This window comes from Delphinus delphis, chromosome 4 (genome assembly GCF_949987515.2).
Source record: "Delphinus delphis chromosome 4, mDelDel1.2, whole genome shotgun sequence".
NCBI lineage: Eukaryota > Metazoa > Chordata > Mammalia > Artiodactyla > Delphinidae > Delphinus > Delphinus delphis.
In genome coordinates this window covers 115,025,843-115,170,021 of record NC_082686.1, presented here as the reverse complement: position 1 = coordinate 115,170,021, position 144,179 = coordinate 115,025,843, and the positions used below count along the sequence as shown (strand labels likewise).

At 43.9% G+C, this 144,179-nt stretch overlaps 4 protein-coding genes across 5 annotated transcripts in view; 3 read left to right on the top strand and 1 right to left on the bottom strand.

Annotated features, from left to right (window-relative positions):
* Positions 1–8,590, top strand: part of DBR1 (debranching RNA lariats 1) — an 11,652-nt gene extending 3,062 nt beyond the window's left edge. The window contains exons 4-8 of the mRNA XM_060010052.1: positions 2,077–2,162; positions 3,680–3,904; positions 6,748–6,828; positions 7,081–7,226; positions 7,710–8,590. Of these exons, the coding sequence (XP_059866035.1) occupies positions 2,077–2,162; positions 3,680–3,904; positions 6,748–6,828; positions 7,081–7,226; positions 7,710–8,403 (1,232 nt within the window). The 3' untranslated portion in view covers positions 8,404–8,590. The remainder of the gene's footprint in view (positions 1–2,076; positions 2,163–3,679; positions 3,905–6,747; positions 6,829–7,080; positions 7,227–7,709) is intronic.
* A 27,379-nt stretch (positions 8,591–35,969) lies between these two features.
* A4GNT (alpha-1,4-N-acetylglucosaminyltransferase) lies at positions 35,970–40,183 on the top strand. The gene is made up of 2 exons (XM_060010051.1): positions 35,970–36,380; positions 39,569–40,183. Exons 1-2 carry the CDS (start codon positions 35,970–35,972, stop codon positions 40,181–40,183), a joined length of 1,026 nt encoding a protein of 341 aa, XP_059866034.1.
* Positions 40,184–48,107: 7,924 nt separating this feature from the next.
* On the top strand, positions 48,108–94,787 carry DZIP1L (DAZ interacting zinc finger protein 1 like). The gene is made up of 16 exons (XM_060010049.1): positions 48,108–48,291; positions 60,669–61,250; positions 63,902–63,986; positions 67,096–67,217; positions 67,895–68,056; positions 70,950–71,078; positions 77,302–77,364; positions 78,605–78,745; positions 81,032–81,062; positions 82,195–82,248; positions 85,469–85,602; positions 87,513–87,708; positions 90,413–90,629; positions 91,059–91,231; positions 92,297–92,436; positions 93,991–94,787. Exons 2-16 carry the CDS (start codon positions 60,750–60,752, stop codon positions 94,150–94,152), a joined length of 2,310 nt encoding a protein of 769 aa, XP_059866032.1. The 5' UTR covers positions 48,108–48,291; positions 60,669–60,749; the 3' UTR covers positions 94,153–94,787.
* A 37,875-nt stretch (positions 94,788–132,662) lies between these two features.
* Positions 132,663–144,179, bottom strand: part of CLDN18 (claudin 18) — a 24,285-nt gene continuing 12,768 nt past the window's right edge. For both annotated transcript variants that reach the window (XM_060010048.1, XM_060010047.1), the window contains exons 2-5: positions 139,163–139,327; positions 138,432–138,549; positions 136,312–136,422; positions 132,663–135,309 (exon numbers count right to left, since the gene is read on the bottom strand). In XM_060010048.1, coding sequence (XP_059866031.1) covers positions 135,138–135,309; positions 136,312–136,422; positions 138,432–138,549; positions 139,163–139,327 — 566 coding nt within the window. In that variant the 3' untranslated portion in view covers positions 132,663–135,137. The remainder of the gene's footprint in view (positions 135,310–136,311; positions 136,423–138,431; positions 138,550–139,162; positions 139,328–144,179) is intronic.

The window sequence follows — 144,179 nt, the reverse complement described above, 5'->3', positions numbered from 1 at the left end:
TGTTAATTTCAGGTATACAGCAAAGTGAGTATTGTTATTCTGAGAATTGTTTTTAAACTTAGAACTTCCATGCCCCATAGTAACTTAAGCATAATATACAGTTTGACTTTTTCATTGGATTTCTCCTATGAACTGATTAATTTATTCTTAAATTTATATTATAAAATATTTTATAAATATGAAAAAATAGAGAACACTAGAACGTATTTTCTGTGTATACACCATCTAGTTTTATTTGGTATTTTGCCACTTTTAGTTTTGATTTTTAAGAAATAAAAGAGTACAGATACAATCGAAGTTCATTGTTTATCTGTCCTCAGTCCCGTCTCCCTCCTTTTATTCCTCCCTTACCTCACCAGGCAGTCACTATTCTGAATTTGGTGTTTATCATTCACTTGATTATTCTATATCATTACCATATCAGTAACAGCTTTAAACAGTGTATTATATAGCATGTTTTAAACTTCATATAAGTGTATCATTTTACATGTATCTTTCTGCAACTTGCTTCTTTGTTTAATATGTTTTTTAAATCCATGTTGATACATGTAACTCTGTCATTTAAATTTGTGAATAGTATTCCATTGTATAAATATACCACACTGTATCTGAATGAATTATATCTTGATTTTAAAGTTAAAGGAATAGCTTGGATCCACATTGATTTTAAAATTTCATGAATTAAGTTGACAGCTAAAACTTACATCCTCAGTGTAACTGTTAAATCACAAGTCTGTTCCTTAGCAGCCCTGTTCCCCATGATTCTGAACTATTGTGATGGGTCTGCAAAAATAGGCCATCTTCTACATGGCAGGTGTGGGCACAAATTGGAACCACTCTTTGGAGGAAAATTAGTAACATCTGTGGAAATTATAGAAGTATTCTTACTCAGGAGTTCTACTTCCAGGAATATATCTACAGATATATTCCACAAGTGCAAAATGATATAAACAAATGTATTTCAGCCTTGTTTGTAATAGCAAAAGATAGGAACTAGTTAAATGTGTCATGATATAACTATACAGTGCAATGCTATGAAGTTAAAAAGAAGGAAAAAAGAAACAGCTCTATGTGTGACTAATATGAAAAGAACTCCAAAATAAAGTGAAAAAAACAAGGCACAGAACGTGTATAAATTATACTGCCACTTGTATAGAAAGAAAAGGGAGGATAAAGAAATATGTATATTATATGCATAGATGACATCCCTGGAATAAAATACTGAAACCTGATTAACACTGGTTCCCTGTAGGTAGGGTTACTGATAGATGGGGGAAGGAATAGGAGAACCCTGTCAGCTTGTTTTAGCAGCTTGATTGACGTAAAATTTATGTACCATTGTAAGTACACAATTCAGTGATTTTAGTAAATTGTAGAGTTACGCAGCCTTTAGCACCATCTGGATTTAGAACATCTCTATCATGCCTAAAAGTTTTGTGCCAAACTTAATCCCTGCTCCCATGCCAGCCCTAGGTACCCAGTAGGGTCTACCCTCCAGGAGGAATACTTTTTACCCTATGCCTTTCTTTTTTTTCTTTATTTTATTGAAGTATAGTTGATTTACAATATTGTGTTAATTTCTGCCGTACAGCAAAGTGATTCAGTTACACATATATATGCATTCTTTTTCATATTCTTCTCTATTATGGTTTATCACAGGATATTGAATATAATTCTCTGTGCCATACAGTAGGACCTTGTTGTTTATCCATTCTGTATGTAATAATTTGCATCCGCTAACCCCAAACTCCCAATCCATCCTTCCCTCACCCCCGCTCCCCCTTACCCTATGCCTTTCTGATGGTATCTTTTAAATCTTAAACTATGTGACTAAACAATGTATTCCAAAATTAAATATAATTTAATTTAAAAAATCATAAGCCTCCCACTTATTTAGATTTATAGTTGGTGATCAGTTATTAGAAAATACCAGCACTTTGAGTGTTTTTTTAATAAAATTTTCAAGAACCAAAAGCATTGATGACAAGCATCAGTTTTGGAGAAGTGTACGTATGTATTTATACTTGCAGTATTTAAGGGAGTTGATAATAGCTTATTTCTCTTCTTCAATTTAAGGTCATTTTGAGTGCCCCCCCTATAATGCAGCTACAATAAGGAGCATCTATCATGTGAGAAATATTGAAGTCTACAAATTAAAACAGGTATGTAAAAAGTACATTACGGCAGACTTGAAAAAATGGTAAACTAATTCTCTACCAGAATGTATTTTGACCTGCTACTTCCAAGAAGAGCTCAATTCTGTATTTCCACAATTTGGATCTTGAGTTGTTTTTAGGAGGTTCACAGATGAACATTTTTTAGATTTTAATGGCTATACATTTATTTTAGTGATTAATAATAAAATAAAATATTTGATCCATGACTTCAGCTACTATTCCTTAGGGTAAGGCTGAAGAATATATATTGGAATAAAGTGATACTTGAAAGAAAGTGTTAAATATTTTATTTTAAATAATGATATTAAATAGAAAATAATAGTGAAGATGATATGGGAAAATTGTGAAGGTGATAACCGAAACACTGGCTCAACCGGAGAGTAAATGAAACTAGGTTTTTGTTTGTGAACCCATTAAATGTCTGACACCGGGCTAAGCAGCTTTCATCCGTGATAGTTCATATAACTGTCACTCAAATTCTGTCATGCAGCGTGTCCAACTTTGTCACACTAAGGGAGAGAGGCCAAAGGCTCAGATAGATAAAGTAACCTGCCCGGACTTCCCACACAGTTAAGAGCCTGCCAGAGCCCCCAGGCTGGTAGAGCCTGCCAGACTGAACTCAGGCCCTTCCCATCATAAATACAGCCTCGACTGGAACATAAAGATGTTTACAGGTATGCCCCATTCATAACAGTTACTTACCTTTTACTTTTTACTTTTACTCATCTAAATCCTACTGGTCCTTGGAGACCCAGCTTAGATTTCACTTCCCAACCAGTGTTCTAGTTTGAAGTCCTCACCCTTCTCTGAATTTTTGTAGCACTTATTGCCCATACCAGCTTTGCAGTGGTTAATCATGTCATCTTACCTTTTGTATTTTCTTGAACACTTACTTAAATTATTTTAATTTAGTTGTCCAAGTATTTGCTTTGGATTACTTGACAGTATGGAGTATATTTTGTGTTCTCCCCAAGAAGACACCAGCTACCTTAAATACCTCTAATATAATTTTTGTAGTAAACAGAGAGGTTTTTTTGGTGTTTACTATGTGAGTCCATCAGAAAAAAAAAAAAGGTTTACTGTAGGTTAGGTTTACTGTATCATTTACAGTACAAGTCTCATGAAATCTGGACATTGATCTTAAAACAGTAGTTTCTTTACTAAAAGGGAAAAGAACAGTGCATGTTGTAGATTTTGGAAACCCAGTGCTAAAGACCTTAGCTGATTGGCAATCTAATCAAAGTGTGTCTCTATTGAACTGCCTTGCCACGGAAAATAAAGGTGATTTGTCAGGCAGAGAGAAAGGTGTTTCTCTTTGCCTCGATGAGTGAGTAGCTCAGTATTTCTGTGACTTCCTTAAATAAAGTGTTCTTAGAATGAATTACACAGAAATCTACAGATCTCCGTGGGTAAATGGTTGTGTGGCGGTGGAGAGAAGGGAGGGGATTGCTTTTGGTTAATCTGTTTCTAAGAGCTTTCTTTCTTTTCTTTGTCTGTTAAAGCTGAAGCAGCCTATGGACATATTCTTATCTCATGATTGGCCGAGAAGTATATATCATTATGGAAATAAGAAGCAACTTCTTAAGACTAAATCTTTTTTCCGACAAGAAGTGGAAAATAACACATTGGGAAGTCCCGCTGCCTCAGAACTTTTAGAGCACTTAAAACCTACTTACTGGTTTTCTGCACACCTGCATGTGAAGTTTGCAGCCTTGATGCAGCATCAGGTAGAAAACAAAATGCTTATTCTTTGAATTAACAAGCAATTATTGAACATCTACGGGCTAGGCCCTATGGGCATAGTTGGAAAGTTAGAGAAAGAGATCAAAGGTGACTTTCCTTTTGTGAATAACTCAGTATCCAGTGGGGAGAAGGGACAAGCAAGCAATTATAAAATAGTGTAATAAGTTTGTGACAAAAAGTGCTTAGGATACTGTGGGAACACCTAAGCCAGGCCATGGTGAAAGGGGATGTGGACAGAGAGATGAAGGGATAGAGAAGGTTTTCTAAAGGAGTTGATGGTGCCAGGAAGAAGCAGATTATCAGGGTAATCTAGGCCCAGGGACCGATGTGTGCACAGGCTGGAAGGTCTGAGAGCGTGGTGCCTTTGGGGAAGTGCAGCTGGTCCCTGGGGCTGAGGCACAGGGAGAGATGAAGCTGGAGCGAGATCATAGCTGCCTTCTGGGATATGCTCTGGAGTTTGGGTTTTAACCAGGAGGTAATGGGGAAGGTTGGGGGTCATGAAGTCAGAGTTTCATTTCAGAAGGATTAGATTGGCAGCAGTTTTGTGTGTGGATTGGAGTAATGTTAAATGGGAGGCAGAGGAGGCAAAAGATGAGGTTCTAACCTAAGGCAAAGAGGGAACACAGAGAATGAAGCTGGTTCCAGAGAGATTTTGGAAGCAGAATCATCAGGATTTAGTGACAGAGGGAGGAGTGAATCTAGAATGACTCCCAGAGTTTTCCTTTGGTAATTGCATGGGGATGGTGCTTGATGCAAAGTAGAAAATAAATACCTACTTAGAGTTAGGCTTTAATGGAACTATGCAGTTCTTCCTTTCACCTCTGATTCTGGTTGAATTCTGACTTTCCCATAAAGTATCCCATAGGAAATACGTTTAGAAAATGCTGGGTTAACAAAGTTTGGGATTTCTTCCCAGAGGCTTGTGTAGAATTTCTGAGAGTCCAGTGTGCTAATGGGTATTACCTTTCTCTGAGATGGCGGAGAGGTTGTGCAGCGCTTCCTGAACTTACCTGACCAAACCCTTTTCTGCGGTAGAGGTACACTTCGGTGATGCTCTTCGCACACGGTCCGGAAGATTCTGTCTGAAAACATTCCTGTGGGCCCTCTCTGTTGTGGGCTTATTCTTACTCCCCAGCTTCACTGGGAGAAGAAGGCGAGGTTACTCTTGCATTTTCCTTTGGGCTGTTGCCAGCGTGATTATCCTCTTCTCACGTCCAAGTCTTCTGTTTCTGTCAGTCACCTTTCCCACATCTGTGTTACTCTCCTCTGTCTCTTGGGGCTCATGATGCTCTTGGATTGCTACTGAAGCACCTAATTTGCTACTTTTCCCTGATTCTGTCTTCTGTTGTCAACCGTGGGGACTTGTGTCTCTGAATTAATATGTTTGATCCCTTTCTGTTGCTCCTCAACTGCCTCTGACTTCACCGGTATTCTGTCTGAGCCCTTTTACTAACACCAAAGGTCATCTTTCCTCAGAACTGCCCTGCTGCCAGGATCTGCCCATGATCTCTGTGCATCCCACCTCTCAGTCCCTCCCCACCACTGAATTGAAACCTGGTCCTCAGCAGGGTGTCCCATCACTTGCTTCCTTGTCTTTCTTTCTCCATGTGCCTTGCTGTTTTTTTTTTTGTTTGTTTTGTTTTGGTTTTTTTGCGGTACGCGGGCCTCTCACTGCTGTGGCCTCTCCCATTGCGGAGCACAGGCTCCGGACGCGCAGGCTCAGCGGCCATGGCTCACGGGCCCAGCCGCTCCGCGCCATGTGGGATCTTCCCGGACCGGGGCACGAACCCGCGTCCCCTGCATCGGCAGGCGGACTCTCAATCACTGCGCCACCAGGGAAGCCCTGCCTTGCTGTTTTTAGTGAGTCACTTTTTACTTCTTCCAGTGTGACCTTCATGTTTGTGATCCTCCCATGTTTCTTTCTGCTGGTTCACTTTTTAAAAAAGAACTTTATTGGAGTATAATTTCCATATCAAAAAATTCACCTGCTTTAAGTGTAGAATTCAGTGATTTTTAGTAAATTTCCAGAGTTGTGCAAACATCATATAATCCCGTTCTAGAACATTGCCATCACCCCAAAAGATCCTTTGTGCCTCTTTGCTGTCAGTCTTTGTTCTGTCAACATTCAGCCCCAGGCAACCACTAATCTGTCTTGTCTCTATGGATTTGCCTTTTCTGAACATTTTATATAAGTGGAATCACAAAATACATAGTCTTTGGTAACTGGTTTCTTTCCTTTACTTGCTTTTGAGGCTCATTCTTGTTGTCGCATGTGTCAGCGTTTCTTTCATTTTTATTGGTGAATAGTGTTTCATCCTATGGAGTATGTATGTATATATATATATAGATATATCTATATCTATATCTATATCTATATATATATATATATCTACTTTGGTGTTGTATCTAAGAATCTTTGCCTAACCCAGGGTTACAAAGATTTTCTCCTATGAATTCTTCTACGAGTTGTATAGTTTTAGCTCTGCCAATTTACTTTTAAGCTCTTCCGTTGTCTGATCTTTAACCTTTGTGTTATATGCTTTGGTTTATGTGTGTTATTTGCTTTGATTTAACATTATCATTACCACCATTTCTTTCTGCTTTGACTATTGTAAGGAAATTGAAGCCCAGGCCCAGAGAGTGTAAGTGCCTTGCTTGTCATTGCACAAGGGGGTATAGAGCTAACTTGTTTTGGAAAAGTAACCATTGTTCCTTTGACACACAACTTAGGGGATTGGGTAATGAAGATTATTTCCATCCTTTTCAATGTCTGAATTGCTTGTGATGTTTTAACGTTCTTTCTTAAATCATGGTTCCTATTGTCTAGGCCAAGGATAAAGGACAGTCAGCCAAAGCAACCAGATTTCTAGCCCTGGACAAATGCTTACCACACAGAGACTTTCTTCAGGTAAAAAGAAAATGAAATAACTTTGCAATATAGTTTTACTCTTCCAGTGATTAAAAAAAATTGTCTCCTTGCAGAAATTATCGGTGCTGTTTGTAATCTATGTGTTCTGAGATTTCTTTGGGAATGTTTAAGTTACATTCATGTTTGTAAGCTACTAAATTAAATTCCTTTCAAACTTTACTGTTATATTGACATTCTTAGAATATTAAAAATAGATATGTACTTCTTAAAATCACCAATTTCTTCTTGTAGGTAATAGAAATAGAACACGACCCCAGTGCTCCTGATTACTTGGAGTATGATACCGAATGGCTCGCCATTCTCAGGGCTACTAATGATCTTATGAATGTGACTGAGCGCCTATGGAATATGCCTGAAAATAATGGCCTGCATACGAGGTGAGTCTGACCTTCTTTAGGATTTTCCCTCTCCATTGTATGCACAGTTTCTGTCCCCTCCACCTTCTTATTTTTTTAAATCAAGGGAGTTATTGCTACAATTCAGAGTTTATTGACTGGTATGAAAATTGCAAGTTTTCCGTCCGAGAGATCCAAGAAAATAGACTGCTGAGCGCCAACCCAAAGAAGTGTATAAGTGCAGCAAACTATAAGCGCATAAGCGCATGAAACCTTAAGACCGTGGAGATTTGGTTCACACATTAAAATAATTTGTACTTGTTTTAGGGAGTGAGTTAAGGACAGCTTTTTCTAAGAATTGTTTTAATCTCAAAATGGTCCTTTGCTAAGTTAACTATAATTTTATGAAGTGGAATTCTGAAATGTGGTTTATTTTTGAATGCACCTGCCGTCCATAGTTGGAGCTCATCATGTGTTGTCCAAGGCTGATAAAATATAAAAAGCTATTGTTTTGGACTTTTCTAGGTGGGATTACAGTGCAACAAAAGAAGCTATGAACGAAGTATTGGAAAAATTGAATCATGACCTCAAAGTTCCATGTAACTTTAGTGTAACGGCTGCTTGTTATGACCCTAGCAAGCCACAGACACAAATGCAGTTGGTTCATAGGATCAATCCTCAGACTACTGAATTTTGTGCCCAACTTGGCATCACTGACATTAACATCAGGCTTCAGAAGGCCAAGGAAGAACAGCACTTGTGTGGTGACTATGAAGAGCAGGATGACGTGCAGAGTAATGACTCTGGAGAAGACCCTAGTGAGTATAACACAGACACATCTGCCCTGTCCTCTATTAATCCAGACGAAATAATGTTAGATGAAGAAGAGGAATATGATGATAGTATTGTAAGCGCACACAGTGACGTGAATACACCATCTGTAGAACCATCTTCTGATCAAGCTTCTGACTTTTCTGCAAGCTTCTCTGACATCAGGATCTTGCCAGGTTCCATGACTGTATCTTCTGATGATACATCCGGTTCCCCAGTTGGCAAGGAGGGGAATCGCGGTGACCCTGTGGAGTTGGGGGATGGAAAGGACTTAACCAATGTGCCGTTGAAGAGGCTGAGTGATGAACATGAACCTGAACAAAGAAAGAAAATCAAGAGGAGGAATCAAGCCATCTATGCTGCAGTGGATAATGATGATACAGCCTAAGACAATTTACTTGTTTTAGTGTTATATGTAGATATGTGATTTTTGAGACTATATTTTTAGAGCTGGATCTTTGACTCAAGACTTAACTTTGTAATAATGAAGTTACATAAATTTTAGTTAGGTATCGACTTTATCTTTAGGCCTTTGTATGTTTCAGATAAAAAAAAATTAAACTTTCATATATTTACTTGATTGAGTACCCCTTTTTCTGAGAACATATATTATTCACTTTCAGTTTTTTCAGCAAGCACTTACTGAACACCTACTTTGTACCAGGCACTCTTCCATAAGATGGCACTACAAAGATGAGTAAGACAGGGGTTTTTACCTTCATAGAGTTACTATCACTGTAAATATTTTGGTGTATAAAATATGGCATATTTTGTTTTACAGTTAATTCATTATTGTATATATACTTATATATGCTCCCTTTTCATTTATTATAAATATTTTCTCTGGTCAGCTCTTAATGTCTATCGAATATAATTGAAGCTGAAGAGGGTAGATAAGATTTCAGGAAATAAGTACTAAACATTGGCAAACATAAAATCTTATACTTAGTTGATGAGATTAATATAACCCTGCTGACTTTTACATATTATATTTTAGTTTTAGCTTTAATTTTAATGTGACTATACAGGTCATGTGGGGCACAGTTCAGCTTAGTATTAATTACTAGCAGGGAATAAAATAGATAACCAACAGGGACCTAGTGTATAGCACAGGGAACTATACTCAGTATTTTGTAATAACCTATAAGGGAAAAGAATTATCCTAGTAGAGATGGAAAGTGAAAGTAATTTCTGTAGAAGGAATAGTGTTATCGAGGGACTACTGGTTCAGATGGTTTCAGGAGAAACTACCAAACCTTTTAAAGGTAACCACTAATATTATGCAAAGTGTTCCAAAATACAGAAAATGAAGGAAAGCTCAGTTTCTTTTCATGACGCTAATATAACATTGATACCTAAATCTGACAAAGATTGCGCAAAGAAACCACAAACCAGTCTCACATATGAATATTGAGTCCCAATTGAAGTCCTAAATAAAATATTAGCAAACAGAATCTATAGCACATTTTAAGATACAGCATGACTGATACAAAGATAGTTCAATATTAGGAAGTCTGTTCATATAATTCACCCAGTAATAGATCTAAGGACAAACAATGCAACACCCATTTCTGATTTTTTTTGAAAAGTAAAATCTAGCATCTTGTTTAAAAGGGAAATACTATAAGCATTCCCATCAAAGGAAAGTGAGAGCAAAATCAAGGAACAAGATACCCACTACCTCCTTTATATTTTAATATTGGTGAAAACAATGAGGGGAATCAGAATTGTAAAGGCAGAAGCATCTTTATACAGATGACCTGAATGTTTCGTTGGAAAACACCAGAATATTAAAACTAAAACTAAGATACCACTAAAGTAATAGGTAAATAAAGTAATACAGCAAAGTAATGTTATGAACTGAACATACAAATCAATAGTTTTCACATACACAATTACTAGTGAGTGGCATGATATAAGCAAAACAACAAAAATACTTAATGAGAAATGCATAGAACCTGTAATGAAAACCTTAAAATGCACCCGAAAAATGCAAAAGTAAACCTGAGCTAATAGAAAATCATCTCTTATTCCTGGATAGATAAACTCAACATTTTAAAGATGCCAGTTCTCAAGTTAACATATAAATTTAACATCCTAATCAGAATATCAACACATGTTTTTTGTTTGTCTTTCTGGAGCTAGACAAGTTGATTTTAATGCTTGTGGATAAATAAGTTAGAACAGACAGGAAAATCCCCTGCAAAGAGTAATGGACATATGCTGGGCATAACAGCTATTAAAATGTAATACAAAGCCTCTACAGTAATTAAAACAACATAGTACTGGTTCATTAGAGGACAGGCCAATGGAACAGAAAGACAAGAAATAGGCCCAAACATATATAAGAGTTTAGTATAGTATTTAAGTGACATCTCAAATCACTGAGGAAAAAGATGACATTTTAAATAAATAGGATTGGGCCTTGGGAAAGAAACTTTTTTTTAAATACCAAAATTAACTCCAAATAGATCAGAGATATACATGTGAAGAATGAAACCATATAAATACCAGATGAAAACATGGGTAAATTTCCTTTTAATCTGGAACTGAGGAAAGCCTTTGTAACTGTATCTCAGAATCCAGACACAGTAAAAGACTGACACATTTTTTTGTTTTTTGTTTTTTGTTTTTTTGCGGTACGCGGGCCACTCACTGTTGTGGCCTCTCCCGTTGCGGAGCACAGGCTCCGGACGCGCAGGCTCAGCGGCCATGGCTCACGGGCCTAGCCGCTCCGCGGCATGTGGGATCTTCCCGGACCGGGGCACGAACCTGTGTCCCCTGCATCGGCAGGTGGACTCTCAACCACTGCGCCACCAGGGAAGCCCAAGACTGACACATTTTGACTATATGCAAAAATAGATAACTTTTGCACGGCAAACAAAACAAAACACCATAAACAATATTAAAAGATAAATGACAAACTGGAAGAATGTATTTGCAACTCATATCACAGACTCATCCTTCCAAAATATAAAGAACTCTTTATATAGACTCAGTAATTAAACTTGTAGGAATAGGTCTTAAAGATACATCTCCAAAATAAAAGAAAGCATAAGCACAAGAGTATTCATTGTGGCATTATTTGTAATAACGAACCATTGGAAACAGTCTAAACGTTCACCAGGAGAAGATTGGTTGAACAAATACCCGGTGGAGTAACACACAGCTTTAAAAAAGAATGTGGGTTGCGGGGGGGCTTCCCTGGTGGTGCAGTGGTTGAGAGTCCGCCTGCTGATGCAGGGGACATGGGTTCGTGCCCCGTCCGGGAAGATGCCACATGCCGCGGAGCGGCTAGGCCCGTGAGCCATGGCCGCTGAGCCTGCGTGTCCGGAGCCTGTGCTCTGCAACGGGAGAGGCCACAACAGTGAGAGGCCCACGTACTGCAAAAAAAAAAAAAAAAAAAAAAAGAATGTGGGACAAAAAAACATGTACATAAATGTTTATAGCAGCACTATTCTTGACAGCCAGATAGTAGAGGTAACCCAAATGTCCATTCAACTGATGAATGAATACATAAAATATATACCCACACAACAGAATATTATTCAGCAATAAAAAGGAATGAAGTACATATGCTACAACATGGATGAAACTTGAAAACATTATGCTAGGTGAAAGAAGCCAGATACAAAAAAAGAAAACACATGTTGATTGATTTCCACTTATACGAAATGTCCCAATTAGACAAATCCATAGAAACAGAAAGTAGATTATTGGTTGCCCAGGGCTGGGGGAAGGGAATGGGGGGTAATGAAGAATGACTGCTAATGGATATGTGATTTTTTTGGAGGGTGACAAAAATGTTCCCAAATTAGATTATGGTGATGGTTACACAACTCTGTGAATATACTGTAAATATGAAAACCATTGAATTGTACACTAAAAAAAATGGGAGATTCTCATGAACTGATACAGAGTGAGTTTTAGGTTATACTAAGTTAAATCAAGGTAGAGAGCAGTGTATATTTTCTGTGTGAGAAGGAAATTTCCTTGCTTTGCTTTTTTTCTTTTAGTTTTGACTTTGCAAAACATCTACATGTTTCAAAAGTCAAAACTTTTGAAAAACTGAAGTATAGTTGATTTACAATATTGCTAGTTTCAGGTGTACAGCAAACTGATTCATATATATATATGTATACATACATATATATATCTTCAGATTATTTTCCATTATAGGTTATTACAAGATATTGAATATAATTCCCTGTGCTTTACAGTAAATCCTTTTTGTTTATCTATTTTATATATAGTAGTATGTATCTGTTAATCCCATATTCCTAATTTATCCCTCCCCATCCCCTCTTTCCCCTTTGGTAACCATAAATTTGTTTTCTATGTCTGTGAGTCTGCTTCCGTTTTGTAAATAAATTCATTTGTATTATTTTTTAGATTTCACATATAAGTATTATATAATGTTTGTCTTTCTCTGTCTGACTTACTTCACTTAGTGTGATATTCTCTGGGTCTGTGTTACTGCAAATGACAATATTTCATTTTTCATGGCTGACTAATATTCCACTGTATATATACCACATCTTTTTTATCCATTCATCTGTTGATGGACACTTAGGTTGCTTCTGTGTCTTGGCTATTGTAAATAGTGGTCCTATGAACATTGGGGTGCATGTATCTTTTTGAATTGCCGTTTTGGTCTTTTATGGATATATGCCCAGGAGTGGGATTGCTGGATCATATGGTAGCTCTATTTTTAGTTTTTTAAGGAACCTCCATACTATTTTCCATAGTGGCTGCACCAATTTACATTCCTACCAACAGTGCAAGAGGTTTCCCTTTTCTTCACACCCTCTCCTGCATTTATTATTTATAGACTTTTTTTTTCTTTTGCGGTACGTGGGCCTCTCCCGTTGCGGAGCACAGGCTCCGGACGCGCAGGCTCAGCAGCCATGGCTTATGGGCCCAGCCGCTCTGTGGCATGTGGGATCTTCCCGGCCCGGGACATGAACCCATGTCCCCTGCATCGGCAGGCGGACTCTCAACCACTGCGCCACTAGGGAAGCCCTATTTGTAGACTTTTAAATGATGGCAATTCTAACCAGTGTGAGGGGGTACTTCATTGTAGTTGTCAAAACTATATTTAAAAGGTATACTCGGGGTGGCGGGGTTGGATGAACTGGCAGATTGGGATTGACATATATACACTATTGATACTATGTATAAAATAGATAACTAATAAGATAGTTAGATAGATAACTAATAAGAACCTACTGTATAGCACAGGGAACTCTACTCAAGGCTCTGTGGTGACCTAATGAGACTCAAGGCTCTGTGGTGACCTAAATGAGAAGGAAATCCAAAAGAGAGGGGAGAGATGTATACATATAGCTGATTCACTTTGCTGTACAGTAGAAACTAACACAGTATTATAAAGCAACTATACTCCAATAAAAATTTTAAAAAAAGGTATACTCAGAGATGTCTTCCTCCCATTCTGAACCCCTTCATCCTGTTACTCCCTTTCCAACTCTTTGCATTAGTTTCTAGTTTATCCTAGTGTCTGAAATGGTGATGTCACAGGTGGACCTTTAAAGGTCATTGATTTTTGACCTGCAAGCATTAATTCCCCTTTCTGGTAGCGGCACCACACATTATTTCTTTGGGAATCACCACTACTGCACTGGTGTCCTGCCCTAACCTGTCCAAAGGCAGTCATGTGACTCAAGTTATAACAGTTGGATGCTCCCTCCTTGGAATATGGGTATTGATCAGAGAGATAAAAAGACGAAAATGGTTGTTCCAGTGGCAGTACCCAGACAAAACTCTACAGCAGTTTCTACTATCTATTCTACACCCTCAGAATTGCTCTTTTTTTAACCTAGTGTTTCAGCATTCCTTTCATCTTCTAATCCCAACTCCCTATTTGATCTCCTTCCACTAAATTCCCCTCTGGTTTAATTTAGCCAGCATGAGTTTTGGTGCTTGCAACCCAAATACCCTGACTGATACATGTGCTCCTGGATGTTAATGGGCTTGTAATTAGGATAGGGGAAGAAAAAGCAAAATAAGAAAAGTATGGCCCTCATCTATTATGGTTTTTTTTTATCAGCTTAGGTCAGATATTTATTCATTCATTCAAGAAATATTTATTGAGATAAATATGTCCCAGTCACTATACCAGGGATCCAATGGTGAGAAAAACCAGTTATAATTCCAGCCTTCATGGAGCTTAAAGTACAATGAGGGAATTTAATATTGATAAAATAATCGCATCAAAAATTGTGAAATTCCAACTATGGCAGTGTGCCAAATGACAGGAACATAGTACTACAAGAGCAAATCAAATGGGATATCTGAGCCGCAGGTATTGTTTAATATAATACCTACTGGAGGTCTTGGTTCAAGCCATAAAATAAGAAGGGTTGTACTCCCTGGGGAATATAGCCAATATTTTGTAATGGCTGTAAATGTAAAGTAACCTTTAAAAATTGTATAAAAAGAAAAAAGAGGGCTTCCCTGGTGGTGCAGTTGTTAAGAATCCACCTGCCAATGCAGGCGACACGGGTTCGAGCCCTGGTCCGGGAAGATCCCACATGCCGTGGAGCAACTAAGGCCGTGTGCCACAATTACTGAGCCTGCGCTCTAGAGCCCGCAAGCCACAACTACTGAGCCCAAGTGCTGCACCTACTGAAGCCTGCGTGTCTAGAGCCCGTGCTCCACAGCAAGAGAAGCCACCGCAATGAGAAGCCCGCGCACCGCAACGAAGACCCAACACAGCCAAAAATAAATAAATAAGTTTAAAAGAAAGAGAAAAAGGCTTTGCCCTAAGCAAATGAGCATATATTTATGCTATAAGCAGAAATAAAATAACAGCTGTATCTCTAAAAAAAAGAAAAGAAAATAGATACAAAGGTTGGAGAGGAAACATTATTTGCAGATCATCTATATCTAGATCACCTATATAGGAAGAAAAAAAGTAAAATAAAAAAGATTCATACAAATAAACAAGGTCAACAAAAGTTTACCAGATTCAGAGAAAACTTTAAAAGTCACAGCATTTTTTTTTTCTATAACAGCAATCATCAGTAAGCAAAAGTGACAGACACAGCAACACAGCAACAAGAAAAATGAAAACATTTCTGGAAAATAATTTATCAAAAATGCACAAGACTTCAGTAGAGAAAAACTGAAAACTGTATTAAAGGAAATAATTTAATACTTAAATAAATGAGGAAATGGTCTAGGATTCTGGATGTGATAGCTTAACATTGCAAAGGTGTCAGTTCTTGCCAAACCACCTGGGAGAAAATATCGACTCCATCCTGGGAATTTAGCAAATCTGGTAAGTTAAATTTTAGTATAAATTATAGTAGTGAAATTATAAAGAAGATTCAAAATCAGTTCCTAAAAGTGTATAAAAGAATGGTAACAAGAAAGAATGCTGTGAATTATTGATGTGACCACTATCTTTATTTCTAATGTATAAAATGTGGAAAGGAAATGTTAGAGAAGAATATCAAAGGATTCCAAAGCATTTCAGTTGCTTTCCTTTGTCCATTTTGGACTTCTCCATGTATTGACTTATTGAATCCAAGATAGGAAGTTCCTGATGATTGCCTGAATTCTTCATTAGTAATTTTATCAAACTTCTCAACTCTCATCATAAGTCTGTGCTCATCAGTCACTATTGGGATACTCAATTGTTTTTATTCAAACTTTGTTTTTTTTTTTGAATTGCTTATATATTCACATAGTATTGAATTCCAATAGTACAAGTAGCATACGATGAAAAATCTCTTCCTGTATGTTTCCTAGTCACTCAGTTGCTCTCCCTAGAGTCAATCAATAGTTGAATTTCTTTTTCTACTCTCTTTTGAGAATGATAGTGGTGATCCACGCATTTTCTTATTTATTTATTTATTTATTTATTTGCTGTACGCGGGCCTCTCACTGCCGTGGCCTCCTCCGCTGTGGAGCACAGGCTCTGGACGCGCAGGCCCAGCGGCCATGGCTCACGGGCCCAGCCGCTCCACGGCATGTGGGATCTTCCCGGACCGGGGCACAAACCCGTGTCCCCTGCATCGGCAGGCAGACTCTCAATCACTGCGCCACCAGGGAAGCCCGCATTTTCTTCTTTACCGTGCTTTTTCTCACTTAAAATATATATCTTGGAGGTGACTGCATGTCCATATATGTCTTCCTTATTTTTTATGGAAGCATATTATTCCATTGTATGGATGTATCTAAGTTTATTAAACCAGTCCCTTCTGATGGACATTAGGTTTTTCACAATCCTTTGAAAATAAACACAATGCAAATGAAAATATATGTCATTTCACTCATGTGCAACTAGATCTCTAGGATAAATTCCTGGTAATAGAATCACTGGACACAGGGTATATTAGTTCATAATTTCAATAAGTATAGCTTAACTGTTCTCTGATGAGGCTATACAGATTTATGCTTCCAGCAATGTGTGAAAATGATTGTTTCTCCACACCTTTTCCAACACCTTATAGGCATTGAGAGATAAAAAATAGTATCTCAGGGCAGCTTTTAATTATCTTATGGGTAAGACTGTCTTCATATATATTGAAATCTATTTGTATTTCTTTTACTGTAGACTTCCTGGTCATTGCTTTTCCCTAATTTTCTACTGGGTTGAAGTTTAATTTCTTACTTATTTATAAGGTTTTTATGTAACAGACAATTTATAACTTCACTATTTGATTGTCTCTGACCTACTATTAAGGAGTCTGTAATCATGGGGTCTTTAGGTCTTTTTTTTAAAAATAAATTTATTTATTTTTAATTTTTTTTGGTTGCATTGGGTCTTCGTTGTTGCACACGGACTTTCTCTAGTTGCAGCAAGCAGGGGCTACTTCGTTGTGGTGCACGGGTTTCTCATTGCAGTTGCTTCTCCTGTTGCGGAGCACAGGCTCTAGGCATGTGGGCTTCAGTAGTTGTGGCACGTGGGCTCAGTAGTTGTGTCTCGCAGGTTCTAAAGCACGGGCTCAGTAGTTGTGGTGCACGGGCTTAGTTGCTCCACGGCATGTGGGACCTTCCCGGACCAGGGCTTGAACCCATGTCCCTTGCATTGGCAGGTGGATTCTTAACCACTGCACCACCAGGGAAGCCCCTTCAGGTCATTTTAATAAAATAAAATTATAAAATCAAATAAAACACAGAATCAGAATACTAAACAAGACAAATGTATAGTTACTGAATTATTGTTAGGTGAACACCCTTATAACTATATTCCAGGTCACCCAGATGACTAGAACTTTGCCATTTACCCCGGAAGTCCCTCCATGGCTCCACTCTGATCTCAATATCCTCCCTTCTTCCAAAAGTATCCTTTATCCTGTCTTTATAGTAATCACTTTCTTGTGTTTCTTTGTAGTTTTTCACCTGTGGGCAATCCTACATACTGTAGTTGAGTCTTGTCCATTCAAAAAATTGTTATGTCTTTAAGGGGCTTTTAATCTTCATGATTTCGCTTCATTTTTTCTTTTCTTTACACTTTTTCAGCTGGAGATTCAAGGACTTTTGGTGTCTGGAATCCCACAGTCTGGATTTTGCTTTTGGTGCAGTTCAACATGCTCCTCTATCCTCTGTTTTTCCTGCAGATTGGCAGCTGGAGCCAGATGCTTGATTAGACTTAGGTCAAATTCCTTGGAAAAGACCATAGGTGGTGCTGTGTTCCTTCATCAGCAGGCGCACCATGTCTGCTTTTCATTCTTTTTGTGATATTAGCAGCATTTGATGCCCAATGTCTAGATCTAATAATTTATTGGGAGTTGAAAAATAGTGATATTCTAATTCAGTAATGTTTTTTTAATTAGTTTGAATACCTTTTATAACAATGCTATTTTTATAGCCAGTAAACAATAGTGCAATTGTGTATGGGAAATATAGGATAAATGTTTGATTCTTTCTCTTACAAGTCTTCAGATAGTGACTTGAATCCCTATCACAGTCCAAAACTGGTCAATCAGTTTTAAAAACCTATGGACTAAAACATATTAAGTGAGTTTCAATCAGTTGCACTTATGCCTTAGAAAGCAAAGAGTGTCCCATTTTTGTTAGTAGAAACCCCTACTACTGAATCATTTTGACATGACTCTTTCCTTGCTATCTGGTGTGAAAATATATTCCAGACTTGTCTTGTACCTTTTTTCTGCCTCAGGCATGAAATGAATCATTTCCCCCCAAAAGCCCTTGTTTCTTTTAGTGAGACAATGTATCTCAAGACCATAATCTGGGTACAAAGATTGTTAATTATAATTGGATTGGTCATTGTTTCTAGGCCTCTTCAATGGACAGAGCTAGGAAAAGGGCACACGCATACACACACATGACAAAACACCTCATGCATTCACACTGATACTTCCAATCTAAAGTCAGGATTGCAGGATGTTTCCCTTAACCTCATGAATGTAGTTTTTTGTTTTTTCTATTATTGCATTGACTATATCGTGCCACTCCCTTCTGGCCTATAAAGTTTCTGCTGAAAAGTCAGCTGATAGGCTTATTGGAGTTCACATGTATGTAACTAGTTGCTTTTCTCTTGCTGCTTTTAATATTCTTTTTCTTTAATTTTGAAGTTTTATCATAATGTGTAGACTCCTTTGTGTTCATCTTGCTTGGGACTCTTTGTGATTCTTAGACCTGGATGTCTGTTTTCTTTCCTAGGTTAGGGATGTTTCAGTTATTATTTCTTCAAATAATTTCTCTGCCCCTTTCTCTCTCTTCTCCTTCTTGGACTCCTATAATGCAAATGTTAGTATGCTTTATGTTGTCCCAGAGGCCTCTTAAAACTATCCTAATTTAAACAAAAATTCTTTTTCTTTCTTCTGTTCTGCTTGGGTGATTTCCACTCCTCTCTCTTCCAGTTCACTGATCCGTTCCTTTTTATCATCTAATCTAGTGTCAATTCCTTGTAGTATGTTTTTAATTTCATTTATTGTATTCTTCAGCTCTATTTCATTCTTCTTTATATTTTTTAACTCTTTGTTAAACTTTTCACTGTGTCCATCCATTCCTCTCCCACGTCTATTTAGCCTCTTTATGTTCATTACCTTCAACTCTTTATTGGTTAGATTGCTTATCTCCAGTTTGCTTAGTTCTTCCTCTGGGGTTTTGTTTTGTTCCTTCATTTGTAACATATTCTTCTATTTCCTCAGAGGAATATGTCAGAATGTCTCCTAATTTTACCTAATTTTCTGTGTATTGCCTAATACTTCTTTGTATTAGATAGGTTGGTTATGTTTACTGATCTTGGAGAAGTGGTCTTATGTAGGGGAAGTCCTTTGGGACCCAGCAGCAGCACATTCCCCTCTGGTCACCAGAGTTATATGCTCTGGGGGTGCCAGCTATGTGGGCTGCATGAGCCCTTCTGTTGTGATGGGGCTGACTAATGTGGGTGCACTAGTAGGTGGGGCTGGGTCCTGGTATGGCTGGCTGTGTGTCCCAGGGTGTACCAGGATGGTACTGGTATTCTGTGGGGCAGGCTTGGCTGGGTCCTGCTTTGGCTGGGTGCATAATCTGGGGGGGGGGGGGTGGTGTCCTAGGGCTGGTGCTGGCCCACTGGTGTGCAGGGCTGGACCCTGATGTGTCTGGCCACAGGGACCAGGGGTTTTGGGATTGGTGCTCACCTGCTGGGAGGTGGGCCAGGTCCTGGGGCAGCTGGCTGTGGGCCTGAGTAGGCTGGAGCTCGTGCTGGCCCGATGATCAGAAGGTCTTGGTCTTGGGTGGCTGGGGAGGCCCAGGACTGCTGCTGGGCCTTTGGTGAGCAGGCAAGCCCCCAGCACTCACAGGCTAGAGGGAGTACCGCAATATGGCACTTGCTAGCGCCTGTGTCCTTGTGGTAGATGGGCTCCCCCAAGTGGCTGCTGCCAAGCATCTGTGTCCGTAAGGGGAGTCCCAATTGCCTCCTGCTTCTCCAGGAAGATATTCAAAATCAGCAAGTCAGTCTGACCCAGTGTTGTTTCAGACTACTGCCTCTGTGCTGAGTCTTAGAGAGTGTGAGAGTTTGTGTGTACAGTTTAAGAGTGGAGTCTCTGTTTCCTGCAGCCCTCTGGCTCTCCTAAACATAAGTCCCACTGGCCTTCAAAGCTAGATGTTCTAGGAGTCCTCTTCCTGGTGTAGGACTCCCTAGCTGGGAAGCCTGATTGAGGCCTGGATCCCTCTCTCTCTCTGGGGAGAACCCCTGCAATTGTGCTTATCCTCCCATCTGTGAGCTGCCTTCCTAGTGGGTCTTCACTATACTCCATCTCCACCTCTGTTACCAGAATCGTTATGGTTCCTTCTTCAGGTCTTCAGTTGTGGAAAATCTTTTCTGCTAGTTTTCAGGTCATTCTCAGCTATAGTTGGTCTGTAAGTAGTTGTAATGTTGGTGCGTCTGTGGGAGGAGGTGAGCTCAGGGTCCTCCTACTCTGCCACCTTGGCCACCTCCTCTGCTTGATCCTCTCAGTTCTTGCTTTTAAAATTTGTTAGGCAGAAAAAAAATCTGTTAGGCAGCATCAGAGCTGTGTTAGTGTAAAGCTAGTTTTTTCCCCCCAGTAGTGAGACAAGAGCATTCTGAGTTCTCTACCCAACATCCTATGAATTATGAGGGTTTTCAGCCTGACTGGTGAGGACAGGAGCTATTTCTGGTCCTGTGTGAGTGCCACACACTCTTCCTCTAATCCCTTCTGGTGGTTCCTTCCTCAGCCTTGGATTGTTACCTCACACACCTGCTCTGATTATTACTCAGCTGAATTCTCATGCATAACCCTCTGTAGGTCTCTGAATTTTTGCTCTGTGATTCTCTTTTCTCTAGTACTCTGCTTACCTCAGTCTTCCAGGACTCTCAGCTCTGTCTTTTCAATGCAAAATATGGGTTCTACCTTGGCTCCCATTCCCTGCACTGAGGCTAGAAATCCTCACTGTGGCAGGAAGCTGAGTTAACTACAGGGCTTACCTTGTTTGTTTCCCATCAGTCAGGGATGACTGTCCTTTATTGCCTGATGCTCAGTGTTTTGAAAAACCATTGTTTCATTTATTTTGTCTATTCTTTGTTTCAGGTGAGAGGATAAACCTGGTTCCTTTATTCTGCCTCTGGAAGTAGAATTCCTTATCCTGTACAATTTTGATTGTTCCATTTCTATCGGTATCTCTTCAGTGTGAGGCTCTGTGTTGGAGAGAAGCCTCACAGAGCTATTCCAGCCCCTTCAGATTTTACTGGGAGCCCCTCGCTCTCATCCACTATTATACTGGACAAAACCCCTCCCACTTTCAGTGTGGCCACACTTTCCAGTAAATATCTGTTGGATCCTTTGAGTTTCTTCTCCTCTGAGGTTTGACTGATTCTCTCTGCTTTCTCTAGCATAGACAATGAAACCATGGAGTTCTCGGGGCTATGTGTGGTCTGTCACCATCCACTTGTATTTTGGGATTTATGGGGATAACTTGTCACAGAGTTTTGTTGTAAATGTTGTCTGGGATTTTGGTTGTACAATTTAGTTGTTCTGCCTGTTTTTACATGGGGATTTGGATTTAAATTATATACTGCTGCTGTTATCATTTTCCCAGAATCCTGCTGAAATCTCTCGAGAGAAATTTATGTTCTTATCATGTCATGTACTTCTTTTGGACTGTCATTTTCACTAACAGTTTGTGGTCTTTTCCTCCTAAATAATTGAAATTCTTCTTCAAATTCTTTCTTCCCAAAAGGTGTGGCTGCTTGCTTCTTTTTCTCCTCCTCCACCCCCTCCTCTTCCTTTTCTCTTTCATTTCTTCCAAGAATATGTTCCATTCAGTCACAGCTTTTTGCCTGTTTCTTAACTCTTTATTTCTATCAATTTATTCTAGGGACAAGTGTTTCACCATCGCTATTCCAGCTATTCTGTGCTGCCAGTACAGCTGCTCCAAAGGCATGTGGGGAAATCAGAAAAAGGAGCAGTTCTTCAATACCTACCACAGAATAAGACATACAAAAAAGCCAACGGAATTTAAGAAGTACAGTTATGGGAACAGAAAAATAGACCAGTGGAACAAAAGAGAAAACTCAAAGACAGATGTGCATATATATGGGGACATACATATGGCGACTTGCTATATGATAGCGCTGGCATCACCACCCAATGGAGAAAGCATGAACTATTCTGTAGATGATGTTGGAGAAACTAGTTCACTACAGGCAGAAAAAGAAAAAATCAATCTTTATATCTTACCATGTACAAATGTACACTCCAGATGAACAAATAAACAATGTGAACTATGAAATTATAAAGAAAAAAAGAAAAAATGTGGGAGAATATCTTTGTGACTTAGGAGTATGGAAAGTCTTCTTCAATAGGATCTCCAGGGGCTTCCCTGGTAGTCCAGTGGTAAAGAATCCGCCTGACAACGCAGGGGACACAGGTTCAATCCCTGGTTGGGGAACTAGGATCCCACATGCCATGGGGCAACTAGGCCTGCGTGCCACAACTACTGAGGTCCTGTGCCTCAATGAGAGAGCCCATGTGCCGCAAACTACAGAGCCCATGCACTCTGGAACCCCCGTGCCACAACTACAGAGCCCATGTGCCTTGGAGCCTGCATGTCACAACTAGAGAGAAGACTGTGTGCCACAATGGAGAGCCCGTGTGCCACAATGAAAGATCCTGCATGCCTCAACGAAGATCCCGTGTGCTGCAAATAAGACCCAACGCAGCCAAAAATAAATTAAATAAATAAATAAATAATAAATCTTAAAAAAAATAGGATCCCCAAAATGTAAATCATTCAACAAAATAACTGTTGTACTTATTGCATCAAAATGAAAATATCTGTTAAATAGAGGACATCAAAGACAAATTAATCCAGATGATATGTTGGGAAATGATAATTGCAATGTTTAAGACCAACACAAGACTAATATCTAGATTCTACAAGGGATTTGTAGATTTATAAGAAGAAGGCAGAGAACCCAACAGACAAATGAACCAAGCATATGAAAAAGCAATTTACAGAAGAGGAAAACAAACAGCTAACTTATATGTGAAGAGATGCTCAAACTCATTAGTTATCAGAGAAGTGCAAGTTAAAGCAACAGTGAGATATCTCACAGGAACATTGGTGTACTGATGACAATCTAGCAATTGGTTACCAGCCCAGAACTGGCATGATGGGCACCTGAATAGAATGGATATGGTAGCAAAGATGGAGGCCATGTATTGTCCAATATTATAGACTCCCACTTCCCAAGATTGAGCTAACTTGTCAGCAATAGAGATCAACACTGAGTACTTGGTATGGCACTATTTCTTGAGGAGACCAACTGGCAACTTGGTGCCCAGTTGATTGACTACATCAAGCCCCTGATGATGAAAGTTTCATTGTCACAGGAATGAATATTCCAAGTATGAGTTTGCCTTTCCTGCCTGCAAAGCCTCAGTTACAACACTATCTGGGTTATGGAATGCTTGATCTACAGGCATGGGATCTCACATAGCATAGCATTTGACCAGGGACTCGCTTTACAGTTAGGGAGGTGCAGGGGTGAGCCCATGGGATCTACTGGTTGTATCACATTTTGCACCATCCAGAGGCAGCTTTCAGAAAGACATTCTTAAAGGTGCAGCTGAAGTGCTAGCTTGGAGAAAACACTCTGAAAGAATTGGGTGCTATCCTTCAGGACACAGTGTATTCATATCAATTCAGAGACCTGTGTATGGTGCTCTGTTCCCAATAGAAAGAGTAGATGGATCTGGGAATCAAGGGTTATAAATAGGAGTGGCCCCACTGACCTATTGGAGGATTTTGTGCTTCTGTCCCTGTAACTCTGCACTCACTCTTCAGTATTATAGGTTCTGATCTCAAATAAAGCAGATTCTTGCCAGGTGATACTGCAAGGGTCTTACAAATCGCTGCAGGGCACATTGGACTTCTTGTGACAGGGACCAGCAAGTAAAGGGGACAGTTTCACTGGTAAAGGTAATTGATCCTGATCAGCAGAAGGAGGTCAGGCTGCTTTTACATAATGGTAGCAGGGAGGAATATGAACTGAACCCAGGAGATCCGATCTGGGGCCTCTTGGTATTCCCTGGCCCCATGATAACTGAACAGACATGTGCAGCAATGCTGACCTAAGGAAGAATATGACTATCAAGGGTTCAGGCACTTCAGGGAGGTAAGTTGCACAACCAGCTAAGCTACCAACACCTGATGAGGTAATCTCTGAGGGTGAAAGGAATTCAGAATGGATTTTGGAGGACAGAGAGGATGAGTTGCAGCCCTGAGATCAACTTAACTACAGTGACAGGGGCTGTAGTTCATTCCTCTAACCTCCTTCTTGTTAGTTTCCCCTCAGTAAGAGAGGTCCATGGGAACCATGGAAGTACTGCTCCCCAAAGCTATCTGGAAAAGTAGATCTGTGCAGCTCAAGGGGTGAACTGTGGCAGCCATGAGACTGTGCCTCATGGCTCTCCAACCAGAGGGAGCATAAGTGACCAATGGCTCCAGCTACTGCACTATGAAATCCATCACTGAGCTGTGCCAAGACCACTCCTCCCACAGGCTTCTCCCAGCAGTCACTGTGTGTAGCAAGAATACTGAGGTAGACTCATTCCTGGGAGACACAAGACTCCTCTAGTGGCTGACTTTGGTTTGAGGACTCTCTGATGACTTTGCTGAGCCTTCCTTAGACAAGAACAGCCTTGGGCAAGGCAGTCTAGGACACTTCCACCCAAGCTTCTCTCAGACTTGCCCTGTCATTTGACAGCTGTCCCAGCCTTATACAGCTCCCTTCTTATGTTTTCTCACACTGGCATTTCTCCTAACAAAATCCTTGCACAGTTAATCTCATCTTGGGGTCTGCTTCTTGAAGGACCTGAATCAACTTGGGATTCACCCCTGCCCGCAGTAGGGTGGTGATGGCCACTGAGCAGAGGGGAATCCCTGACTCACACTTGGCTCTGGCCCTACTCCCTCCATCTCCTGCCCCACCTCCTACCAAGGTGATAGCTGCCAGCTCACATTGAGGAAAAATGTGACTCCTGTTCATGTCAAATCTAGCTGTCCCAACAAAGGCACTGGGCACATGCAGACTGCATAAGGATGCTCCCACATAAGGATACCCCTTCAAGACTGCAACAGGTAACTGTTTCACCTAAATTCATAGAGACAGAGTAAGTTAAGCAAAATGAAAAGACAGAGGAACTGCTCTCAATTGAAAGAGCAAGAGAAAACCCCTGAAAAAATAATGAGACAGAAATAAACCATTTATCAGATAAAGAATTCAAAGCATTAGCAATAAGAAAGCTAACTGAATTATGGAAAAGAATAGATGGAAACAGTGAGAATCAAGGAACTGGAAAATATAAAAAAGAATGAGCCAGAACTGAAGAACACAATAACTGAAGTGAAAAACACACTAGAAGGAATGAATAGCAGACTAAGTGATAAAGAAAAACACACAAGGGATTTGGAAGATACAATAATGGAAATTACCCAATCAGAACAGCCAAAAAAAAAAAAAGCAAACAAAAACTGAGAACAGTCTAAGAGATTTCTAGGATAACATCAAGTGTACCAACATTCGCATTATAGGGGTCCCAGAAGGAAAAGCGAGAGAGAGAAGGGGGTCAAAAATGTATTTGAGGAAATTATGGCTGAAACCTTCTCAAACTTCAAGAAGGAAACAGGCATCCAGGTATCATAGGAAGCACAGAGTGTCCCAAACAAGATGAATCCAAACAGACTCACACCAACAAAATAATAATTAAAATGACAAAAGTTAAAGAGATAAAGGCAGCAAGAGAAAAACAGAGCCATATTCACAGGGATCCCCAGAAGGCTATCAGCTGATTTCTCTGCAGAAACTTTGCAGGCAGAAGGAAGTGGCATCGTATATTTAAAGTGCTGAAAGGGAAAAACATGCAACCTAGGATACCCTACTCAGCAAGTTTATCATGAGAACAGAAAAAGAGACAACTTCTTAGACAAACCAAAATTAAAAGAGTTGATCAGTACTAAACCTACCCTAAAATAAATGTTAAAGGGTCTTCTGTAAGTGGAAAAGAAGTAAGAAGCAATAAGAAAGGGAAAATCCCACTAGGAAAGGCAAATACATAGTTAGGACTGAGGCTCAACCACTTAAATGAGCCAGTATGAAGATTGAAAGACAAAAAATTATAAAAGCAACTATAACTACAATAAGCAGTTAAGGGATAAATGAGAAGATGTAAAATATGACATCAAAAACACAAAATGTGGGGGAGGGGAGTAAAAAGGTAGGTCTTTTAGAATGTGGTTGAACTTAAATGACTAACAGTTTAAAACAAATAGATATAGTTATAGGTAAACATACACGAACCCCATGATAACCACAAATCAAAAGTGTACAATAGATACACAAAAACTAAAAGGAGAGAAACACAAGCATACTGCTAAAGAAAATCATCAAACCACAAGGGAAGAAAGAAAGAAAGAAAGAAACAAAAAACACATGAATAGAGTAGAACTACAAAAACAATCAGAAATCAAGCAATAAAATGGCAATAAGTACATACTTATTAATAATTACTTTAAATGTCAATGGACTCAATGCTCCAATCAAAAGATATAGAGTGGCTAATTGGATAAAAAAGCAAGACTCTTCTATATGCTGCCTTCTAAAGACTCACTTCAGAGCTAAAGACACACATAGACTGAAAGTGAAGAGATGGAAAAAGCTATTTCATGCAAACAGAAATGACAAGAAGGCAGGGGTAGGAATACTCATATCAGACAAAATAGAATTTAAAACAGAGGCTATAACAAAAAATAAAGGAGGGCATTATATAATGATAGAGGGTCAATATAAGAAGCAGATATTACACTCATTAAAATATGTGCATCTAATATAGGAGCACCTAAATATATAAAACAAATACTAGCAGACATAAAGGTGGAAATTGACAATAATACAATAATAGTAGGGGACTCTACCACCCCACTTATATCAATGGACAGATCATCCAGAAATAAAATCAATAAAGCAACAGTGGTCTTAAATGACACAACAGACCAGTTGGACTTAATAGAAAAGATCAATGAAACCAAGAGCTGGTTTTTTGAAAAGATAAACAAAATTGATAAACCTTTGGCCAAACTTATCAAGAAGAAAAGAGAGAGGACCAAAATAAGTAAAATAAGAAATGAAAGAACAAAAATAACAATTGATTCCACAGAGATACAAAAAATCATAAGAGAATACTTTGAACAGTTATATGGCAACACATTGAACAACCTAGAAGAAATGGACAAATTTCTAGAAAAATACAACCTGCCAAGAAGAAACAGACACTTTGAACAGACTGACCACTAGTAGTGAAATTGAATTTGTAATCAAAAGAACTCCCAGCTAACTAAAGTCCAGGACTGGATGGCTTCACAGGTAAATTCTACCAAACATATAAAGAAGACCTAATACCTATCCTTCTCAAACTATTCCAAAAATTAGAAGAGGATGGAACACTCCCAAATTCATTCTACAACACCACCATAACCTTGATACCAAAACCAAAGATATTACAAAAAAGGAAAATTACAGGGCAATATTGCTGATGAATATAGATGCCAAAATTGCCAAAAAATATGAGCAAAGCAAATCCAACAATAAATAAAAAGGATCATACATCATGATCAAGTGGGATTTACTCAGGGGATGCAAGGATGGTTCAATATTTCCAAATCAATCAATGTGATAACCATATTAGCAAAAGGAAGGATAAAAATCACATTATCATCTCAACAGATGCAGAAAAAGCGTTTGACAAAATTCAACATCCATCCATGATGAGAACTCTCACCTAAGTTGAAAAAGAGGGAACATATCGTAACATAATAAAGGCCAAATCCACAGCTAATATCATACTCAATGCTGAAAAACTGAAAGCCTTTCCTTTAAAATCTGGAACAAACAAGGATTCCCACTCTTGCCACTTTTCTATTTAATGTAGTACTGGAAGTCCTAGCCACAGCAATCAGACAAGAAAAAAAAAAGCATCCAAATTGGAAGAGAAGTAAAACTCACTGTTTGCAGATGACATGATACTATATATAGGAAACCCAAAAGTCTCCATGACACTTTTCATAGAACTAGAACAAATAATCTTAAAATTTATATGAAACCACAAAAGACCATGAATTGCAAAAGCAATCTTGAGAAAAAAGAACAAAGCTCATGGTATCATGGTCCTTGATTTCAGACTATATGATAAAGCTACAGTAATCAAAACAGCATTGTACTGGCACAAAAACAGATTAAATGGATTAGAATAGAGAGTTCAGAAATAAACCCACACACCTATGGTCAATTAATCTACAACAATGGAGGCAAGAGTATACAGTGGAGAAAACACAGTCTCCTCAATAAGTCGTGTTGGGAAAACTGGACAGCTACACATGAAAGAATGAGATTAGAACATTTCCTCATACCATATACAAAAATAAACTCAAAATGGATTAAAGACCTAAAGGTAAGATATGAAACCATAACACTTCTAGAAGAGAGCATAGGCAGAACACTCTTTGACATAAATTGTAGCAATATTTTTTGGGATCTGTCTCCTAAGGCAAAAAAATAAATAAAAGCAAAAATAAATAAACAGGACCTAATTAAACTTGGAAGCTTTTGCACAGCAAAGGAAACCACTGAGAAAACAAAAAGACAGCCTACTAAATGGGAGAAAATATTTGCAAATGTTATGATCAATAAGGGGTTAACATCCAAAGTCTATGAACAGCTCATAGGCCTCAATATCAAAAAACAAATACCCCGATTAAAAAATGGCCAGAAGACCTGAATAAATATTTTTCCAAAGAAGATATACAGATTGCTAACAGGCACATGAAAATATGTTAAATATTGCCAATAGAGAAATGCACATCAAAACCACAATGAAACATTACCTCACACCTGTCAGAATGGCTAACATGAAAAAGTCTACAAATAACAAATGTTGGTGAGGATGTGGAAAAAAGGGAACCCCTGCACACTGTTGGTGGGAATGTAAACTGGTGTAGCCACTGTGGAAAACAGTATGGAGGTTCCTCAAAAAAATCAAAATAGAACTACCATGCGACCCAGAAATTTCACTCCTGGATATATATATCTGAAAAAAACTAAAACACTAACTCGAAAAGATACATGCATCCCAATGCTCATAGCAGCGTTATTTACAAGAGCTAACATATGGGAGTAACCTATGTCCATCAGAAGATTAATGAATAAAGAAGATGTGAGATACACACACACACACACACACACACAATGAAATATTACTCATCCATAAAAAGAATGAAATTCTGCAGCATTTGCACAAATGTGGATGGACCTACAGGATATTATGCCTAGTGAAATAAGTCAGAGAAAGACAAATACTGTATGATATTGTTTATATGTGTAATCTGAAAAATAAAACAAATGAATGTGTATAACAAAACAGAAAAAGACTCACAGATATAGAGAACAAAGAAGTGGTTACCAGTGAGGGTGAGAGAAGGGAGGAGGGGCAAGATAGGGGTAGGGGATTAAGAGGTACAAATTACTATGTATAACATTGATAAGGCACAAGGATATATTGTACAGCAGAGGGAAATATAGCTATTATTTTATAATAACTTTAAATGGAATATAATCTATAAAATATTGAATCGCTATGCTGTACACCTGAAACTAATGTAATATTGTAAATCAATTATACTTCAATTAAGAAGAGGATTAAAGAAAAAAGAATGACTCCCTGATTTCTGACTTGGGTAGTGGGTGCATGGTGATTGTCAGGCACTGAGATAAGGGAGACCAAGGATCTCCATTTAAATAGAAAAGGTAAAACAAGAGGACAGATTGTGGGGTGTGCGGAAGGACAAGAGGAGGAGAAGGCAGAGAGGTCTCAGGTAAGGAGGACGCTTCCACCTATTATTATGGGTTTTTGTTGCAGATGAATTTGCCCTTTCCCCACTGGAGGCCTGGTCTCAGTTCTCCAAACCTTAAAGAGCAGCTCCAACTGCAAAAACAGATTCTCAGGAAAGGATATGGATGGAGATCAGAGAGAAGAAGCTTACTGTGAGGCTTCTGTCTCAGTCAGCTTGGGCTGCTATACAAAATACTTCAGACTGGTGGCTTCATCAACAGACCCTTACTCCTCCCAGTTCTGGAGGCTGGGAAGTCCAAGATAAAGGTACAGATTGGGTTCCTGGTGAGGACCCTCTTCCTGGATCGTTGACAGCTACCTTCTTGCTGGGTCTTCCCTTGCACTTTCCTTGTGCTCATGGGGAGAGGGATCTGTTTTCCTCTTCTTATAATGATCCCACCCTCATGATCTCATCTAAGGCTGATGGCTTCTGAAAGGCCCTACCCCCAAATACCATCACATTGGGGGTTGGGGCTTTAACATAGGAATTTTGGTGATGGTACAGGTTGGGGGGTAGGGCCACAAACATTCAGTCCATAACAGTTTCTTTCAGCCAGAATGGGAAGTGCTCAATCTCGTGGCCACTCAGTCTTTATAAAGGTACCTGTGTCATGTGGACACTTGGTGTAGGTGGCTCCAAGATGTTCCCAATTCCTTACAGGAAGAAGAATTTAAGCACTGACTTATAAAAGTTAATAGCAAAGCCCCTTTGAACAGCCCTCCATGATCAGACTGGTTGCACTGACTTCTGTGGGCTTCTTGCAGACCCTGTTCTTCAAGCTGGAAGAGTGGCATCTGAGGCACAACTGATTCACTGAGAACAATTATTTCCCCTTATCTCCCTGCCCTTCTCCCCAACCCCTTTTTTATCTGCAAGTAAATTTAAAAAGGGGGGGGGGAATTACATGTGTGAATCGAGTAATACCCAGAATACACCCAGAAGCACATTCTTGGAGGCTATATAAGGTTTCGTAAGCAGAAGCATGTTTGATTAGTGTGGCTGTGTGGAGAACAAAAACCATTATCCCCAGAAACACAAGGCCAGAAGCATTTTTTCTTGGAAATGCAGAATAGTTTAAAATATTGCCATGGGGCAAGGAGATTTTACTCTGGCACGAACTCACTGAGTTTTAGTAAAAAAAAAAAATTTTTTTTCCAGATTTGATGTTGATAATGTCACTCCTCAATGTGTCCCAAGGGTTAGGTTATGGATTCTTTCTCAGTCTGCAGTGAACTGCCTCTGTCCAGCGGTCTCCTCTCTTGTCATGGAAACCCAACACTCCAGTCTCTGTTTCTGCGTCAGAAGAGTGGTGAAAGGAATTGGCAACGTTGATAAGCTATTACGCTCTGTGTATTCGTTTTGCCCTGTGAATGGCTGAATGCTTTAACAAGCTTATCAGTCCCACTTATTTAACAAATGTTAAAAACCGGAACTGTGGTTCCAACAGCTCCAAAGAAAACAGGACAAGGGTTGTAAACTTGAACATTTCCTTCTTGCAGTAAATTGGAGTTCAAAGAAGCTACAGAATTGAGTGGTAGGCATTTCACGCGTAATTGTAGGCAACAAAAATTTATTGTTAAACATTCCTTTAATGGTTCCTTCTTGACACAGTGTGTCCTTTATAGCAGAGGGAGTCTAGATCCAAACATTGAACTATTTCCAACTGAGGTTATCAGAGATTATCTGCAGAGCCAACGAGTGCCGAGATCTCTGCTGGTTCCTTGATTTTTTCCCAGTACTGCCTTTTCTCTGTACTCGCTTCAAATATCCAAAGAACAGCATTGTAAAATACAATAGAAAGAACAATGGATTCAGAATTTTTTCCCATCCTGTTCATTTATTTGGGGCTACACCAATCCATGTTTCCTAAGGTCTCATCACTCAGCAACAATTACCAAGGCTCCATAATCCATTGGATTGACCAAGTCTGGCTTACATTGCAATGTAGGAAGTAAGAGCTCTCTCACAGGAGACCTAAACTCTAGGAAAGTAGATAATAGCTGGATGCATGTGTGACTGTCACCAGTGTATTCAGACCCATCCATTGCTTATAGGTAAATAGCTCTGGGTACATCTCTACTCAGATATCTGTACTGAGGTACCTAGGGGTTGCTTGGCTGGTTGAAGAAGGCCTGAGATTGTATGGTGAAGATATCTGTGGGAATTTTAAACAGAATTAATGTCACGGAGGGTCAAAGAGCAGGGACCTTCCTCAGGGGATATGTAGGAGAAACTGTGGATAAATGGCGTCCAGGGTAAAGGTACTGATGAAAGCTATGGCTTCAGGGTCCAGGGTCTCCTGAAACGTATCCTTGAGCCTCTAGGGATCTGTGGAGTCCAGGTTAGGAGCCGCTGCTGTGCCATCTGCCTGCACAGACAGAAAGCTAGTGTGGTACAGTCCAGAGAAGGCAGAAGAGGGAGCAGACGGAAGGGAAGGCGGTTCTGCTCTGAACACGAGAGGGAAGGCTGAAAGGATCCAGGGTCCCTGGGACGTTCCTGGTAGAGTGCCTCAGATGACAGGAGGCCTCCTTGGAAAGAGTCAGCAAGGACATCAGGCTGTGACCCAGAAAGATCCCAGACACCAGAGGCTGACTGCCGACTTCTGCACACATCTCAACAATTCTCACACGGGGCTGAGGATTTCCTTCTCAGCTGTTCACTGGGAAACAGATTTCATTCATCTGAAAGCAACAATGACTTCATGTTTGTCATCAGGGAGTCCAGGCCATCTACAGTAATAGTATTCTATTTTTATCCTTGGTGGAAAGTGGGAGTTGCTTCTTTGGCTTATAGAGCCCTTTCATCCTCACAACGAGCCTGAGGTCAGCACTGTACAGAGGAGCTGAGGCTCTGGGCAGTTTCAGGACTTGCTCTAGTACTCTTGGCTACAGTGGGTAGAGGCATGACTCCAAGCTCATTGCTCTTTTCATCATACCCTCTACTTGGTTCTTGGTCAGACAGGTCCTACTTTTTTGTGTGTTTAGTATTTCACTGCATCGCTAATGCTCACTTTCATCCCTGTGACAAAGATCACCAACTACTTCCCTGCTCTCTGCCTCGACCACTTGTTTGATGGTGTTGGGTATCTTGCAAGCAGCTAGAAGGCACCAGGATCTGTGACCCACCTGAAATGTGGGCACTAGGAACGTATCACTCCCACAAATGGAGTCCTCTGGTTACCCCAGAGTGCGGCCCAGGAGCTCTGCTTCCTCTGCCCCTCCATAAGGAAAGAACGACCAATCTATCCAGTGCCAGGGAACTTTTGCAAAGATGCCAAGGTACCCTGACCCTAGAAATGACAAGGTCCAGAGAAGAAATTCAGCTCCAAAAGGAATAGGAGTGTTTGGAGACCCAAAGAGCTGTTCCTGGAGAACCTCAGGCACATAGAAAATGAGAAGCCACTGACAAGTGGGACAGCTTTACTTCCCTTGACGTAGGAGCTGCTATATCAGGATCCAATGTCTGCTTTGAAGGGAACCTCCCTGTTCACACCAGAGCATTCTGTGGATACCTGTTCATGGCTGAGAGAAGGCTCTGGATGAAGACAGAGCAGAGGGTGGCTCGCAAGAGGATTACTAAGCGTGCCTGTCAGGGGTGATAGGGACCAGACCACAGGAGAGTCACATTATTTTGGGAAATGTGGGGATTACCACATCAGTGGAGTGTGGTGACGCCGACCTCGTGAGACGGGGAGGAAGCTCACATCCCACAGGGGGGACTTCTGGGCAAAGGGAAGCCACCATAACTGAAATCGGGGAATCAATTCTCGTTCCAGATCACCAGGCCCTTGGACTGCTGGGGTTTCTACGTTACCTACTTATTTGTGGAGATGAATTTTCTTTTCGTTCAACAAAATCTTTTGTTTGCAAAGCTTGGACCAAGTTACAGGGTTGTCTGGTGAAGGAACTTCCCCAAGTCTCTGCCCATGATTTTGACTGAGGCCAAACTGCTTAGGTGCACACTTTGCTGGCGCCAGGATTGTGCTACTATACAGTTTTCTTCAGGTGAAATCGTTGCCTTGTAACCCTCCTGATAGGCCCACAAACCAGCAGGATTAGTGTGTAGGTCACCTGAAAAATCATGTGAACGCCTTACAATATGCAAGTCTTTGTGTTTAGGGCAACTTAGCAAAGGGAGGAGCTTCCTGGGAACTTCCTGTGTTTGGCATAATCTTCTGTCAATGATTTACTTCCTTCAGCACTGTTGAATTGAAGGTTAGGTGGTGATTTATCAGAAAGTGTTGCAGGAAAAATCTTGTCATCATTGCTAAGACGGCAGTTATTGGCTAACTACAAGTTTCTGGCTGGAAGGTAAGCTCTGATTTACTGGATTTGTATTTTCTGAAAGAGTTACATGTCAAGCAAAAAATAGACTACTGATGAATGGAGATCTCTGCTGTCCTGGAGTTGGCTGGAGTTAGAGCTTATGGTGAAGAAGAGGGTGGTACTGCAGGTAACTGCTCAGAGCCTGAGCTTTGGGGACAGGCAGACCCTAGTTAAAGTCATGGCTCCGCTAACTGTGTGATCTTGGCAAGCTATTTAACCTTCAGTTTGCTGCTTCTTAGTTCTATTAGTTTTTTGGTAAGTTATCTTGGATTTTCTAGGTAGGCAATCATATTTTCTACAACTAGTGATATTTTTGTCTCTTCCTAATAGTCATAGTAGAAATTCTTTTCTCTTGTTTCACTGCATTGGTTAGACTTAGCAGAATGACGGTGAAAGTAACAGTGATAATGGACATCCATGTCATATTCCGGGTCTTAATGGGGATATTTCAAATGCTTCACATTAAGGATGATCATTGCTATATGTTCTGGTAGACATTGTCAGCTTAAGAAAGTTTCCTTGTGCCTTTTAAAAAGCATGAATGGATGTCAAATTTTAGCATGCTGTTGTTAGCATCTACTGAGCCAAAATGATCATACAGCTTTTCTTCTTTAATCTGTGGAAATAATGCATTTCATTAATAGTTTTCCTATTAATTCTTTATTTTCCTATTACAAATCATCCTTACATTCCTCAAATAAAACCTAATCAATGCACCTTTCTTTTTAACATTGCTGGATTTGATTTGATCATATTTTATTTAGAATTAAAAAAATCAAAACATAATTATTAGAGAAATGCGTGAATGACATATCACCTTTCATCTGTCAGAATGGCTAGCATCAAAAAGTCTACAAATAACAAATGTTGGCGAGGAGGTAGAGAATAGGGAACCCTCATACACTGTTGGTGGGAATGTAAATTGGTGCAGCCACTATGGAAAACAGTATGGAGGTTCCTGAAAAAACTAAAAATATAACAGAAGTACCATATGATCCAGCAATTCCACTCCTTGGTATATAACCAAAGAAAACAAAAACACTGATTTGAAAAGATACATGCACCCCAATGCACATAGCAGCACTATTTACAACAGGCAAGATATGGAAGCAAGCCAAGTGTCCATCAAACGATGAATGGATAAAGAAGATGCGGTATATACATGTGTATATACAATGGAATTATTACTCAACCATAAAAATAATGAAATTCTGCCATTTGCAGCAACGTGGATGGATCTAGAGAATATTATACTTACTAAAATAAGTCAGTCAGAGAAAGATAAATACTGTATGATATCACTTACATGCGGAATGTAAAAAATAATACAAATGAACACACACGCAACACCAAAACAGACTCAAAGGTAGAGAAAACAAACTAGTGGTGACCAAAGGGGAGAGGGAAGGGGCCAGGGGGCAAACAGGGGTAGGGGATTAAGAAATATGAACTATACTAGGTATAAAATTGAAAAGCAACAAGGATATATTGTTTAGCAAGGGAATTATAGCCATTATTTTGTAAGAATTTTTAATGAAATATAATCTGTAAAAATACTGAATCACTATGCTATACACTTGAAAGTAATCTCATATTATAAATCAACTATATTTCAATTAAAAAATCTAAGCTTGAAAGTGATATTCAGGTATCATCTTCTTGTGTGCTATCTTTATCAGGTTTTGTGACTATAATTTTTAATTAATAGTGTTGATTTTAGGGAGCAGGACAGGAGAGAGGGGTGGACATGCTGATGAAGCTTCAGCTCTCCCTGTCGGTCATCCTGCTGCTTGCCTGTGGCTTCCTCTACCAGTTCACCCAGAAGTCCAGCTGCCTCTTCCCCCACCTGCCTCCCTACAAGTCCCAGCAGGGGCTGGAAGCCCTCCTGGGCCATGGGCGCAGCATCGTGTTCCTAGAGACCTCAGAGAGAATGGAGCTATCCCCGCTGGTCTCCTGTGCTGTGGAGTCTGCGGCCAACGTCTACACTGAGCAGCCTGTGCTGTTACTTATGAAAGGGCTCAACAATTCCATGCAGCTGCCCCCAAACTCCACTTCCCCAGCCCTTTCCCTCCTCTCGGCAATAGACAATGTTTTCCTCCTCCCTTTGGATATGAAAAGCCTGTTTGAAGACACACCGCTGTTTTCGTGGTACACTCAGGTAAGTGTTCAGAGAATCTCAGAATGTCGGTGTTGGGAAGGACCATAGGAAATGGGTCCAATCTAGCCATTTTATAGATGGGTAAACTGAGGGTAAGGCTAGATTGTCAGAGATAGGCTAGAACCCAGATCTTTTGACTCTTGCCTGGTCTTCATTCTACGGTGTTGAGTCCTGATTCAAGGAAACAGGAGAGACTTGATTTAGGCTTATCTTTACCCTGCTGCCTTTTGCTTTCACCTTATTTCTTAGGATTTCTTGAGACTATTCTTAACTGAATGAGTTTCTACATCTTTTCTAGGTGTATAGACCATTCATTTTTCACTGACAGTTTTAAACCCATCTATGTTAAACTTTTTTGCACCTAAGGGGGAAAATAAGGCAATATTTAACTGGAAAATGATGTAAATAGAAAATTCATGAAAGATCAGGTGGGTGCTGCTGTATGAGATTGGGTTACATTGAGATACGATCAAGAAACTCCCGGAGCTCTTAGAATTTTGTAATTTTGTGCGAAACTCCCTCTACCTTTCCCTTTAAAGGACACTTGTTGTGGCATTTAGGGCCCATGATAATCCAGGATAATCTCAGCTCAAGATCCTTAATTTTTTTTTTTTTTTTTTTTGGCCACACCGTGTGGCATGTGGGATCTTACTTCCCCGACCAGGGATCGAACCCACGCCCCCTGTGGTGGAAGCACGGGCCTCCAGGGAAGTCCCAAGATCCTTAATTTAATCACATTGGCAAAGATCCTTTTCCTATAGGAGGTAATATTTACAGGTTTCAGGAATTAGGACCACTGAGTGGCTGTTATTCAGCCTACTACAGTATTTGTATAAGAAAAGAGAAAACTCCTGTCCCACCCTCTCTCATTCACCTGGGGACTGGGTGGGCTGTCCTGGGTGGGGGACACACTTGCACCTTGGGGGAGTCGGGCTGTGGTATCTTCTGCTCCAGTTAGGCTACAATAGGATAGCTGGTGGCCAGCTGTTAGGATGGCCTAGCGTGCCATCACTTGCTGGTGACCACTGGATTTGCTGCACTGATTTGGGCAACTGTAGCCCTTGAAGATGCCCAGGGATGAGTACTGAGGGGGTGGGGAGGGAATGAGCAAACAGAATCCTAATCCCCTTTCTGGTGCTCACCTCTGGGGGAGCCTTGTGTTTTACGTTGATGTTAGTCCAATGCCCACATCAAGGTAGGCTTCCTTCCTTCTGTGCGGCTTTTGATATCTGGGTCTGTTCACTAATAATCACCAATTTACCAAAGAATCAACTTTACTTATTTTTACTGAAAGTAAGTGGGTCTCTGGAGTCAGACTGCCTGGGTTAAAATCTAACCTCTGCCTCTCTTACCTTGCACAAATGACTGAACTTCTTGGTCTTTCCTTTTAATTTTTCACTTGAAAAATAGGACTAATAATAGCACCTATTTCTGAGGATTTGTGTAGATTATAAGAGATCAGAACAGTTATTGATAAATTTTCTTTGAATTTTTGAATTAGATTTATTTTTTTATACAGCAGGTTCTTATTAGTTATCCATTTTATACATATTAGTGTATACATGTCAATCCCAATCTCCCAATTCATCCCACCACCACAGTTATTGATAAATTGTAGCTATTATTATTCATGAGGTTTTCAGCAACTGTATACAATATAATGACGTTAATAGCTCAGGTGAAGATTTCTGCAAAGTCTTAGTGGACTTGCTTTCGTTTGGCTTTATAGTAGAATTTAAAAAAATGTTTCTTTTGTCAAAAGCCAAGGGTCATTGTTTAATCTTTTAATCAACATATTTAAATTCAGAAAAATCTACTGTGTTTTCTGTATTCAAAATTTTAGCATTCCATTTGGGAACACTGGCATTTATAATGGTTTATTTTTATTCGTTTCAAAGTAAATTTCTGTTTTGTTCACATTTCAGCGTTTTCAGTTATCCTTGACTCCTCTGTCTCCAGCTCCATATCCAATCCATCAGCACATCCTGACCGGCTTTATCTTTACCGTGTGCCCAGAATGTGACCACTTCTCTCATCTCCTTTATCGTCACCCTGGTCTAAACCACCATCATCCCCTGCCTGGATTATTTCAACAGCTTCCTAACTTGCCTCTTTGCTTCTGCCCTTGCCCCCTGCCCCCATCTATTTTCCACACTGCACCCAGTGTGACCCCTTTTAGACTAATTCAGATCACACCACTCCTTTCTTTCAAACCTTCCAAATCATTTCGGTCTTTACCCCAGCCTACGGGATCCTCCCTCACTCCCGCCCCTGTCCCCGCTCTGATCTGGTTTCCTACCCTTCTCCCTTCACTACTCTGCACTGCTGTTTTCCTGTTCCTGTACATAGTGAGCGTGCTCCTGCCCCAGGGCCCTTGCACTTGCTGTTTCCTCTACCTAGAGCCCTCTTCTCGGAGGTAGCAGCATGGTTCATCCACCCACTTCATCCAGTGTTCTGTTCGAACACAAGATAAGATAGTGCTGTATCCTGCCCCCTTTATAGCCCCCTCGCCTGACTTTTTTTCCTTCATATTCCTTATGAACACCCAACATATGATATATTTATTTGTTTGTTGTCTATCTCCTGCCAGTAAAGATTTTTATCTGTTTGTTCACTGCTGTATCCTTAGCAGCTTAGAGCTTGGCAAATAGCAAGTAGGCCTTCAATGAATATTATTAAAGGAATTAATTAGTGGATGAAGGCATGGATGCATTTTAAGATTCTTTTATCAATTTCTCAAAGAGCATAGCTATTAATCTATCTTATATTTTCATATTTATTTTTTTTTCTTTATCAGTTCTCAGCACTTTTAGGACTTACCAAAAAATTCTTCCTTCACAGTTTCATATTTGTGGTTAATTTCCATCCTGCTGAAAGTGACTCATAGGGTTCATTGTGAAATCCCTTCTGGGTTTCATCTTTCTACTGCTTTTTTCAAAAAACGATTTCATGAAATCTTTAAAAGCTGCTAAAACCTTCCCATTGATACTGATTGCTGTACACTTTTCACTTAAAGGCAACTTTTTTGGGTGGAGGTAATTTTGGTACATTTGCAATATTGGGCTTTTAGCAAATAGAGTTTTGGGAAGTTGGCTTGCTTCCTGCTCAGCTACCCTGTGCCTGGCCTCTTGCTGTGACATCCCTCCCTCTTCCCCTGCCTGGGGGCTGATTTGCACCTGTTCCTGCAGATCAACAGCAGCGCAGAGAGATACTGGCTCCACGTCAGTTCAGATGCATCCCGCCTGGCCTTCATCTGGAAGTACGGTGGTGTCTACATGGATACTGATGTCATCTCCATCAGACCCATCCCCGAGGACAACTTTCTGGCTGCGCAGACATCTCAGTTCTCCAGTAATGGGGTGTTTGGATTCCTCCCCCACCACCCTTTCCTGTGGCAGTGCATGGAAAACTTTGTGGAAAATTACAATTCAGATATTTGGGGCCACCAGGGTCCCGAATTGATGACAAGGATTTTGAGAGTATGGTGCAAACTCAGAGACTTCCAGGAGGTGAGCGACCTCAAGTGTTTAAACTTCTCCTTCTTACACCCCCAAAGATTTTATCCCATCTCCTATGCAGCGTGGAGGCGCTACTATGAAGCCTGGGACACAGAGCCGAGCTTCAACGACTCCTACGCACTGCATCTGTGGAACTACATGAACCAGGAAGGGAGGGCTGTGGTCAGAGGAAGCAACACACTGGTGGAAAATCTCTACCGTAAGCACTGTCCCAAGTCTTATAGGGACCTGCTTCAAGGTCCAGAGAGCTCGGTGACTGGGGAGCGGGGCCCAGGTAACAAATAGAGCCAATGTTGGGTCGTTGTTGCTACATCGTGGAACTGGCCACTTCCTGGAGTGCCAGACTTTCACCTGATCTCCACTTCCCCTAGGTGTGCGGACGCTCACCCACATATCAGTTACAGTTACAATTTTCCACATCATTCCACCAAAGAACTATTAGAACTAGTAAAGGAATTCAGTAAAGTGACAGTCAATACGCAAAAAACAGCTGCATTTCTAACCACTAATAATGAACCATCAAAAAGAAAAAGAAAACAATCCGAATGACATCTGCATCAAAAAGAACAAAACACCTAGGAATAAGTTTAACCAAGGATGTGAAAGGCCTGCACATTGAAAACTTTAGGACATTGATGAAGAAATTGAAGAAGATACAAGGAAATAGAAAGATATCACATGCTCATGGGTTGGAAGGATGAATATTGTTAAAATGTCCATTCTACCCAGAGCAATGTACACACTGAAAGCAATCCCTACCAAAATTCCAATGGCATATTTCTCAGAAATAGAGCAAAGGATCCTAATATTTGTGTGGAACAACAAAGGACCAGGAATAGACAAAGCGATTCTCAGAAAGGAGAACAGGCTGGTGGCATCTCGCTCCCTGACCTCAAACAATATTACAAAGCTACAGTAACCAAAACAGTTGTGTGGTCCTGGCACAAAAACAGACACACGGACCAGATGAACAGAACAGAGAGCCCAGAAATAAATCTACACGGGTGTGATCAGTTTATTTACGACAAAAGGGCCAAGAACATACAACAGGGAAGGGGCAGTCCCCTCAATAAACAGCACTGGGAAAGCTGGACACCACACACCAAAGAACCACACTGGACACAGTCTACACTGCACACAACAGGGACTAAAACCCCACAGTTTTCTACATCAAGACCTTTCTCTCCTGGGTCCTCTGAAGAGGGATCCCCCCCAGCCTCCAGCAGTCAGTCGCACACAGGAAGTTTCTCCCCACTTTTCCTCACTTCTCTTCACTTTTTTCCTCACCGTTCTCTCCCAGTGGGACCTCCCTGGGACGGTCCTGAGAAAACTGTGCTCCTGTCCGCATGGATGCAGCCCAGTGTTGTCCTCAAGCTGAAACCCCAGCGGGTTCTAAGGAGACTGAGCACTGACAGCTACGTTGCCGTCCCTGTCCGGAAGCCAAAGTCCTACAGGTGCCGGAGGTGGAGCTCCTGGTAGCTGAACGAGGATGAAACTCTCACGTGCTCCCTGTCATAGAGGCGGGATCAGCGTCTCCTGCTGGCAGGGGTGGGGACGTGCAGGTAGCGCATGTCAGTAAGAGTGGGCTTTCTGTGAGTATAATAGAAAAATCCCAAAGAAGACCGTTGACGTAGAAGTATAGAAGTTCATTTCTCTCTCACGTAAAAGTAGTCTGAAGGCAGGCAGATCAGGGCGGGTATGGTCACTGCAGTCATCAGGGACCTAGGCTTCTTCCATCTTCCTGTTTGCCATCCTGCCCATGGTCCATATGGCAGCTTGATCTCCAGCCCATCATTTCTGCATTTCAGGCAGCAGGACGAAGGAAAGAGGAAAGGTGCACTTCCCTTATTTTATGAAGACTTCCTGCGAGTACCATATAACACTTCCTCTTACATCTCATTGACCAGAATGTAGCTGCAGGAGAGGCTGGGACATTCAAGAAGGAAGAGAAAATGGGTGTTAGGATAGGCAGCTAATGGTTTTGCTACGTGTTATATTTACTTTTGTAAGGTTAATTACAGGATCTGTTAGAGAATTGGCTGGGGAAAAAAGAGACTTGATTTCTAGTCCTGAATTTGATATTCATTAAAACATTCAGTCAGTAATATTAATTGAGTCCCTTCTGTGTGTCAAGCACTGATTTAGATGGTGAAGATGCTGCTGGATCAAGCAGACAAGGTCCTGTCTAAATCAGCTTGGGCTGCAATAACAAAGTACTATTCACCAGGTGGTTTATAAACAACAACAATTTATTTGTCACAGTTCTGGAGGCTGGAAGTCCAAGATCAGGTTGGCAGCATGGTTGGGTTCTAGTGAGGATCCACTTCTGAGCGGCAGATGGCACACTTCTTGTTGAATCCTCATATGGTGGAAAGCGGCAAGAAAGCTCTCTGGGGTCCCTTTTATAGGGGAACTAATCCCATTCATGAGGGTTCCACCCTCACGTCCTAAACCTCCCAAAGGCCCCACTTCCTAATATCATCATTTTGGGGGTAGGACTTCAACATCTGAATTTGGGGGGGGGGACACAAACATTCAGTCCATTGCAGGTCCCTAGTACTTACATCTTAATAACTGGCCACATCCCCCCTGGGATAGTGTCCTCTGCTCCCCAGGGTGTCTGCTATTCCCTACTCTACCCCAGTTGGCTTATAAAAGCAAGTTACAAATTCAAATTTTAAAAACTGCTGGCCCTTCTACAGTCACATAAAAGTTTACCTCCTCTTTCTAGGAGGTATGAGAATTAATATTTCTTCTACAAATACTCATCAACCAAGATTTTCTAGAACTTCCTTTTTGGTAGCTGCTTTAACGGAAACATAAGTTTATATTTTTCTCCATATATAAAATTATGATGCTTTTTCAAATGACATCCACCCATCCCCTTTCATTCTGATATTTCCCCCTTTGAGAATCACTGTTCTGACTGTCTTATTAAAAACTACCTGCAAGTCATGTCTCCTGCCCCAGCTTTATTTATTCCCAGCTACTTGCTCTGGATTCTTAGGTCCAGCCTGACCCCAGAGTGAGACTTTGAGGCCTGCTGCTACTCCCCATGGTTGCCCTCTGACCTGTGTCCCCAGAACCCCTGCTGGGTTTCAGCTCACCTGAGTCTCTCCACAGGTGAGGCTTCCTAGGGCTAGCCCTCTGAGGGAGGAGAAGGGTCACACACGCTGGATCTAATTTCCACGTCTGGAGAATGCATGACAAATGGTCCTCCAACTAACATTCCCAGTCCCTAGGGTTTGGAAGGGTTTAATTAGAAACATTTTCAATATTTCAAAAATATATGAACTGTTTTATGATGGGACCAAATAAGTCAATCTGAATGTCACATTTCTTTATGCTGGGTTGTGATTATATGAATTCACTGTGGCATTATTGATAATTTGACATTTGTAGGGAGTTTTACGTGGCAGCAAAATGTTTTTGATTAATAAAATGTGGGGAATAAGTTAATAATGTATTACTTAATAAATGCAGTTTGTTAAGTAGAAAAGAATATTTCAAAACTTGGTGGTGCTGGGAAAAAATGCATAAACTAAAACGTATATGATTAAAAAAAATAAGCACTAGAGATGTAATGTACAACATGATGACTATAGCTAACACTGCTGTGTGATATATAGGACAGTTGTTAAGAGAATAAATCCTCGGGTTTCCCTGGTGGCGCAGTGGTTGAGAGTCTGCCTGCCGGTGCAGGGGACACAGGTTCGTGTCCCGGTCTGGGAAGATCCCACTTTCCACGGAGCAGCTGGGCCCGTAAGCCATGGCTTCTGAGACTGCACGTCCGGAGCCTGTGCTCCGCAACAAGAGAGGCCACGACAGTGAGAGGCCTGCTTACTGCAACAAAAACCCAAACAAACAAACAAACAAAACAGAGAATAAATCCTAGGAGTTCTCATCACAAGGAGAAATATTTTTTCTCTTTCTTTTTACTGTATCTATATGAGAATATGGATGCTAGCTGAATCTACTGTGGTTGTCATTTCACAATATGTGTAAATCATGCTGTATACCTTAAACTTATACAGTGATGTACGACAATCATTTCTCAGTAAAGCTGGAAAGAAAACATGGTGGTGAGGGGGATATTGGGCAAAGTAGAAAGAGTAGTGAGTGGTAAGAAGCGTGGGATTCCAGATGATCCTGGATTCCTTCTGGCCTTCGGGGAGCCTAAGCCACACGTTTACATCATGATACATTTTGAATATAGGCCATTCTGGTGTTTTCCCCTATGTTAATTTTTTTCCAAATCCGGCACTCGTTCTTAGAATTTCAAACAGTAAGATTGTACAGAGGAAAAGGTGAAAGTCTCTCTTGTACCACTGTCAAGTTTGGTATGTCTCTCACTTTTCTCTGCATATATATCCACGCTATTTGTAAAAAGTCTTGGCCACAGGCTTCCAAGTATCCACCACTATCGCCTCATCTGCCCTAGCTCTTTCCCGCCAGGACCCCCATAATGCAGCAACTAAAGGGTGAAGATGGGGACTTCCCTGGCAGTCCAGTGGTTATAACTCCACACTCCCAATGCAGGGGGCATGGGTTCAATCCCTGGCTGGGGAAGATCCTGCATGCCGCACAGCCAAAAAAAAAAGAATATGTTAACGTGTGAAGACCAGCCCCAGCGTGCTAGTCCCTGTGTCAGCCTAGTGGTTAAATATTTTGAATATCACCCCTGAATTTCTCATATGTATAGTTTAAGAAAACATAAATGGATTCATGTAATACATATTATTATGTCAGTTGTTTTTAATTTAACAATACATTTGTCTTGGACACCTTTTTTTCATTAACATACCAAGATATATTCTTCGTAAGGGCTGCAGAGTGTTTCATTGTAGGATATATCATAATCTATTTACTTACACCCCAACTGGTGAACATTTAAATTGATTCTAATTTTAATCGTACAAGAAATACTGTAGTCCTGATTACCACATTTTGGGGACTTTAAATTGTGATATGTGCTGCAAAATTGTTTTCAAAGCGCCTGTTTGAAATTGCTCATTTTCCCATCCTTCACCAGTGCCAAAACGCTACTTAATTTTAGCCAATATTATTGTTTAAAAATGTCTCTAATTGTTATGTTACTTTTGGTGAGGTTGAGTGTTTCACATGTTCAATTGATATATTTTTTTATTCTGTGTCTTGCTTAATCTTTTGTTCACTTTTCTATGGGATTGTTTTTCTATTTCTTAGTGACTTAACTAGTCTTTGTATATCAAGGACACAAACAGTTTACTATTTTGTCGCAATTTGTGCAGTCTGTCTCAGCCCTCCCCACCTAGTGTTTGTTTCAAGACTCAGAGAGTGGGTCCTGGTTAAAATGACCCTGCATTCTCATTTTGCGAAAGAGGAGGAAAGAGGTCTTTTTGTAAGTGCAGAGACATCCTCCAAAGTGATCTTTTTCAGAGAATGGGTTAGAGTGTAAGCTCTGCCTAGGGAAGAGGTTCCCCCTCAGTTCCAGCTGATTCTTGACATGTGAGAGTGCGGGCCTTTTGTTGCTAGATTCTCAGATTTTTCAAGAAGAAACCAGCAAACCAGGTTTTTATGTAAAATGCCCTTCGAACAATACGCCTGTCTGTCTATCTATACATCAATACTGTGAAAACTCAACAATACACCTTTGACCTAAAATCACCTCCAGGACCATTAGCAGCCAGCATCCCAGCACTGAGAGGCCTGTCCTCTATACCTCATATGCCCTTTAGGAAAGTGGGATCTGGAACGGGAGCTGACTCCCAAGGTGTGATGCCAGCAGTTGACAGCAGAGGGCACTACTACTATGGGCTCCCTAGAGTGTAAAGTAGACCCTCATTTAGCAGACATGTCCCACTGTTTCCTGACACATCCCTAAGTGTAAGAAGGAGACCAGTTGTGATGGTGTCTATGCTGGTCAGAGAGCTGGTATCTGGCACTGGCCTGAGGAAGAGGTGAGGGGCTACACGGCAAAATGGAAACCACAGATATCGAGAACCCACTCTTCTGTCCATCCAATAGTTCCAGCTCAGCTGCTCAGGGTGAAAGGAATGTCCCCGGGAGTGGCCCACTAGGGCCAGTCTCCTTTGGCTTGTTCCTGTGTCTTGGATGATACCCCTGTTCCCACTTGTGCCACCAAATCTTGTGTGTTGTGGCACAGGTGGCACAGCAGAAGGTGACAGTTTCCCAGTGCTAAGTGATCTAGTGCTCTATAAACTCTTGGTTTCCTCGGGTCTTAGAACAGAACCTGGCACGTAGTAGGCACTCAGTAACTCTTGGCTGTACTGAATGTCAAACTGTGGCCCAGTAAAGGGAGAGTGTGCGGGTTCCACGCACGCGAGGTCTTGGTCAGCTGAGGAAGGAATCTAAATACTTTTGCTTTTGGCGTTACCGAAAAGGTGGTTCTGGGTGCACGTCAAGTTCCCTTGCTCACAGCAGCCCTGCAAAAGATGGCACCCGTTTCCACAGGGGGAAATTGAAGCTGGTGGGAATGACACATGCGTGCACCTGCGCGCGTGCGTGCACACACACACACACGCACGCACAGAGCTACTTTTTGTATACTTCAGGGAAGTGAGTTGAGAAGCAAAAGCTACCAACCCTGACACTTGACTGAACTTGGGAGGACACACCCGTGACTGCCAGGCCCTGGGCTGAGATGTTTTAACTAAGTTGGTTCTCATAATTACCTGCTAGGTAGAGTTTATTTTCCCCATTTTACAGAGAGGGTAAGTGACTTCCCAGGATTACACCGCCTGGGAAGGTGGAACTTAAATGCGTCTTTGACTCCACAGCCTGGATTCTTCTCTGCCCTCCTGCAGGAAGTCCTGGAGGGAAAGGGGTGCCCCAACCAGGAGAGCAGAGGATGAACAAGACTCCCCATCAAGAACTGGTGGCTGACAGTCATCCCTACTTGGGCCTGGCCCCTGTCCACCCTTTTTGTTTTTTTTTACATTTAAAAAATTGTGGTAAAATATACATTCCGTAAACTTTACAATTTTAACCATTTTCAAGTGTACCATTCAATGGCATTGAGTACATTCACATTGTTGTGCAACCAGCACCACCATCTGCTTCTAGAAGCTTCTCATTATCCCTGACTGAAAATCTGTATCCATTAGACAATAATTTCCATTCCCTCCTCCCCCCAGCCCTGTCATCCACCATTCTACTTTCTGTCTCTATGAACCTGACTATACTAGGCACGTTGTGTAAGTGGAATCATATATGTCCTTTTGTGTCTGGCTTATTTCATTTAGCATAACATTTTCAAGGTTGATTCATATTGTAGCATGTGTCAGAATTTCATTCCCTTTTAAGGGCTGAAATATATACGTATGTATATAATATATGCATAACATTTTGTTTATCCATTCATCTGTCAATGGACACTTGGGTTGTTTCCAACTTTTGGCTATCGTGAATAATGCTGTTATGAACGTGGGTGTACAAATACCTGTTTGAGTCTCTGCTTTTAATTCTTTTGTGTATATACCCAGAAGTGGAATTGCTGGATCATATGGTAATTCCATGTTTAATCTTTTGAGGAGCCACTATTCTCTTTTCCACAGTGGCTGTACCGTTTTACATTCTCACAGCAGTGCGTAAGCGTTCCAATTTCTTCACATTCTTGCCAACACTTGTTCCCATGAAATTTTGTTTTGAATACCCCGTGACACAGCTTGGCAGATTGAGGCTGGGGTGGGAGGAAGGCTTAAGGAAAAAAAGAATTCCCAGAAATCTGAGTCTCAGTAAAGCAACAGATGGTTATAGGAAGGGGTCAGAGACTGTTATCCAGAAAGAAAGAGTTCTTTGGTTCTGGGTTTCCCAGCTGGATCCACAAGGCTGGCCAGAAGGTTGGGAGTTGGGGGGAAAATGGTTGCCATCTGAACAGACCTGGGATTTACTCAAAGGACCAGTATGGGTTCGGATCAGAAACCAAGACGGTCCCTTTAGTTTAGGACGGGTGGGGCAGGGCTGGGACCCACTCACTGGGATGCCGGATTTTCCTGACGGATTAAACGTGGCATTCCCTCCTTCCAGCTTCCGTAACAGGCCTAAAAATAGCTCGTCCCAGAAGGGCTCGGGAGAGGCTCCGCCCCTCTTTGGGGTCGCGGGAGCGGGAGGCATCAGAGACCCCGGGCCTCCGGCTGCTGGCGCCAAAGGTTCTCTGTGTCCCCGGTCCCGCAGGTTGGCAGCACTGGGTGGGCGGGAGGCTCTGTCACGCGCCCTCGAGAGCCCGCGCTACTCGGGGCCGAGGAAGCAGCCCAGGCCAGCGCGGCGGCGAGGATTCCGGGAACGGCCTCTGTCCGGGGCGGTGGAGCGAGTCGGGAGGCTGGGCCGGGGCGGAGGAGCGGAGCCGCCGGCTCGCGACCTCTGCCCGCTCCCCAGGCTCCGGGGACCCCCAGGTGAGCCGCGCCGCGTGGGAGAGCTATGCCAGGAATGCAGCCCGGGAGGGGCGCGGGTGGGGAGCGTCGTGCAGTCCGAGACCGGAGCCACGGGCCGCAGAGGGTTCAACAGCAGCGGCTCGGGCGCCCTGCGGGGTCCAGGCGGGGAGCTGCGCCTCGGGACCCGCGGCCTCCAGCCTGGCCGGCTCCGGACCGAGGTACCCGGAGGGGAGCAAGAATGACTGAACCCGCCGGACTGGCCTTCGCTGGGAGGATGGCCTCGGATTTTCAGATTTTCAAAAAAGTAAAATGATTGGGGGCGGGGGTGGAGTTGCTGCTTTGCGTTCTGTAGGAAAAGGGGGATCTTTTAGCGATGAGATGAGTTATTGATAAAAACAAACAGATTAGCATCTCTGGTTCCTCCGCCTTGCACTCCGAGGCAGGAGTGTAGCAGGAGGCAGCCACCGTATTTTCCTTTTGAGGTGGCTGCAGATAAAAGGCCAGGGGAACTTGCTGGGTACGGGACAAGGGCCCGGAAGGCGGGTCAGAGGAGGGGTCTGCGGGACCTGGGCAGGGGTTACCCAGGCCTGTACCTTAAGGCGCAGGGCCTGCCTGCCCCTGCACGGTCTCTTGAAATGTGGTATCTAACAGGACTTTGAAGAGAGGCCTGATGAGTGTGAGGTGCTCCGACTGTGGCCTCCTACACTTCCGTCCACAGACGGGGTGGGTGGTTTCTCTCCTTTGTCACAGCCCCTCACACCTGCCCCTAGAGCTGGGGACTGGCCAGTGAGAACAGCCCCACCTAGAGAAGGCTGGTTCTCCAATCAAGCAGCTGATAAGCGGTCTTCTGTCTGTCTCTGTCAGCACCAACGCTCTGGAGACCTCTCCCTCACGTGGGAATCTTTTTGGATACCATCCAACTTGATAAAATGGTCGCATGAAGTTACATGCTTCAGGTTGGGAACAGAAACCTGAACTCACTTGTGCAGAATACCTGGGTTCTGCCAGGGAGCTGGAATTTGGTCCAAAGGCTTGTTGCTCAACTGACACAGGAGGAGGGAAGGGGACAACTTGGTGGGCTGTTCTGAACCTCCCTGTGGGCCCCTTGCAGGGAGGGCCAGTCCTGTTCAACAGGGTTTACCGCTTGCAGTGCCATCTGTCACTAGGCCTCCTACCTCTTGAGAGGATTTTGTGGGGTCTGATGTCCCAGGCTCTGAAGCTGGAGAAACACTACCAAGAAGCAATGACTACTCCATGGGAAAGAAAACACCAGTATGTTCTAAACTGCTATTCTTTTAGATGTGAAAACTAGTGTTGGTTTTTCACAATTTTGCACCTGGGAAGATAGGTCTTGTCAGTATGTAGTCGTCTCTAAAATACTTTGAAGAGACGTCAGTCAAATCCCTACCTCCCATTTTTATTTTAAAGAAAATCCTTTTGTGGCAAAAACTTAAAATGGGCTTTTGACCAAACCAAGGAGATCATCTCTTAAAAGTATCTCCAAAGTTTCTAGGGAGGAAATGGGAGACCTGGTGTAAGGGACAGCTGTGAGCCTGGTGGAGTGGATCTCTCTCTTGCTACTTTATGGGTAAGAAAGAGTGGAAAGGCGGGCTCCTTTCTTTAGAAAACAGCAGAAACCAAGAGCAAAGCAGAACAAGGTCTGTAACGGTAGTGCTTCAGGAGAGCTCCTGGGTCACTCTTGTCTCCGTTGGGGTCTCTAGCGCTCCCTTGCCTACGGTGTGTGCACGGCCTGTTTGCAAACTGTGCGAGGGTTTCCTTGGCAGCCAGAACACTTAGCACTGATGACACGCCTGAGCTCCTGGGACGGCACCGCTGAAGTTAGCTGGGAGTCAGGGCAGGCTTGTAAATGATCGCCTGGCAGCTGCCTTGGAAGCTTGGCTCCTCCAAGTGCTCCTTGTAGCTTGGCAGCATTCTTGAGGAAGCAGAACAGACAGCAAGGTGGCAGCGGTGGTGGTGTAGTCTATCTGTTAATTTATGTTAAAAAAATCAGCCAGAGTTTTGTTTAAAAAAATCAGCTCTTTGGTCATTTTTGTGGATGTTCTCTTTGACAGATTATAGGTGGGCAGGTTTCAGAAGAATTGTAAAGTTTCCAGGAGTTGTTTCACTGTGGAATGGCTGCCTTGTGAGATAGTGAGCATCCCGTCACTGGGAGTGTGCAAAGCTAGTGGTAGACAGGCTTGTTTTCTTGGCCGTGGGATTGCCCCAGGTAGAAACTGTCTCTTTAATAATGAAGTGAGTTTGGAATGCTAGCGTAAATATTCTTTTGGGTCCCACTAATTCGTGACAATGGTCTAAGATTGGGAAGTTCCTGGGACCCATCAAAACATCTAGAGATGGTTAATAGTTCCAGATTTCCTAATGACGGTGAGTCATTTTATTTATTTATTTATTTATTTATTTAACTGCTTGTGGGATCTTAGTTCCCCAATCAGGGATTGAACCCGCGCCCCCTGCAGTGGAAGCACAGAGTCTTAACCACTGGTCTGCCAGGGAAGTCCCACAGTGAGTCATTTTTGCCTTGTGTTTCTATTCCCAGATGTGGGAAAAGAAGTCTGCTGATAATTCAGTCTGCAGAAAGTACGGCGTGCCTGCCCTCTGGGATGTGTAGTTTCCAGGTAACCAGCAGCATTCTTGTTTGGCTTTGTCTTCTGCCCATCCCAACCAGGACCCAAGCTGTGGAGCTGAGTTGTATTTGGCTAAGTTCTGCCAGGATACAGGGAGACTTTAGGGTCTCCAGCATAGACCCTGTTGTGATTTGCTGTAAACTCTTTCAGTCCTTACAGTTTGGTCAAGAAATCTCAGGTATTGTAATTTACAAAATGGGAAGGGATTTATGTATCATCCTCATCATCATTGGGAGGTAGTTTGGCATAATTAGAAGTTTTGGAGTCAGAACTTGATTTGGATCTTGGCTTCCTTACTTAGTAACTGAAGGACTTGGGGCAGGGCCCTTAGCTTCTCTGAGCATCAGTTTCTACATCTATCAGTTGAGGCAAATCATAGCTACATACAAGGTTGTATGATGGCTAGAAATAGGAATATTAAAGGCTGGCACAGTGCCTGGTGCACGGATACTTAATAAATTATAGCTGCTATCATCCTCATCAACTTCAATTCCCAGAGTTCAGGGTATGTGCCCAGCAGTGGGGTTGCTGGGTCATATGGTAGCTCTATTTTTAGTTTTTTAAGGAACCTCATACTGTTCTCCATAGTGGCTGTATCAATTTACATTCCCACGAACAGTGCAAAAGCGTTCCAAAAGGGAACCCTCCACACCCTCTCCAGCATTTATTGTTTGTAGATTTTTTGATGATGGCCATTCTGACCGGTGTGAGGTGATACCTCATTGTAGTTTTGATTTGCATTTCTCTAATAATTAGTGATGTTGAGCATCTTTTCATGTGCCTCTTGGCCATCTGTATGTCTTCTTTGGTGAAATGCCTATTTGGGTCTTACACTTATTTTTTTTTTTTTTTTTGCGGTACGCGGGCCTCTCACTGTTGTGGCCTCTCCCGTTGCGGAGCACAGGCTCCGGACGCGCAGGCTCAGCGGCCATGGCTCACGGGCCCAGCCGCTCCGCGGCATGTGGGATCTTCCCGGACCGGGGCACGAACCCGCGTCCCCTGCATCGGCAGGCGGACTCTCAACCACTGCGCCACCAGGGAAGCCCTTACACTTATTTTTTAATTGGCTTGTTTGTTTTTTTGATATTGAGCCCCATGAGCTGTGTTTGTATATTTTGGAGATTAATCCTTTGTCCGTTGCTTCATTTGCAAATATTTTCTACTATTCTGAGGGTTGTCTTTTCATCTTGTTTATGATTTCCTTTGCTATTTTAAGTTTTAAGTTTAATTAGGTCCCATTATTTTTTAAGTTTTAAGTTTAATTAGTTCCCATAATTTTCATTACTCTAGGAGATGGGTCAAAAAAGATCTTACTGTGGTTTTTGTCAGAGAGTGTATCCCATTGTTCATTGCAGCACTATTGACAATAGCCAGGACATAGAAACAACCTAAATGTCCAACGATAGATGAATGGATAAAGAAGATGTGGTACATATGTACGATTACAATGGAATATTACTCAGCCATAAAAAGGAATGAAATTGGGTCATTTGTAGAGATGTGGATGGACCTAGAGTCTGTCACACAGAGTGAAGTGAGCCAGAAAGAGAAAAACAAATATCGTATATTAACGCATATATATGGAATCTAGAAAGATGGTACAGATGAACCTATTTGTAGGGCAGGAATAGAGATGTAGATGTAGAGAATGGACACGTGGACACGGTGGGGAAAGGGGAGGGTGAGACGAATTGGGAGATTAGGTTTGACATAAATGCACTACCATGTGTAAAATAGATAGCTAGTGGGAACCTGCTGTATAGCATAGGGAACTCAACTCGGTGCTCTGTGATGACCTAGATGGGTGGGATGGGGGGTGCGTGGGAGGGAGGTCCAAGAGGGAGGGGATATAGGTATACATATAGCTGATTCACTTCATTGTACAGCAGAAACTAACACAACATTGTAAAGCAATTTTACTCCAATTAAAAAAAAATTCCCACAGTTCTGCTCACCATTTGATGTCAGAACCCTAGGACTTCTGAGAATTGGACTCTTGGGGTTCTAGTGACAAAAATGGGTGGTACTTTTGGGATTTAGTAAAAACTCAGGAACTCAGATCCCTGATTCAGAATTCTGTATAACTGGGAGTGGGGCTGCCACCTTGGGTATTTACAGACTGTGCTCAGAGTGTAAACAGGAGGGTTTATGGGCTGCTCAGGAAGCCAGCTAGAGCACTGCTGCCACCTCTTGACAGTCAGTGTGGGACACTTACTCACTGATGAGCCTGTGCCCACCCACGAGGGCTCCTGCCCTCTAAGCTTTCATCAGCGGCCTGGAGGATTAGGCTGTGGACACAGATGGTCAGCACATCAAGCATTTCACTAAGCCTAAATGGCGTTTCTCTCCAAGGAGTACAACTTAAGTGCCCCTAAGTCCATTCTTACTCTTTATCCTATTTCTTGTTGGTCCATAGCCTCAGTTCCCCAAGACCCCGAGAATATAGAATCTTGAAGCAGATACTCTAAGATTTTGACAGTTCCATTCAGGTCAATAGCAATCTGGGCTGCGGGTAATATGCTAAGGGCTGGAATCCAACAGATGTGAATAAGCCATGGTCTCAGCCCCTGTGGAGCTCACAGCTGGGGATGTGGTGGGACAGGGGTGGGGGGCAGAAAGGACACAGAAATGTCCTGTATGGCCTCTCCTTGGGGCTCCCTGTCCTAGCTCCTTCCCTGGCACTTAATGCTCTGGGAGGTAATTCGGTATATTTTTCTGACTTTCTGGAGAACAAAATCTGGAGCCAGACCCCAACACTTAACTAGTCGTGTGATTGTGGGAAAGTCATCTGCCCTCTGTATTCACCTTGAAATCTCTTCATCTGTCCACTGGGTTGTTGTGGGAATCAAATGGGATAATTCATGCAAAGTCTTACAACTGTGTGTGAAGCACACAGTTCCAGAAGTGTTCACGATTTTTATTAACAATGGCAGGGGGGACGTCCCTGGTGGCGCAGTGCATAAGCATCTGCCTGCCAATGCAGGGGACATGGGTTCGAGCCCTGGTCTGGGAAGATCCCCCATGCCGCGGAGCAGCTAAGCTCGTGCGCCACGACTACTGAGCCTGTGCTCTAGAGCCTGCAAGCCACAACTACTGAGCCCGTGCGCACAACTAATGAAGCCCATGCACCTAGAGCCTGTGCTCCGCAACAAGAGAAGCCACCGCAACGAGAAGCCTGTGCACCGCAACGAAGGGTAGACCCCGCTTGCCGCAGCTAGAGAAAGCCTGCATGCAGCAACGAACACCCAACGCAGCCAAAAACAAGCAAACAAACAAACAAAAACAATGGCAGGGACCGTTGCCTGGGTCACCATCCGTCCCAAGGGCCAGTCACGGTGCCTGGCACTTAGTAGGGGCTCAGGAGCCATTTGTTGGTGGGATGGGTGAATGAATGTTGCACAGCCACCCAGCACAGACCAGAGTGTGGTGAGGGCGACCAAAGGAGTGTGCGCTCTGTGCTCTGGGAGCCCGGGGGAGAGGCCAGGGATTCTGCCTATGGGCCTGGGAGGTATTTATGGTGGCATTCATGTCTGAGCAAGGCCTTGAGCATGAGTTCACCTGCACGAGAAGCAGAAGGAAGTGGCGGAGGGCCGTCTATCCCAAGAGGCAGCATGGCATAGTAGCTCAGAGTGCAACTCTGTAACCAGGCTGCATGGGATGGATCCTGCTTCCTGCACCTGGGGCAAGCTTCTTCACTTCTTTGTGGCTTAGATAATAATAGTACCTCCTTGAAGGGTTGTTGTGAAGATTACATGAGTTATTCTTTATAAAGCATTGAAAAACAGTGCCTATGAATAAATAGCCCATAGATATGAAAGTATGGACAGCAAGTAAATGGTAGGTGGGAGATGCAGCTAGAAAGGTAGTTTGGAAGCAGTTCATAGAGGTCTTTGACTATCTTATTTTTTATTGAATTATATTTGACTTACAATATTATATTAGTTTCAGGTATATAAAATAGTGATTCAATATTTTTATACATTACAGAATGATCTCCACAATAAGTCTAGTTACCGTCTGTCACCATACAGAGTTATTACAATATTATTGACTACATTCCTTATGCTGTACATGACATCCCAGTGACTTATTTGATAACTAAAAGTTTGTACCTCTTAATCTCTCTCACCTATTGCACTCATCCCTCTGCCCCCTCCCCTTTGGCACTCATCAGTTTGTTCTCTGTATCTATGAGTCTGTTTCTGTTTTGTTATGTTTGTTCATTTGTTTTGTCTCTTAGATTCCACATGTAAGTGAAGTCGTACAGTATTTGTCTTTCTCTGATTTATTCCACCTAGCATAATACCCTCCATGTCCATCGATGTTGTCGCAAATGGCAAGATTTCATTCCTTTTTATGGCTGAGTAATTATCTATCTATCTATCTATATCTTCTTTATCCATTCATCTGTTGATGGACACTTAGGTTGCTTCCATATTTTGGTTATTGTAAGTAATGCTGCAATGAACATAGGGCTGCATTTATGTTTTTGAATTAGTGCTTTTGTTTTCTTCAGAAAAATACCCAGAAGTGGGATTTCTGGATTGTATGGTAGTTCTATGTGTAATTTTTTGAGGACCCTCCATACTGTTCTCCATAAAGCTGTACTAATTTACAATCCCACCAACAGTGCACGAGGGCTCACTTTTCTCCACATCCTCCAACACTTGTTATTTCTTGTCTTTTTGAGAATAGCCATTCTGACAGGTGTGAGGTGATATCTCCCTGTGGTTTTGATTTGCATTTCCCTGATGATGAGTGATGTTGAGCATCTTTTCATGTTGTGCCACTCCCTTCTGGCCTGCAAAGTTCTGCTGAAAAGTCAGGTCATAGTTTTAGGGGAGTTCCCTGTACACAACTAGTTGCTCTTCTCTTGCTGCATTTAAGATTCTCTCGTTATCTTGAGTTTTTGCCATTTTTAATTATAATGTGTCTTGGTATGGAACTCTTTGGGTTCATCTTGTCTGGGACTCTCTGTGCTTCCTGGACCTGGATGTCTGTTTTCTTTTCCACATTAGGGAACTTTCCAGCTCTTATTTCTCCAGTTAAGTTCTCTTCCCCTTTGTCTCTCTTCTCCTTCTGGGACTCCTATATTGTGAATGTTAGTACACTTGATCTTGTCCAAGAGGTCTCTTAAACGGTCCTCATTTTTTAAAATTATTTTTTCGTTTTCACCTTCGGTGATTTCCACTACTCTGTCTTCCAGTTCATTGATCCATTCCTCTGTATTATCTAATCTACTGTTGATTCCCTTCTCGTGTGTTTTTCTTTCAGTTATTGTATTCTTCAGATCTGTTTGGTTCTCCTTTATATTTTCTGACTCTTTGTTGAACTTCTTACTGTGTTCGTCCATTCTTCTCCTGAGTTTGTGGAGCATCTTTATGACCATGACCTTGAACTCTTTATTGGGTAGATTGCTTATCTCCACTCATTTCTTTTGGAGTTTTGTCTTGTTCCTTCATTTGAAGCATATTTCTCCGTCTCCTCATTTTGTCTAATTCTCTGTGTTTATTTCTATGTATTAGGTAGGTCAGTTTTGTTTCTAGATCTTGGAGAAGTGGCCTCATGTAGGAAACGTCCTGTGCAGCCTAGTACCACACTCCCTTCTGGTCCCCAGAGCTATATGCTCCATGGGTGCCAGCTGTGTGGGCTGAGTGGGCCCTTCTGTGTGGCTGGGCTGGCTGCTGTGAGTGTGCTGGTAGGTGTGGCTGGCCCTGCCTCATGTAGTGATCGGAGTTGAGTCCTGGGGCAGCTGGCTGTGGGGGCCAGAGGGGCCCAGGGCTGGTGCCAGCTCTCCCATATGCAAGCCTTGCTGGCCTTCAAAGCCAGGTGTTCTGGGAACTCATCTTCACAGTGCAGGACCTCTGGGCTGGGGAGCCCTGAGGTGGGGCTTAGACCCCTCCCTCCTTGGGGAGAACCTCTGCAGTTGTAATTATCCTCTTGTTTGTGGGTTGCTCGCCGAGGGGTGTGGGTCTTGACTAATTTGCGTCCCCACTCCTTTTACCCATCTTGTGGTTCCTTCTTTATATCTTTAGTTGGGGAAAACCATTTTTGCTAGTCTCCAGGTCATTCTTATAGATAGCCAGTCTGTACATAGTTGTAATTTTAGTGTGTCTGTGGGAGGAGGTGAGCTAGTGTCTTCCTACTTCACCATGTTGGCCATACTTGCTTGAATATCTACTTAGTGAATTTGGAATTAGCCCACGAGGAGCACAGAACATCACTTCCCATATGGCTGAAGCTCCGTGGTGGCTGCCCCTTGTAAACAGGGCACGCACTTCCCATTTTGCCACAGTCCTTAATGCTCCCTATGCCAACACTCCCTACTGCAATGGTTCTGAAGCAGTTAGTCTGGAGATCTGCATTTCTAACGAGTGTCCAGTTGATGCTGATGCTGCTGGTCTGTGACTACACTTTGAGAACCACTGCCCACGTGTATCTCGGACACTAAGATAGGGAATCAGTTGCCACTTAGCATCAAGCTTGTATTTGGTTTCTCTTACACCTGGCATGTTTCCTACCTTTAATAGTACCTTCGTGGTCCTGGTGGAATTTAGATTTGCGATTTCTGGTATAATCAGTATTGGAAGGCTAAGTCTAAAGGTCCCAAGAGACAGGCCTGTGAGAAGGAGATTTGGGAGTGGCTGAGGCTCGGCCTATAGCAGGCCTATGGTAGCTGAAGCTATGGTTACGTGTGAGCTCATCCCCAGGGAGAGTGTGCAGGGAGAGTTGGGTGATGGATGACCAGCAGCCTGTCACAGGGGCACTGGCACACCCTGCCTTAAAGGAAGGGTGCAAGGATAGTAGGCTCTTCCTTGTCCAAGGAAGAGGCTGGAAGGGGCGTTCGAAGAGGTGGGAGGAGAGCTGAGAGAGTGGCTGGTGGAACATTCTTGGCCTTATTATGAGAGAGGGGACTGTGGGCAGACATCTGAGGCCAGGGCTTAAATATTAAATAGTTAAACAGCGAGTTCTCAGGTGAGCTCCTGGTCTGTGGGAGGACAGGAAGCAGGTGTCCTGTTACCCTGGCCCACAGCCCACCTGGCAACGTGCTGCTGCTCCAGAGCACAGCTTGTTGTGGCAATTGTCTCTGAGGCTCCGGTGACACAGTTAGAGCCTGCAGCTGAGCATGGTGAGTGTCATGTCACCTGCCTCCTTTTAAAAAATAACGTGACATATTAAGAGGAATGTGCTGGTCTTCTCCTCATGGCCGTGATGAGGATGCTCATGGCTGGATGGTTTTGTTTCTGGAGTATGTGTTGGGGAGGAGGATCTGAGAAAGGGAAACATTGGAGCTGAAATGGGAAAGGTGGGTCCGTGGCATCCTGTGGCAGCTTCAAGACCAGGCTAAGGGGTTTGTTTGCACTTGGTACTGGGGCAGCAAGGAGCCATGCTAAGCTGGCGAGGAGGGGGGCTGGGGGGCAGGTGTGTGATTAACGCATCTCGGTGGCCCCAGTGCCTGGCACCGGGCCTGGCCAAGCTAGGCATGTTCTAAAGGAGCGGGGGAGGGGGTGAGTGAATGAATGAATGTGTTCGATGGGTAAGGTTTGATGATCTGATCCAAGCCAAGTTTTAGGACAAATAGCCTCAAGAATCGATGTTGGATGGTTCAAAGTCCACAAGCTTTGGAGCCAGATGCACCTCCAGCTGTACTTCAACTCTGGCCTCCCTACCTGGGGAAGACACTTAACCTTTCCAGACATCCGTTTCCTTGTTTGTAAAGTGAGGATAGTTCTACCTGTTGGTAGGTTTGCATTTAGAGTGTGTGTCTGGCTTGGAGGCTGGCACTCCCTGCACTGCGGCCGGTTTTCCTACCGAGCACCCTCCCCTTGCCTCTCCTCCAGTCCCCAGAGTACCCCAGGGCAGGTGGGGGCAGGCTTGTCACCTCCCACTGCCGCCATTCCCAGATGAAGACAGGCTCAGGGTGCTCAGGGGCCTTTCCTGGAGGCCTTCCCCTCTTTGCAAACTGAGCCTGACTGTTTCTTCAAGGGCTTTCAGCTTCCTGAGGTCAATGACCTTTTTCTTCTCTGACTTTCTGCTGTACTTGAAAGTGTAAATCACATGATCTAAAGAGAACTTGATTGAATAGGGTTACCTGTATTTCCTGTTCAGTCAGATTCTAAGTTCTTTAAGGCCGGAAATTATATATTTTTCTTTAAGAAATTATAAAAGTAATAGATGATGACGCAAAGAACTGAATAGTATAGAGAGGTGGTGAGTGGAAAATAAAAGTCCTCTAACCTCCGTTCCCACTTCCCAGGTATAACCATTGCTAACAGCTTATTTTCCTAGAAATAGTCTATGCTTATTAAAAAATATAGATAATGAACCATATTTAGGAAGAATAAATCAGTCTACTTAATTATGATTATATATGAATAACAAATATGAATCATTCATATATGTGTGTTATATTTATCATTATCATCATTGGTCTATGTAAGACCTGTCTATCTATCCATCTCCTACCCATGCACCATCTATTTTATTTATTTATTTTATTCATTTATTTTTCCCCATTTCACATTCCCATTTCCCTCCTGCCTCATAGGAAACATTCTAATGTGAGATATATATATATTTATGCATATATGTATATATAATGCATATACACATACATATGTGAGATATACATATCTGCTTTATTTTTGCTAATTATTATTAAATGTCATATTAATATATTATTTAAACAGAAATGGATATATATGTATATATATAGTCATTATTCCGTATCAATCAGTACATAAAAACTGCCTTATTCTTATCAATAGCTGCATAGTATTTCATCGTATAGAGATACCATTCATATCCCCACTGTACTTTGTACTTTGCTTTCTTGTAATTTTCTTGTAATTTGCTATTACAAATAATACTACAAAGACAATTTTCGTACAAGCACCTTTGCACACTTGTATGAGTTTATCTGTAGAACAGATTGTAATTCTTAGTACTGGAATGTTCATTTTAAATTCCGGTTGCTATTGTCAAGTTACTCCCCAAAGAGAGCAATTTCTTTGTCTAACAAGAGAGTGGTGAGTAGAATCTGAGTCATTTAACAACAAACTGGAGCTGTTTTCTAAACCATGAGGTTTGAAACAGACCATCGTGGACTGAGCACAATCTCTGTGCAGAGACACGGCTGCTCTCTTGAGCGCCACCCCGTGGCAGGGGCGGACATCATTTCGCTCACATCCCACTAGAGAGAACATAGTCATACTGATCACACCTGACAGCTGGGGAAACTGGGAACTGTAGCGCACCCCTCCATTAAATGTTGCAATTACAGAAGGAGAGCCACTTAATGTCCACCATTAAGTGACTCTGCCTCCCGTGGCAAGTTATTAGACTTCACCCTGAGGTCAATGTAGGGTTGCAGAAAGACCTGCTTATACATTGGACAGCTCCCTCCTGACCAAGCCCTCTGGCAGGCACTCTTACAGTGGACTTGGGCATGGCGGGGGGTTCACTGAGGACCTGCTATGTGCCAGGCATTGGCCTGGGTGTTTCGCCTGCCTCATTGCTAACCGCAAGCCTGAAGAGGAGGCCCTGTGATCCCCAGTACACACGGAGGCTTAAAGGTGTAAAGGATCTTGCTCCAGCCTGAGGATCTGAATCCACATTTGTGTGTCATAAAGCCCACAGCCTTGCTCTGGCTGTGTCAGTGCACAGCACGCACACTACAGGCTCCTGCTGGCCAGCGCGGTACATGGAGCCACACGCACCAGGCCTAACTTCAACCCTCCTCTCATTTTCCAGGCCCTGTCTCAGCTCCTGTGCCTGCTGCCGTGGTCTTGGCGGCACCCTTCCCCAGTGGTCAGCCCAGGGCTCCCCCCGTCCATGCAGTCCCACGCTACCACCGCCCAGGGCCTCAGCGACCCCCTCTTTGCGGCCTACACTCTCCCCACCTTCAAGTTCCAACCTCGCCGTGAGAGAATGGACTGGAGGCGCATTAGTGCCCTGGACGTGGACCGCGTGGCACGGGAGCTGGATGTGGCCACCCTGCAGGAGAACATCGTCAGCGTCACCTTCTGCAACCTGGACCGGGAGGTGTGCGGCCGCTGCGGGCAGCCCGTGGACCCGGCGCTGCTCAAGGTGCTGCGGCTGGCGCAGCTCACCATTGAGTACCTGCTGCACTGCCAGGACTGCCTGAGCACCAGTGTGGCCCAGCTGGAGGCGCGGCTGCAGGCCAGCCTGGGCCAGCAGGAGCGCGGCCAGCAGGAGCTGGGCCGCCAGGCCGACGAGCTCAGGGGCGTGCGGGAGGAGAGCCTCCGGCGGCGCAAGATGATCAGTGCCCTGCAGCAGCTGCTCCTGCAGACGGGCGCCCACAGCTACCATGCGGTGAGCATCTCTGTGGGCGGGGCTGCCGGGAGGGCTGTGGGCCCAGCCACCGGCCACCCGGGCGGCACCACTGCCTGGCCCCTGAGGCTGCTGTGGCTTTTCTCCCTGGGACTGGGAGCAGATTTCAGAGATGCCGCTGGTGGCCAGAGAGCCCCAGGGTGTCTCATCAAGTCTATGGCGTGTGTGTGTGTGTGTGTGTGTGTGTGTGTGTGTGTGTGTGTGTAGATTGTACATGTGTGGCAGGTGTGTGTATGAGTTCATGTCTCGTGTGCATGTGTGAATGTATGCAAGGTGTGTATGTGTGTTTATGGATGGTGTCTGTGATTGGAAGGTACATCTGTGACTGGTATGTGTAGGTATGTATGTAGAGTGTGTGGTGTGTAACATGCTTGCATGTGAAGATATATTTATGGTGTGTGTGTGTGAATGAATGAAGGGTTGTATGTGTGTAAGGGTGTGTGTATTCATGGAGGGCGTGGGTGTGTATATACGAAGGCTGTGTGTGTGTGTAGAGAGTGTGATGTGTAAAGGTGTGTGTAAGAGGTGTGTGACAGGGGACTGGTAGAGCCAGGCCTGTTCTCGAAAAGTGACTCTATTAGTCAGCCAAGTGACAGTTCATTCCCCAGAGTGGCATTTGAGCATTTGCGTTTCTTTCTATGGAAAGAGCGGATCGGGGACAGTTGCCCTTTAGTAGCTTGTCAGGGGGCCCGGCCCTCTGCCAGGCTCTGAGAATGAAGACACAAATCATGCTGGTTCAGGTTTAACAGAAATTCATAGTTTGGGGGTGGGTGGACAGAAGGAATCATTAGGACATGATGTTAGTGGATTGAATGGTAATTGACATAATTAATATAATGTTAATTACGAGAAAAGGGTCAGAACCTTTCCAGCAGTAAAGGACAAAACAGCAGTCTAACCTGGCTTAGGCCAATAAGGAATTTATTGGTTAATTTAACTGAAAGATCCAGGGTTATGGTGGGACTTAGGTGATGGCACCAGAATCTAGTTTCTCTCTCTGCAGCTCTTGGCAGTTCTTTGTCAGTGTGGATTCCATTCTCAGAAACCCTCTGTCCGTGTGGCAGCAAGTTGGGCCACTGCAATGCCAGCATCTCATTTTCGCAGATTCAAAGCTGGCATGGTGGAGGGACTAGTCTGGTGCCTGGTTTGTGAGTGTGCTGCTTGGGGTGGAAAAGGGGAAGCAGGGAAGGGTGGGTTGAGGGGACGGGCTTATAATTTGGAATAAGTTGCCTTGTAACGTATTCCCTGCCCCCCAGCTGATATTCCTTCAAACAACTAGAACTTCATGTGTCACTTTAGAACTCAGGAGTGGGCAGAGTCCGTCAACCCAGACTGTATCCATCTGGATTAGGTTTGGCTGTGGGTGACAGGAAACCTCAAATTATAATTATTTAAACCAGATAGAAGTTTATTTCTCTCTCTCATGAACAAAGTTTAGAGGTAAACAATCCAGGGGTGGCATGTAATCGCGGACCCAGTTCTGGATTTGTTTCTCTCTAGCCTCATTGTGTGACTTCTGCCTCCTGGTCCAAGATGGCTGCCTGAGTTCCACCTCTCAGGTGCACATTCCATTCAGCAGGAGGAGGGAGGGTGAGGAATATCATGGCTCTTTCTTTAATGACACCTCCTAAAAGTGGTTGCATATACCACTTCTGTTTATATGCCATTGGCCAGAATTTAGTCACATGGCCACACCTGGTTGTAAGGGAGGAGGTGAGATATATTCTCATTAGCCTCACGGTCAGCTAAAAATCAAGGTTTCTATTGCTAAGGGAAAAGGGAAAACTGGTACTGGGGGACGATTGGCAATTTCTGTCACATTTGCCTTTGTGTAAAGACAGCAAATAATCTGCCCTCTTACTCTGACTGACTAGCAATGGCAGCCTGCAAGGCCGTGTTGGAAGAATTTTGAAGTTTTACAGTGAAAAAATGATATGCTGGATTGGCATTGTCTGAAATGCTTGAGGAGAGTGAAGTGGAATTTCAGATGCTATATTTACTACCCTTTGCTCCAGTGGTTCTCAACTCTGGGTGAGACTTGGACATTGGTGTTTTTTGATAAAAACCTTTTTATTGTGGAAAATTTCAAACATATACGAAAGTAGAGAGAATAATATAATGAACCTTCATCTTCACACTCTCCAGCCCAACAGTTATCAACTCATGGCCAATGTTGTCGCATTTGTTCCTCTACCCAATTTCCCCCAGCCCTGTATTATTTTGAAGTGTATCAGTCATATGAGTTTATCTGTAAATATTTCACTATGTAGCTCTAAAAGGCAGGGACTCCCATCCCACTTTTAAACATAAACGTAATACCATCATCATGCCCTGAAAAACCAACAAAAATTCCTTAGTATCAGCAAAGGATGATACTAATCATTGTTCCTAGCTCCCCGCGGCACTGGTAGTGTTTTAAAATTCAGAAAAAGAAAATATATATATATATTGGGGGGGGATAAAATATATAGTATATATATTTTGGGTTCAGTCACTGCCTTACTCAGTAAATCAAACTCTTTATATATGAAGCAGCCCAAGGGGCCCAAGGAATGAGAGTTTTGATAGAGGGAGAATCCCTGGCTGACTCAGGTGAGCTAATCCTGCACTTCCCACTACTTCCCTCTGTGTAGTGCCACCTGTGTGACAAGACCTTCATGAACGCCACCTTTCTCCGGGGCCACATCCAGCGCAGACATACGGGCGTGGTGGAAGGTGGTGAGTCCAGGTGGCCCTCCTGGGACCGTGCAAGGGCCTGGGCTTGTGTTCAGTGGGTGAGGGGCATGTATACCACCAAAGCTGCCCTCAGAACCTCATCATCCAGTTGAGGATGGGGGGATCCCACGTGGGGCGGGGAGGGTTTCTGACCACGTGTTTAGAGAAAAAGGGCTGGAAGTCAGACAGGTAGGTTCCAGTCTTAGCTTTGTCCCCTTCTGTTATGTGACCACGGTCAGTGTTTCCTCCTCTGTCCTTCACTGTGAATGGGGCAGTCAGACAGAGTGACTTTGAAGGGCCCTTACCTCCCAGCCTTCTGGAATTTGCTGTTCTCTGGTGCTGACAATGAATAAGCTTAACTGGGCTTAATGAGCAGTCAGACCAATTCTTTGACTTTTTTAATGTCATGAGCTTATTATGACTGAATCACTGTAATTTTACTGTTTCAAATTCTAAAACGAGTAGCAAGGCTGTATGTTTTTCCCATTAAGAGGTTTGCGTACTTTATATCTGTTTTTTGAGGTTCAATAAGAAATAGCTGTTAAAACGTAAAATAAATATAGATATGAAAATATAATGTGATAAAATGTAATATAAATTAAAGATAAAAATCCCATTGAATAAAATATTTTTCCCTTTATTTTAATTTCTTTTTCAAAGAACAGAGTTTTAAAACAGACAATTCACCTAGTTACTATGCATTTATTATATATCTAATTCTTCTTGGTTCTGCATTAGAGGCTGCTAGAGAAAAACAGATTTTCTACTTATTAAATATTTTTTTCTGATAAAGATATATATCTTTGGAGAGGTATTTATACACATATTCATAGTAGCTCAGATGTAGAAGAACCCAAATGTCCATTGACAGATGAATGGATAAGCAATGTGTGGTATATAGATACAAAGAAATACTATTCAGCCTTAAAAAGAAAGGTAATTCTGCAATATGCTACAACAGGGTATTATGCTAAGTGAGCTAAGCCAGTCACAGAAGGACAAATACTATATGATTTTACTTAAATGAGGTACCTAGAATAGTCAAATTCATAGAAACAGAAAGTAGAATGATGGTTGCCAGGGGCTAGAGGAAGGGGGAATGGGGAGTTAGTGTTTAGTGAGACTAGAGTTTCTGTTTTACGAGATGAAAAGCATTCTGAAGATGGATGGTGGTGATGGTTGCACAACATTATGAAGGTATGTAATACCACCGAACTATACATTTAAGAATGGCTAAGGCGGGGGCTTCCCTGGTGGCGCACTGGTTGAGAGTCCGCCTGCCGATGCAGGGGACACGGGTTCGTGCCCCCGTCAGGGAAGATCCCACATGCCGCGGAGCGGCTGGGCCCGTGAGCCATGGCCGCTGAGCCTGCGCGTCCGGAGCCTGTGCTCCGCAACGGGAGAGGCCACAACAGTGAGAGGCCTGCGTACTGGGAAAAAAAAAAAAAAAAAAAAAAAAAAAAGAATGGCTAAGACGGTAAATTTTGTGTTATGTATATTTCATCACAATAAAGAAATTGGAAAAAATATGCCTTTGATCTAGAAAATTTAAATACAGGAAGGTAGAAAAGAGAAAATAAAAACTGTGGACAATATCACCTGCAGTTAATATGTTGGTATGTTCTCAGTCATTATTTTCCTTTATACAAATATAGTCATATAGGATGCAGTTTTGACACTGCTTATTTTCAATTAAGAATATATCACATTTTCCAAAGTCAGTAAATCATCTTTGAAAACATGATTTTTAATGGCTGAATAGTATTTCATCATGTGGCGATCATAATATATTTCACAGTTGAATTATTTCTCAATTTATATGGGCTACTAAAAAATTTTCCTGTTATAAGTCACATGATGATAACATTCTTGTACATAAATCGTTGTGCATATTCCTTGTTATTTCCTTAATGTAAAGTGCTGTAAGGAGAGGAAAAATATGTTCTTAAGGCAACTTTTGCTACATTAATGTTCATTAATTTATAGTCAGGCAGCTGGCTTCTCAGATAACCCAGCCCTCCCATTCCAGACTCACCTCAGATCACTTAATTAACCCAAATTAATTTACACTGCATCTAAAAGTTGCTTGTTTCTAAAAAGTCCCATCTGAGAAAAGCCATATATTTCTTTTCAGAGTAAAGCTTAAAGTTTCAGTAACAGTACCATCTAATAGTCTCTAAATGTACTTTAAAAAGTAACAAATGTTGGGCTTCCCTGGTGGCGCAGTGGTTGAGAATCTGCCTGCTAATGCAGGGAACATGGGTTCGAGCCCTGGTCTGGGAGGATCCCCCATGCTGCGGAGCAACTAGGCCCGTGAGCCACAACTACTGAGCCTGCGCGTCTGGAGCCTGTGCTCCGCAACGAGAGAGGCCACGATAGCGAGAGGCCCGCGCACCGTGATGAAGAGTGGCCCCTGCTTGCCACAACTAGAGAAGGCCCTGGCACACAGCCAAAAATAAATAAATAAATTAAGAAAAGTAACAAATGTTCAAGAACAATTGGTGTCTTTTTCATTAACTCTTAGTTTATCATTATGTGATTTAGTTAGAGTATTCTTCTGTAATTCAAGGTTTCTTCGTAATGCCTGCTGCCTTTTTTCCACTGGAAATTTAAAACTACACATTTCAACTACACTATATTCCTGAAAAGAGTGAACTTAAAACTACAATTATTATCACTCTTTTAAATTCCCCTCTGATTGCTGTCAGGATACATAGACATGTTCTTTGTATTGATAATCAGTGTACACACTATTTGGTATTCTGCTTCTGTTACTCTGCTGATTTTGCATTCACATTACCATGTGTTAGTACTGTCAAAATAGTTATTTTAAATGACAACAATAGTTCACATGGTTTGAGCTGTTCTGCCAGGCACTACGCTAAGCCCTTCGCATTATCACATTTCATCCTCACAATAACTCTCTGGGTTAGGTGCTATTACTATGTCCATTTTCCAGTTTGGAGAAACAGAGGGTCAGGGAGGTTCTGTCATTTGCCCAGAGTCAGTGTACAATGTAAGTGGCAAAGCTGAACTCAGACTGAGGTGTGACGGTATACGTTCCACTGACTTTGACTTACGCCGTCACCCTCTCTTCGAGTGGACCCCACAGGAAAGCAGAAGAAGCAGGAGCAGCCAGTGGAGGAGGTGTTGGAAGAGCTGTGGGCCAAGCTGAAGTGGACCCAAGGGGAGCTGGAAGCGCAGAGGGCAGCGGAGAGGCAGCGGCAGCTTCAGGTGGGCGTGGAGAGGAAACGGCAGGGGGCTTGGTCACGGACTAGCTGAGAGACCCATGATGCACTCGCATCCCACAGGGCCAAAATTCTGGCTGTTGCATAGAGCAGGAGACAGAGCTAGGATGGCATCTTCCTGGATGTGCTAAATGATTTTGGGTAGTTTGGCAAGGAAAATTCAATTACTTGGTCAGACCTGTATGGCCAAAAGAGAGCTGCAGCTTCTTGCATTAGCACCTTCGGAGAGCATTTGAACCTGAATTTTAACTTCTTACAATATAATGTTAGCTTTTTGAGGACAAAGACTGGATAAGCTCCCAAAGGCAGCCCAGAGGAGGTACTCAGTAAGTATTTGTAGAACGAAAATGCATAAATTTGCCTCACTCCTTCCGGCATTTATTCATTCATCACTCCTTCCCTCAGCGTGCATTTACTGAGCACCAACTATGCCAGGCATTGTGAGGAATATAAAGAGAGAAAAGACATGATCCCCATCCTCAAGGGCCTTTACGGTTCAGATAAGACTAATCCCACTCCCTGTCCCAGCAGTGGGGACTGGGGGATGAATGTTCTTTGGGTCTCCATAGTGGCTTGCACGGACAAGGAGCCCTAGCAGTTTCTCGGTAAATATTTGTCATAATGTGGAATTAATGATTCTCTTGTTCTTGCTTTTCTTTGTAGGAAGCAGAGATCACTCGCCAGAGGGAAGCAGAAGCTAAGAAAGAATTTGATGAATGGAAAGAAAAAGAGCGGGCCAAGCTATACGGGGAAATAGACAAGCTCAAAAAATTATTTTGGGATGAATTTAAAAGTGTTGCCAACCAGAACTCTACGCTAGAAGAGGTACCCAACCTAAAAGGCTTCTCAGAGTTCTTTAGTTGAAAACCTGCTTATTCTCAAAATTCATTTCTTTGTTTGTACTAGTTCTCTGTCATCTGCCATTGGGGGTGGGTAATACACTGTGAGGCCAGGTACTAGAGGCCAGTGCCCAGGATTGAATCCCTGCTCCATCACATACTGGCTGTGTGATCTTAGGCTAGTTACCTAACCTTCCTCTGCCTCAGTTTATTTTCTGTAGGATAGGTTTCTGAAAGGGTTAAATTAACACATAGACAGCACTTAACATTATCTGGCATATAGTAAGAGCTCCTGAGACATTATCCTTATTTTCTCAAAGGGCTTTCATCACTGGACAAGAAATGAGGCAAAATGTAAATGAATGCATTTTTCTTCTAACAAGTACTTGCTGAGCCCTGGCTACAGGCGAGGCTGTCTGTTGGGGTCTGTGGGGGTCACACATAATAGCTAACATTTACTGAAACTTTTCTAGCCCCTGTGCAGAGTACTTTACATACACTAACTTTTAATCCTCATAACAACCAAACAACTATAACATTCTAAAGGTAAGTGTGTCATTAGTTTATTAATTTCTTTTTGAAAGTTCTTTTCTTAGGGAATTCCCTGGCAGTCCAGTGGTTAGGGCTCTGCGCTTTCACCGCAGGGATCCCTGGTCAGGGAACGAAGATCCCACGTGCTGCACAGTATGGCCAAAAAGTAAAAAAAAAAAAAAGAAATAAAGTTCTTTTTTTTTTTTTTTTTAAAAAAAAAAGCTATTATCATTCCTCCTTTACAGGCCAAGACACTGAGGTCACATAACTTGCCTAAGGTCACACAGCTGTTAAGAGGTAGCGCTGGGATTTGAACCCAGCTCCTTAAACTTCAAAGCCCCTGCTCTTCTACTGGATATATTATTAAGTTTATTCAAGAAAACCTTATTAAAGTTATCCGTGGACTGTATCTTCCCATATAAACCTGTATAACTAAAACCGTATCAGGGACAGTGTTTGAGGAGAAGTATTTTCAGGATGTATTTAGCTCTTATTGGTCCACTGAACATCAAGGAGAATCTTTTCTTGATTTGAAAATGAATTGTGTAATAGTGTTTCTCATGATGATTGCATGCTCTGCCTAAAGAAACACCTAGACAACTTTTCTAGAAGGGGATTGTTGTAGGATATGCGTGGAGCCTTGGTGGTCTCAATCTGAGATGGAAAGCCAAGGGTGGAGGGCGGTGGGAGTGCAATGAGAGCTCTGCGCGTGTGTGTGTGTGTGTGTGTGTGTGTGTGTGTGTGTGTGTGTGTGTGTGTGTGTGTGTGTGTGTATCGATAGTGACCCAAGTCCTCCCATTCCTAAATGTTCCCCCAGGGTGGACAGGGATAATCTGTGGAGGACAAGATGCTGCCCCACCATGTGGATGTCACACTCCTAACCCCCAGCTCCACACCCATCATCTCTGAGCTCATCTGAAACTCCCTGACTCTCATGCTTCCCCTGACATGGTACTCTTTGACTAGACACGTTAGATACCTAGGTATTGATTTGAATTTGGAGTTGTTGTTCATAAACCGTGTCCTCAAAAATCAAAAGGTTACTTTTGGTTAGGAAATTCTGGGTTGTGGTAAATGAGGACATAATTCTTACTACCATCCATGGTTTCCTTTTAACTTGGATCACACTGTCCTAAACGGGAACATCCTTTTTTTTTTTTTTTTTTTTTGCCTTTCCCCTATAGGATGGCTTCTGTTGTATTTTTGTGTTTGTGTGTCTCCCCCGCCCATCTCCTCTCACCTGACATTTTATTATTTCACTTTTATTAAAGTATAGGAACCAAACTGGATACAAGATTCTCAGTGTAGTTGGATAATTATCTTGTTGATTTATTTTTTAAAAATTCTGGGGGAAGGGGAAACAGATAAGATTCCATTTAGAGTGGTTGTGAAAAACACTGTAAGTCCACTTTACCCCACTTGAAAGGAAAACACCACGAAGGTTTGTGATGCCAAGAAAGCCAGCTCCCTGGTGTGTCATAAGCAGCAGTGTGAAGACAGAAGAGACACCTCAGGGGCCGAAAGTTGTGCATACATCTGATCAAGCATTTGACTCTACAAAAATATTCAAGGGGTTTAGAAATGGTTAACACTTGGACCCAATATTGCTTTAGCAGGAACTGAGAAGAGTTAAAGATTAGCAAGAGTGAGAAGTTAAACTCAGGGACTTAACTGTTCTCTAAAGCTTGAATAGGGCTTTTGAGTTTGTTATAGTAATAGAGATGGAGATAATTGCTTTTGTCACTGCAGTAGTGATATATTTAAAAATATAACCATAGGGGGGTGGAAAGGCACCTTGTCTTTGATCCGCTTTTCCATGCCTTTTCCTTCACACCGTACACTATTAGCTTGGGGAGCACTAGGCGTTGGTGACATGACTCCAAGTTGTGAAAAGCCAGGCCTTCTTGGTGACAGCCAGGATTTTTCTTTGTGGGAAGAGGGCCAGGAGTCCTCAGGGAGTGGTCTGGAGTGCCTGAGACCCTCCTCAAAGCTCCGATAGTCTGATTCTCTTCAGCCTATTCGAGACTGAGGAAGAAATGGGAAAGCCGTCAGGCAAGTTCCGGGTTTGAAGTACAGCAGAATTTCAGCGCGATGGAAATGACACTCTTGAATCCTGTTCTTCCATGGGAATTTGCTTCTCCTGCACAAGGGCTGAGCTCTCAGGAGAACACGAGTGAAGGGGAGTGTGAACTTGTGTGAATGTTTGCAGGCATGCAGATACCTAGTGAGTTCAGGTTGGGGCTTTGTGGTTGGGGTTAGGTGTGCCCTTCTGACACCGCTCCGGGTATAAAAGACAACATCAATGATTAGATGTTCATCTGAATGAAACTGCACCCTGGTCTTTTCAGAAACTGCAGGCACTGCAGTCCCACAAGGTGATGAAGTCCAACCTCGGGTCCCTGCAGGATGAGGATCCCGAGGAACGACTCAGCCAGGCTCAGGAGCTCCGGGGCCTGAAGGAGAAGATGGAGATTCAGGTGAGCCAATGCCCCGTGCCTTCCTTCCCAGAGCCAGGCGAGAACCATGCTGTCTTCCGACAGAGTTTGTCGGTTTTGCTCTGTGGTTTAAGGGAAATTGAAAGACATCAAAGTTCTATATTTTCAGACCTTCTGGCAATTCATGAAAGCATAGAGTAGGGTTCTTAGGATTCTCAGGTGAGGCTGGTGACATAAATGTGTGCAATGTCAGATTTGCCTGGGAGTTTTTTCAAAATACATTCAGCCGTGTATCTTACTGGACACCCTTGCCCTCATTTTGATTCCAACCCAGTTGAAAACAATTCTTAGAAAGTGTGACAGTCTTCTGGCTTTAAAGATATTTGGCATGGGTCTAATGGTGTGATGTTAAATACTTAACAACCGGTTGTCTGGAACTAAAAAAGCTTCGATTTGTAGCATTTGCCATTTTCTGTGGTGTAAATATTCCCACCATGGCTGATTTCATGCTGCTAATGTGAGGTCACTGGATATGGAACTGGGAAGACTTATGCACAATCTGCTGTCATGGGCTGGGAGGGGGTGGCCTGGCCTCCACTGGATGAACCTTACATCAGTCCAGTTACATATGGTCTGTATCACTGATAGTTCCATGGCCAGGAAGGGCACAGTCATTCAATCATGTCCTGCTTCTGCTCTCCAAGACTGTTAAGAAAGAGCTTAACATTTAACTAGCAGAGGTGAAGCGTTTCCACTGCTTGATGTTTCAAGTTTCACATTTAAAAAAGCCGTTCTTTTTCTATGAACTCTTTCACATCCTTTGCCTATTTTTTCTGTTGATATCCTTACCAATTTGTGAGTTTGTGTAACGTATGGAAATTAACCAACCCTTGGTTGCTCTTGTTGTGGCTATTTTCCCCTATTTCCTAGTCATCCTTAAACTTTGTTTATCATGGTCTTGACCATACAAAATTAATAATGTTTATGTGGTCAAAATGATCAGATCCCACTCTGAGATTTAAAAAGAAAATAATCATGGGAATTCCCTGGCTGTACAGTGATTAGGACCCCGTGCTTCCACTGGCAGGGTCCTGGGTTCGATCCCTAGTCAGGCAACTAAGATCCCATAAGCTGCACAGTGTGGCCAAAAAGAGAAAAAGAAAATATTCCTGTGTTTTCTTTTTGTTAGTGTGTTTGCTCATTCATTCATCCATTCATTCATTCATACATGTCACTTTATTGAGGTACGATTCACATGTAAAAAGCTGTGCATATTTAATGTATATAACTCATTGAATCTGGGGGTAAGTGTAGCTGTATTTTGGCTATTGTGAATACTGCTGCAATGAACATGGGAATGTGAGTATTTCTTTGAGATCCTTATTTCAATTCCTTTGAATCAATCAAGAAGTGGGATTGCTGGATTATATGGTAGTTCTGTTTTTAATTTTTTTAATAAGAGGAAAACAAACAAGTTTATTAACATGTATACCTCATGGATACATGGGAGATTCCCCTGGGAAAATGAGTAACTCTCTTGGTTTTTAATTTTTTTGAGGAGCCCCCATACTGTTTTTCCATAATGACTGTACCGAGTTACATTCCCACCAACAGTGTAAAATGTTTCCTTCTTTCCACATCCTTGCCAACACTTGTTATCTTTTGTTACTTTTAAAAATAGTAGCCATTCTGACAGGTATGAGATGATAATCTCATTGTAGTTTGATTTGCATTTTTCTGCTGAATAATGATGTTGAGCACATTTTCATATACCTGTTGACTATTTGTAGGTCTTCTTTGGAGAAATGTCTATTCAAGTCCTTTGTCCATTTTTAATTGGATTGGTTTTTGCTGTTGAGTTATATGAGTTCCTTGTATTTTGGATATTAACTCCTTATGAGATACATGGTTTGCAAATATTTTCTCCCATTTCATAGGTCGTCTTTTCATCAGTTGATGGTTTCCTTTGCTGTAAAGAAACTTTAGTTTGATGTAGTCCCATTTGTTTATTTTTGCTTTTGTTGCCTGTGCTTTTGGTATCACATCCAAAAATCATTGACAAGATCAATGTCCCTGTTTTCTTCTAGGATTTTTAGGGTTTCAGGTCTTACATTTAAGTCTTTAATCCATTTTGAGTTGGCTTTTGTGTATAGTGTAAGATATTGGTCCAATTTCATGCTTTTGCATGTGGATATCCATTTTCCCAACACCATTTACTGAAGAGACTATTCTTTTCCTATTTTGTATTCTGGGTGCCCTTGTTGAAGATTTGTTGACCATACATATGTGGGTTTAATTTTGGATTTCGTACTCTGTTCCATTGGTCTGTGTGTCTGTTTTTATGCCAGTACCATACTGTTTTAATTACTGTAGCTTTGTAATATAATTTGAAATCAGGAAGTGATGCCTCTAGTTTGTCTTCTTGCTCAAGATTGGTTTGGCTATTTGTGGTCTTTTGTGGTTCCACATGAATTTTAGGATTTTTTTTCTATTTCTGTGAAAAATGACATTAAAATATTGATACGGATTGCTTTGAATATGTAAATTGTTTTGGGTAGTATGGGTATTTTAACAATATTCTTCCAATCCATGAGCATGGGATATCTTTTTGTTTATTTGTCTTCTAGAATTTATTTCATTGACATTTTATAGTTTTCACTGTATAGCTCTTTCACCTCCTTGGATAAATTTATTCCTATATTTAATTGATTTTGATGCTATTGTAAATGGGATAGTTTTCTTAATTTCTTTTTTGGATAGTTTGTTTTTAGTGTAGAGAAATACAACTGATTTTTGCAGGCTGATTTTGTATCCTGCAACTTTACTAAATTTGTTTATATTAACAGTTTTTTTTTTTTTTTGGTGGAGTCTTTAGGATTTTCCATTTGTAAGGTCATCGGTCATCTCATCTGCAAACAGATAATTTTACTTCTTCCTTCCCAATTTGGATGCCTTTTATTTTTTTTCTTGTCTCAGTGCTCTGGCTAGGACTTCCAGTACCATGTTGACTAAGAATGGTGAGAGTGAACATTGTTGTCTTGTTTCTGATCTTGGAGGAAAAGTGTTCAGCTTTCACTGTTGAGTATGATGTTACCTCTGGGCTTGTCATATATATGGCCTTTATTATGTTGAGGTATATTCCTTCTATACACACTTTGATGAGAGTTTTTTTTTTTATCATAAAAGGATATTGAATTTTGTCAAATGCTTTTTCTACATCTATTGAAATGATCATATAATTTTATCCTTTATTTTGTTAATGTAGTGTATCACATGTATTGATTTGTGTATGTTGAACCATTCTTGTATTCTGGGGATGAATCCTACCTGATCATGTTGTATGATCCTTTTAATATGCTTGTATTTTGTTGAATATTTTTGCGTCTATGTTCTTTAAGGATATTGGCCTATAATTTTTTTTCTTGTAGTGTCCTTCTCTGGCATTTGACAAGGGTAATACTGGCCCCATAAAATGTGTTTGGAAGTTTCTTCCTCTTCAATTTTTGGGAAGAATTTGCATTAATTCTTTAAACATTTAGTAGAATTCACCAGTGAAGCCATCTAGTTCTGGGATTTTCTTTGTTGGGAGATTTTTGACCACTGATTCAATCTCCCTACTCATTATTGGTCTGTTCAGATTTTCTTTTTTTTTTATGATTCAGTCTTGGTTGATTGTATGTTTCTAGGAAAATGTTGTCTATTTTTTCCAGGTTATCCAATTTATTGGTGTGTAACTGTTTATAGACATCTCTTGTAATCCTTTGCATTTCTGTGATAACAGTTGTAGTGTCTCCTCTTTTATTTCTGATTTTATATGTTTGAGACTTTTCTTTTTTTCTTAATCTAGCCAAGGATTTGTCAATTTTGTTTATCTTTTCAAAAACTAACTCTTACTTTTGTTGATCTTGTCTATTGTTTTTCTATTCTCTATTTCATTTATGTCTGATCTACTCTTTATTACTTCCTGCCTTTTGCTAACTTTGGGTTTAGTTTATTATTCTTTTTCTAGGTCCTTGGGGTATAAAGTTAGGTTATTTATTTGAGATCTTTCCTTTTTCTTAATGTAAAATTTTATGACTGTCAACTTCCCTCATAGAACTGCTTTTGCTGCATCCCAGAAGTTTTGGTATGTTGTGTTTCCATTTTTGTTTGTCACGAGTTATTTTTTTTGTTTCTCTTTTGATTTCTTCTTTGTTCAGGAATGTGTTGTTTAATATGTACACATTTGTAAATTATCCTGTTTCTCTCCTATTATTGATTTCTAGTTTCATAGCATCATGGTTGGAAAAGATTAACTTGTTATGATTTCAAGCTTAAATTGGCAAGACTTGTTTTGTGGGCTAACGTGTGATCTGTCCTGGGGAATGTTCTTTGGGCATTTGAGGAGAATGTGTACTCTGCTACTTGGATGGGATGTTCTATGTATGCCTGTTCAGTACACTTGGTCCACAGTGCTGTTCAAGTCCATTGTTTACTTACTGATTTTCTGTCTAGATGATATATCCATTGTTGAAAGTGGAGTATTGAAATCCCCTCCTATTATTGTATTACTGTCTATTTCTCCCTTCAGTTCTGTTAATATTTGCTTTATATATTTAGGTGCTCCTATGTTGGGTGAGTATATAGTCGTCCCTCAGTATCCATTCATAGGAGATTGGTTCCAGACCCGCTATGGATACCAAAGTTCTCAGATACTCAAGTCCCTTATGTTTTGCACATCCTCCCATATACTCTACATCATCTATAGATTACTTCTAATTACTTATAATACCTAATACAATGTAAATTCTATGTAACTAGTTGTAAATATTGTAATACAATGTAAATGCTATGTAAATAGTTGCCAGCATGAGGCAAATTCAAGCTTTGCTTTTTGGAACTTTCTGGAACTTTTTTCCAAATATCTTCAATCCATGGTTAGTTAAATCCATGGATGTGGGATACACAGATGTGGAACCTATGGATATGGAGGGCTGACTGTATATTTACAGTCGTTATATCCTCCTGATGAATTGATCCCTATATGTAGTGACCTTCTTCGTCTCTAGTAACAGTTTTTGACTTATTTTGTCTGATATAAGTATAGGTATCCTGTTCTCTTTTGTTTACCATTTGCATGAAATGTCTTCTCTCATCCCTTCAGTTTCAGCCTATGTGTGTCCTTAAAGTTAACCTGAGTCTCTTATACGCAGCATATAGTTGGATCTTTTTTTAAAAATCCATTTAGCCACTTTTGATCTTTTGGTTGGAGAATTTAATCCATTTAAATTTAAAGTAATTACTGTTAGGTAAGGATTTTCTATTGCCGTTTTGTTAATGGTTTTCAGACTGTTCTGTAGTTACTTTGTCCCTTTCTTTTTCTCTTGCTGTCTTCATTTGTGCGTTGATGATTTTTTTGTCACGGTATGCTTTGATTCCTTTCTCTTTCTCTTTTGTATATCTGCCACAGGTTTTTTCTTTGTGATTAGTATTAGATTATATAAAACATCTTATAATTACAGCACTCTGTTTTAAGCCCAAAACAACTTAACTTTGATTGCATACAAATAGTCTACACTTTTACTTTTCCTCCTCCACACCTTCCACTGTCCACAAGCTAGCCAGTAGGATCTCAAGCTGGTGTTGAGATCCGTGTGCCAGGACCAAAAACCGAGTCAGCTGTGCTGATTCCCTCCATTCTGGGTGGGGTGAGGCGGAAGTGGGCCTCCTGGGCAGCATCCTTCAAGGCTGGGGCAGTTGGGTGCTCGCTTGCTCTCACTTTCCCCATGCGAGAGATTGTGGGCTGAGTGGGTCTCTCTTGGCACTGAGCTGTGCCGCCTTGGGTGAGGGGTGACACAGGTGAGGTGAAAGCTGTTCTTCTTCCCCTCTTCAGTGTGTCTGTTCTTGGGTTTTTTTTGCTTCACCGAGGTGCTGGGACCTCTCAGCTGGATTCCCAGTCTCCCATAAAGGTCTCATCTGTGGGTGTTTTGAGAGCTGGAACCTCCTGGTCCATCATCTTGCTGACGTCACTCACATGTTTTAAGTTGAAATCTTTGACCACCTAGAATTTATTTTCGTTTAAGATATGAAATAAGCATCCAAGTTCATGTTTTTTTTCAGGCAGTTAACTACTTGTTTGAACACCATTTGTCAATAATCCATCTTCCCCCAGACTAAGATTCCATTTTTTCCCCATCTTCGTCTGGGTTTTCTACTACTCGTGTAGCTTTATAGTATATTTTAATATCTAGAGGGGCCCACTTGATAAGCATTTAATCTTTTCCAGAAAACAGAATGGAAGAAAAAAATGAAGGTATTGCAGGAAGAGCATGCAGCTCAGAAGAGAGAGGTAGGTCTCACTGGACCGTTTTGGGGAGCCTGGTTTCCAACGACCTCCTCTCATCCTTCAGCTCCCCAGTTCACTCCTTGAACTGGTTGGCAGAAAATCATTTTTTGCTGATACTGTTCCTGGCTGCTGACCCCCGTCAATACACAGAGGGGTCGGCCGCCCAGAGAGCAGCTTCCCTGGCAGGGAGCAGGGGCCTCTGGGCCTTCTCTTCTGAATCCAACACATCCTTTCTCTGTGGTTTCCTCTGCAGTGACCCCGTAAGGTGCTCTAAGGTGGGTGGTGCTGTAAAAACTCAGAGAGCTGCCTGGTCATTCTGTGTTTGGGCCCTCCTTTGAAACTCCAACCAGGAGAGACCCCGGTGGCTGTGGACCTCAGTGATAGTTCACGGGCAGCTCAAGTGGAAGGGTTCAGACACTGAGACCAGTGGGCAGAGAGCAGCAGGCCTCAGGGCAGAGAAAACAGCTTCTCTAAAAATGTCCCTGACAAGGAGGCAAGTTGAGGAGGAAGCCGGTTAACAGGAGCCTCAGGTTCTGCTGCGGAAAGCTCAGAAGGTGAAGGTGCTTAGGTCTGAGTCTGGCGCAGGATGGATTCCCCCCGTTCCAGTAATTCCCATCTGATGGGTTTATCTTATTTGAACATTTAAAAATGGGAAATGCATTCAAGTTTGTTCCAAAAGCAGAAGAACTATATTAAGGTACATGGAGTAAAGTCTTACTTCTGCTCCGTTTCCATCTCCCTGTCCCCGACACCCACCCCACAGGTGACCACTTTTATTGCTTTCTTGTATTCTTCTAGAGGTTCTTTATGCAAAAATAAACAGTGTCATTTTCTTTCTGCTCTTACATCAGAGGTTTTATTTAAAAAGAAATAGTGTCATTTTCTCTCTGCTCTTAGACCGCATTTCCTTCACCTTTTGTCTTCACCTAAAAACATCCATTTGATGATTTTCGAATGACCTCAACTTGACTGTCCTTCAGTGGGTGGCACACCGGACAGGGAGCCTTTTGCCCTGACCTTAGGGGCCTGCATTCAATTCTCACTTCTCAGACACCACTTGAAATGTTCTCAAATGGGAAGGAAGTCAGTCTTGTTAGAAAGCCACCTGCCCAGGTCTGGAGACACTCCACCTGCTTCAGGTGAAACCCCGACCAGCGTTTGCCTACAGGTGCAGGCCCTGCAGGCACTGGGCACTCAGAGGTCCCTGCAGACATGTGACTGACCGACCATCCTGTGCCACCAGCTGCAGGAGCAGAACGATAGGCTCCAGGCCTCCCTGTCTCAGGATCAGAGGAAAGCAGCTATCCAGGCCCAGCGCCAGATCACTGCCCTTCGCGCCCAGCTCCAGGAACAAACCAGGCTCATCGCCTCCCAGGAGGAGATGGTAGGTGTGTCCCTCCTCCCAGCCAGGACCTGGAGCCCTAGGCCTCTTCCCTGCGAGGATTTCCTTAGATTCTTCTGGACTTACCGGCACTAGCCTCATTAGTCAGACTCTTTGAGGAGAGAGAAGAGTCCTCAGATTTGAGGGGCAGGAAGTGATGAAGATGCTGAAGACGTGCCTGCTGTCCAGTGTTAGTGGGTTCACGGTACCACCAGAGACCGTGTGAGGGCCAGCACCTGGTTGGTACTTTGCTTATCCCTCTGTGGAAGCCTCACTGCTGCCCTTCAAGGTAGATATTACCTTCTCCCCATCTTCATTTGACAGATGATGAAACAGGCAGGAGACGTCAAGTGCCTCACTCGAGTCCACACAGGGCACGTTATAAATGACAGGGGTGAGATTCAACCCTCGCCAGGCAGGTGGAATGCAAAGCGTGTGCCCCTTTCAGTGTGTCCTCAGACATCATTTCTTAACTAATTCCTTTTTCATAAATTGACTGCCTCTGATGAAGTTGTCAGATAAACTAGTGTGATGAAAAGGCGTCCCTCACTAAGCACCCTCTCCTAGAACTGGCCCCTGTGACTCTTCATCTAATGCAGATCACTCTCCGCCCAGCCTGGGCTCAGCTCCTCCTTCTGAGCCCCAGGTCGGTGGAGATGAGTATCTGTCCCCAGCTGGGCCCTCCTGTGGCGTCAGGTCCTTTGCCATGGGTCTGATACCACCCTCCACACAGCTTCCCTGGGCGGAGCACCCACTGTCACTGTCTAATCCACTGTTCCTGTACCTCTTTCTATTTTTGCCTTTCTGTTCTCCCAGCTATACTTCACCGTCAACATATCTTATTAACCCATGGCCCCGATGCTTTTCTTTTTACTGTTTCTCCCCCAACACACTTAACCCTTCACAGCTGTGGCCGCCTCAGGTCCAGTCTGGAGGTTTCCTCCTTATGTTACCCAGAACTCTTGTTTGCACATGTTTCAGTTAGGAACCCACTGGCTAAACATAGCAGAATAGGTTAACAGGGGTTTATTTTTATTGTAACACCAAAAGAGGTGACAGTTGATGGCCTTGGTTTAGCTGCAAGATTATGCCATTGGAAACCCAGACTCTGTTTCTTTTTTTCTTTGTTTTAATTACCATCTTCAGCATATTGACTTTTGTTCTCATGCTTGACTCTCATAGTTGCAAGATGGCTGCCATAGCCCCAACCGTCACAGTCATATCCAATGGAAGCAGTTGATGAAAAGGCTCTTTCCCAAGACTTCTACTTATATTTTACTGTTCAAAGCTGTGTTATATGGGCAACTATAGTTGCAAGGAGGGTTAGAAAGGGAATAATTAGTTTTACACTTTCTAGGGTAGAGGTAAGCAAAGGAGGAATAGTTAGAAATGGACGTTGGATGGGTCATTCATCAGTAGGTAATGAAAAACAACTCCAGCCTAAGCAGAAGAGGGGATTTGTCATAAGGGTAGACTGGGTGTCTCAGAGAGCTCGAGGCAGGGGTGGAGCCGAGTCTAGGAATGAGCTGGGACCAGAGACATGAGTGTAGTCAGGAGTTTTCCTCTGCTGTGTGTCTCTGTTCCTCTTTCTGTATCCGCTTCGATTTTTTCTTTTACTCTGGTCAGCTTCCACTCCATGTCTGCCCTACATGGCAAAACAAACAAGCAAACAAATAAACAGTGACAACTGAAACTCAAACCAGTTGGCTGTCAAGAGCTCTTGAGTTCACATGTTACCAGTCCAGAATTCTCTGCCCAAACCTGGCTGTGGTGTGGGGGACTCGTTGCCACAGGGGGCTATCCTGTCTGCAACTATGTGGAAGGAGGAAGAGGAAGCACTTCCTGGAAAAGAGGGGTTGAGCAGAGAGTCGGTGACTGTCCACATCATGCCTCCTCCCTCCCACGGGGCACTCAGCTCAGATGCCCACATCGCAGGAGGGGAGCCTCCCTTGCCCTGGCTGATTTCCACCAATTATACCGACAGTACTGCCTGTGTGCCTGCCCCCCTCTGCTTGCATGGGGCTCCTGCCCTTCAAACCACAGTGCCTCTCTGAAGAGGGGCATTCTTGTCTCCTCACCAAGGGAAAGTGGAGCATGGTACCATCTCGGTTGCTGCTGTTCACCCTTGGTGCCATTGAGGGGCTGGGGCAGAGTACTCTGAGCTCCCTCCAGTTCCCAGTGGTTGGCATGGAAACACTGGCCGTCCCTTCTTCACAGAGCTAGGCACAGCCACCGCTCACAGCAGAGTCCCCTGCTGGCTGTAACCTGCTCTCTTCCACATCTTTGCAGATCCAGACCATGTCTCTCAGGAAGGTGGAGGGTAAGTCTGTACGGGGAGGTTTGTAACAATTGTGGCTATCGTCTTGGCCTCTCCTGTCTCTTGTCCCCCACCAGTCAATGTATAGGACGAGGCTCGTGGCAGCAGCTCAGGGGCCTGTAGCGTCAGGCTCTCTGGCTGGGTGGGGGAGGGTGAGAAGACGTCGGTTTCTGGGACAGACAGGGCTCCAGCCCAGGTTTGTGCTGAAGGCGTTCCATGCGGCTGGCAGGGTTTCTTGCCTGGCCTGCTCTTCTCTGTAGGACGGTGGAGACCTGAGGTGGGAGCGGGCAGTGAGGATCTTGGGGGCAGTGATGGATGGGGCAGGCAGGGCTCCTGAACAGGCTCTTTCTAATTCACCGTGCCTGTGATTCAGTTCCATCCAACTTTACCTTGTTTCCAGCGTGTAGCGAGTTGACCCCAAATCTCTGCGAATCTGTGTGAATGTGGCCTGTCTGGAGGGTACGCCCTCCTCCTTTTGGGTACTCCGGCGTGCTGGTGTGCGTGCTTGTGTGTGTCTGACGGACACAGGCGCTGGCGTCTAAAGGGCGCCAGCAACCTACAGGGGGCCCCTCCTGCTTATGAAACCTGGCCCTTCTACTCCATGCCGCCTCCCCTGCCCTATGCCTGTAGCTTCCCTTCTGCCTCTCCTTGCAGACCCACACATCTCCCCCAAATGTCTTGCCTCGAGGCTAGACATTTCTTTCCCAGCCTCGCAACCAGTTCAGAGAGGCACTATTCCTATGGCCTTGATCTCCTGGGTGCTGGGGCTGGGGTGTGAGCCATTCATAGGAGCTGTGTGCCATGGACTTCAAGTCCATTGTCCCCAGGATTTAACGTGGGGCGGGTATTATTGTTCTCACTTTCTGGATGAGGAGCCTGAGGCTTAGAGAAGTTCAAGGACTTACCGTGTCGTGTGCAGCTAGTGGGGGGGGGCAGGGCTGGAACGTGGACTCTGACCTTTCTGCCTCCGGGGTCCATGGTTGTGACCGCTGCTCCATCCTGTCTCTCTCTGCTAGAGCACCGACTCGAGGGCTTGCTGTGTCTGGCCAGCACTCACATGCTGTCCCGTGCTTTCCTCTAAGGCGGGGATGGGGTCCAAGGCATTGGAGACACTAACTACTCCTGCTCTCCTCAGGGATCTGCAAGGGCCCGAAGGCTGTGGACACAGAGAAGGACTCTTCTGAGGAAGGTGAGGCTCCCTTTTCTTCCCTGGGGGCGGCCCTCTTCATTGTTTAGCTTGTCCCTACTTAACTGTGTCTGGCTACCTGAGGCTGGGGCACGGGAACTGGGGACGTGAAATAAATATTTCTTAAGCACTTTGTGCTTGCCAGGCACATTACACACGGGTACTAACGTGCAGCCTGCTGGTTCACCCAGGCTCAGGGAGGGTCAGTGACTTTCCCAGAGTCACAGAGCCGGCAGGTGGTGGAGTCAGGATTTGGCGCGGTGTCTGCTGCATAGCCTGTCCCTGGTGCCTGCCCCACTGCTTGCCTGGTACTACCCAGAGCGGTGGATGGAGCCTCCCTGCGTTGGCTTCAAATGACCTTTGCGGTTTTCTTCTGCATGGCGAGCATGCTGCAGACAGATCCCACGGGACCTAACTGATGTGCAGGGATCCTCCTCGGCGCCCTCTGCAGAGCCCTGGGTACCTGCTGCTTTATTCACTCCCTCTGCCGAGCTCTCAACCAGATGTTTCCAGGGAATGCAAAGGAGGAGAAGTGAAAAAAATAGACTCTCCTGAGAGGGTCAGGAAGAAGGAGCTCCCAGGAAAGGTCAGAGAGCTCACAGCCAACCTGCGGACCAGGCCTGCCTGCCCAGCCAGGCTGTGATGTGACAGTCCCAGAGCGACCCAACAGGTGCACCCAGGAAAGGGTTTTATTGGTGTCACCAAAGAGTTCATCGTGGGCTGTTTTATTTTGTTTTTTAATGTAATAGTTTACTTTTGAGACAGTAATCTATGCTATTGACCAAAAACAAAAAACAAAAAAAAAAAAAAAAAGGGAGAAGGAAAGAAAAGCAAAAGGGTGCACAGTGAGAAGTAGGTCTTCCTCCTGCCGGACCATCCAGTCTCCGCCCAGAGATTCCATTGTTAATGGTTTGTCACGCATCTTTCCAGAGATACTTGGTGCAAACACAGGCACATAGGTGTATGCATTCTTTTCCTTTTTCCTAAACGGGAGCACAGTGTACATATTTTTCTGTGGTTATGGCTTAACAGCGTATCTGGGAAGTCATTTCCAATCCCTTTATATAGAGCTGCTGCATTAATTTTTCAGGACTTCACAGTATTCCATTGGATGGTTGAACCTAAATTTACCTAATCAGTCCTCTGCTACCTCCCTCCCCACCCAGTGCGTTTAACCTTGGGATATAGTAGCAAAAATTAGTTACATGTAACCTTGAGTAACACAAGGTCCATGGTGGGGATGAACCAAATCCTCCAATGGGGACCTAGAGTTTGAGGAGAAGGAGGCTGAGAAGTGCGAGTTAGGGAGACGTCTCCCCACCCCCTCCATGCCCCATCCTGTTGCAGGCGGGACCCAGACCTTTGTCAGGCTGTGCTGTGCCTCTTCACTTGCTCGTCCCAGAGCAGCAGAGCAGCATCCCTTGGGAACTTACTAGAAACGTAAAGTTTTCAAATTCTCGGCCCCATGCCACACAGACTGAATGAGAACTTCTGGGGCAGGGCCCAGCCATCTCTGTCTGCACCCGCCCTCCAGGGCATCCTGGGGCTTGCTCTAGTTAGAGGACCACTGCGGGGCCCACGGCTCTCTGCAACTGGCTGCACACTAAGAAGCTCCCAGGCTGCTTGCAGCTCTCTGGAGGACCATGCCAGTCCCCTACTACCTAAATCACAACACGCGGTGAGGGGCGTCCCAGGCATCAGTAGTACTTAAACCTCCACAGGTGATTTCAACATGCAGCCAAAACTGGGGCTCATGCCCTGTGCAAACTTTATGGAAGAGCGTCAACCCTGAGGGGCAGTGGGGGGCTTGTTAAAACACAGATTGCTGGGATCTACCTCCAGAATTTTTTTTTTTTGGCGGTACACGGGCCTCTCACTGTTGTGGCCTCTCCTGTTGCGGAGCACAGGCTCCGGACGCGCAGGCTCAGCGGCCATGGCTCACGGGCCCAGCCGCTCCGCGGCATGTGGGATCTTCCCAGACCGGGGCATGAACCTGCGTCCCCTGCATCGGCAGGCACACTCAACCACTGCACCACCAGGGAAGCCCCTAGCTCCAGAATTTTTGATGCAGTAGGTTGGACTGGGATGTGAGAATCTGCGTTTCTAATAAGTGACAGGTGGTGCCGATGCCGTGGCTCACGCTTTGAGAACCGCTGCTCTAGAACAGCTGGTTCTCAGGCATGGTTGTTGTTAGGTCTGGGGAGTTTCACAAATAGATCTTAAGGCCTGGGGCCCACCCTCCGAGATTCTGATATAATTAGCTTGGGATGGAGCCCAGGTGATTCCGATAGGCAGCCAGGGTTAAGGCCATCGCCTTGACTGTGAGCTCCTGGAGGGTTTTCTTTAGTGTCCTCAGCACTGGCCTGTTCAAGCTCCATATTACTTGTCAGTAAACATCTACTGAGTGAATCAAAAGGCTGGTCCATCTGTAACCACAGTGGCCCCCGGCATTGGACCTGAAGAGCACTTCTGGGAGGCCTTCCCTGACTCACCCGGGATGGCCCCTTTGTAGCAGTTATCACATTTTATTGTAATTGCTTATCTTGTTACCCGCTGGGTCGGTATTTCTCAAGGGGCAGTCTGTGGCTCACCTCCATCAGAATCATCTGGGCAAGTTAAAATGCAGATTGCAGGGCCCTTCCCCAGACCTATGGCATCAGACTCTCTGGAGGATGGGTCAGAGGATGTACACTTTAAACCCAGGCAATTCTGATGTATATAATTGGAGGGAGAGCGCCCGATTTAGACAGTGAACAAGGGGAGCAGGGAGCTGTCTGTCCACCGTATGTATATGTATACATACCTCGTGCATGTAAGCAGATCATTATGTTGTACGTCTTAAACTTATACAGTGCTGTATGTCAATTACATCTCAATAAGGCGGGGGTGGGGGCGGGGGGCGTGAAGACCAGAACCCAGGGAACAGACTGCTGTCAGGACTCAGCTGTGAGTCAAAAGCCTGAAATCTCTCAGTTAACCTGGGACAGGGCTGACCCAGATCTTGGAGGTCCAGACCGGCAGGGGATGAGGATCCTGAAGGTGGGTAGGGGGTCTGCAGCAGTGGTTCCCAGGAGGAGAAGGACCCGGGGATGGACGCTCAGAGGGGATCGGTGGCCCTGGGTGCACAGGCTGGAGACCAGGATCCCTGGCTCTGTGCGGTGTGGCTTTGGGAGTAGAGGTTTCGGGCACCCAGGCTGACCTTGGTGGTTGTCTCGTGCTGCAGAGCTGGAGGACTCCCGCAGTGGACGGCAGAAGGTGCTGGCTGCTCTCAGTCGAAACCCCACCTTGCTGAAGCAGTTCAGGCCAGTCCTGGAGGACACCCTGGAGGAGAAGCTGGAGAGCATGGGGATAAAGCGAGTGAGTTCCAGGGCCCCTGTGGCAGGGCCGGTACCTGCCGTTTAGACACAGGGCATTCTTGAACCGACAGAGGGTCGATTGTTCTTTATGTTGTAAGCTGATTCATCTTATTTGTTCCAGTGGGGCACCTTTGGTATCCAGGAATATAAACCTGCACAGCTGACACTGTGGTCTCTTCTCTGTTTCCTCCAATGGCTTCCTGAGAGGTCACCCTGTGTCCTGACTTCTCCTTGCTCTCCACTCATTGGCTACTTTCTTCTGCGTCTCTATTTTGTTGTTGTTGTTCACGTATTCAACAAATATTTATTGAGCACCTTTGTGCTAAGTAGTGTACTAGATGCTGAGAATACAGTGATGAATTAGACAGAACTGATAATTTTTTTCATCGAGTTTACAAATGGTAGGGAACTCAGGTATTAAACAATGATTGTCCAGACATTTAATAACTTACCATTGTGAGAAATACTCTGCAAGAGAGGTATTGGATGCTATAGAATGAATAATAAGGGGATGTGCCTTAGCTTGAAGGTCCAAGTGTGACGGTGGACGATATGTGGATATTACTTTGACAGATTACTCCTCTCCAACTGGATAGAGTCTCAGTGGAACTATCAAACAAGATGTTCCATCTTCTCCTGCACAAAGGGACTATATGTGCCCCAAAGGGCTGTGTCTCTGTTTCTGACAGAGGGAATTTAATTGGCTCAGTGTGGCCTTTGGAGGGGCCCCTTGGGTGAAGTGTCCCTCATCGGTGGCACACGTGGCCATGCCCACTCAGCAGGTGGCTGTGGGTGGAGCAGGCTCTGAACACTCTGGTACAAATTAGCATTTGAACACCATTGTCCCTACATGCCTGTGTTCAACCAGAGAATGCATATTATCATGAAAGGCATTATTTTTGGCTGCGTTGAGTCTTCATTGCTGTATGCGGGCTTTCTCTAGCTGCGGTGCACGGGCTTCTCATTGTGGTGGCTTCTCTTGTTGCGGAGCATGGGCTCTAGGCACACAGGATTCAGTAGTTGTGGCACGTGGGCTCAGTAGTTGTGGCTCACGGGCTCAGCAGTTGTGGCTCATGGGCTCTAGAGCGCAGGCTCAGTAGCTGCTGTGCATGAGCTTATTAGTGCTCCGCGGCATGTGGGACCTTCTCAGACCAGGGCTCAAACCCGTGTCCCCTGCATTGGCAGGTGGATTCTCAACCACTGCGCCACCGGGGAAGCCCAGTGACATCTTTTATTAAAAAACACACCTTGTTATCAAAGAAGCTGAGCATCGCATCGTTGAGAATTCCAAAAAAAAAAAAAAAAAAAACAACAGACACCTAGGTTTAATGTAGCAAGGATGCCCCCTAATCACTGACTGTTTTCAACTACTGCTCAATCTAACTCTGGCCTTACGTTCAGACTTGATTAAACCATTTCTTTCTAATCTTAAATGATTTCTCATGGGCTCTAGGTGGATGTCAAAAACCCAAGCAAGTTCCAGTAGGTTTTGGAAGGGTGCCTGGCTTTGTTTTTTTGCAGTTGATGTTTTCAAATCTTGTTAGCCACGGAGGACAATGTGTCCAGCATAACGATAGTGCCTGGGGGTACAAAAAGGAGCGAGCCATGGTCTCCCCACTGTAGGATTCGGTCGGGTGGTGGAGAGGCATGTCCCACCTAAGCCTGTATGCTCGATGTCGATGGACTGGTGCGTAGCCCCTTTGTACCATCCTGCTGTGTGTGCTTTGCTGGGGCCCCCAGGTCCTAGCCCACCTTGCTTTCAGCAGCCTGCTCGCCCTGCTCTAATGCTCAGCTCCTCTCCCAGAAGCACCGGCACTGATCCCAGTGACTCCCAGGCCAGCAGCAGCTTTGAGAGGCTTAGGGAAGGAGAAGGGGAGCCCATCTCCAGAGGGAACCTCTGTGGTCTTCCAGGATGCAAAGGGAATCCCTGCTCACACCCTCCGACACCTGGAGTCCCTCCTGCGAGCCCAGCGGGAGCAGAAGGCGGGGAGGTTTTCTGAATTTCTGAGTCTGAGGGAGAAGCTCATCAAGGAAGCCAGCAGCAGAGTGAAGGAGGAGAGACAGTGGAACAGGGCTCCGGTGTCCCAACCAGACGGCGAGGCTCCAGGTGAGCTGGCGAGTGGGCTCGCTCGGGGCTGTGACCTGCGAGGGTGCAGGCTTGTTTGCGTATAAGGGGGTGCGTAATCCCCCCCGTCCACATCCAGGGCTTTGCTCTGAAGGGCCAGACGACAGGGTCCTCCCAGGTGTCTGAGTCCAAAAGTCTTCTGCTGGAAAAACAGAGTCTGTGGATGGGGTGGGGTGGGCACCAGAGTCCCTCGGGGAAGCACAGGAGAGCCAGGACCAGAGCTGTGCTCAGCCCTGAGCTGGCCCTGCTCCGATGCACTGCCCACTTCAGCAGCTTAGCTCTGCACTGTTTTACTTCCTTGGATCACAAGTTGAGCTTTGCCGCAACAGAGAGCAGCCCATTCTGTTTGTGGCTCTATAAACCAGGCCTGTCAGCACAGAGGCTGCAGGTGGAGGCAAGGATCCGTCAAATGAATACTCGGCTCTGGGGCAGCGGTTGGGCCAGTTTGGCAGGCGGACAAGTCCTCAGAACTCAGATGTCTCCTGGACCGGGTCTAGCCGCTGCTTTGTCCCTGGAATTTGTGATATGGAAAGGCCCTGTGGGTCCTGTGGAGGACTGAAGTATGTGGGCGAGGACCCTCCGCGCTCTGTCCTCAGGGCACGCAGGGAGCGAGGGAACTGTGTTCTTTGGCTCAGGAGCCCCCATCTCTAGATTCAGATCCACAGGCCGGGTGATGCCCTAGCTCCTTTCGGTCATGGACGTGTGCAGCCAGAGGAACGTCGCTTCTGCTGTCTCCTTGTGTCCAGGCAGGCCCCAACCTGAGCTCTGTATGCAAAGGAAGTTTCCAGAGTGTGGTCCACCCATCGCTGGGGGCTATGAGGGTTGATTTTAGTTGGTACGTGAATCAATAATTTCAAGATTTAATCTTTATTTTTCTTCATGTACATTGGAAAAATATTACTAACATAGCAATCCTGAGAGCTCATGGAAATTATTACTTGCATAAGTATGAAGTGGGTACTTTATGTTTAAAAGTGGTGTCATTTTATATAAAAATGTTAAATAGAGAACAGGACAGTTGCTTTGTGCGGTGAAAATTGTGTCGATGATCTGGGTAACTCTGTTGTATTTGGTTTAAACTTCTGGCCTTAAAAGCTCTAAGGAAAGGATAGTTTTGAGTCTTGTACAGAAATCTCAGAGTGAAGGGTGTTTGTCCTGGCTGTTAACCTGCCTTTCACATAACCCTTTGCCTCAAATGCTCATTCATTCCTAATTTGTTTAATTGAGTGCAGTATTTACTGAGGTTGGCCTGGGCTGGGGCCTGCTCCCTTAGCTGGAAACCAGCCAGGACTAGGTGATGTGACAGGGCCAAGCACAGGCTGGGGCAGCTCGGAGAGGGGACGGGCCCCGAAGGAGGGTGAATGGAAGCCCCCTCTGAGTCCTGGTTTTCAAAAGAAGAGAAAGTGTTCTTGCTCTTCCAGGTGCTCCCCTCCCCTCCAGTGCTTGGTCCCAGAGCCTGCAGTGGGAACCTCCCCTGGCCCCCACCTTCTGTCTCCGCTTCCCTGGCCTTGGGTCCTGCCTTCTTCAGGGCCCATCACTGACCTGTGAGATGAACCCTGTTCTCTCGGCATGTCGTAGGCCTCCTTCCAGCTCTGCACCCACGTGTTCTCTTTCTAGGCCCCACGAGTGCGGTACGGAAGCTCACCTCCTGTCTCTGCTCAGAGTATGCCTCTTTTGTTTGGGGGCAGAGCTGTGGGGTGCAGGCAAGGCAGTGGCAAGAGCCCTAGATTTGGGATGACTGGCGACCTGGGTTGGCATCTGCCTCTGACTTCCGTGGAATCGTGGGTCTTGAGTGTTCCCGAATCCCTGGAAGCCTGCCTTGGGCTAAATGGATGTTGGATGTGAAGTGCTTAGCTTGGTCTGTGCATAGTAACTGTAGCTGTTGTTATTTTCCCTCAGCAAGTTCACCCTCCTTTCAGTTTACTCTTTCCTGGAAACCCCACTTCTGTGTAAATGCATTCTCCGAGAGCTGTGCACTTTGAACCGTCTTTTCGAACTTCGAACTACAGTAAGAAATGCATTTTATGCTGTGGCTCAGTCCACACGTGTACGAGTTTGATGAAACAGTACTTACTCGGACTCCCTGTGATGCGCTTTCTCTCCTCTTCTCTTCCCATAAAAAAACTGCCAATCCTGCATTACTGCCCGCCCCTTGTGATTCGCGAACTGGAGGGGCTGTATCTAATTGCCTGCCTTAAGCACTCCTGCACAAGCTGAGTTCTGGGAGGCGGGTGTGTGGATCTCGATGGCCCAGGTGGTCCACCGGCGCCCTCTCGTGGCAGCAGAGCCTTCCTGCAGGGCTGCCTGCACTCCAGCCGCAGCCACTTGAGTTGGGTAGAGAGGGGAGTAGGTGGCCTTGGCGAGGCCAGCTTCTACGATTGTGTTGGGGGGGGCTGCAGACATGTTGGACCCTCTTCAGACCTGCTGCCTCCCGCGGGTCTCCCGAAACGATGCCATGACCCTGGAACACCAGCTGCTCTCTTGGTCTCTGATGAAACCTGGCCCCAGGTCTGGCCAGCAGCAGGACACCTGGGGTGGGGGAAGTTATTAAATCCGCTGTGATTATGATGGTGCTCTGCACAGAGTGACTTGCCCAGTTCCCGTGTGTGGAACCTCTTTCTGCTTCTCTCGGGCTCGAGGGCCCAGATGGGTATGCTCTGAAACTCACTCTTACCTGTGTTTCTAGTCAAAAGCCAGCAGAGCACACCGGTCACCAAAGAGGCCCAGACAAAGGCCAGGACCCTGCACGTGGCACAGTCATCCAAGCTGGCAGAGTCCCCCGTGTCACCTCTTCAGATCCGCGGCAGCCATGGCCTGGGCCTGGCTCAGGGGCCCACCCCTACTCCTGGCTCCAGAGCGCCTGGCCCCTCCAGCACCCCGCCTTCCCTGGGGCCCGGGCTGAGGTGAGCCAGGCTCTGCGCTCTCCCTGGGTCTGTGGTGTGGCTCCCGCCCTGTCCTGGGCCCCCCACAGCCTTCTGCAGACAGGGGAGGGGAAGAGGCAGAAGTGAACAGGAAGGGCCTCAGGTGCGGTCCAGCCCTAGCTCCCATGAAGAGACCGGGGTCCTTTGCTCCCAGCCAGGACACACCCAGCCTCCCCTTACTCGCCTGTCCCGAAGCCTCGGTTGCCACGCTGGAGGGGCTGGGTCTTCATCTGCTCACGGAGGAGCTGGTGTGGCTGCCACCCTCCAGGTGACTCCTGGCTGGCGTCTGGGCCCAGGGAGGGAGCAGGGCTGGCTCTGGGCAAACCAAACAAGCTTGCAAGTGGTGGAGTGTGGCGTTGAACGTCCTCCTTCCGGCCCACACGTCCGTCGCCCGTTTCTTCTTTTCCTCAGCAGTACGCCCCCGTTCAGTTCTGAAGAGGCCTCGGAGGCAGATGCCAGCTCTCACGTGTCCCTCCAGCCCCCGAGACTTCCTTCGAGGAGGGGGCCCCGGCCGCAGGATGACTCGGACTGGTCTGACACCGAGACCTCGGAGGGGAGCGCCCAGATGCCTGGCAAGAGCTCAGGTGCGCTGGCTTCCTCAGGAGAGGAAGGTTTTCTTATAAAAATGTTAAGAGGCTTGTAACTTCTGGCTTCAGTTGCATTTTCTAGCCAAAGATGAAAGAATATGGAACTTTTGTCTTTCCAAAGTCAGTAAGTGGAAGCGCTGGGGTGTAAGCCCAGCTGTATCTGCCAAGTCCAGTGTCCATGGATCCTGCAGTACTTCATCTTGTCCACAGTGTGTTCCAAGCCTGCCAATCCGTCGACCACCAGAACCAGATCTCTGGAGAAGTACTGACGACCTGCCAGGCGAGATGATAGGGTGTAAACATCTAGGAACCGGGAATCCGGAGTCCTCGGACACGCGTCAGCCTCTGTCACTTGCTCCCTGCGTGTGCTTGTGTGAAGGGTTTCGGTTCCTTTGTTGTAAAATGAGGTTTCCGGACAAGATGGGTCATGAGGGGCGAGGTACACGTTAGGCCCTTAACAAACAGTTTTTGCATGAATCAATGAGCCGAGGGCTGTCGTAGCTCCGGACCTCTGTTCAGGCCCCAGATGTTTGAGTCCTGGAAGTCCGTGGCTAGGTCCCTGCTTCTTGGCCGGTGCTGAGGTCTGGACACCCACCTTGCTCTCCCACGTCACCAGAGTCCGTTGATAACGTAGTCCCTGCTTAGCCCCCTTCTTGCGTGGAGTTCACAGAAAGTGTGTCTGGCCCACAGCCCTCCTTTGCGAATTTATATTGATGATATTTCTTCGTTTCTCTGTGAAGGTGTTGGAGGAGGAACTGCATGTTAGTCTTGCAGTTCATGTACCAACTGAGCAGGGATTCCTCCCGGCCTCCCGTTGAGAGGGAAGGGCAGCTTCCTAAGCCTGTGTACCCAGCCGTGTCCTTAAGTGCACTGTACACTTACAGGATGTTCCAAGCACACGCTGGCCTGGGCCTCTCTCTCTTTGCCCCTCTTTTACTGTTTTTGCCCTTCCTTCTTCCTCTTGACCCTTTTCCTTGCTCCCTTTATCCACACCAGAGCCTGGATGTGACCCATAAGGATGATGCATTCGGACTACAGGCTTTTTCCCCGGTTGCCTTCCAGGAACTTTGGTGCGGTCGATGGTCAGAAATCATGAGAAGCAGCTGGAGGCTTCGACCAAGAAGCCTGCTGGAGAGGTCAGTCTGTTCTGCAAGCCCAATGCCGGGCCACAGAGGGCTGCTGTGCCAGGAGGGAAGCCCCAGGTAGGCTGTAGGACCTTGGAGGCTGCCCTGCAATTCCCTACAGAGCCAGCTCTGAGTTTGGGGGACTGAGGGAGGGTCCAGCGAGCGTCAGCCTGGGCCCTGGTGTGACACTGCGGGTGACGTCACTGTCCCCTCTGCCCTTGCACAGGTAGAGGGATGGCCACTTTCCAGTGCTTGTTGTTTCATTATACGAACAACCGCTCAGTGGGTTGTGTCTCCGGGCCGCACACACTCCCAATTCCTGCCTCTGATAGAGCCTGGACCCAGCTCTGTGTCTGGCTTCCTGCAGTAGCTGCTCTCTTCCGGCTCCGCCTCACCCCACAGCCGACCCCTCCCCCTTCCTTCATGCCCCGAAGACCCCAGCGCAAGGCTGTGTGCAGAGCAGATTGCTTCACAGGGTGGAGTGTTGGAGTAGCATCACACAGCACGTCAGATAGGCCACAACCCACAATGGGGATATTTAGACTAAATATTCAAGGCCGTTTCTCATCACTAAGAATGTCTCGATGGCCTTGCCTCTCTCAGGCTCCAGCTGCCATCAGATTTAGAACTCAGATGCTCAGCCTTCCAGACCGTTCCCGTCAGGACGTCCTCTTCGCTGCCCGCCCCCCGTCAGGGAACAACTTCCATATTCCTGTTGCTGTCTTAGGCAGAAACATTTCGAGCTCTTATTACTTTACACTCCTTTCTCAATCAAGAAGACGCATCCTGGGATGCCATTGCCCTAAAATTCAGAAAGAGTGGGCCATCACTTTTTGGTTCTCCCTAGCATACTCCCCCAACCCCAAATACCTACCTTGTACTACATGACATGTTTGGTTTATTATGCAGCCCATGTGTGTTTGCGAGTAATGAGTCTAAAGGATTTAAAAAGTATTCATCCCTTTTCCCATGTTGTGAAAGAACACCGACAGCCCTAAGCAGGTTGAGGCACCGCTCAGAGCCTGCTTGCCGCCCCCGGGGCCTGCTGGTTTCTGATTGGTTGGCCTTACATTCCAGGCAAATGACCTGGGCACTGACCGTGGCTCTGGTTCCAGGACAGCCTGGGACCATGGCCCATTCTGGGCTCTTCTGTTGGCCCCAGCCCAGACCCTTTCCAGGACGAAAGATTCCTGGCACTTCGAGTTCCCCTCACGCTCCTATGGTCAGAATGTTTCCCAGCCCCTAGACAAGAAGTCTGTGGCGGGTGGGGTGGGTGTGTTAGCCCCTGATGCGTCAGCTCAGGAATTTGGAGAAGTTGAGGCTCTAGGCTTCCAGATCCATCACTGTGGGCAGTTAAAAAATCTGGACAAAGTTTAAATTACAACAAGAGCAACCTGCTCTGCTACAGGCCTCTCCAAGGAGCTTGCCTTGGTGTGGCCAGTGGAATTTCAGGGGTGTTTGCGTTGCTGTGACCCCAGGTCTCTGAAGCAGGTTCTCAGGGAAATGAGAAGGCAGGAGGAGAAGCATCCCCCTCCTGCTTTCTTCCAAATCCGCATTTTGTCCCCATGTCCGTCCTGCACATCCATCCTCCCTTGTCAGATGCATTTTCTTCTCCCCCTCCCCTCCCTGCAGCTTTCTGAAGATGAGAGTGACTTGGAGATCTCTTCCTTGGAAGATCTCCCCCAGGACGTGATCCAGAGAGAGAAACCAAAGCCCTTGTCTCGCTCGAAGCTCCCAGAGAAGATTGGTGCCAGCTCCTGGAGCCCTGGTCAGCCCAGGGCCCCTGGCTGGTGATCCTGTCCCAGAGCCTGGCGGCCAGAGGACCAGCCTCGTCGCCCAGCTGGGTGGGGCTGGCTCACGGTCCCCCCCAACAGATGGGGCTGCTGGGCCTCTTGTCGTCACCAGTAACCGAGAGGTCTTCTCCCCTGGAGAGAAGCAGAGCAGAATATGGATATGATCTCTCCCGCCCCCTGTGAGGGGCCCTGGCAGTGCCCCTGGGTCCCAGGGCTTGAGAAAGGGTTGTAACAGGACCTCAGAGCAGCATCCTTCCTCCACCTCCACGTTCACTCCAGACTGAAAGGAAACCCCTGGTCTCCAGTCCGGAGTGTTTTGTAAACCTGCAGAAACGCTGTAGAGATGGGTCTTGTATGGGGTCCTTTTGGGGACTTATGCCTGAGCCAGTCATTCACTGATTGACCCAAAGCCATTTACTGAGGTCCTCCAGCCTCTCACTGCTGAGTTGGGGTAGAGGCAGAGATGGGGGGTGAAAAGTACAGGGTCATAATCTGTTGACAGAGATTAGGATGCTATGGGAGTGCAGACAGAGCCTCCCAGTGCAGCCTGGGGTGACCTTGGAGAGCTTCCCAGAGCTGATGTCTGGCAGGGCCTGCTCGTGGGTGGGAGGGAAGGAGGGCCTCATATCCCCAAAGAACCACAAATTAAATTTTTGATATTATTTCTAAAATTAGGTTATGTATGTAACTACTGTATTTTTTTTAATTTGAAAAGCATTAATTTATTATATGTAAACCTTTAAATACAGTACAATGTTTCTCACTCTCTGGTATTTCTTCATGTTTTTGGCACTTTAGCAGGGGCTGGGTGGGGGCTGGAGCCATCTGTACCCCAACTGTGTCAGTTTAGGGCCTTTGGGGTGCAGTTGCCAAGATGGAGATAGGATTGCAGTCGGTTTGCTGGGGAGTCACAGCGGCGGAGGAAGCCGGATCGGGCAGGGAAAGCGCTCACGTGCAATGCAGGTCTGACCCCTGTGGGAGAAGGGAGAGCGGGAAGCAGGAGTGGGGAGGGGGGAGCCCCAGACCACCTTGCGGCTGACATCTCCACCAACCCTGTGGGAGTTCCAGAGCAGGCACTGCCCACCAGGGAGTCCCCACTGGGCAGGAGTGGCCAGGACCTCATGCCCCCAGCCAGCTTGGCCATTGGCTGGGGTGCCCCGGCGAGTGAGACCTAGTTGAACAGCCACTGTTTTCCCTAAAGGGAAACCCAGCCGTGCACCCCCAGCCGTGCACCTCCAGGCCTCACGAGTAGAGGGAATAGCGTGATGAACCCACGTCCCCAACACCCAACTTCAGCCGTTGTCCACTCAGCTCGTGGCCAGTCTTGCCTCACCTATCTCTCCCCACTACCTTGGGCCTGTCCCTCTCCCCAGCCCTCCATCCAGGCTTCTTTTGACCTCTGCGTGGTCCTGATACCTGGGTTAAGCCCTGAAGTTCTAGCAGGAGGAACCAGGGGAAGTGAGGAGGAAAGGCACTGCAGAGGGCAAAGGGGATCTGGGGCAAAGGAGGCTTGGGGGTATCATGGTGCCAGGCTGTTCAGTGAGGCCAGAGGCTAGCTTATGAAGGGCCTTACGTGGGACTCGGGTCAACCCACCCCTTAGCTCCTGGGGAGTAAGTTCCCTTTGTGGATCTCATACCTTTTTTTTTTTTAAATTTTTTTGCGGTGCGCAGGCCTCTCTCTGTTGTGGCCTCTCCCGTTGCGGAGCACAGGCTCCAGATGCACAGGCTCAGCGGCCATGGCTCACGGGCCCAGCCGCTCCATGGCATGTGGGATCTTCCCGGACTGGGGCACGAACCCGTGTACCCTGCATCGGCAGGCGGACTCTCAACCACTGCGCCACCAGGGAAGCCCTGGATCTCATACCTTTGAACGGCTGAGAAGGTGTACAACCAGGATCTCAGTGGCAAGTGAGGAGGGGAAGGGACAGTGAGTGGGGAGTGGTGGGGGCAGTTCATCCCTCTCTCAGAGTTCTGCTGACAAAGTTATGCTTTCTTATTCACAGGCTTTGGGCAAGGAAGGTGTAAAAAGGTGCTTGTGGGGTCCCTCGCCACATGCTGGTTTCCCGTAGCACTGAGGGCACTACCGTTGCCGGTCCCCCACATCGCAATGCGCTCTGGGACCTCTGCTTTTCGGCCTCAGGGTTGTCTCTGGTGGGAGGTTGCACAGGCTACTTGCAGGTACAGCCTGCAAATGCTGGAGAGCTGTCTCTACCAGGGCAGCCCACACCCAAGGTGGAGTGGGAGTTGGTGAGTAATCGCTCCAGCCTTCCCATGCTTTGGTGGGACAGTTCTGAGGTTAATTCTGCAGTTTCTCAAAGTCCCCAGGGGGAGTGAATCCCAGTCTCCTGCAACAGTTACAATTTATTAACACACCCTTTATTGGCCTTTCTCCCTCTGGTTTCATTTTTCTCACCCTCTCGCTTCCGCTTCTTGGGAGCACCTCTGAAATAAATAAAACGTGTACCCAAGTCCTTGCCTCAGCTTCCGCTTTCAGGGGGACCCAAGTGAAATAGATGTGAATACCCATGTGCTTTGCATGTGCTTACACATGCTAGTGATAATCACTGTACAGAATGACTCTGTTTCTGAATGTACATTATTAAGTTCTATGTCCCCAAATGTGTTTCTCTATCTACTCTGGAGACTCACATATTAGTTTCGCATTTCTATGCTGTTTACCCCTCCCTACTTTCAAATACATTAAAATTTTGGGGGGGCAAGATTTATAAGAACTTTGGAACTATGTGTATTAGTCAGGGTTCTCCAGAGAAACAGAAGCAATAGGATATAGATATAGGTTCAGATATAGATACAGATATATGAAGAGGAAATTTATGACAGGAATTGGTTCATGCAGTTATAAAGGCCGAGAAGTCCCATGATCTGGCGTCTGCAGGCTGGAGAACCAGGAAAGCTTCTCAGTCCTGGAGTGTGAAGGTCTGAGAACCAGGAATTACAAGTCTCAAGGGCAGGAGAAGATGGACGTCCCAGCTCAAGAAGAGAGAGCTAAATCGTCCTTTATCCTTCCTCTGCCTTTTCATTCTATTTGGGCTCTCAATGGACTGGATGATGCCCAGCCAGGCTGGTGAGGGTGGATTTTCTTTGCTCAGTCTACTGATTCAAATGCTAATCTCTTCCGGAAGCACCCTGAGAGACACCCCAAAATAAAGTTTTCCCAGCTATCTGGGCATCCCTTAGCCTAGTCAAGTTGACCCTGACATAAAATTAACCATCACAATATGTAACATAGTAAATTATTTAAAAATTATCCAAGCAGTAAGATTGATGTAGAAAAATTAGAAAACACAGATAATCAAAAAGAAAAATAAATTTGAATAACCCCCAAATCCAGAGTCAACTACTAGGTATGCATGCACTGATTAAAAACATACATATGTCTCCTTCCTAGAGTTCAACTATATTTATTCTTCTCTAACTTGATTTTCCTTCTTGAAAATAGATTGTAAATGTCCTTACATCAATACGCATGTATCAACATAATTATATTTAATGGCCACATAGTATCACAAGGTAAAGATTACAAAAATTTATTTAGCCAAGCATTCCTACTTTGGGCCTTTGATAAATCATGGAATAATAAACAAATGTGTATATACATCTTTGTGAGCTTAATAAAGATTTCCTGAGGATAAGGACTTAGAAGTGAGGTTGCTGGACCAACATCGTAATGAAAGCCAGCACTATATGCCAGGCACTGGTCCAAGTTTCTTACGAATATTCACTGACTGAGGGCTTGCCTGGCGGTCCAGTGGTTAAGACTCTGAGCTTCCACTGTAGGGGGCACGGTTTCCATCCCTGGTCGGGGAACTAAGATCCTGCATGCCGTGTGGTGCGGCCACACACACACACGCAAAATTCACTGATTGAACCTGACAGTAACTCTTTGAGGAGGTGCTGCTACAGTCATTTTAGGACTAGGACGTGAGACACAGAGCAGTTAAACTTGCTTTGAGTCCTGTCTCCAGTAAATGGTATGACTGGGATCTGACCTGGCCAGCTGGCTCTGGAGCCCCGGCTCCTCACCATGTATTTTTTTCATATATATGTTTTCTTTTCTATTTCTCTTCTCTTCTTTTTGTTTTTAATTAATTAATTCATTTATTTTTGGCTGCATTGGGTCTTCGTTGCTGAGCGTGGGCTTTCTCTAGCTGCGGCGAGTGGGGGCTACTCTTTGTTGCGGAGCACGGACTCTAGGCACGAGGGCTTCAGTAGTTGTGGCCCATGGGCTCAGTAGTTGTGGCTTGTGGGCTCTAGAGCGCAGGCTCAGTAGTTGTGGCACACGGCCTTAGTTGCTCCACGGCATGTGGATCTTCCCGGACCAGGGCTCGAACCCGTGTCCCCTGCATTGGCAGGCGGATTCTTAACCACTGCGCCACCGGGAAAGTCCCTCACCATGTATTTAGCGGGATTTTCATTACATAAACACTCTGCAGAGAACCTGAGCCACTGAGTCTAGTGTTTGGGGTGCTCCTTTTCTCATTCCTTTGCCACCAGGGGGTATCATTCACCTCTAAATGTTTGGACAGTGTGCTAGATGAAAAATGAAATCTCACCTTTTAAAAAATTTACATTTTTTAGTTTTCTTCTAAGACAGGATTTCTTTTTTCATTTACCTATCAATTATTTCTATTTCTTCTTTTATAAATTGCCCGATTATATTCTTAGTGCTTTTTTTTGGTCAGTTGATGTAATTAACTTTTCCTTGTTGTTTTTTTCTTTATCTTTAAAAAAAATTTATCTATTTGTTTGTTTGTTTTGGCTGTGCTGGGTCTTTGTTGTGGCACATGGGACCTTTTTAGTTGTGGCATGCAGGCTTCTTAGTTGTGGCATATGAACTCTTAGTTGTGGCATGCATGTGGGATCTAGTTCCCCAACCAGGGATCAAACCCAGGGCCCCTACATTGGGAGCGTGGAGTCTTACCCACTGGACTACCAGGGAATTCCCTCTTTATCTTTTTATTATGGAAAATTTCAAGCATATATAAAAATAGAGAGAATGTATAATGGCCTTGATGTCCTCATGGCTCAGCTTTAACAATTATCAACACGTGAAGACTCTTATTTCCTGCAAACCTCTTGCCAACCTCCTCTTGAATAATCATACTATTATATCTACAGATATTTCCATACGTATCTCTAAAGTATACTTCTTTTTCCAAATAACCACTTTACCACCACCACTAAAACAAAACTCAGTAATATCTTCTAAACGTCATCCAGTCTGTTGTGTTCACATGTCCTCTCTTATCCTATACATGTTTATGTCTCTTTTACTCCATAGATTTCATTTCCACTTTCCCCTTCCTCCCTTCTCTCCCTCCCTCCTTTTCTCCCTCACAATCCTTATTATTTTTTTTGTTGCTAAAGAAATTTGGTTATTTGCCTTGGAGAATTCCCCTGGTCTCGATTTTGCTGACTGCATTACTGTGATGGTGTTTAATGCATTCCTCTTTCCCCTGAACTATCTGTAAATTGTAGTTAGATCTAAATACTTGAGCGGGTTCCACTTTTTTCATTTTTAGTTTCTTTTTTGACAAAACACTTCGTAGGTGGCACTGTGCACTTCCAGCAACAGGAACATAACATCTGGTTCCCTCTTTTTATGTTGTTGATGATGGCATTGATGATATATTGAGGATCATTACCTAAATCCATCTATTGATGAGGGATTTCCAAAATTATGATAGTCTATCATTCCTTTGGCATTTACTAGCTGGGACGCTTCTGTAAGGAGAAATTCCCCAAATAGAACTGTCTGGTTGCCTTAAGATACAGTTTATATAGGTAAGGAAGCTAAGGGTTTGATTCTTACCCCTTTCAAAATAATGAGATGGTTTCCTTCTGTACTCCATGGGAACCATATGAACTCATACATTTAAATATATTTGATCTGTTGAAATTGATTGTGATTGTTGTCCTTATTGATGTTGAACTCATCGTCTTTGGTCAATGGGTGCTTCTTGCTGTTGGTTCCTGGGTCCTTTTGAATGACCTTAGCAGTCTGATAGCTTCCTTGCTATCTGTTATGAAAGAAGATCATAGCATACATTTCCTGCCTCAGACCTGAAATTAGTAATTTCTCTGGGGAAATCCTGGTTTCTTTTAGAGGAAGATGATATTTACAGACACAACCTGGGTGCTGTGGGGTCCTGGCTACCACTGGTATTGTCATTACTTCTAAGTGCTTTCAGTGGACAGAGACAGGAAATACAGGTAAGAAAATGTATTATAAGTTCCTACTGATATTTCCCATTCAAATTCAGGACTACAGGATTTTTACTTTATTTCATTGATTTAATATCTATTTGTATCTCTTTTTTTCCACTCCAAGAGTCTTGGCTCTGAACAGCACCATCTCAGTCTTAGAATAGCAGTACCAACTTTATTGTCCACAATATGAATATTAAAGACAGTTTAAAATTTATTACTGTTATATTTTGGAGTTTTGGGGTCCTGCGGGTGTATCCCACTAGGGATGCCCAGTCAAATTACTATGTTTTAAAATCACTTCCAATAGTTTCTCTCTGTGGTTATGCTACTGAATGGCTGTATAATTTGGTTTGCTTCTTCGTTTTACTTTTGATTTTTAGAGTTAGCATTTTTATTACTTAATTTGCTTCATATTGCTTTTATATATACATATTGCTAATATATAAAATGTAAATATATTAAAATTATATATATTATTATATAAATAAGACTTTATATATATTGAAAATATTAATCCATTGTCATACTGCTATTTTTTGTCTTTTAATTCTGTTTATAGGTTCCTTTCCACAGAGAGATTTTTAAGTTTTTATATGTCTAACTGACGTTTTCCTTTATAACGTCTGCCTTTAGTGGTTGTCAGCATCAGAAAGGCTTTTTTCATGCCAATATTCATACATTTTCATCTATATTTTCTTTTACTTCTATTAAAAAATTTAAAATGTGAATACTTAATCTATCTGGACTTTGTGGGGGGAGGGTGTTAGCTGTGAGTTAGGGATGGTACTTATTTTTTTCCAAACAGCCAGTAGTCTCACCATCATTATTTGACAATTTATCCTTTCTTCACTTTTGAAAATATCCCCTTTATCAGATGTAAATTATTGTATGTGCTTGGATCTGTTTCTGGACTTTTTATTTATTCCATTAATCTGACGGTTCTGGCACTGGAATCGCACTGCTCTTCATCATTAAAATTTATCATCCAGCAGGATGCAAATACCCTAATTATTTTTATCTCTCAGAATTTTATTATTGGTTATATTTCAAAGTTGAAACTATATCAGATTCTTATGAAGGCATCCAGATCTCCATCTATGAATAAACAAATAAATCTGGATAGCTGTCACGTGCACCTTCATGAGCACTAATTACAACTCTTATTTGAAGTTGGGTCTAGTCAAAGCTCTAACTTGCGGGCTTCCCTGGTGGCGCAGTTGTTGAGAGTCTGCCTGTCGATGCAGGGGACACGGGTTCGTGCCCCGGTCCGGGAAGCTCCCACGTGCCGCGGAGCGGCTGGGCCCTGTGAGCCGTGGCCGCTGAGCCTGCGCGTCCGGAAAAAAAGCAGCTCTAACTTGGTCCTTAATTGGGTGTCTTTTGAATACTTCTAAGTAGAGTGTCCCGTTTCTCACAAATCCTCCTGCATCTCACAATTCTTCCTGGATTCCCATCAGGCTGGTTCTTTGTAGGGTGGGAACGTAATCCCTGGTAGTGTGGGGTGGCAGTGTGCTGTAGGCTCAGTTAACAAAATGTTCGTCAGGTGATTCGAGGTTAACAGCTTTTATTTTGCCGATAAGAACATAACAGAAAGAAAGTATGCAACAGTTAACACACTAGCACCTTTATTTTATAAAAGATTTTTAATACCAGATGAATAAGATTGAGTTAATCTTAGACTAGAAGACCTAACTTCCCAAGAATTGGCCCCTCACAATGACACGCACCCCTCGTTTTCTTCATTCACTTCAAAACGAGGTGGACGAATGAAGACCTGATTATGGACCAGCTCTGGTCCCTAGCCTGGCCCTCGGGAACTGCAGTTTGTATCTGTGGACCATATATTACATGATTGCATGATTCAATAGGAAAAAAGAAAATGTAATGAGTTGTATCTTCCGAGATAACTTCAGTAATGAGCTTAACTTATGCATGTAAGGATGATAATGATTGGAAGTTTATAATAGGTTGGTGGCTACAACCTGAAAAAGGTTTTTACCACCTAAAAATCCGAACCCACAATTTAGGAAGTAGAAGATACTTTGATCTCATGGCTGGAATCTGATAGTGTTGTGAAACTGAGATACACATGAGACCATTTTCAATTTTGGAAAATCTAAAGTGAAATGACATTATAATAAGTTGATTTACACACTGTTATCAATTCTGAGTTTATAGGGAATTGAAGTAAAGCAAACTCTAAAGTCAACAAAACCTCAGCAGTGGTTCTACACTTTTTTCTCTTCCTTGTGTGTGTCCCCTGCCAGTTTCTGAGGGGAGCTACTGAGATCCTCCAAGTCTTCTCTAAGAGGAACGGATGTGGAAAGAATCATTCATACCTGCATGGCCTATTCTCTGTCTGTTCTCATGCCTGTCTCATTTACATACCCATCTCCCTGGAGGTAATGGTGCAGGTTCCATGCTAGAGTAATAGACAGAAGAAGACAGAGCTGCCAGGCACTAACATTTGCTAAGTTCTTTAGGGAGGAGGACATGTCGCTGATCCTTGTATCACCTGTTTCTACAGAGAGCAGACACTCCCCATCTGATAAGCCTAACTGGGCCAATTCTAAGTCAGTTATTGTGCCAGGAGTGTCTTCATAGCGTATGAAGACACACCTGATGACAAGACAAGAGAGAAGAACCAACATAAGCAAGGAAAGAGACATATTTCCAAGGGATAGAGAGGACTCAGGATAAAGGTCTGAGGGGGGTGAACGGAGGACCTGAACCAGGATGAGGTAATGAGCTGAATTGTTGCTGCAATAGCTGGTCAGTGTTAGGCTCTTGTAGAAATGGAGATGTGTTCCATGCTCAACAGAGCCCATCAGCATCATAGATCAAATAAATGGATGGTCTGAAGGAGTAGAGAGCTGCCCTCAGCTCACTGATTCCATGATTTGACCACAGTCAGAGATCTTACAGAGGAGAACTTGGGCCCAATAGCTGATCACTAAGGGTCCATTGAGCCCCAAGATTCTAGAGCCTTTTCTTTGCCTTGGTTCAGCACAATAGTTATTCAGAGAAAGTGCTTTGAATTCCTGACCGGGAGCGGTATGTTGACTTAGAAGCTGCTACTGCTTGTTTTGTTTTGTGCAGGATCAGCCCGCGGGTGCCTACTGCACAGTGGCACTGTGGGCCAGAGTGGATGGCTCATGAGGACTTTTCAGTGACATGGGGACCTTTCCGCAAGAGTTAACCAGGGCTCTTCCAGCCTGCACCACCACTCAGGACAGGTGGGCAGGACTTGGCAAATTGTCTTATTCAGCCAGGCAACTCTCCTATCATTAAAAGAACAAAAATCAAGAACCTTTGAAGGTAGGTATAGAACAGGGACTTGTCCTGCTTTCCTGCTTACCCTTGTGTTGCCAAGGCCTAGCAGAGAGTCTTGCACCAAAAAGGCAATCAACAAATACCGATGGGTTTCCACAACCTGTGTTCTCAAGGAGACTCACTGTCAGGAAGTTTCCCCATCCTGGAAGTATCCAATACACAGGGCAATCTGACACGGAAATGTCCTTATGACCTTTTTGCTTCCTCAGTTGCTGTACTGTCTCTCATTTTGTGTATAGATACATCTAATTGATTTGCTTATACCTGCTGCATCCCAGGCCTCATTCCTTCAATTTGTTAGATATACCCAGTCATAACTGAATCTCAGCCTCGGCTGACATGCCTTTGAGTTGCCCTTGAACTGTCTGTCCTCTACTCTTCAATATTCCAGCACATATGCATACCACTATCACCACCACCATCTCCACCATCACCACCACCTCCGCCATCACAGCCACGACCACCACCACCACCACCGCCACCACCATCGCCATTGCCATCGCCATCGCCAACGCCACCACCACCACTGCCACTGCCATCACCACCACCACCACCACCATCACCACCACCATCTCCACCATCACCATCACCACCACCTCCTCCATCATCACGACCACCACCACCATCACCACCACCACCACCACCACCACCACCATCACTGCCACCTCTTCAACCATCACCACCACCGCCGCTATCATCACCACCACTATCATCACCACCTCCACAACCACCACCATTGTATATTTATCCATGTAACTCTGGGGATTGTCACTCATTTGTGAACACATCTTCTATTGTAGACAGAGTGGAAAGAGCCTGAAGAAGGGAGCTAGGAGCACTGATTCAAATCCTGACAGCCACAGACCTGTTTTGTGACCTTGGGAAAGTCACGTAACATTTTGTTTTCTCACCTGTGAAGTGAGAAGTTTGGCAGAGCCGATCTTCTAGACTTACAGTATTGTATAATCCCGTGAATGCCTTAGGCTTTAGAAATTCACTTTTACCTTTAAAAAGGTTAGTCAATTTACTAATTATAACCTGAAAGTCCTTTTGATATTTAAAAAATCCTCTTGCTTTCTCTTTGTTCTTTGAAAATTTAGAGCTGCCTCATTTCATAATGCCTGAAGCCTATATTTATAATCAGCATCTGTTTCATGGTTCTGAGCCGTTTTTCATGTAATTGTCTTTTTTTTCTTTTTTTTTGGCTTTGGAATTAGTTCTTTTGTGGTTAATGTATAGCAGAAACAAAATGACTTTTAAAAAAGCCCTTTGGGAAATATGGGGTTCACAGCTGTATTACTAGGGGCACACAGCACTGAGAGAGAACTAGGTCTCAGAAGGGAAAGCAGCCCCATTCTGGGGAGAGAGAGAAAGGAGCAGCCGAGGCCAGAGGCTGGTGGTGTGCCTGAAATTTGCAGTGGTGTAGACAGTAGTTTGAGGGTGGCCTGGAATAAGCCAGAAAATGGTAGTCTGGACTCCAGAGGGGAAGGGAAGGCTATGTCCAGTGAGACCGGCAGGGGGCGACAGACCACAGAGCACCGGTAGGGTGAGAGCTGAGGGTGGGTCAGGCGGAGGCTCTGCGTTTATGTGGGGCATTCCAGACACTCCAGGAAAGAACGGCCCTTACCTGGGACCCACGGATGGGTAGATTTAGGTACATTTGGGTTTCACATGTAAGTTCTGAGAGAGCTGAAAAGTTGAGGGAGGGTACTGCAGCAAAGAATGGGACTTCCTATTAGTCAAGGGCATAGGGGTTTGGAGCATCAATATTTGGAGTGTGGCTGTGTATAAATGATCACATGATTTCTACTCAACGGCTGCTGCAGCCTAGGTGGCAAATATACTTTTTTTTTTTTTTTTTACAAATTTATTTTATTTATTTATTTTTGGCTGTGTTGGGTCTTTGTTGCCTCTTGCAGGCTTTCTTTAGTTGCGGCGAGCAGGGACTACTCTTCGTTGCGGTGCGTGGGCTTCTCATTGCGGTGGCTTCTCTTGTTGTGGAGCACGGGCTCTAGGCGTGCGGGCTTCAGTAGTTGTGGCACGTGGGCTCAGTAGTTGAGGCTCGCAGGCTGTAGAGCTCAGGCTCAGTAGTTGTGGTGCACGGGCTTAGTTGCTCCGCGGCATGTGGGATCTTCCTGGACCAGGGCTCGACCCTGTGTCCCCGGCATAGGCGGCGGATTCTTAAACACTGCACCACCAGGGAAGCCCTATACTTGGTTTTAATACTCCCTGAACGTGTATATATTTCTCATTCTAGATGTGGATTCAGGCATTCTCAATACATTCTTTAGTCACATAGGTGGTTGAAAGTTTCCCTGTAGAAGGGGTTTAAGGGTGACGATCTGATTTGGGGGGCCCAAGGCACTAGAGTCAGTGAAAATGGAAAATAAAAAGATTTCATTCTCATTCTTAAATGATAGAATACTTAGGTGTAGAGAAGTAGGATAATTGTTTTCCATCATTACATTAAAAGATGTGATTCCACTGTGTTCTAGAAAATCTATTATCACTCCAAATGCCATTGCTTTGTAGTCAATCTGTCTTTTTTCTTGACTTAAGTTTAAGATGTTTTCTTTATTGCTGCAATTCTACATTTTCATCACTGTGTTTGTAAGTTTGGATTCATTTGGTTTTTTCTATCTTTATTAAGATACAGTATGAATTTAAGTTGGAGGATTTATATCTTTAAAAAACTTTAAAAATTGCAGTATTCTAAACATAAAGATAATTAACTGGACTTTACAGATACTGATTTAGGATTTTTTATTCTGCATATGGTTGGCTAGATCCTTCCACAAACAAATAATAGCAGCTGACACTGATGGAGCACTTATTGTACAACAAGTACCTTGATGAGAGTTACTGTTATTCCCCCATTTTACAGAATGGAGTACTGAGGCTCAGATAGGTTCAAGGTCACATGACTACACATGGTAGAGGGAGAGTTTGAACGTAGGGCAATTTGCTTTAGCAACTACTGTTCTTGCTATACTTCCTCTTGATATTAGCCTCAAGTTTTTAAACCTTTAGTGTGCTTACTTTTCTTTTTTTAAATTTATTTTTATTCCATTTGGGGAGGCTCTTAGGGGACTAATAAATACTAGTTGAAGGGGACAAAAGTCTCCACTCATGACCAGGTTCTCCTGTCCTCAGGTTTGAATGCACTTTCCCAAGCATGTTTCTGCCCAGCTCTTTCCCACAAACCTTCCTCCTCTACCTTAGAAAGATGCACTCCTGCCCAGGGAACCTCTAGGGTGTACAGGGCCCTGAGCAAATATTTTTCATAAAGCTGTCTATGAAAACTATTTGATTAAGACAAAGAAATTGCAGTTAATTTAAATTTTAAATTAATTTTAAAGAATTTAAAATCCATGGGCATGGGCTTATGTGACATAGTGATTTATTGTTGGCAATATAGAAAAATAGGGGGAGCAGAGGTACTTATGGATTTTATTGTCCAGTTGGTGCATGTGAAGACTCTCTGTAGTGTTCTGGCACCATCTCATCCTGTTCAGGTCCAGGAAACATTCTTCATGTTCTTTATTGTCAAATGCACCATTCCTGGCTAATTTCATACTCCTCATTATGAGGAAAAGGTAGCAATGCTGCTATTGCTCCCATTGCTGTGGCTGTTTGTATTGAAACAATATAGATCTGCTCATTCCCGCAGTTCCCTGATATCAGCTATTTAGTGACGGTGATATCACTGCTTATGATGCTGCCTCTGCATCAGGCCACCTGTGAATACTGGCTTCCAATGACTCTCTCAAATGTTGCCTGCTTCGTGGTTGAGAAGCACAACAACAAATCTTACCCAGAGTATACAGGAAAATGAGAATGATAGATCTCTGGTCTTGTTACCTTTACCATTTGGAATTTTTTAACCTGAAGGTAGACCACATCTTCTTTTTTTAAAAAATTAATTAATTTATTTTTGGCTGCGTTGGGTCTTCGTTGTTGTGCGTGGGCTTTCTCTAGTTGCGGCGAGCGGGGGCTACTCTTCGTTGCGGTGTGCGGGCTTCTCATTGCGGTGGCTTCTCTTGTTGCAGAGCATGGGCTCTAGGCGCGTGGACTTCAGTAGTTGTGGCACACGGGTTCAGTAGTTGTGGCTTGTGGGCTCTAGAGTGCAGGCTCAGTAGTTGTGCAGCATGGGCTTCGTTGCTCTGTGGCACGTGGGATCTTCCTGGACCAGGGCTCGAACCCATGTCCCCTGCATTGGCAAGCGGGTTCTTAACCACTGGGCCACCAAGGAAGTCCCTAGACCACATCTTCTGACCACGTCTTCTCTTGAAATTTTTAGGCTTTAATCACTGCCTTCATAGGATGTGATCTCGTTCAACGTAGACACACCTTTGCCTGCAGGGAAGATGGACGAGGGGCCTGTGAGGGGAGTGAGAAAAGCGAGGCACATACCTTGTATGAGGCATGTCCATCTGTCCTCTACCGTGGGGGAAGACTGAGCAGGAGAGTGCAATGTCGCCGCATGGATTAGGAGCAAGCGAGGACATCAATTAAAGCGCCCCCTGGTGTTGCAGAGCGGCAATCTCAAGAGGCCTCAGGGGATGTAGGTGAGACCATCCGCAGAGGACCGCTGGGCGTGTGGCATGGAGCCGGTGAGGACTTGGGAAACCTTCCTGGGCGCCAGCAGCCGGGGACACATAGGATAAGTGACACCTACTGCTGTCCGATGTTGTAGGTCTGAGGCAGCACTGAGCATAGAACATGGGGGAGGGGGGAGGGTTGACACACGGGCCCTGAACTTATTCTGTGGGATATGTGAGTGTCACCCCAACTCAGCATGTTAACACCATTTTAGGGGCCCAATCTTGCATGATCTCACAAAGAAATACTGTACTAAGTAGGAAGGGTAAGCTGCTGGCCTGGCTGCTGGCCTGAAACGGGACACATAGGCATGTTCCAGAGCTCCTCTGGGCATCCGACATCCCCACATCCAGGGTAGAGAGTCAGCACTGAGAAGGGGAGAAACAGGGATGGAGTTCTCTGTGTCCTGATCTGGGCTTGAGGCATCTTCTCAGAAGAGACTGCTGGCCCCGGCCAGTTCCAGGCCCTGAGGGGTGCTTAGAAAATGTCAAGGAAGGAGCAGGGCCACGTGAGGCCTGGGCCGCTTGCCTGCTCAGGCCTAAGCCATGTATCGCTGCTGCTGATCTCCTCACGACGGTGATCACATCCACATTTGCGGTTGTAGCGTCAGCCCTAGGCCTCTGCACACTGGACACAGGAAGGAAGCTAGGTTGTGCTGAGTTCTGGTTTGGTGGATGAGGATGGACCTCTAATTTAAATCTTCTATTTGGTATGATCACTTCTTTTACCAGTTGTTCTGTACTGTTGTGAAAACAAGCAACTATTTTGTTCTCGACTTACAGCCTGAACCCATAATAAGGAAAGGATGTTTCTTCCAGCTGCAGAGGTCTGCCCTGACCTTGGCCTCACAGGGCTCCATTACCGGATGGAAGAGCTTTTCTTTCTTGCTTCAACTGGCAGTCTTCCATTCAATGTTTGTTCTTTGCTCACCTGAGGGAGGTCTCTTGCCTTGGATAAGCTCTTTCAAATCTGGAGGTACCCTCTACTGAGTGTGAATGTCTGTGTAATGGTGTTTTGGGGGCTGTTGTGGTCATTACTGTTTTGTCTTTTGCCAATTATTCCTGTGACAAAGCATATATATATGCTTTATATATATATGTAGGTCTGGGTGTGTTTCATAGTACAGTAGGTGCTGGATTCCTAATTTAACAGAAGAGGAAATGAATGTTCTGAGTGACCTGACCAGACCAGAGTCCACAGCAAGGATCTATACCCTGGAATCACATATTGAGACTGTCGACTGAAGAAAAATGCAAACCTAAAAGTTGTGAGTTATGTTTTATTCAGGGACCTTACTGGGGACTAAAGCCTGGGAAGGCGGCCTCTCAGATAGCTCTGAGGAACAGTTCCAAAGAGGTAAGGGAGGAGCCAGGTTACACAGGAGTTTTTGCTGAAAAAATCAAAAAGCAAAGACAAACCAAACATGGGGTAGAACATCAAAAGATTACTGCTAATCACAAAAGACAGACGACTCAAGTTAATGATTTTAGTGCTTTTTTATTTTTTGGCGGGGGGGTACGCAGGCCTCTCACTGTTGTGTCCTCTCCCGTTGTGGAGCACAGGCTCCGGATGCGCAGGCTCAGAGGCCATGGCTCACGGGCCCAGCCGCTCCGCTGCATGTGGGATCTTCCCGGACCGCGGCACGAACCCGTGTCCCCTGCATCGGCAGGCGAACTCTCAACCACTGTGCCACCAGGGAAGCCCAGTGCTTTTTTATGTATGGGAAGATGCAAGAATCTGGGCTCATTGAAATTATTCCTTAGATTTGCATCTTAAGTATCTAGGGCCAGTATCCTGTTTTCCTTCATCCAGAATTCCCTTCATAGAGTACTAACGGGGGTGGCTGCAGTGGCCGATGACTTGATGGTGGGCAGCATTTGTTGTTTAATGGAATGACAGACAACATTTTTTTATAGGCACTGGGATAGTGTCCTGAGATCCACACCCGGGGTTAATACTTTGATAAGCCTGGCTGGTTTCTTATGCTGCTTTTTTTTTTTTTTTTTTTTTTGTGGTACGCGGGCCTCTCACTGTTGTGGTCTCTCCCGTTGCGGAGCACAGGCTCCGGACGCGCAGGCTCAGCGGCCATGGCTCACGGGCCCAGCCGCTCCGCGGCATGTGGGATCTTCCCGGACCGGGGCACGAACCCGTGTCCCCTGCATCGGCAGGCGGACTCTCAACCACTGCGCCACCAGGGAAGCCCTCTCATGCTTCTTAAGCCCACAAGCAATTGGAGTTGCCACAAGGTTCTCCAAACCCCTGGAAAACTGAGGCACATCTTCCTCGGTTATCAATTTTATTTAAATATCTGAGGGGATAAAGGTTAAGCATTTTAACTGGCAAATAATTTTAACCCTTAAAACATTACAACAAATACAGATATATTACAGAGCAGAACGTGATATGCACGAGAGTCCCTATCTGGAGCTCTAATTGGGTCTGGGCCCTCCAGGCCTCCTGGACAAGTTTCCCAAAGCTGAAGTTCTCTCTCTTTTTTTTAATGTTTAAAAAAATATTTTTGAGATATAATTCATATAACATAAACATCACAACTTTAAAGTGTACAAGTCAATAGTTTTTAGTATATTCACAATGTTGCACAGCCATCTCCACTAGTACCCTCTTTTTGAGGGGTTCTTTTGTGAAAGAGTTTGGGATGCTACCTCCCTGCCGCTCTTCCTCCAGGGAAGAATTCACAGCATCAGTGACAGGAGGTAGGGAAAATTCTTATGTGTGAGGGTGGCTTTTGGGGATGCATTTTCACTCCCTATCCAGTCCTTCCACCTAGGCAATCCTCTCTATTTGGGAGACAGCCTGGTCCTCGAGTATTCATGCTGTGCTGTGGATGGACCATCACTAAAAGAATCAAGGATGAAGTCTTCCTGCCATAGAAATGACCAAATCACAAAGGACTAAACAGCTTAGAAACTGTGAAAACTTCTGAGAGAATGGTAGGGGCTGGACTTGCGTTAATCAGGTTTCAATGCAGAGACAGGTGTCCTGTCAATTCCCTCATTTAGGGACACATTTGTGGTGACATTAACAAAGTCAGCATTCCCTGGAGACCCACAAAAGCCTGATCCAATGTGAGTTTGTGCCTTTCTGTAAAGATTTGCGGTGGGACTCCAAGCAGTTTAGATAATGGCCTTCTTCTCACTGAAGATGCCCGTGGCTATTCCATGGGGCCAGATCCGTGGTCATGTTGTTTTTCACTTTTCATGCAAATTCACAAGCAGGCTTGAACTATGGTGGCTTCTCTTGGCATTCCTGCCCAGTATCTGCCCTGAATGAGGACTTGATTTTGCCTCTGATTTGGGATTTTCTCTTCTCACAGACTTCCTGGAGATTCTTGAGACAAACATATGCCTTCTCAAAGCCATATAGCAAAATCCTGTTAACTTAGGTCCTAGATTTCATACCCACTGCAAATTCTGAGAACTTGGGGTGGAGGAAAATGGCTCCTGCCTCTTTGAGAAATGGTAATTTGCATAGCTGTGAATAACAATAATGATGCTTTATAGGCTAGTACCATGTGCTAGATGCTTTACACGTATTATTTTTAATCCTCACAACAACCTTGCAAGGTAGGTGTTAGCCCATGTTGACTGAGCTGCTGAGGCTGAGAGAGGTTAGTAACCGGCCTACTTTCATACAGCTTGCTAGGAAATGCTCTGACTCCAAATTTCCCAGCACCCCTCTTCCCCCTTTCCTTTAAGCCTTACTTCTCATTTGGTCCCTTGTCTTGGTGCATTGAAACACAACGGGCTTTGAGTCTGTTGACTGAAAAAAAGTGCACAACCTACAAGTTGAGAATTATGTTTTATTCGGTAGCTTTACTGAGGACTTAAGCCCTGGAGACAGGCTCTCAGATAGCTCTGAGGGAGAGATCTGAAGAGGTAAGGGAGGAGCCGGGATATACAGAAATTCAAACAAAAAACCCAGGTAGATGAGCATCAAAAGATTACCACTCATTAAAGAAAACCAGACATCTCAGGTTAATGAATTTAGCACTTTTCTATGTATGGGAAGATGCAAGAATCTGGGCTCATTTAAATCATTCCTTTGATAGACACCTCAGCTATCTAGGGCCAGTATCCTGTTTTTCTCCATCCTGAATCCCTGTAGGGTGCACATTCGGGGACTGCAGTGGCTGATGGATTGGTCGTCCCAGCATCCTTTGTTTACTGATATGGCAGGCGACATTTTTTGTCCACAAGTCAGACAGACATGATTCAAATGCCAGCTCCACTAATCACTAGAAGAATGACTGTTACCTCTCTGAGTCTCAGTTTCCTCAGCTCTAATTGTGATAATAGTGCTCTGGGAAATTGCTGGTTGCTATGGAAATGAAATGAGCTGAAGCACTTCCAAGTCCCTGGCATGGTATTGGCACATTACATAGCACAGCAGAATCTCAACAAGTGGCACTTCCTTCTCCTTCTTTATTCATCTTTGTATCTGCCATGGCACCTGGTACAGAGTAGGTACGCAAGAAATATTTGAGGAAGTAAATTCAAAGGATTCTCCGTGGCCTTCTTTCACAGGGACATGGTGAAGTTGGACCCTCTCCAAAAGCTCCCTGAAAGAACAAAAGCAGTTTTGAAGCATGTCAAAGCTACTCATGGTTAAAATCTCTAGGATGAAGCAGGAAGACAAGAAAAATCATAAAAATCACAATAATACTAAAATTCTGAAGTGAAATTCGCTAGGTTGGAGGGCTGTTGATCTTCAAGAAATAGCAAGTTGAGGCGTGTCAAGTTGTGGATGGGCAAGGGACAATAAAAGTGATGAGAATGGCTCTTGGTCTTGGAGGGTTGTTCGACAATGCCTGAGTTGGTTGGAGACAGTGCACTTTTGTAAGTGTATCCTTGTTTAAGAGAATAAAGGATAAAATACAAGATTTTTGAATGCGTGATGTGGAGTGTTGGAGGGAGCGCACCTTCCCTGTTATGCAGGTAGTGGTTGGCTGAGGTCTCGGAAGGGATTCGGGAGGGTGAGAGTGTGACGTGGGTGCTGCTTGTCCCCAGCCACTTGCATGACAGACACTGCTCACTGACCATGGCAGTCTCTCATGCCTGAGTCCTTCTCAGCACAGTCAGTTGGAATCAGTCTAGGCTTTTAAGATCCAATGATTGTTGTCCCTGGCTCCAAACAGGGAGATGTTTGTGCCCATTTGGTACAAAGATTCAAAGACCCCTCTTCCCTCCAAGAAAGGTTCATTCTAGTCTCCTGACACAGCTAGGTCATGGCACCAAAGCTACCAGAACCTCTCAGGATGGCATTAAGATTTTAGTGAAGTGCAGTAGTTCCCCGTTATCCATGGGGGATACATTCCAAGACCCCCAGTGGATGCCTGAACCCGCAGAGAGTACCTAACCCTATATATACTATATTTTTTCCTATACATACATACCTATGATAAAGTTTAATTTATAAATTAGATGCAGTAAGAGATTGTTGTTAAATAATAACTAATAACCAAATAGAATAATTGTAACAGTATACTAATAAAAGTGGATTTATCATGCACTGTGGCAGTAACGTCTGCAGTTTAAGGTATGATAGCAAAACTAGCACAAATTTCTTTTTCCTTCTTCACAATTTCACAGACAGGAAAGTCATTCTAACTATAAGTCTAACCATAAATATGCAACCTCAGCATATTTTTTCTTTCCTTATGTCAAGAACTTTCACCTTTTCACTTAAAGGAAGCGCTTTAAGGCTTCTCCTTGGCATATCTTAGTTGCCTGCAACACTACTCTTCCCACTGGGGCCATTATTAAATAAAACAAGGGTTTCTTGAACACAAACACTGTGATAACATGACAGTGTATCTGATAACCAAGATGGCTACTAAGCGACTAATAGGTGTCATACGCTGGACAAGAGGATGATTCACTTCCTGGATAAGACAGAGTAGGATGGAGTAGGGCGGAGTGGGATGGTATGAGGTTTCATCACACTACACAGAATGGTGCACAATTTAAAACTTATGACTTTATTTCTGGAAATTTCCATTTAATAATTTTGGACCACAGTTGACCAGTGGTAACTGAAACCACAGAAAGCAAAATGGCAGATAAGGGGGGACTACTGTAGCCATTAATATGTTTTGCTTCTTTTTGCAATGCATTTGCCCTAGAACTCAGACACAAGTCTATGCACACTAGGTTAGAGGACAATCAAAATTACACACTGCATCCAGAATCATCCCTACTCATGCTTGAAGTAAACCTGTTCTTTGTCATTTTTCTTCTCTTGAGATGGGATTTTCTAGGACATACTTCATTCCTCATGCTCCTCAAGTCTACCAAACCCACTTGGCACAATGGATATTTCTGTGGGAGCTGTACCCACTCAAGGTCTCTGATGAAAGCCTGGCCTGGGTGTCCATGTTTCTTTTAATTAAGATACATTTGTTTTAAGTAGTAGTAAATCCCAACTGAAATTTGGTTATGCAATAAAGTGCTAACTATCGTACATTACAAAGAGTTCAGAGATGGAATGTCTGCAAATGAGGAGCAAAATTAGAGTTCTGTTTCCACCTTCTCTAGGCTTCTCTTCTGCTCTCCTTCATCTTCAGGCTGGTAGCAACCTAGCTTCAATGTTTCCAGTCATCACATATAATCATGGTTATGCTAGATGGAGGAAGAATGTGTGTGTGTGTGTGTGTGTGTGTGTGTGTGTGTGTGTGTGTGAGTGTGTGTGCGTGTGTGTGTATTTGGGGGATGGGTCTGTAGGTTTTGCTGTCTTCTCATTAGGAAGTGAAGAAATATTTTTTTAGAATCCTCCAACAGACTTTCCTTTATAAATCACTAGCTAAAACTGGATCATATGCTCCATTCCCTAAACCAATCCCTGGGAAGGGGAATGTGTCACTATGATTGACTTAGGCCACTCAAAATATATCCTTTGAGCTGGAGAAATCGCCATAGGATGGAGGGTGGATATACTTCTTTAGCAAGAAAAAATGATGGTGATAGGATGGATGTTGAGTAGCCAAGGCTACTACAGGGGCAGAACTGATTGGATCAGAGGTGCACCCTTCACAGAGGATGACAAAATTTTCATTGGTTAGTGGTCAGTCAGATATTCTCTCATGAGAAGAATTTAAACTAAGAGAAACGTAGGTTCTGCTTAGATTGTAGTAGATACTTTAACTAAAAGTTCATACAGAGTTGGATCTGGGTGGGGCAACCATTTTTGGTTGAGGAGTAAGCAGCTGGCAGAGAGGCCCCAAATCATACAGTGGGTTTTCTGCTCCTTACATACAAAAAGACTTGACCAGGATATCCATATATGCTTGCATCCCAGGTTGAGCACAATGTAGATTTAGCTGGTCCCTCTGCCTACTTAGAATGTGTTATCTTTGTACTTCTCAAACTAATGAAGTAATTTAGGTGGGTAAAAAGCACTAAAGCTAAGATGATGCTTGCTCTTCAAGGCCCACCTGTTCTTAAGTGTCTGGATATAATCCTCAGTAGTATTGGCTTGGCAATACCCACCTGATAGAGTCAACAAGGCCTCTAGTTCCTCAGACCTGACCCTTTTCCACTGGGAGAATTCTGTGTGGCTCACACAGTCACATTGTGTTTCCTGAGCACAATGACAGCTGGAATGGCCAGTATCTTTTATGCTGGTCCCTGGAAAGACTTCATCTTGCCCTTACTTTAGAATGATAGTTTAGCTGGTTGTAAAATTCGAGCTTGACAACTGTTTTTCCTCTGAACTTTGAAGATATGATTACAAAGTCTTCTGGCATTTTTTGGTACTGATGTCAGTCTCATTGTCATGGATTTATAATAAATAATCTTTTCTTTACTTATTTTAAGATGTTCTTCTTATTCCTGATATACTACATTTTCATGAGTATGTCCCTAAGTATAGCTTAATTCTCCTCAGGAGGCAGTGTACTTTTCATACCAGAGAATATGTCTTTCTCCAGTTCTAGAGACATTTCCTCTCCTCCAGGTTGACTAGTCTTTTCTCTTGGATCCGTATCAAGTGAATGTTAAAGCTCCTCATCTTGTGCGTCATGTCTCTAAAATCTTTTTTAGGCATTACATCTCTTTCTCTTCTTGTGCTGAGTCATTTCCTTTACTCATTCTTCTGAGATAGCATGCTATATCTAGTCCATTATTTAACCTGACTATGATTCTTACATCAATGACTATATTTTAAATTTCCAGCATTTCTATTTGGTTCATTTTAAAATACCACCTGTTCGTTTTTCCCAATTCTTTTTTGGGGGACACATTTAAAGTGTCCTTATTTTACAGCCTCTTACATTTTTCTATTAGCTGTAGATCTTGATTTTTGATTTCTCTTGGTTTTCAAATCTGGTGACTTTCTCATCATGATTTATTTCCTCACATGCTTTATAATTTTTGATAGTGAGCTTAATTTTAGTGAAAGATGTTTTAGTGAGGGAAGCTTGTGTATGCTGGGATGTGGATGCATCCATATGGAGTACCTGCTCTGGGACCTTATAATTTCAGTTATTTCAGGCTATTATCTTTCTTCCTTCCTTCCTTCCTTTTTCTTTCTTTCTTTCTTTCTTTTTTTCTTTCTTTCTTTCTTTTCTTTCTTTCTTTCTTTCTTTCTTTCTCTCTTTCTTTTTTTCTTTCTTCCTCTCTCTCTCTCCCTTCCTCCTTTCCTCCCTCTCTCCCTCCCTCCCTTCCTTCCTTCCTTCCTTCCTTCCTTCCTTCCTCCCTCCCTTCCTCCCTTTCTTCCTTCCTTTCATAATTTTAAAAATATTTTGCTACATGCTTTATAAATATTTTATTTTAATGGCAAATTTTCTACATGTTTGTGTAAAATAGACATTCAGTACATGTTTGTTGAATAAGTGAATACAAGTGAATATTGAAAGTATATTATATGCATGAAACCCATTTGGGGAAGAATAAATGAAGTGCCAATTCTCCTGCTTATAGAAAGAAGAGCTAGCTTCCATTTAGGAAATAGAATGTTAAAGTGTTGCACATCCTCTCCAAGTGTAGGTGCCCCATGTTTAGCCTATTTTTGGAGTTTCCATTCCATTGCAACATGAAATCAGGGTAGAGCAGGGGAACCAGAGGGCAGCCAGCTATTTGGTTTCACAATAGTATCTTTACACTCTTTGTCTCATCCGCCTCTGTGAATCATACTCCTCAGTGACTGCTCTGAGGTTAAACTGTCAGCAGCAGGGGCTATAATAATTCCCTTGAGGGTATCTAACATAAGGACTGCTGCTTCAGAAAGCCTTTTCTTCTACATTCAGGAGAGAAATATGCTTAAAGGGAGAGGAGAGTTGAACTATTTGCCATCAATTATGATGAGTAATTGACACTTGTAATCCTTTTCAAAAAAAATTTCTAGGTGATTAAAAGCAGAGTGAATTTAGTTTCATTTCTTTCAAAATCTTATCACCCTACAACTTTCATATATACACATAATTCTCCCACCATCACCCTAGTGTGAAGAAATTATATTAGCAGATATTTTCAATCAGTCCACTCAATGTGCTAGGCATAAAATTACATTTTTTTGGCTGTTATACTTCTAGGAGTCCAGAAGCCTCCCATTCCTTAGCACATTCTGGTTGAGAACCAAGGCCTATGAAATTGACTTTGTTCTTACTGTTACACATTTCATCCATAAACTCAAATCAAAGAAACCCATGTGTTGCTCAAAATATTCAGTGTTAACACACAAAACAGAGAGATCAAAACACAAGAAGAGATGTCTAACAGCTTGTCTAATAGCTTGGTGATGAATATAAAATGAAAATACATTTTTAAAAAGCTGACATTATTTCCTAATATGAGACAAGACATGCAGAGAATAGCCATTGATTTGTTCTTTGTCTTCTATACTGCCTTTGTTTATCACCTAAAGACCTACAAAGTGATACCTTTGAGATATGGGGATTGTGAGGAAATTCTCATCCTGGAAGCTTTCACCTCTGTATCAAATGTGTAAAGTAACAATTTTGAAAATATTCTTTCAATTAAGTTTTCAAAGTTAAGAATTTCCTGGTTTAGTATTGGATTTAAAGACTGCCAAGATTTGCCTATTACTATTACTTACTCAATGCTCTTGTGTTTCCTCTCTGTACATAAGCAGATATATCCTTCTTAATGTGGCTCTATTGCTACTCCCGGCCATGTGGGGGAGTGTGGGAACCCTGACAGCTGCCCAGAAATGCTGTGGTGGTGGAAGGATGGATGTAGTGCACTGATTGATTGTCTCAAATTCTCAGGCTTTGAGCCTTGCATTATATCTAGTGATATACAATGTCCTATTTAATAAGATTTGTTTCTAGTGCTCTTCATTTCTTCCTGAATATCCTAGTTTCCATCTGGTATCATTTCCCTTCAGTCTGAAGAACTTTCTCTAGCAGTTTTTGTAGTGTAGATCTGCTGGCAATGCATTCTCATGATTTCCTTTTATCAGAAAACTATATTTTGCCGTCACTCACTTTTAATTATTATTAAAAGATAATTGAGCTGAATATATCATTTTAGCTTGACAGTTTTTTCTTCCAGCACCTTAATTATATCATACCACCGTCTTCTGGCCTCCATTGTTTCTTTTTGATATTGTCCTACATGTCACTGTTCTTTTTCTCTGTGCTTGGGTAATTTCTACAGATCTATCTTCAAGTTAACTGATGGTTTCCTGTCATCTCCATTTTGATTATAAGTTCATACATTTTTGTTACAGAAATTATATTGTCAGTTTTAGAATTTCATTTGAAAACATAGTTTCTATTTCTGCTGATATTTCTTATCTTTTCATTCATTATGAGCATATTTTCTTTTATGTATTTGAGCATAGTTACATTAGCCACTTTAAAATCCTTGTCTGTTACTTCCAGCATCTATGTTATCTTGAAGTCAGTCTCCATTGATCGCCTTTTCTATTAAAAATGGGTCATGTCATGTGCATGTAAAATAATTTGGATTCTGTTCTGGATGTTGTAAATGTTATGTTCTAGACACATTGGATTTTACTATATTCTTCCAGAGTATTGATTTGTTTGTTTGTTTGTTTGAGTTGACAATTAACTTGCTTGTATTTGAACTGCAAACTCTGTTTCTTGGGGGGCATCTCAAATCTCCATTCAGTTTTTTACCTAAGGCAGCTGTTTTTAGTCAGTCCTGCATGTATAGAGTTTACTCAGAGATTTGGGGAAAATATTACATACAAAATTTAGACCTTACACCTCTGGGTGTCTTTCTTCCGGTATTCTCCCCTTACTTTATGGTGGCTCTAGTTGCCCTGAACTCTTTTCTCTGATTCTTCAGTCCATAAAGACTATAGATTTTCTAATAGAGTTTTAGCTGCTTTTTGCTGCCTAACTCTGTTCTTCCCTTGGGCTAGAAGCCACAGAAACCTGCTTTGTGTGAGTTTTCTTTCTTCCAAGTGTAAACTACCCTCCAGAATATGCCTGTCTTTGTTCACTCTCTAGTGGCTTCAGGTGGTTGCTTTTTCTATTTTTTACAGCTTTTATATTTGTTATCTGCAGGAGGATCAGTCTGGAAGGAGCTTTCTAAGCCATACTGGAAGCTCCTCCAGACGACTTCTGCTAATAACTTTTCTGCCAGGCAAAACCCCTAAGCCAAGAAGAACGTGGAGAAGCACAGATTGTAGACATGAAGCTCTATATACAACATAGAATGTGGGTTCATTTTTCTCACAGGTGATTTCTTTCCCATCTTTGGTCCACAATCAGTGGCACGTATCTCTTCCGTGTTTTGGGGCCAGTGAGAGCGGTATTCCCCTTTATGCAGTGAGCTCAGTTCAAATATCAAATGTGTGGGGGCTGAGATTTTCCAAAAGAGGTTAAAATACAAACCCCATGGTGTATGTCTAGTGGAACACCCCCCCACCCCCCAGTGAGCCATCAACTCCCACTCATCACTCTGCCTTTGAGTTCTTTTTTTCATTTCCAGCACAGTTCAGTTTGGCTAAAAAGTAACAAAAGTTTTTTGTTTTTTTTTTTTGCAGTACGCGGGCCTCAGCGGCCATGGCTCACGGGCCCTGCCGCTCTGCAGCATGTTGGATCTTCCCGGACCGGGGCACGTGTCCCCTGCATCTGCAGGAGGACTCTCAACCACTGCACCACCAGGGAAGCCCCTTTCTGTTTAATTTTATACAGCATACCTATGTGTTTGAACTGGGTGTGGGGGTGAGCTTCCTGTGTCAGCTCAGCTTGCCTCATTGACTGAGAGGCAAGGGTTATAACTCCAGCTGACACAAGCATCAGTTTGCTTAGCTACCTCTGTCTGAGCTGGGGGGAGGCTCTCATCCAAGTGGAACTTCACCTACCCAGGTCTAGCCTCCTCTGCCCCAAACTTGGCATAAGCTCCTAGGGGCTGGTGAGCAATGCCAACCTGTGTCTGACTTAAAAACGTTCTATACCAGATATGCTGAACCACTGTTCCAGGACCACATCGGGACACCTTGCCTCTCTCCTGCCTCAGAGTGACTTTCTTCTCTCCATGTATAACCCCTCCCTTTATAACTTTGGAGACAGACTTTGTCCTCTCTTGTTGCTAAAGCCTTAACGTTGTGTGCCAGGATCTAAGTGTCAGTCTCATAGACATCTACAATCTTTCTCCCAGATCCTCCTGCAAACAGATCTCCCTCGTGGTAGATGTTCCGTTGTGTGAGAATTCCTCAATGGATATATAGGCTCCACTCAGCTCCACTTCTCCTGCCCTCTCCCATCCCTTCATTTCCCCTAGGGTCCTATTTTCTTCTATATACACACAAAAAGTGGTGATTTTTTCCTTTCAAAATTGTCTGAAATTTTACATCCCTAAAGGACTTGCTGTGGGATTGGCACACTTGCTGCAGCAAAAAGGTTAAAAGAAGGAATTTAATATGCTCCTTTCCCATTTCCTCTGGTGGGTAGGTGGAGTATTCACCTGGGATGGACACTAGTGGGGAGAGGGCTGAGGGTGAGGGGGCTCAAGTTCCCACCCTTAGCCTGGGGAGGGGAAAGAGGGGGAGCCCACTGGTGACATAGGCAAGCATGCCCTACTCATTTTTTTTCACAGCAGCCTCAGTGACAGCTTTACTTTTCTCTTGTCCTTTCTGCCTTCCCCTCCTCCATTTCTTTTTAACAGCAAAAGAGGAACCAAAAGGAGAGTGTATTAGAGAGAGAACCATTACTTTAAACATAATTAATTCTAGGGCTTTCTTACAGCAGGGTTTCTCAAATTTTAATAAGCATAAGAATCACCTGAGGATCTTATTAAAATGCAGATTCTGATTCAATAGGTCTGGGCATCAAGAGTCTGCATTTCAACAAGCTCCCAGGTAACACTGTTATGGAACCAAACTTGGGTCTGCTTCCCCATGCTCAGTAAAGTCAGTGTCCTGACTCCAGGACACTGGAGTGAAGTGTCCTGTGGTGGTGGGAAGTGAAGGAAAGTGCAGTGTTTATTGCAGGGCGCCAAGCAAGGAGTCCAGGGCAGCTGGTGCTCAAATCACCTGAACTCCCTGATGGGTTCAGCAAAGCATTTTAAAAGGCCAGGTGAGGGAGGGGAGTCCCAGGGTATGTGATCAGTTTGTGCACAATTCTCTGATTGAGTGATTGATGGTGAGGTAACAGCGCAGTGTCACAGCAGTTAACATTATCAATCCTTAGGTACCAGTAGGTCAGGGGGGCTATGTGCTCATGGTCATCCAGTAGTTAACTTTTTCCGTTTGATGGTGATTTTAGCATCTGTAAAACAACTCAGGAAATGTGCTTCAGATACTACTATCTAGGTACTTCAGAGAAGAGCTAAAGCTAAAGGATATGGGGGAGGGGGTCTTTCCTGGGAAGGTCTTACAGGGTCCTGCTCAGTTACAATACCAAAACTTATGGTCCATGGACCATACTTTGAGGATTAAGGTATTACAGTTCAGACGTATAGCCAGGTGCTAACCTCAAGGGGAGGGAGCCTGGGGGCCGGGCCAGGATGTGATGTGGGATTTTTGCCGTAGTTCCTGGTCTCTGCCACAAAGGGGGCAATACCAATGGACGCATAGAAGGAATGAGAGGGCATGAAATTGTAAGTTTGGGGGCTCCCTCTTGGCAATGAAACTGTACTTTTACATACTTCATAAATCTGTCTTTACCTGGGTGTGATTTCAAATGGGGAAAAGTCCACACTGAGAAGGAGAAATATCTATGTGACTACTATGTGCTAGGAAATTTTATTTTATTTTTTTTGCTCATGTTTTCACACATTTGGGCCAGCCTTAAGAAGCAGTACAATTGCATCAGTTAGGAATACATCCAACTTCTAGTTACAGGAAATCCAGTGACAGTGGGGTTTATTGGTTTCACATAATGGGAAGTCTGAACCATTGGGTAGTGGGATGTTGTCTCAGACCTCATCTTCTATATGCTTCCAGAACTTTGTTCTCAACTCTGGCTGAATGACCTGGGGAATTTAAAAATAATCATGTTGTCCAGAGCACAGCCCGGACAAATTAAATCAGAATTTCCAGGGTCAGGACCCAGGCATCAGTATTTACCAAATCTCACCCATGAATCTAATGGGTGAGAACCTCCACTCCTGGCCTTGCTGCTGCAGAGCTTTCTCCAACACTTTGCATCATGTTCTTAACAGCTCTCAGCTGCTGGCATTGGCTCAGTACCGGACAGTGTTACAGCCAGCGTATCTGTGAGTCTCTTGGCCTATCCAGCTTGGTTCCCAGATGCCTGATGCAGCCTCAGTCACTACATTCTAGATAAGAAGGAGGAGGAAGGGGGAAAGGCAGGGCTCAGACTGCCATTCACATCTTATTGGCTAGAATTGTGTCAGGTGTCTTCTGCTAGGACAGAGGTGGCTGGAAAAGTGACTACTTCACCTTTTTCAGCCTCTGTAGTAGAAGTAGACAAGAGCAATGTGGGTTGGGAATAGCTATGAGGTCAGAGATAGGTATTGGGTTTTTTAAAGAGTTGATTGTTATTGCAAACATAAAAATTACATGCCTGTTATAGAAAACTTGGAAAAAATGGAATAGAAGAAAATATACTTACCCTGGTCTCAGAACTTCAAGACAAGAACTGTCAATAGTTTGATGCATTTCCTTCCAGATTCTTACGTGTTTTCCCTATGATTAAATTATATTGCATTTACAATGATGAATTTTACCTTTTCTTGTAGCATGAAAGGATGAGAATTTCTCCATATGTTATGATGATTTCTTAAACATCATTTTATTGTCTGCATTATATTTCACTGTGCTACTGCATCATAGCTTAACTTTTTCCTTGCTGTTAAGATTAAGGTTTTTGTTTTCCCTTTTCCAGTTTTACAGAATTAAAAACAATGCTGCACTGAACTTCTTCGTGCCCAAAGTCTTCCCCCCTGCTTTGTTCCTGTCTATCTAGCTATCAATCATCTATCATCTATTTTGGTGGGAGAGAGGAGGAGATAAAGAAAAGAAAATTGGGGACTTCCCTGGTGGCGCAGTGCTTGAGACTCTGCCCTCCCAATGCAGGGGGACTGGGTTCGATCCCTGGTCAGGGAACTAGATCCCACATGCATGCCACAACTAAGGAGCCCTCAAGCTGCAACTAAGGGGCCCACCTGTAGCAACTAAGACCCAGCGCAACCAAATAAGTAAATAAATATTTAAAAAAAAAAAAAAAAGAAAAAGAAAAGAAAATTGGTTTCTACTTCAAAGAACTTTCCCAAAGAGTGGTGATTCATTTATATTATACATCCTCATGGATGAACACTGCTCTCCTGGTTTTCATGACAGTTTGAATTCAAGGTAATGTGTGTAATGTTTTTCTGAAGTCCAGTGTATTCATTTGGACCTGTGTGGGGTGTTTCTTGTGTTCTTGATCTCATATGAAAGGAGGGGGAAGGGTAAGCTGGGACGAAGTGAGACAGTGGCATGGACATACATACATTACCAAATGTAAAATAGATAGCTAGTGGGAAGCAGCCACATAGCATAGGGAGATCAGCTCGGTGCTTTGAGTCCACCTAGAGGGGTGGGATAGGGAGGGTGGGAGGGAGACGCAAGAGGGAGGAGATATGGGGATATATGTTTATGTATAACTGATTCACTTTGTTATACAGCAGAAACTAACACACCAATGTAAAGCAGTTATATTCCAATAAAGATGTTAAAACAAAACAAAACAGAAAAGCAGAAAGATACATGCACCCCTATGTTGACAGCAGCACTGTTCACAATAGCCAAAACATGGAAACAACCTAAATGTCCATCGACAGATGAATGGATAAAGATGTGGTACATATATACAATGGAATACTACTCAGTCATAAAAAAAGAACAAAATAAAGCCATTTTCAGCAACATGGATGCCACATGTTGGAGATTATCGTACTAAGTGAAGTAAGTAAGTCAGAGAGAGACAAATATCATATGATATCACTTATATGTGGAAACTAAAATAAGGCACAAATGCACCTATCTACAAAACAGAAGCAGACTCGTAGACATAGAGAACAGACTTGTGGTTGCCTAGGGGGAGAGGGGAGGGAGGAGAGACTGGGAGTTTGGGGTTGGTAGATGCAAACTATTACATTTAGAATGGATAAACAATAAGATCCTAATGTATAGCACAGGGAACTATATTCAATAACCTGTGATAAACCGTAATGGAAAAGAATATAAAAAAGAACATGTATGTATGTATAACTGAGTCACTTTGCTGTACAGCAGACATTGGCTCGGCATTGTAAATCAACTGTACTTCAATTAAAAAAATTAAAAAGAAAAGAAAGGAAGGTATTGACATTTTGGCTTCAAGAACAAATTAAAAAATCATAAACACAACTTGTGTTTGATTTGGGTCTGGGCTGATTACCAAGCAACCATTCAGCCACAATGGTCTCAAATATTTAAACACCCTGTGAAACTGCAATTAATTTAGCAACTGTTGATTTGAAGAACTGTGCAACCAACAAGGGAATGAGGGGAGAATTTTAAGTCTGGATGCCAAGTTCAGAGCAAAATATTAAGTCTCCTGCTCACATCTGCCATATCTGTAAATATAATAGAGGGAGAGGATAATAAGAATCACATGAATAATGTTAAATAAAAAGTGCAAATAAAGCAGGACATTTTTTCCATTAAATTTGCCACTTATTCAAGTTCAGTAAAATGGTTGTAAGGAAAATAACAATTTAAGGCAGAAGGCTAGTTACATTGTTGCTATTCAGAACTTCTTAAGGGCGGAAGAATGAATACCTATCAACTCCCCTGCTTTAAACTTACTCATTTGCCTTAAAACATGTTATTTTGTAACTTGAACATCTATGTTGTGCCTTGAAAAGTCCAAGAAGAAAGTAAAACCATACTGAAAGCCAGCAACTGCATCAATACATCTAGACAGATGTTTGCTGGTGGGTTTTGGTAACAAACCCTTTTTCCTCACATTGCACAGATATTCTTTTTATAGGCACAGCCCTGGCAGTAATGAGAATGCGGGTTGGTGCACAGAAATGTTACAAATTCTGCAAGTGGAGAACTTATTCTTTCCATAGGGGCTGAATTTTGCTTTTTTTAGAAGGCAAAGTTTTATTTTTGTTCAGCTTTCTCCCACCAATTTCACTAGTATTTCTTGCACATGGAAAGACGTATATCTGGTGTGATAATACTATCAAAAGTACTACCAAATACCTTCAGCTGATGGTTCCCTTAGCCACAGAACAAGCTTTTTTTAGAGTCAGGATGATTTCCTTTGGGTAGATTCCCAGGAAGGGACCACTGGGTCACAGAGAATGAATCTGGTAGTGACTTGGAGTATGTTGCCAGAGAGGCCAGGAGGGTCATTCCAATGCCAGCTCTCCAGTGAACCCTTCACTGGCTTCTCTCTGCCCCATTGGCTGTGCCCCTTTGCAGATGGATGGGGCTAGTGGTAGGAGGGTTTTGCCAGCCCTCAGGAGAAGACACAGTCACATACACCCACCCATTCTGACGCCCCACCTGCATCCCTCAAAATGCTTGTTGGACATTTTTCTTTCTCTCATTCTCTCTTAATTATGACTTAACTCCTAAGACTTGGGCAAACACTCCCAGTATCATAAGGGGGGGCTAACTGGGTGGCCTATGCCCTATTATGGTATTTTATTCACCCTTCAGCCAGACTCCATCCTCCTTACCAGAGCCATTGCCATAGCAACTGTCCTCCTTTGGGCAATAAGTATGGGCGGCAAAGTCCTACATGATTAATATGTTTGCTATTTTACCTTTCAAAAAATTCTTTAGGGAAATTCAAGTTGGATTGTTGAACAAAATAAATAAGCTTCTTATTGTCAACGAGGGCTAAGGGTGGCAGCTTTGATAACAGGAAAAGCCTGGACTGGTCACAAACCTGAGACCAGAGTGAGCAGGTCACATCCAGCTCCACTTCAGACAAGAAAGGAATGAAAAAACTCTCGATTGATGGAAATTGACTCAGAACCCAGAGTGCTGGGGAGCTCTAACATAAGATTAGTGCTGAGATGAAATGTGCCTCAACCCAAACCCAATCTCAGTGACCTTTGGGTGGTTGTCACCACTGGAGGGATCAGGGATTTCACCTGCAGAGAATGCCCTTTGGGGGCTCTGGGCCTTCCCTGATGCTCTGGCATCACACCACAGGTCTCCTCAGCCTTAAACATGCGCCCATGTCACACAGCACACTGAGAATTTTGCAGAGGCTGAATGTATCAGCTCAGAGGGAAGAGCTAGCCTAATGTCCTCCTCCATCACCACCATCTTCTGTCCACCATTTACAATAGATTTGCTCTTTTTTTTTTTTTTGGCGGTACGCCTCAGTCACCTCACCTCCCTCACCTCACCACCCTCACTTCCCTCACCTCACCTCTCACACATCACCTCACATCCCTCACCTCACCTCACCTCCATCACCTCACCTCCCTCACCTCACTTTCCTCACCTCCCTCAACTCACCTCACCTCCCTCACATCATCTCACCTCCCTCACATCATCTCACCTCCCTCACATCATCTCACCTCCCTCACCTCTCCTCCATCACCTCCCACACCTCTCCTTACCTCCCTAAACTCACCTCACCTCCCTCACCTCATCTCCCTCACCTCCCTCACCTCACCTCCCTCTCCTCACCTCACCTCCATCGCCTCACCTCCCTCACCTCCCTCTCACTGTTGTGGCCTCTCCCGTTGCGTAGCACAGGCTCCGGACGCGCAGGCTCAGCGGCCATGGCTCACGGGCCCAGCCGCTCTGCAGCATGTTGGGTCCTCCCGAACCGGGGCACAAACCCGTGTCCCCTACATTGGCAGGTGGACTCTCAACCACTGCACCACCAGGGAAGACCAGATTTGCTCTTTTTTGACATTTTGTTTAAAATTAGAGAATTAAAGATTGAAATTTTACAGTATGTTGTTTTAAGTATTATGCTTCTTGGTTTCATAGGCAATTACTTTTTCCTTTAAAGTAGACTTATTCCTCCCTCCCTCCCTCTCTCCCTTCCTTCCTTCCTTCCCTCCTTTGTCTGTATTTATGTATGTATTTTGCCTTAGTGGGATTCACTCTGGCATAGTGGAAAGAGAGTGAGGTGTGGAGGCAGACAAACCTTGGTTGGAGCATGCTTTCCTATTAGCTATGTAGCTTTGGCATAGGGTGACCAGATGTCCTAATTTGCTGAGGACTGAGGGGTTTCCTGGAAGACAAGATTTTCAGTGCTAAACTCAGGACAGTTTATCACAAACCAGGACAGTTGATCACCTTACTTAGGCAAGACACTTAACCTCTCTGAGCCTTGGAGTCTTCATATGTGAAATGAGGATAATAATACTTGTCTCCTGAGTTATTTTGAGGATTGGAGCTAGTGTACAAAAAGGGCCTGAAGCTATGTCTGACAGCTACTAGATCTCAGGAAATGATACTGATAGTAGTATTAATATTAGTAATTTTCTATATAGTTTTTAAGGCTCGAAGAGATCTTTCATCATCATTCAGTTCTGCCATCAATGCTTTTCTCTTAATTTCTAATGTCTGTTCAGGAAAGGGGAGTTTAGTTTGTTTTCTTCACTTTTATGTAAGCCTAGGTTTCTAAAATGTTACTTTCCCAATTAAAAAAAGGCTACTAAATTTTGCCTAACATCTCTGAGTGGAGTCTAAGGGTAACACACCAACTGAGATTCAGATTATCTTTTAGAAACCCTGAGAAAGTCATTGAGGCCCCTAAGGTCTTCCTCTTTAGATACAAGACATATGGCTTTTACCAAGCCCCTTCTTTCCCAGATGCAGGTCTGATGTGTTTCAGGTATTGAAGGCTTGGGAACTGACAGTCTGCTCTGGATACTTCCCTACACAGGAGAGTGAAGGTCCAGGCCACCTGCCAACATTAGATCACCTGCCCCACAGCAAGCTTGTCCTCGCTCTATTGAGTTGGCTCTTTTGTCCAGAAAAAGGCGTTGGGAACCAGGGAGGCCAATGGGGTGGAAACGTGTGGCCTTGGGGAGAAAGTAAGAGGTTAAACCTGCGTATGGACTCCAACACTTGTTCTAGCTCCCCCTGACTCTCTTCTGGTCCTTGCCCACTATCGAGGTGTGGGCCTCTGTCTCCCATCTTCAAGTTTGAGTAGAGGTGATGAAATGGAGAAATGAATACCAAAGTGTCTCCAAAGGGGAAAAACTAAGACAACTCAGTAGAGGTCCAGTTTCTGGGCTCATAAGCATTTTATTTTATTGGTTCAGAATAAACAGAGAGCTCTATTCAGCCAGGACTTATCAGCTTCCTCCCTCCAAGCTGTCTGAGATGGTCTAGTCTCCAGGTAACAGGCTGCACCTGCCCTTGTGGACTTCCTGCTTGGATGTTATTATTATTTTTAAATTGTGGTAAAGAAAAAACACATAACAAAATTTATCATATTAACTATTTTTAAGTGTATAGTTAAGTACATTCATATTGTGCCATTTCTGGATGTTATTTTCAAGTTTTTGATCCTTCATAAGTTCTTAGGTTTGTGTTTTTTCTCTGGATAGGAAATGAAGATATTCTCATTGAAGAAAATTTGGAAAGTACGGAGAAGTACAAATAAAGAAAAAGAATCATTATATCACTACAAAAACAACCACTTTAAAATATTTTGGAATATATTTCTTTCCAGGGCATTTTTCAATGCACTAGTTAAAAGAATTAATATTTTAAAAAATCTTAAGAATTTCATGGCTGTGTATTAATTTACATGTATAAACTATTATTTATGTAAGTCTTCCTCTAGCTGGATTTTAGGATGATACATTTTCACTATTCCAAACAATTGATATATATCTTTGGGCATAAATATTTATGATTATTTCCATAGAGGATGTGAAAAAAAGAATTGCTGGATTAAAGAACAAATATTTTTAGCCTTTTGCATATTAGGTTTTACATTATCTTTACATTTCCTCCCAAAATCTAAGTTAAAAGATAAGACAAAATGTGATATTTTCTATAGAAGGGACTTGTACGTTCCTCATCTCCAGGCAGGTCCCAACTCTCCCTGGAAGGTTCTCCAAAGAAGAAATCTCTGATTTCTTTTAGCAGTCCTATAGTAGGGGTGGCTAAGGGTTTTCACCTTATTTGATCATTAGGTAGTAGCTGCCTTTAGTACCGAGTATTGTGGTGCTATGCATACTGAAAACCATCACTGTTAGACCCTTTTTTCTGTATCTAAATTAAATACTTTTACTCCAGAATAGGATTTGAATACTTTTGAAGAACTTGAGCGACATTATTTCTCCACGATATAGTGTCTTGCACTAAATACTAAACCAAAAGGAAACTCTGTTTATCCCTACTCCTAATTCCTCTTTTACTCATTTCATATTCATTTGGGCTATTCTGAAGAAAATCATCCCTTTCCTTCCTCAGGGTGGATTGGGAAGGATGATAAATCAGCCTGGCTTCAGCTGGACAAATGGAATAGTTCCAAAGCAGCTCCGAGGTGTATGCGAACACCTGAGAACTGAAAAATCAAAGAAACTGTGGATGCCGCTGAGGACCCAGAGATACAGCTGACTGAGTCTGTGTGAGGATCGGTGAGTGTATGTTTGCTCGTGTGTGGTTCCTGACAAGTATCTGGGAGCTTTGGGCCACTCAGACTGGTCACAGGATGGAGGTTGATGAGGAGACATCAGGGTTGTTGGGGGATTAGAGATAAGGTATGTAAAGCACTAAATGCAGTACTGATAATCCCAAGGACTTGATAAGGAAACAAAATAGTGAAAACATGTTGGTGAATCATTGTGATTGATCCCTGAAGGTCACATAACTGGTTGGCCGTGGAGTTGGGACCAGAAGTTCAGGTTTCCCCAGAGACTGGATTCCAAGCCCAGTGCTCTCTCCAATGAAATGCTCCAACTCTGAGATACCAGGCACTTTGGCGCAAATTGTAGTCATTGCAGTGGTTGACCCTGTATAATATCTGTGGTGGCAGGATGGGGCTGAATATTACCCAAGAAAAAAGGTAAAAGAATTGGGCATCCCATGGAAACATGGATTTAACCCTCTTTCTTTTGGACCTCAACATGAATGACAGTGAAACACTAGCCCACTCCTCAGGATTCTCCAGGGATTTTTATGGCTAACAGTGATGAGTCATATTTTGAGCTTGTACATTATGACTTGCACATACTGTTTTCGCACAGAGTCTTCAAAACGTCCTTAACCTTAGTTTTCTACTATCCAGTTTGGTAATCCCACTTGTTTAAAATTGAATGTGAAGGTTGTTTTCTTTTCTTTTCTTTTTTTGCCATTTTTAGGTTGTAATTATCAGTTTCCTGGGAGAACCAAAGAAGTCTCCCAGATCTTCCCTCTCTGTACTGTAAATACTGTGCTATTTGGTAAATGGTCAGAGAGGTTCAGAGGTTGTGCCTCTGAAGGTTTTTTTGGAGTTCAGTTTCAACCAAAGGGGTAAAAAAATAAAATAAAATCAAGGCAAAGCAATGAGTGCCTGATTGCTAAGGACTCTGGGTCCTTAGGATATAGTCTTTGTGGTATATGACAAATCTCCACTCTTTTTTTTAAGATTTATTTATTATTTATTTATTTAATTTATTTTTGGCCGCGTCGGGTCTTAGTTGTGGCACGCGGGCTCTTCATTGTGGTGCACGCGGGCACAGGATTTTCTCTTCTCTAGTTGTGGCCCACAGGCTCCAGGGCACGTGGGCTCTTTAGTTTGCAGCACGCGGGCTGTCGTCGAGGCGTGTGAGCTCAGTAGTTGTGGCATGTGGGCTTAGTTGCCCCGCGGCATGTGGGATCTTACTTCCCTGACCAGGGATCGAACCCGCGTCCCCTGCATTGTAAGGCGGATTCTTTACCACTGTACCGCCAGGGAAGTCCCCATCTCCACGTTTTGACTGTGGAACCCAGGCTTGGCCAAGCTAAATACCATTGCTCTGGCTATAGGAAGAGATGATGGATGGATACCTGGATAGGAATAGATTCATGACCCAAATAGTCCAATGAGTTTTATCAGGATTTTTTTCTCCTACAGATATCAGGAAAGAGATACCTCCTTTTTGGCAAGTTTCCCGAGCCGAAAGATGGCCTATGCCTGGAAATATGATCAGCCATCACTGCTAGCCCGTGGGAACAACCTGCCTGAGAAACACACCAACCGAGAGGAAAGCAGAACTGAGACGTGAGCAGAAAAAGGTAGGGCCTCGAGCATATTCCTCGATCCTTCTGTGCCTGAAACCAGTCCTGGCCTCATGCTAGCTACACAAGCCAAGGCCCTGGTTGCCTAAGTTGTTGAAGTCAGATGTTTTCACTTAAATAGATCCTTTACTCACATTATTCCATTAGCCTTATTATACCTAGTCTGTAGATAAGGAAACTGAGATTCTGAAGGGTTAAGTGTTTTGTTCAAGCTGACACAGCTGGGAAATGGTGCGGCCTGGATTTGAGATTGGGATGTTCTGCTTCTATAGAGCATGCTGTTTCCCTAGCCTGATGCAGCCTCAGTGAGTATGGCTAATGGAGCTGGTCAAGCCAGACCTTGATGTCACCAAGGGGACAGGCACTGACTCTCTTGTTTTACTAGCTCATGGGCTTACCAATGACATTAGACACTCCAGGCTGGCACACTCAGGGTCAGACAGGCTAAACTTGGTTTTTGGACCCCATGCTGCATGCCCGGCAGCTCTGGGAATCCCTTTTTATTCAGGCTTCCCAAGTTGCAGAAACTGCTAACTGGACTGGATCAGACCTGGCTGGCCTCCAGGCAGCCAGGCTGCTGCTGAGAAGACAGAGATTCTGCAAACAGAAACACCCCAGGGAGATGCACTCGGCTTTGAGGTGCTGAGACTCCCACCTCCACATTCTGAAGCTAAGGAAAAAAGAGCAGAAGCTGTTCGAATGTGAGAAAACAGTATCTTTAATATTTAAGTAACAAAACATGGAGGTCAATACTCAGTGCATGTACAATAAGACAGAGTAGCAACAAAAAAAATTTACAAAGCGCAATCTAACTACATGGAGGCTTTCAAACAATTAAGTGTTGGATAGAGAATGTGCTAATTAAAAGCCCAGCTGAGCCACACCTCAGGGCCTCAGACCTGACTAGGGACTTGGTGGTGGTGCGGGGGAGAGTTCACTGTGTTCATGGCCTTCCACTCAAACCCTGAGAACCCTGAACAATCTCCATGTCCTACATTGCTCAGCTTTCTCTCTCCCAACCTCCACTTTGTGTGTGTGTGTGTGTGTGTGTGTGTGCGTGTGTGCGCGCGCGCGTGTGTGCGCATGCACTTGCTGACTTTTTTTTAATTTTAATTTTTTTTTTTTACACTAGGTCCTTGTTGGTTATGTAATTTAAACATAGCAGTGTGTGCATGTCAATCCCAAACTTCCAATCTGTCCCTCCCTCTTACCCTTCCCCAATGGTCACCATAAGGTGACCATTCTCTAAGTCTGTGAGTCTGTTTCTGTTTTGTAAATAAGTTCATTTGTATCATTTTTTTTTAGATTCTGCATATAAGCGATATCATATGATATTTGTCTTTCTCTCTCTGACTTATTTCACTTAGTATGATAATCTCCAGGTCCATCCTGATTTTATCTGTTCATCCTTTACCCCATCTTAGACAATGATTTTCATGAGCGCTCTTATGTGGTTTGGCCTAAAACCATTGCTGTCTCATTGAGAAGTGTCTCTGGGTTTACTCTTTGGATTCTTGGTGAACACAAGTCCTCTCTGTTTAATGGGCCATGATCTGGTCCCCGCGCCCCCCCCCCCACGTAGTCTTTACAGCCTGAAGACCCCTATGAATATTCACCCATCTCCTCGGAGGCCACTTTCATATGCACTATTGGCCTGAGGACTTTTTTCCTCCAAAGAATAACCCAATGGTCAGATTCCCCCAGTGCCAGCGCTGTTCCCTGAGTAGGTAGTTTTGAGAGATTGGCCTTACCTCAGTTTCCTGGGCGGGGGGGGCCTATTCTGGCTCTCGTGCTGGGATGGGATTCTGGTGGCCTGGAAGAAGGAGGTTAGGCTTTTGGCAGTAGTGATGCACACAAGGAAGGCGTGTGGCTGCAGAGAGTTCTCGAACATCCAACGGTCCAACCACTCAAGATGAATTTAGTGAAGGGACCAACTTTCAGTGTCACAAAGCTGACCACAGTGCCAAGTAAGTGCTATCCTCAACTCTTAGTGGCCTGCAGCCATGGAAGTGTGGACACTTGTCACTTGGAAATATTACATTCAGGCTCATCACTTTTTAAAAAAAGAACCAGTTTCAACTCACTTCCTAGGACCTGCTGTGTTCCATTATTTGGTTTTTACATGGATTACACTGATTCTATCATCTATAGATGAGCCCAGGAGACCTCAAAGGGAAAGAAATAGGATCAGTGAGCATTTCATGAAATTTGGACTTAAATGTGATTTTACAAAGTACAATACAACATCAGAGCAATTATATTTTTCATTTTCTTCTATTCATGTGCAGCAGTGAGGCTGATTCACAGAGACAGTGTATCATTTCACTAATACATTATTTATTCTAAGTATATTTAGAATACCAAATATATTTAGATTACCAAAAAAAAAAAAGAAAAAAGAAAAAAATTCTTTTCTCATTCCTCTGAGGACAGTTTCTGGCCTGCGGCAGAAAGAGGACCTGCAGTGGGGAGTCCAGCTAGAATTAGCAGATGTTAGCAGAAGTGGAAAAGGTTGGTTTCGTCAAACTGAAATCACTTCGGTCCAAGTAACGTTCAAGATCATAGTGTAAGAAAACTGAGATAATAAGCTGCAGATACGATAAATATTTTTCCCTACTAACTTTCCTTCAATCGGTGTTATTAGTAGCCAAGTTAGGGCGGGGGTGGGGAGAAGGGGCAAAAATCGAATAGCAGAAAATGATGTCTTTTGATTGACTCTTTTTTTCCTTTCATAATTGTTCTGGGGGATGAGTTGGGAAATAGATCATCAATGGGCCATTGGCTAGAAGGAGGAGGGAGAGTCTGCCTAAATTATCTAAGTGATTGATAGGAATTCAAACCACATTCTATCATCAGATTAAAAAGGTTATGTTAAAAAAAAGAAAAGGATTGGAAGGATTGGAAAGATTGGAAAATGAATTGGAAAAGGATTGGAGGATTGGAAAATGTGGGCTATAGTCTCTAAGGCACATCTGCTAACTCAGCTGTTTCGTGATGGAACATTTAGAGACAGAGGCCGGTGTCCAAGACCATCTGGCCTCACCACAGGTGAAACCAAGGCTTTCTAACTTCCAACTGTGAGTCAAAAGCAATTAGAAATCAAGGTAAAATGTCCTTGTTTTGGGGTGAGCTCTAGTTGGGGGATTTCTTCTGCTCCTGCCGAGGTGTCTTGGAGGGCTACACGTAGTCGTACTTGGAAGGATGAGATTGTCCCTCATCTTCTGTGCGGGCACCCCCATCGTATATCTTCTTGTTTTTGGTGTTGGACTCAAAGACAGTACTGGCTTTGAAGCCTCCAGGCCTGTAGGCAACATTGTGGCCCGAGGCGTGATAAGAGACGGCTTTGTAGCTGAAAGCAAAAGAAATATTCTATGATCATAGATGTATTTGGTAGGAGGACAAACTACTCATTTTCCCTAGGATGCCTGACTTTTAGCACTGAAAGTCCAGTGTCCCAGGAAACCCTTAGTCCTCGGCAAACTGAGACAGTTGCTTCCCTGGGCTTTGGGACACTGGCTTTTCAGCCTCTGCGGTAGAGCAGAATTTCTTGCTTTGTATTAGAGCTGGGGGGTTAGTGACTAGTGAGTTCCCTCTGTTCATCAGTTAAGATGAAGCAGAACCAGAAATGATGTCCAGGTGAACATGGTCATGCCAAAGAATCATAGAATTTGTGAGCTGGGAGGTATTTACATGCAACCCATCTCCCCTAATCTGCTTAGTATGTGGATGAGGTAACAGAGGCTCAGAGAGGGCAAATGACTGGCTAGAGGTCACGGGGCTGGTGAACAGGAGAACCTGACTGGGATCCAGGTCTCCCAACCCCAGGCCCAGTTACAGAGGCACAACAGGCATTCTCAGCGGCAGTGCTACTAACGTTTTGGAACGGATACTTCTTTGCTGTAGGGGCCTGTCCTGTGCTCTGTAGGATATTTAGCACCAGATTCCAGGATCACCCAACTCTTCCTCCCCAAAGCTGTAACCATCAAGAGTCTTCAGATGTTGCCCAATATCTCCTGGGGACCAGGGCAGGGGGGGGTGGGGGTGGGAGGTGGGTAAAATTGCTCCCAGCTGAGGACCATTGAGTTACAGAATACTGGAGTCGGGGCGGCGGGGGGGGGGGGGGGGGGGCACCTAGAGGGCTGGGTTTTTCCTTCAATAGCATCATTTCTAAATCTGCTCAGGCTGAAATAGGCCTGTTCTGGTCTTTAGGTCTCCTCGTAAAAGATAAGCTTCATGATCCTCTTGTCAGTAGAGTTCTTCCGTGTACCTCTACTGATCATTCTGCCTGCAAATGATATGTTAAAATGGACTCGGATAAAACATCGGTTTGCATTGGGACGGGGAGACTCACTTGGTTTCCTCGGGCGCCAGGCCCCGGCACGTGATGCACATCAGCACACCCCCAATTAGCGTGAGGCCTCCAGCGACCCAGCCGACAAACAGAGCCGCACCAAAGGTGTACCTGGGTGGGGAGACGGTGGCTGTGAATGTGGTTGACTCAACTCCCCGGGCTCTACCCAGTGAACCTGGCCATGCCCATCCTCTCTGTCCCCACTTTGGGATTCTACATCTATCCCAGCCCGCTCCTGAACACAGCCCTTTGGGTCGCAGTCAACTGAATCAGGTGTCCTGGAGAATAGAATTGGGACTGAAGCTACTCAGCAAAAAAGCTGTGGGATTCTTAGGCCCCTAGCATCACTCAGGCATAGAATTAATTGTAAACTTCTAATTTCAGAGAAACATCTCAGGAAATCCCCCCCCCCTCCCTATTGGCAAAGGGAAATGTCTTGAAGGTTTGGTAAGAGAAGTTTGAGAGATTAGGGAATCAGTCTCAAGTTATTATTTCAGAAGGAGTTTTGGTCTCTTGGGTTCTTACTGTGGATAAATCTCTAACTCAAGTAACCCTGGTAACCATCCGTGCCGGTAGGAGCATTAAGTTTAGAAAGACCTAATGTGAAGAGACCAGTCATTCTTTCATTCATTTCTTTACTCATTTGTTCAACAAGTATTTATTGAGCTCCTACTATGTGCCTGGCACTGCCAGGCACTGGGACAAAGGGATGAACAAAACGGACACAGACCCCACCCTCATGGTGCTTCTGTTCCAGTCCACACTGAATTCCAGTCCACCAAGGCTGGTGCCCTTCCCCTTGGAGGGTTGCCTCCAATGGGACTCAATTACATCAAAACAGGATTGTCTGAGAACAAAATCTCTGAAGTTGCCTGCCCAAGGGACACGGGAATGTTCTAAGGAGACGGTGTAAGAGAGTGATGGCGGGCATTAGCGCTGGGTGCCAGGCGGGTGGGTGACTCCTCAGGCAGGGGCAGTGACACCAGGCACCCAGATACTGCGGCCGAGGCGAGCTCTTCAAAATAGGGTGACCAACCATCCTGATGTGCCTGTGACAGAGAAGTTTCCCAGGATCTGGGACTATCAGTGCTAAAACTGGGAAAATCCCAGGAAAACCAGGACGAGTTGATCAACGTGCTTCTAAGTAGCCCTTGTAGTCAAGAGACCATGAGGGGATGGTAAAGGAGGATGAGGGCAGCTTATGGGGATCACATTTTTTCCTATTCTTGAAATAAAGCAGGAACATGGGTGGCGAGTGGAGTTCCAGGGAGCCAGAGAGTAATGGATTTATCACGTGCTCACGCTCATCTGTCTCCCAGGATGGTGCTGCTAGAGAAATACCAAGTGTATCCACTCCAGAGATGACGGGTCACTTAGGTATAATATTTACATTGCTCTCCCAGAACAAGATCTTTCTCCTTCAGGAATTTGCTGCTGCTTCTTGCTATGAAATACATCCCTTTGAAGTGGCTAAATGAATATAGGTATTGGAATTGCTCTTCCATCTTTGAAAAGTTCTACTCTGCTTCCGACACCAAATTACAGTGAGGTTTCATCTCCCTCCACTAGACCGTGACCTCCGTGAGAACGAGGACCTTGTCGTTATCCCCAGACCTCAGAAGAGTGCCTGTATGTTCGATACATTTGTAGAATGAATGAATGAATGAATGAGAGAAAGAGCAGCCGTACAAGAAAGAAACATTACTTTTCTCATCTGTACCGCACCTCCCTCATTTCGATTCCAGCTTTGCCCTGTCCCTAGCTGGGTTCCCGTCATGGACTGGAGACGTGGGGGTGACGCTCATTTACAGGCTTGGGTTAGCAGTGCCTGTTTCATTGCCACCACAATGGGGCCTGTGTAAGAGTGGTAGATAAATACTGTGAACTGTCGCTGTATTTCAATGCAAATGTCAGATCAGCCTCAAGTCATATCGCCAAGGATATTTCACTGAAATGAAGCTTATGAATTTACAGATCATTGTTGATTTATGATATGGCATGGTTGCCTCTGATAAATTTTTGCTATTTCAGGCGCTGACAGTCACATTAGGCATACGTGTTTAATCGGATTTTTACAACAATGTTCACCACGGAATACTGAGACTAGATTAGGGGGTTACCTGGTCTGGACGGTCTGCACCATCCCACCCATGCTGGTGTACATGTTAGCTGTGGACATCCAGAAGTTAGTCACCAGCATGTTGGCAAATACAGACACTCCAGCGATTGCACACAGACCTGTGGGCAAGAAAAAGAAAACTCCGGAGTCAGCTTCAAATGGATCACATTGTTTGTGAGGCAATGTATGTTTAAACGAGTTTAGAGGAGCAGGCTGCAGAATACGCTATTCCTATAACAGGATGGTCAATCCAAGCATCGATTATTGAATTCCCACTGTGAGTCAGACCCTGTGCTAGGAGCCTACACTCTTTTATCTCTCCAGCTGAGGAAGGATTTGTACGTGCGCAGAAAGAGATTTTCCATCTTGGGACCAGGGGTCAGTAGTACAAATATTTTGGGCCTGGTTCTTTGATGATGTCAAGGGCTTTTCCCTTAAAATCATTTTCTAAAGTCTCACCAAAATAATGCCTTTAGGGATTGAGTCACATGTCTACCTAGAGTTGAGAATCTCTCATAGTGAGGCGAGAGTGGCAGCTAAGAGGGACACCAGCACTCACGATAATTCTGCAGAGTGTAAGTGAGCCTTAATCTCAGATCTTGAATCCCAGCGTGTAAAGCTCTGATCTGTGTTCAAACCATGCTCACTAGGGAGAAGCCCTGTCCTCTGCCAGAGTGATTTTGCTTTGACATTCCTGGATGTGAGAGAGGGAACCCCAGACTCCTTGTTTACCTGAGATGATGAACATGATCCCGGAGGTAAGTGTCATTTTGGCTTTGGCAGAGTCATCCATGCCGCCGATGCGGATGCACTTGAGGGCGAAGATGGACACCAGGAGGCCAATGATACTCAGGACGATGCCCACAATCATCAGGGCTCGCACGGCCTGCAGCATGGCTGCGGGGCGAGGGGCAAGACACAAGCAGACAAGTAAGACCACCTCAGCGGGATTGAGTAGGCTCTGGTGTAATACAACGAAACGACTACAGCCAACCAGCACCAAACTGCTGAGAAAAGGCGAGTCCATAAACTGGGAACCTTATCATCCTCAGGGGAGATGAAATGGTGAAAAACGCAAAACCAGCGCTTACACTCCCCTGATGGATGAAAGACATGCACGCGGGAGTCTATAGAATGAGAAAATTATGAACTGTTGGAGCTGGGAGGGCCAAGGGAATTTAGCTACTTCATGTCCTCATTTGAAAGCTTGATAACCTGGGGTCCAAGAAGGGGGAAATGGCTTGACTAAGGTGCATTAAAAAAATTATTGATAGAGCTTATAGTAAAACTGTGTTGCTTTGACTTCTAACCCAAACATCTTTCTTCTCTAGTCTTTCCATAGGAACTCAGTGCTTCATAGGGTTGTGTCCACTTCCGGAAAGCTCAATACTCACTCACAGCCTATAATGAAGCAAGGTCACTAGGTGGTATACCAGGGGCACTGCATTGTTGCCTCTTCCCAAAGGGACTACTAAGGTCATGGTGAGCTGTAGGTTTGACGATTATATCAATCTCAGGCCTTTCAGCACAACCACAGTTTATCAGCAGTTCCCTTTCCAGGAATCAATGGAAGCTGTACATCCTGCGGGGACTCGCCTGCAGTGGCCTCCCCTCCAGATATTTCCAAAGAGGTTTCTAGTGCGTCCTTAAGGTGCAGTGACTCATCCCAACAGTTTTTTACTGAGCCTGCATGACTAGGCATGGGGATGACCGTGAGTAACAGGTCGGATATGGTCTCTGCCCTCACGGAGCTTATGCCAAAGTGGGGAAAGAAAGTCATTAAACATGTCCACCACAAGCATAATTAATTTTACAAAAGGAAGATAAATTAGTTCTTGTGTCTTCCAGAGGGAAAGGCCACTAGTGTGGGTAGTTCTGGTAGAGCAGAACTGAAGAACCATGTGAAGCAAAGCAGAGAGCTCTGTCCTATTCTAGTTGTCATAGTCAACTGCTACTTTTTTTTTTCCGGTACGCGGGCCTCTTACTGTTGTGGCCTCTCCCGTTACGGAGCACAGGCTCCAGACGCGCAGGCTCAGCAGCCATGGCTCACGGGCCCAGCCGCTCCGCGGCATGTGGGATCTTCCCGGACCGGGGCACAAACCCGTGTCCCCTGCATCGGCAGGCGGACTCTCAACCACTGCGCCACCAGGGAAGCCCGCCAACTTCTACTTTTAATTGAAAGCTATTAGGGACTTTTCAACGTTAAGAGATTGAATCCATATAAAAACTCCCTTGCAATGTAGGTAGTATTATTATCTCTATTTTATGATTGAAAAAATTGAGACTCAGAGGTTAAATAACTGCCCAAAGACACATATCAAGGGAAAGGCAAACCTGGAACTGTTTCAAAATGGTTATTTTCCCATCACAATACATTGCTCTGAGATACTTTATCCTGGAAAAACAGGTAGAGTTCTGGCTGCCAGCAAGGTATAGGGATCTGTAAGCTCCTAACAGAATGTATCCTTCAAACTTGGAGACTAGACCATAAAATGTCATCCTCTGAAATGGATGCTAAGAATGTATAAAGGAATATTCTCCAAAAGTCATCTCAGGGAATTGCCTGTCCCAGGAGATTATTTATAAATGTGACTCTCAAGACAAGGGAGCCCCGGGAGGAATTCTCTCCAGTCTCTTAGGGAAGATTTCATCTCAAATATGGCCGATATCAGGGGAGCTGCCTGCTTATTCACTCTAACGTGTGTATCATAAAGCAATTTGTCATGATGGAAGAATGGGAAATCAATGAAAGATATTGAAAACAGGAGAGGTAGGTCATGCACAGTTCATTAAAGAGCCTTCTGCAGTGTCTGAGGAATGGAGGCCCCGGCAACTTTCTCATCAGGTAGTGAGACAATGGTAACCAGCTACTCTAGTTCTGTGCCATTGACTTCCATTCACTTAATTCTGATTCTCTTCTCCCTAAAGAAACTTCTGCTTTTAACTTCGCTTCCCTGCTGGGAAGAGATTTCTCTAAGCATCCATCATCAGTCTTGGTCCTATTAACCACTCTATTCTGGGGGTAAATGTGTTGGTGTACGGTGTGGACCAATCTTCCAGGATCTGACCATTCATTCCTAGAAGAATTGATGAACATTAGCATCTTGGGCTTGCAGTTTCCTGATGCTAGAGCCACGGTGGCCCCAGTAAGGTGAAAAGAACTCATGAGGGCTTAAGAGTGGCCTCTGGATCCACTCCTTAATATAAGAGGACCCTAGTGTGTCACCTCTGTTTTCCAAAGCCTCGCCCAATGGCTTTGTTGACCCCACACATACTGGGAACAAACACCTCATCCATTCCCTCATTAACAAATGCAGGCATGTGACATCTACTTGTGTATTTATTTATACCTTTGTGTATTCATCAAGCACATGTTGGTATACTTTCATAGTCAAACATTCACAGATTCATGTGCTCATCCATGAATTCATTCATTCATTCATTCATTCACCCATCATGCATTCTTAAGCTCAAATTCTCTGCAAAGCCCTTTGCCAGATGCTGTAGGAAGAATAAAATTTCATGAGAAATAATCTCTGTCTTCAAGCAGCTTACAACCTGGAAAGATTATATTTTCACTGGAAATCCTGAACCTCAAATTTCTTTTCACCTTGGGAGTACCTTGGCTAAGAAATCATAATAGAACCCCTTTCTGACAGTCACTCATCGTGTGGTTCGAGCTCTCTTTCACACACACAATTAAACTCTAAGGCTGTGGTTCAGGACAGCTGTGGAGAGGACATTTGTGGGGCAGCCCCAGACTTCAGGAAATACCCTCAGGGCTCTTCTATTTTTGCATGTTGCTACCAGAAAACTGGACCTATGAGAGGAGGAAGGGACTTTGACTTTCCTCCCGTCTTGTCCTCATGGGCCTCTTATGAACTTCAAATCTACTCAGGAACCTGTTAAAGGTTTTAAAAACTGCTCTTGTTCTGATATTTTAAGCCTTAAGCCATTCAGAGAACAAAATCCTTTATCCCTTTTGAGAAGCACCTGGCAAGGCATCTGGTTAAAACAACTAAAACCCAACCAACCAACCAACCAACCAACCAATCAACCAGCCAAATAAACAATATTAACCAAGTAGGATAAAAAATATCCCTTCCTCATTCTATGAAAAATTTTACTCATCCTGGACTGTTGGCAAGGATGGGGTCATTGAATCTCTTTAACTGAGTGGTTCTACTATTTGTTCCTGAAAACATACCATGTATGTGCTATGGCTGTGGCTGAAGTATGTGGTCTTCCCTGACATTGCTGGATTAGAAGGGATGGTGATGCCAGCTGGTGGGAGGTGAAAGCACTGGGCTTGCCTGATGTGGAGAGCAGCCGCTGCTGTGTGTGCCACAGGATTCTTTGGGTACCGAAGCAGGCAAAGACAGCCTTTGCCTCAGGCTCTCAGATGCCCTCTTGCCTTTGCTGGGTCAGGTATGCATGACAAGACCTCATTCTTTACTGCTCTCTCTTGATCTCTGGATTTCTGATGAACACTGGTACCTGCTTTGAACCAGGGGTCCACCCTGACCCTGAGCTCCTTTTTATTTTTTAGAATCTCCTTCTAGGGTTAGGGTTAGATTACCACTTTCTTTTAGCCTGTGGTTGGGCAAAGACACACTGTCTTAAATCTTGCGGGGCCACTGTCAGAGCCACAACTCTGGACCTGGATGGATGAACCAAGATCTTCCTTGCTTTGGAGACCCCTTGTGGGTGTTCTTCTGAGGGTGGGAGCTGTGATGGGGGCAGCTGTCAGGAAGCGAGGGGAAATGTTCTTCACTACTCATTGCTGGAACCTCCCTATGTCTAGTAATGACCATGGGGATGCATGGTGGTGACCCGAACTTCCTTTCCATCTGGAAGATTCTACCACCTGGAATACTAATCCATCTCCATGGATAAGTCACCAGAGGAACTGCTTCCAAAGGAGGTAAGATTTCTCTTTTAGCCTCTCTGTCTCTTATTTGATATTCTGAGCAAGGGGCATAGGCTTATCAGCTGATAACAGGTGAGTCAACGGGTTCTATAGACTGATTCCCTGCACCAAAGGTGTGACTACAGCATTCTTTCCAATGAACAAAGACGTATTATCAGACCTGAAAGGTGGGCAGGATTCAGGGCTGACAGAAGCAAACAGAAAAATGGGAACTCAGTTTCCGCCCCCCACCCCCCACCGTTGCAATATATCTTATTCCCCCAAAGTAGCTATGAACTGACAGGCAAGGCGTGGTTCCCAATCCTGGCTGTACCTTAGCCTCTCCTGGGGAAACTTCTAAAGAAATGTTAATGTTTTGCCTTGATCCCTAGGGATTTTCATTTAATTGTTCAGTGACATAAAATTGCAAGGAATAATCTGGGAAAACAGCCCTCAAGAGGGCTTCGGAGGAGGTGCTCAGAATGGGGAGTTGAGAGGAAAGAGTTCCCAGTGGCTGACATCACTAAGCTGGCTAGGGGGTGTGGGTGGGGCTGATGAGACCGCAAGTCACAAAGTGCCAAAGACTGGAAATGGGGCCTTTGTTGGGGTGGGAGGGGGAGGACCCATATCTTCAGGCGCAGCTTGGCTTCAGATTGAAGGCAGGAATGGCTGGTGGAGGAGCCCAAAGGAGGGGATCCCAGAGGAAGGAAGTCTAAGGCCAGACCTCAGAGGGAAAGCCCTTCAGAACAAGGTGGGAAGGCTTTGATTCTCTAGAGATCCCAGGGAACTGATATGGAGGTCCTGGGTATCTCATGAAAACCTGCAGACTTCATGATACCA

Bases quoted from the DNA above. Each gene is read 5' to 3' on its own strand.
- A4GNT (XM_060010051.1), top strand. From the start codon at position 35,970: ATGCTGATGAAGCTTCAGCTCTCCCTGTCGGTCATCCTGCTGCTTGCC. The intron at 36,381-39,568 runs GTAAGTGTTCAG...CTGTTCCTGCAG, and splicing joins TGTTTTCGTGGTACACTCAG to ATCAACAGCAGCGCAGAGAG.
- DZIP1L (XM_060010049.1), top strand. From the start codon at position 60,750: ATGCAGTCCCACGCTACCACCGCCCAGGGCCTCAGCGACCCCCTCTTT. The intron at 81,063-82,194 runs GTAAGTCTGTAC...TGCTCTCCTCAG, and splicing joins GTCTCTCAGGAAGGTGGAGG to GGATCTGCAAGGGCCCGAAG. The intron at 91,232-92,296 runs GTGCGCTGGCTT...GTTGCCTTCCAG, and splicing joins GATGCCTGGCAAGAGCTCAG to GAACTTTGGTGCGGTCGATG.